Source organism: Salvelinus namaycush, chromosome 2, assembly GCF_016432855.1.
Source record: "Salvelinus namaycush isolate Seneca chromosome 2, SaNama_1.0, whole genome shotgun sequence".
Lineage (NCBI taxonomy): Eukaryota > Metazoa > Chordata > Actinopteri > Salmoniformes > Salmonidae > Salvelinus > Salvelinus namaycush.
Window position 1 is genome coordinate 18,158,016 of NC_052308.1, and position 140,575 is coordinate 18,298,590.

Sequence of the window (140,575 nt, forward strand, 5' to 3'; positions counted from 1 at the left end):
AAACAAGATGAACTGTGGAAGAGACATACAGTACTAGAGGAAATGACATCCAATGCAAAGGTAGATACACATCTTAACTATTCATAAGGGTTATAAACCTTTGGTTTATTTCCCCTTCCAGTCTTAAGAACTTGATAAAGATCATTTTTAAGTGGCTTAGCTGGACAGGTATTGGAAGCAATCTCTTTAATTCAAATGGTACAGTAAAGCAAGATGGCCCATCAAACTGGCATGTCTGGAAACTACACTAAATACTGTATTATCCCAGTAGACAATAAGAGTCATAGCAAATACAGTATTTAGTCACACTAGCTACTTAGATTTTATACAACTTGGGATCATATACTGCAGTTATTGCTTCTGGCCAAATGCCGATGTAGAGTTAGCATGCAGCTCCTAAAGTAACTATCAAAGCACACCATGGCACCATACCATCATTTGTTTGCAAAAAGGGAATGAGAAGAGGAAATATGCTATGTGAATACATGACTGTGACTGTGTGTGTATGCATGTATGTGTGTGTGTGTGTGTGTGTGTGTGTGTGTGTGTGTGTGTGTGTGTGTGTGTGTGTGTGTGTGTGTGTGTGTGTGTGTGTGTGTGTGTGTGTGTGTAAGAGCCAGCAAAGAAGAGGGTTTCCTGTGCAAGTTAATGCTTGATTTGGTGCCCGATGAAAACAATACTAGGCACAGTTCCATGTTTGTGGATTTCCCATTAGGAGCCAGTGATAACAATGACCAGTAAGACATTAAACATATTCCCGTTTCTATTGCCCTTGGCACAGATTTTGAAGAACAACACCAAAAAAAGTAATCATGCAAAAGGTAAAAAGTATTCTCTTTGTTGTTCTGTCAAATTGTCACGATTGTTGTTGGAATGAATGGACCAAGGCGCAGCGTGCGTAGAGTTCAACATGTTTTTAAAAAATGACACTCACCAAAAACAATACAGAACAAATGAAATGTGACGTAAATGCAGTGTTCACAGGCACTACACAAAAACAAGATCCCACAAACAACAGGTGGGAAAAGGCTGCCTAAATATGATCCCCAATCAGAGACAACGATAGAAAGCTGCCTCTGATTGGGAACCATACCAGGCCAACAAAGAAATAGAAAACATAGATTGCCCACCCTAGTCACACCCTGACCTAACCAATTAGAGAATTAAAAGGATCTCTAAGGTCAGGGCGTGACACAAAAACACTCCACAAATTTCTTGTTAACAAACTAGAGTTTTGGTTAGGACATCTACTTTGTGCATAACACAAGTAATTTTTCCAACAATTGCTTACAGACAGATTATTTCACTTATCATTCACTCGATCACAATTCCAGTGGGTCAGAAGTTTACATACACTAAGTTGACTGTGCCTTTAAACAGCTTGGAAAATTCCAGAAAATTATGTCATGATTTAGAAGCTTCTGATTGACATAATTTGAGTCAATTGGAGGTGTACCTGCAGATGTGTTTCAAGGCCTACCTTCAAACTCAGTGCCTCTTTGCTTGACATCATGGGAAAATCAAAAGAAATCAGCCAAAACCTCAGAAAAAAAATGTAGACCTCCACAAGTATGGTTCATCCTTGGGAGCAATTTCCAAACGCCTGAAGGTACCACATTCATCTGTACAAACAATAGTATGCAAGTACAAACACCATGGGACAACGCAGCCATCATACCGCTCAGGAAGGAGACAGGTTCTGTCACCTAGAGATGGACGTACTTTGGTGCGAAAATTGCAAATCAATCCCAGAACAACAGCAAAGGACCTTGTGAAGATGCTGGAGGAAACAGGTGCAAATCCACAGTAAAACGAGTCCTATATCGACATAACCTGAAAGGCCGCTCAGCATGGAAGAAGCCACTGCTCCAAAACCACCATAAAATAGCCAGACTACGGTTTGCAACTGCACATGGGAACAAATATTGTACATTTTGGAGAAATGTCCTCTGGTCTGATGAAACAAAAATAGAATTGTTTGGCCAAAATGACCATCGTTATGTTTGGAGGAAAAAGGGGGAGGTTTGCAGGCTGAAGAACACCATCCCAACCGTGAAGCACGGGGGTGGCAGCATCATGTTGTGGGGGTGCTTTGCTGCAGGAGGGACTGGGACATTTCACAAAATAGATGCCATCTTGAGGCAATAAAATTATGTGTATATATTGAAGCAACATCTCAAGAAATCAGTCAGGAAGTTAAAGCTTGGTCGCAAATGGGTCTTCCAAATGGGCAATGACCCCAAGCATACTTCCAAAGTTGTGGCAAAATGGCTTAAGGACAACAAAGTCAAGGTATTGGAGTGGGCATCACAAATACTGACCTCATTCCTATAGAAAATCTGTGGGCAGAACTGAAAAAGCGTGTGCGAGCTAGTAGGCCTACAAACCTGATTCAGTTACACCAGCTCTGTCAGGAGGAATGGGCCAAAATTCACCCAACTTATTGTGGGAAGCTTGTGGAAGGCTACCCGAAATGTTTGACCCAAGTTAAACAATTTAAAAGCAATGCTATCAAATACTAATTGAGTGTATGTAAACTTCTGACCCACTGGGAATGTGATGAAAGAAATAAAAGCTGAAATAAATCAGTCTCCCTACTATTATTCTGACATTTCACATTCTTAAAATAAAGTTGTGATCCTAACTGACCTAAGACAGGGATTTTCTACTAGGTTTAAATGTCAGGAATTGTGAAAAACTGAGTTTAAATGTATTTGGCTAAGCTGTATGTAAACTTCCGACTTCATCTGTACATGTACAAATTTCCTCAACTAACCTGTACCCCTGCACATTGACTTGGTACCAGTACCCCCTGCACATAGCCTTGTTATTGTTATTTCATTGTGTTACTTTTTGTTATTTTTCACTTTAGTTTATTTTGTAAATATTTGAACTCTATTGTTGGATAAGGGCTTGTAAGTAAGCATTTCACGGTTATTTTATTTTATTTTTATTTCACCTTTATTTAACCAGGTAGGCCAGTTGAGAACAAGTTCTCATTTACAACTGCGACCTGGGCAAGATAAAGCAAAGCAGTTCGACAAAAACAACAACACAGAGTTACACATAAACAAACGTACAGTCAGTAACACAATAGAAAAAAATTGAAAAATCTATGTACAGTGTTGGCAAATGTAGAAGAGTAGGGAGGTAGGCAATAAATAGGCCATAGAGGCTACATAATTACAATTTAGCATTAACACTGGAGTGATAGATGTGCAGATGATGATGTGCAAGTAGAGATACTGGGGTGCAAAAGAGCAAGAGGGTAAGCAATAATATGGGGATGAGGTAGTTGGGTGCGCTATGTACAGATTGGCTGTGTACAGATACAGTGATCAGTAAGCTGCTCTGACAGATGATGCTTAACTTTTTATGGCTGCAGGGGCAGTATTGAGTAGCTCTGTTTAAGGTGCCCATTTCAAACGGCCTCGTACTCAATTCTTGCTCGTACAATATGCATATTATTGTTATTATTGGATAGAAAACACTCTCTAGTTTCTATAGCCGTTTGAATTATGTCTCTGAGTGGAACAGAACTCATTCTACAGCACTTTTCCTGATATGGAGTGAGATTTCAGAAATCTTGGACTCTGGTCCCAGGTCAGTTTTAAAGTCCCTGTAAATGCTATGAGGATACAAACACTGCCCACGCCTTCCTCTAGATGTCAGTAAGAGGTGACAATTTGAATGGAGTCGATTGCGCAATCAGGGCCTGTATAAAAGGCCAAAGACCGGATGTACCGTTCTTTTCCTGCTGCGCCTGACGCACGATGTACGTCGGACCTGCTCTCTTTCCAAGCTTGGGTTTAGCCAGTAATATATCGACGGTCATGTTTTTACTCGTTATAGGTGTTAAAAACATCATAAGGTAGTTAATTTAAACCGTTTTATAGCAATTTATATCCGTTTAGTGCGATTTTGAGGCATTGCTTTGTGTTGCACTTTGAAGCGCCGGGCATGTTTCGGGGTCCCGGTCGAACGTTAGTGGGCATTTCGACGGACAAGAGGACATCTTTCGACCAAAAGAAGATTAGACCCAAGAAAGGATACATTGCCCAAGATTCTGATGGAAGATCACCTCATAGTAAGAAATATTTAAGATGATAAATCGTTGTTCTGTCGAAAAATTTTAAACGCATATTCCGCCATTTTTTTTGGTATAGCTTCGCTTGGCGAACCCTGTATTGCACAGTAAGGATAATTTTAGAAATGTAATTCAGCGATTGCATTAAGAACTAATTTGTCTTTCGATAGCTGTCCAACTTATATTTTTTTAGTCAAGTTTATGAATAGTTATGCATGAGACAAGATCACTGTTAAAGATGGCGCCCGACATTTTCAGGCTAGTTTTGCTAGTATTGTCATTGTATAACCACGTTTTTTTGTGGCTAAATATGCACATTTTCGAACAAACTCTATATGTATGTTGTAATATGATGTTACAGGAGTGTCATCGGAAGAATTCTGAGAAGGTTAGTGAAAAAATTAATATATTTTGGCGATGATTACGTTATCGCTCTCTTTGGCTTGAATCAATGCTCGGGTAACGTTTGCACATGTGGTATGCTAATATAACGATTTATTGTGTTTTCGCTGTAAAACACTTAGAACATCTGAAATATTGTCTGAATTCACAAGATCTGTGTCTTTCCATTGCTGTGAGCTGTGTATTTTTAAGAAATGTTTTATGATTAGTAATTAGGTAATTCTCGTTGCTCTCTGTATTTATTCTAGTCGAGTTGTGATGGTGGGTGCAATTGTAAACTATGATTTCTACCTGAAATATGCACATTTTTCTAACAAAACCTATCCTATACAATAAATATGTTATCAGACTGTCATCTGATGAGGTTTTTTCTTGGTTAGTGGCTATCAATATCTTTATTTGGCCGAATTGGTGATAGCACCTGATGGAGTAAGAAACTGATGGAGTTAGAAAAGTGGTGTCTTTTGCTAACGTGGTTAGCTAATAGATTTACATATTTTGTCTTCCCTGTAAAACATTTTAAAAATCGGACATGTTGGCTTGATTCACAAGATGTGTACCTTTCATATGCTGTATTGGACTTGTTAATGTGTGAAAGTTAAATATTTAAAAAAAATATTTTTTTGAATTTCGCGCCCTGCACTTTGAGCTGGATGTTGTCATAGGTGTACCGACCTCGGGCTTGCAGCCATAAGAGGTTTTAAAGGTAGAGAGGGAAATATAAGACTCCAGCTTCAGTGATTTTTGCAATTCATTCCAGTCATTGGCAGCAGAGAACTGGAAGGAAAGGCGACCAAAGGAGGAATTGGCTTTCGGGGTAACCAGTGAAATATACCTGCTGGAGCGCGTGCTACAGATGGGTGCTGCTATGGTGACCAGTGAGCGGAGATAAGGCGGGGCTTTACCTAGCAAAGACTTATAGATGACCTGGAGTCAGTGGGTTTGGCGACGAATATGAAGCGAGGGCCAGCCAACGAGAGCATACAGGTCGCAGTGGTTGGTAGTATATGGGGCAAGTTGCTGCAGGTGGTGCTGAGATGTTGGCCGGGGTAGGGGTAGCCAGGTGGAAAGCATGGCCAGCCATAGAAAAATGCTTATTGAAATTATCGATTATCGTTGGTTTATCGGTGGTGACAGTGTTTCCTATCCTCAGTGCAGTGGGCAGCTGGGAGGAGGAGCTCTTATTCCTTACAGTGTCCCAAAACTTTTTTGGAATTAGTGCGACAGGAAGCAAATTTCTGTTTGGAAAAGCTAGCCTTAGCTTCCTAACTGACTGAGTATATTGGTTCCTGACTTCCCTGAAAAGTTGCATATCGCGGGGGCTATTCGATGCTAATGCAGAATGCCACAGGATGTTTTTGTGCTCGTCAAGGGCAGTCAAGTCTAGGGTGAAACAAGGGCTATATCTGTTCTTAGTTCAACATTTTTTGAATGGGGCATGCTTATTTAAGATGGTGAGGAAAGCACTTTTGAAGAGCAACCAGGCATCCGCTATTGACGGGATGAGGTCAATATCCTTTCAGGATACCCGGGCCAGATCGATTAGAAAGGTCTGCTTGCTGAAGTGTTTAAGGGAGCGTTTGACAGTGATGAGGGGTGGTCGTTACGCAGGCAGTCAATGAGGCAGTGATCGCTGAGATCCTGATTGAAGACAGCAAAGGTGTATTTAGAGGGCAAGTTGGTCAGGATGATATCTAAGAGGGTGCCGATGGTTACGGATTTGGGGTTGTACCTGGTAGGTTCCTTGATCATTTGTGTGAGATTGAGGGCATCCAGCTTAGATTGTAGGAAGGCCGGGGTGTTAAGCATGTCCCAGTTTAGATCACCTAAAAGTACGAACTCTGAAGATAGATGGGGGGCGATCAATTCATATATAGTGTCCAGGGCACAGCTGGGGGCTGAAGGGGGTCTATAACAAGCGGCAATGGTGAGAGACTTGTTTCTGGAAAGGTGGATTTTTAAAGGTATAAACTCGAATTGTTTGGGCACAGACCTGGATAGTATGACAGAACTCTGCAGGCTATCTCTGCAGTAGATTGCAACTCTGCCCCCTTTGGCAGTTCTATCTTGTCGGACAATGTTGTAGTTGGGGATGGAAATGTCAGTATTTTTGGTGGCCTTCCTATGCCAGGATTCAGACACGGCTAGGACATCCGGGTTGGCCGAGTGTGCCAAAGCAGTGAATAAAACAAACTGAGAGAGGCGGCTTCTAATGTTAACATGCATGGAACCAAGGCTTTTACGGTTACAGAAGTCAACAAATGGGAGTGATGCTGCGGGCTGCAGGGCCTGGGTTAACCTCTACATCACCAGAGGAACAGAGGAGGAGTAGGATAAGGGTACGGCTAAAGGCTCTAAGAACTGGTTGTCTAGTGTGTTCGGAACAGAGAGTAAAAGGAGCAAATTTCTGGGCGCGGAAGAATAGATTCAAGGCATAATGTACAGACAAGGGTATGGTAGGATGTGAGTACAGTGGAGGTAAACCTAGGCATTGAGTGACGATGAGAGAGGTTTTGTCTCTAGAGGCACCATTTAAGCAAGGTGAGGTCACAGCATGTGTGTGGGGTGGAACAAAAGGGCTAGCTAAGGCATATTGAGCAGGGAGGAGGCTCTACAGTGAAATAAGACAAAAATCAGTAACCAAAATAGCAGTAGACATGGCACATTGACATTATGGAGAGGCATGTGTAGTCGAGTGATCATAGGGTCCAGTGAGTAGCTAGGCGAGCTGGAGACAGCTAGCAGGCCGGGGCTAGCAGGCTAGCAGATGGGCCTCAGGGAGACGTCGCAATGGAAGAGCCTGTTGAAACCCCCTCGGAAGGTAACGTCGGCAGACCAGTCGTAATGAATCAGCGAGGCTCCGTGTCAGCAGCAAAGGGTCCAGGCCAATTGGCAAAAGAGGTATTTAAGCCCTGGAATTGTCTGATGGATCTCTTCGGCTAGCCGGGAGATGGGCCTAGCTCGAGTCTAGAGACGTTAGCCAGGAGTAGCCACTCGGATAGCAGCTAGCTAGCTGCGATGATCCGGTGTAAAGGTTAAATTCTTGCGATAGGAATACGGAGATGTGGTAGAGAAAAAGCAGTCCGGTATGCTCTGGGTTGATATCGCGCTGTGCAGACTGGCAGAAATTGACCTGGCTGAGGCTGGCTGATGTCCGAGTTAACGGCGCTGACCACTAGCAGTGGCTAGCTGACTACTAGCTAGTAGCTAGTTAGCTGGCTAGCTTCTGATGGGGGTTCTGGTTCTAAAGTATAAAAAATATCAGATCCATACCACATTGGGTGAAAACCTCTACCGAATCACCCTCCTGGATCTGGGATCCTCCTCATCAGAAACGCTGACTAGCATAGCCTAGCCTAGCGCCACAGGGAATATCATATAATATAATTTCATGAAATCACAAGTCCAATACAGCAAATGAAAGATAAACATCTTGTGAATCCAGCCAACATGTCTGATTTTTAAAATGTTTTACAGCGAAAACACAACATATATTTATGTTAGCTCACCACAATAGCGCAACACACAATGCCATTTTTTCACCGCAAAGATAGCTTTCACAAAACCCACAAATAGAGATAAAATTAATCATTAACCTTTGAACAACTTCATCAGATGACAGTCTTATAACATCATGCTATACAATACATTTATGTTTTGTTTGAAAATGTGCAAATTTATAGCTACAAATCCTGGTTTTACATTGGTGCCATGAACATAAATGGCACCAAAACAGCCAGAATAATTACAGAGAGCAACGTGAAATACATAAATACTCATCATAAAACATTTATGAAAAATACATGTTGTACAGCAAATGAAAGATAAACATCTTGTGAATCCAGCCAAAATGTCGGATTTTTAAAATGTTTTACAGCGAAAACACAACATATATTCATGTTAGTTCACCACAAAAGCCCAAAACACAACGCCATTTTTTCACCGCAAAGATAGCTTTCACAAAATCCACAAATAGAGATAAAAATAATCACTAACCTTTGAACAACTTCATCAGATGACAGTCTTATAACATCATGTTATACAATACATTTATGTTTTGTTCGAAAATGTGCATATTTATAGCTACAAATCCTGGTTTTACATTGTGAACATGGCGCAAAAATGCTCCAAATTGTCCGGAGAAATTTTGGAGAGTCACGTAATCTAACAAAAAAACTCATCATAAACTTTGCTGAAAAATACATGTTGGACATATAATTAAAGATACACTGGTTCTTAATGCAACCGCTGTGTTAGATTTAAAAAAAATTACTTTAGTAAAAAGCACAGCATACAATAATCTGAGACAGCGCTCAGCCATTCTCCGCCATGTTGGAGTCAACATATTCAACAAAAATACGAAATAACATCATAAATATTCTCTTACCTTTGATGAACTTTCATCAGAATGCAGTGCCAGGAGTCCTAGTTCCACAATAAATCGTTGTTTTGTTTTAGAATGTCCATTTCTTCTGTCGAATTAGCAACTTTGGCTAGCATAATGGTGCTCAAGTGTCCATGAAAGTTTGGCGCATGGAACGAAAAATTCCAAAAGTCATAATAAAAGTCGAATAAACTGGTCAAACTCAGTTGAAAATCCATCTTTAGGATGTTTTTCTCATATGTATCCAATAACGTCCCAGACGGAGCATTTCTTCGTGTCTACCTAACGCATTGCAGAAAATGATATGGTGTTCCCAGGTGCGCAGCAAAATACTGCCAATATGGCTGACCTGTCACTCCAAAAGCTCTCATTCGGTCCCACATCAGGCTAGACACCTCATTCAACGTTCTACTGCCTGTTGACATCTAGTGGAAGGCGTATGAAGTGCATACATATCCATAAATACAAGGCAATTGAATAGGAGCAGCCCTTCACAGAGACCCATTTCAGAATTTTCACTTCCTGTTTGGAAGTTTGCCTGCCAAATGAGTTCTGTTTTACTCACAGATATAATTCAAACAGTTTTAGAAACTTCAGAGTGTTTTCTATCCAATAGTAATAATAATATGCATATCATATGATCTAGAACAGAGTACGAGGCTGTTTAATTTGGGCACTATTTTTTCCCAAAGTGGAAATGGCGCCCCCTATTAAGAAGATGTTTTAAGAACAAATTCTTATTTTCAGTGACGGCCTAGGAACAGAGGGTTAACTGCCTTGTTCAGGGGCAGAACGACAGATTTTTACCTTGTCAGCTCGGGGATTCGATCTTGCAACCTTTCAGTTACTAGTCCAACACTCTAACCACTAGGCTACCTGCCGCCCAATATGTTCAGTCCGTAGATGGCAATTGAGATTAAAAATATATAAAATATATACAAAATATATACAAAGAAAACGATATATACACGGGACGGGACAAGACAAACAAAACAGACATCCGACTGCTACGCCATCTTGAAACAAAACAATGATTTGATGACAGCTTTGCACACTCTTGGCATTCTCTCAACCAGCTTCACCTGGAATGCTTTACCAAAAGTCTTGAAGAAGTTCCCACATATGCTGAGCACTTGTTGGCTGCTTTTCCTTTACTCTGCAGTCCAACTCATCCCAATTCATCGCAATTGGGTTGAGGTCAGGTGATTGTGTAGGCCAGGTCATCTGATGCAGCACTCCATCACTCTCCTTCTTGGTCAAATAGCCCTTACACAGCCTGGAGGTGTGTTGAGTCATTGTCCTGTTGAAAAACAAATGATAGTCCCACTATGCGCAAACCAGATGGGATGGCTTATTGCTGCAGAATGCTGTGGTAGTCATGCTGGTTAAGAGTACTTTGAATTCTAAATAAATCACAAACAGTGTCACTAGCAAACCACCCCCACACCATCACACCTCTTCCTCCATGCTTCACGATGGGAACCACACATGCTGTCACGTCTGCTCCCGCTCCCCCTCTCTGGCGCTAGTGGTCGCCAGGCTGCTCATCATTAAGCACACCTGTCACCATCTATATGCGCACCAGCGCTTCATCAAACTCACCTATATCTGCACTTCCTCAGTTTCATTCCCGTGTCTGCATTGATGTTGTTAAGTTTATCCTGTCCAAATGCTGTTCTTCGTCTATTTATTATTAAATCCACACAATGGACTTGCTTCTTGTCTCCCAACGTCAGTCGTTACAGAACCGTTACAGAATGCTGACTCCCCAATTGGAAGCATCAGGGAGTTTATTTGATAACATTTTTTTGGGGGGTGATGGCATTGGTCCTCTGTCCAGTGTCAATGTTCTTTAGCCCGTCTTAATCTTTTATTTTTATTGGCCAGTCTGAGATGTGGCTTTTTCTTTGCAACTCTGCCTAGAGGGCCAGCATCCCGGAGTCACCTCTTCACTGTTGACGTTGAGACTGATGTTTTGCGGATACTATTTAATGAAGCTGGCAGTTGAGGACCTGTGAGGCGTTTGTTTCTCAAACTAGACACTCGAATGTACTTGTCCTCTTCCTAAGTTGTGCACCAGGGCCCACTCCTCTTTCTATTTTGGTTAGAGCCAGTTTGCACTGTTCTTTGAAAGGAGTAGTACACAGCGGTGTACGAAATCTTCAGTTTTTTGGCAATTTCTTGCATGGAATAACCTTCATATCTCAGAACAAGAATAGACTGATGAGTTTCAGAAGAAAATACTTTGTTTCTGGCCATTTTGAGCCTGTAATCGAACCAACAAATGCTGACGCTCCAGATACGCAACTAGTCTAAAGAAGGCCAGTTTTATTGCTTCTTTAATCAGGACAACAGTTTTCAGCTGTGCTAACATAATTGCAAACGGGTTTTCTAATGATCAATTAGCCTTTTAAAATGATAAACTTGGATTAGCTAACACAACGTGTCATTGGAACACAGGAATGATGGTTGCTAATAATGGGCCTCTGTTCGCCAATGTAGGTATTTCATCAAAAATCTGCCTTTTCCAGCTACAATAGTCATTTACAACATTAACAATGTCTAAACTGTATTTTTGATCAATTCGATGTCATTTTAATGGACAAAAAAATGTGCTTTTCTTTCAAAAACAAGGACATTTCTAAGTGACCCCAAACACTTGAACGGTAGTGTAAGTATTCAGACCAATTGCTATGAGACTCTAAATTGAGCTCAGGTGCATCCTGTTTCCATTGATTATCTTTGAGATATTTCTACAAGTTGATTGGACTCCACCTGTGGTAAATTCAACTGATTGGACATGATTTGTGAAGGCACACACCTGTCTATATAAGGTGCATGACAGAGCAAAAAGTAATTGTCCGTAGAGCTCCGAGACAGGATTGTGTCAAGGCACAGATCTGGGGAAGGGTACCAAAACATTTCTACAGCATTGAAGGTCCCAAAGAACACAGTGGCCTCCATTATTCCTAAATGGAAGAGGTTTGAAACCACCAAGACTCTTCCTAGAGCTGGCCGCCCGGCCAAACTGAGCAATTGGGGGAGAAGGGCCTTGGTCAGGGAGGTGACCAAGAACAAGATGGTCACTCTGACAGAGCTCCAGAGATCCTCTGTGGAGATGGGAGAACCTTACAGAAGGACAACCACCTCTGCAGTACTCCACCAATCAGGCCTTTATGGTAGAGTGGCCAGACAGAAGCCACTCCTCAGTAAAAGGAACATGACAGCCTGCTTGGAGTTTGCCAAAAGACACCTAAAGAACTCTCAGACCATAAGAAACAAGATTCTCTGGTCTGATGAAACCAAGATTGAACGTTTTGTTCTGAATGCCAAGTGTCACGTCTAGAGGAAACCTGGCACCATCCCTACGGTGAAGCATGGTGGTGGCAGCATCATGCTGTGGGGATGTTTTTCAGCAGCAGGGACTGGGAGACTAGTCAGGATCGGGGGAAAGATCAACTAAGCAAAGTAAAGAGTGATCCTTGATGAAAACCCGCTCCAGAGTGCTGAGGACCTCAGACTGGGGCGAAGGTTCACCTTCCAAAAGGACAACGACCCTAAGCACACATCCAAGACAACGCATTAGAGGCTACATGACAAGTCTCTGAAGGTCCTTGAGTGGCCCAGCCAGAGCCCAGACTTGAACCCCGATCAAACATCTCTGGAGTGACCTGAAAATAGCTGTGCAGCGACGCTCCCAATGCAAGCTGACAGAGCTTGAGATGATCTGCAGAGAAGAATGGGAGAAACTCCCCAAATACAGGTGTGTCAAGCTTGTAGCGTCATGCCCAAGAAGACTTGAGGCTGTAATCACTGCCAAAGGTGCTTCAACAAAGTACTGAGTAAATGTTCTGAATACTTATGTAAATGTGATATTTCCTTCTTTTTTTATATACATTTGCAAAAAATTTAAAAGATTTTGCTTTGTCATTATGGGGTAATGTGTGTAGATTGATGAGGGAAAAAAATTATTTTATCAATTTTAGAATAAGGATGTAACGTAACAAAATGAGGAAAAAGTCAAGGGGTCTGAATACTTTCCGAATGCACTGTATTTGTTGTAATATTTGATCTGGTTTTTCAGGAGGATGAAAATTAAATTCTAACCAGCTTTGCATTGCTTGTTTTAGAAAAGGCAATACTTTGAACAAGGTTTCATTTTCAATTAACAAAAATGAGAGGTTGTAATCTTGATAAAGGAAAAGTTTGAGGGGCAAAAGCATTAAACCTCTCACTAAAAGCTTCAGAGGGTGAGCAATTCTTACTAATCCACTGAAGAATCAGTTTGGGTTTAAGTTCAACTTTTGTATGACTGAAGCTTTTAGTGAGAGATTTTATGCTTTTGCTCCTCAAACTTGTATTAATTATATAAATTAGCAAGTTTAATTTTGTCTGGCTTATCGTTCCAAATAAAGTGAAAAAAATTTTGCTCATATAATTATAAAAACACGTTTTCTGAAGTAGGTAGCAACTTAAGGAAATATGTAAACGGTGATATGACGAAATAATTAATCAGTGTAATTTTATCATAAATAGACAGGTTTGTACCTCTCCATGGTTGCAAGATCTTGTCTATTTTTGCTAACTTTGTATTCAAATTTGTTGTAGGGATATGAATACCAGGTATGCATACTTCATCATCAGATCATTTTATTGGTAAACTACAGGGTAATGTAAATGGTGTGTATTTTAACGATCCAATATGTAATAGAATACACTTATCATAGTCCAGAGAGCCTAGAGGTGATCTAGATCTTCAATGAGATTGTTCAGGGGTCCAGATTGTGGATTTAAGAGAGAACTAGAATCATTGGCATACATTGACACTTTTGTTTTTAAGCACTGGATTTCTAACCCCTTGATATTATTGTTAGATCAGATTTGAATAGCTATTTTTCGATGGCCATAACAAATATATATATGGAGACAGTGGAGAACCTTGTTTAACTCCTCTTGACAGTTCAATACTTTCTGATAAGTAGATTATTTACTATTTTACATATGGGGTTTCTATACATAACTTCAAACCATTGTATAAGACATTCACCAAAATGAAAATAGTCCAGGCATTTATGTATCAATTATATATTATAATCCATAATCATCATTGATTAGATAGCTCTTTTATAAAAACTATTACTGAACAATTTAGAAAAGTTCAAGGTTTGGGCAGGAGTGCTCATTCATAAAGGACCTGTCTGTCCAAGGCTCCTCATCAATATCTGTCTCAAAGCTTCTGTCAAAAGGAAGGAAGGAAATCAATGAAATGATACAGACATTGGTGTGACATCCTCTCTCTTGCAGAGCTCTATAAAAGTAGTTTCACACATTTCGATGAGCAAATCGCTGGTATTAAACACCATTATTCCTATGTTCAGAGGGAGATAGTTACAGATGATGAGTTTTCAATTTCCCTCCAGATGGGTATTGATTGATAGAAGAGAACAGATGATAAATGTCGCTTGACTTAGAATAAGAATCAGTCATCTAATGGACAGGGAAACTCAGGCAATAATTGTGTCAACAATAGTGTGTTTTTCTTTTCTTTTGATCTGGTCAATGGTAATATGACAGAGGGTTGTAATTTCTTAACCACTGACAACCATCATAATGAAAACTGTACCATCAAGAGATGATGTGAAGTCCTCCTGAGTGGGGCAGCGGTTTAAGGCACTGCATTGCAGTGCTAGAGGCGTTACTACAGACCCGGGTTCGTTTCCAGGCTGTGCCACAACCAGCTGTGGCTGGGAGTCCCATAGGACGGCGCACAATTGGCCAAGCGTCGTCCAGGTTAGGGGAGGGTTTGGCCGGTAGAGCTTTACTTGGCTAATCGCGCTCTAGCGGCTCCTTGTGGTGGGCCGGGTGCCTGCGGGCTGACCCCGGTCGCCAGATGAACGGTGTTTCCTCCTACACATTGGTGTGGCTGGCTTCCGGGTTAAGCTGGCGGGTGTTAAGGAGAGCGGTTAGGCAGGTCATGTTTCGGAGGACACATGACTCCACCTTCGCCTCTCCCGAGCCCTTTGGGGAGTTGCAGCGATGAGACAAGATCGAAAGTTGGGGAGAAAAAGGGGGTAAAATACAATTTTAAAAAGTAATAAAAAAAGAGATGATGTGAAGGTACCTCTGGCTAACCAGATCTTCTACTGTTTCTGAAGAGAGAAGCTAGGAGACAGGGAGAGCATGTGAACAGGGTCAGAGGGAAAAGGCCCAAATCCCACACTTATTTTTTTAACCAGTTAAGAACAAATTCTTCTTTTCAATGATGGCCTAGGAACAGTGGGTTAACTGCCTTGTTCAGGGGCAGAACGACAGATTTTTACCTTTTCAGCTCAGGGATTTGATCTTGCAACCTTCTGGTTGCTAGTGCAACATTCTAACCACTAGGCTACCTGCCACCCCCCAGTCCCAGGAACTGTGGGCTAGGCTATATAACGGTGCATGTGTGTACGTCAATTAGATTGTGTGCTTGTCGTTGTGGCCATTTCAATGCATTTCCACTGAGGAAAACCCAAATGTGAAGTCATAAAAAGTTTTTAAATACAGGCCAAGTTCAAAAAGAAAGAATGGTTCAAATAGATGGGATAGAGAACACGGGAGAGGAAGGGACAGGGGTGAGAACTTGAAAACTGCCATTTCCTAAATTGGATTTGCTGGTAGGAATTTGATGAGTGAAAAGGAAGTATCTGCGTGATGGCACAGGCTGGACAATTTGCAAGGCAGGGATTCACTTACAGGATGGAACTTGTCATAGCCACTTGTATACAGAGAGTACTAAAAACATATCGCACAATGTGAAAGGACGTTTATAAAAAAATTCAGGTCCCTCCATATGACATGAGTTTATATGAAAATATAATTCAGTTACATTGTTCCAAAATTACACTGACAATTTTGAATTGGGGACAGCAAAACACTTACAAAGCACTTACACTTGTATGAGAAGTCAATTACTCTACAATACGTTTTCCTTTCAGATGCCCATTGGCTGTTTATAGCGATCAAAAATCCTCACACACTATACTGTTAAGGATTACAGATTCAATGCAAAAACTCCAAAGCATAAATCATCATCATAACAACAAATTATTTTTTACTGTGTTTATACCAACATAATATATCGGCAAAAAAATCCCCTCCACATCCACACCAACCACAACAATGGTTAGATAATCTTAAAGCTGACCTATCAGGCACAACCCACTTATACCTACCTCTTTGGAGAGATACAGTAGTTAAATACTGTAAACTGTTTATCTGTCCCTTTGACTTGTCACAGAGCTGTGAAGTAGAAAATACTTTTCATGCAAATGTTGACTCAGAATGTTTAATGAGCACACATCTATAATACATGGAGATGCACAAGGCAGAGGAGCAGGTGTAGGAGAATCACTGTCCCTTATAACGTTGCACTGGCCACTCTGGTGCAAAACACTGTTCAAGAGGAATGTAAATGTTTCCTGTAGGTCGGATCATGTTGTTTTGCTGATTGTATGGTTTCACATTCCTAATGTTATATTGATTGCTGTTGCGTTCTTGGGCAGGTTTCCCTTGCAAAATAGACTATATGTCTCAATGGGCTTTTGAAATAAAAGTTTACGAGAAAAAAAAACTTAATTGGGTGCCATTGATCGTTTCCCATTTGGTGATCAGACACTGTTTAAGCATTCTGATTCTGAAGGAATGAGGGTGCTAGTATGTGGCATTCAAACATGTGATTATAAACCCATTTTAAACCAACTCCAGACTACTTCACGGCACGCCCATGTTTGTTTAATCCAGTAACACACATGAGAGGTCACACAACACAGAGTGCATGAGCGTCTGATGTAAGCTCTGTGTTCTCCTCTCATGCTCTGGTATGCAACATCTGTGTAGCCCTGCTGGCTCAGAGAAGACAGATGCCGCCAGCTCATTGGCTGCTAATCCTGCCACCGTGAGAGAACGGCAAATCAAGAGGCCATCCCCAAGGCCCAGGAAATATAGGATATTGATCCCGAGCCATGCCTAAATGGATTAAATTACAGAGTACTGTTGCTAGCAGCAGGGATGTTGAGGGAGGGCTTGAGAAGGAGGGAGAGAGGCAGGGAGAGGGTTGTGGGGGGGGGGGGGGGGGGGGGGGGGGTTGGAGGGTAACTCTACCAAGGCTTTGGCCACCCATGCCTGGCACTGGTAGACAGCTCACTCCCTCTTCTCCCCATAATCAATACTATTATCAATCATTCCCTCTGACTACCTCCTGCATGAATGAAGTCCCTAGAACACTCTCAGTCTCTATAACATGCCAGCCTTCTTGGTGAAATCGACTCAAATCAAAGTTTATTTGTCACGGGCACCGAATACAACAGGTGTAGGTAGACCTTACAGTGAAATGCTTACTTACAGGCTCAAACCAATAGTGCAAAAAAGGTATTAGGTGAACAACAGGTAGAGTAAAGAAATAAAAACAACAGAAAAAATACAGTGAAAAATAACAGTAGCGAGGCTATAAAAGTAGCGAGGCTACGTACAGACACCGGTTAGTCAGGCTGATTGAGGTAGTATGTACATGTATATAATGGTAATGGTCAATTTGATTCAGACCGAGTGTAAAACTGTGAGGAAGGTATCGACTACATATTGGAGGGAGAAGATGCATCACAGACACAGGGGGGACTTGACTAACACCGTGTCAACATTAGTGGGCAAAGCTGGGTGGGAGGAGTCATTCACTAACCTGAAGTCATTAGTCTTCTTGTATAAGCAGTGATCCAGAGTCTTCATTCTTTCTCATTCACACCCTTTTTGTTCATGACCTGAAGAGAAGAGGGGGATACGGGTCTGAGTCTGGAGAGGATATCTAACAGAGTGCTTCCCCTGCATGTTCTGAGCTTTAATATTCTGCATAGAAATGTGTCCAATGGCATGACAGGAATATCGAAGAGGAGAGTGTGAACTAACGGATAGTAATAGCAACATCAAGGGATGGCTGTGCTTTCTCACTATAATCCATATCTGGATTCATAATAGCCATGAACAATTGGAAGATATTAAAAGATTTCAGTGTCTTTTTGAGTCCTGGTATTCTTCAGTAGTCATTTTCAATTGCACTTGCAATCCTTTTTGATTTTAAGAAGTCCTTTCTTTGTGTTCAGCTTTGATACCTTTGTACATCAAGGGCAACTCTGTCATACTGTTGGGCCCATAGACTTATGGTTGGGCCCCTATCTTTTAGGACCAGTTTCCCAGTTTCCCAGACCAAGATTAGGCCTAGTCCTGAATTAAAAAGGAAATTCTCCATTGAAATCACTTTTTAGTCCAGTTCTAGGCTTAATCTATTTGTGTCTGGGAAACCAGCCCATAGAGCTTCAGTCACAAACATTCTTCCCCACTCCACTTCATCCCCTTCGGGCAGTGCTCCACTTCATGGCACAATTGAATAATCATAAAGAACCCATTAGATTCCAGATGACACACAGACAACAAACAGCACATGCTCGACATATGTAAATGTTAATTAAAATGATGTCCATTTCAGTGCAGTGATGTTCCAATCCCTATGACATTATGAAAAGAATGCATCATGGGTCCTTAATGGGTCCCTGTGTCCATTAGATTGACAGTCAAGGACGTCCCACCATGAGTAATACTTAAAGAAAAACTGCTGCTGTTCTATGTACAGTACAGTCGTGGCCAAAAGTTTTGAGAATGACACAAATATTAATTTTCACAAAGTTTGCTGCTTCAGTATCTTTAGATATTTTTGTCAGATGTTACTATGGAATACTGAAGTATAATTACAAGGATTTCATAAGTGTCAAAGGCTTTTATTGACAATTACATGAAGTTGATGCAAAGAGTCAATATTTGCAGTGTTGATCCTTTTTTTTCAAGACCTCTGCAATCCGCCCTGGCATGCTGTCAATTAACTTTTGGGCCACATCCTGACTGATGGCAGCCCATTCTTGCATAATCAATGCTTGGAGTTTGTCAGAATTTGTGGGTTTCTGTTTGTCCACCCGCCTCTTGAGGATTGATCACAAGTTCTCAATGGGATTAAGGTCTGGCGAGTTTCCTGGCCATGGACCCAAAATATCGATGTTTTGTTCCCCAAGCCACTTAGTTATCACTTTTGCCTTATGGCAAGGTGCTCCATCATGCTGGAAAAGGCATTGTTCGTCACCAAACTGTTCCTGGATGGTTGGGAGAAGTTGCTCTCGGAGGATGTGTTGGTACCATTCTTTATTCATGGCTGTGTTCTTAGGCAAAATTGTGAGTGAGCCCACTCCCTTGGCTGAGAAGCAACCCCACACATGAATGGTCTCAGGATGCTTTACTGTTGGCATGACACAGGACTGATGGTAACGCTCACCTCGTCTTCTCCGGACAAGCTTTTTTCCGGATGCCCCAAACAATCGTAAAGTGGATTCATCAGAGAAAATTACTTTACCCCAGTCCTCAGCAGTCCAATCCCTGTACCTTTTGCAGAATATCAGTCTGTCCCTGATGTTTTTCCTGGAGAGAAGTGGCTTCTTTGCTGCCCTTCTTGACACCAGGCCATCCTCCAAATGTCTTCGCCTCACTGTGCGTGCAGATGGACTCACACCTGCCTGCTGCCATACCTGAGCAAGCTCTGTACTGGTGGTGCCCCGATCTCGGAGCTGAATCAACTTTAGGAGACGGTCCTGGCGCTTGCTGGACTTTCTTGGGCGCCCTGAAGCCTTCTTCACAACAATTGAACCGCTCTCCTTGAAGTTCTTGATGATCCGATAAATGGTTGATTTAGGTGCAATCTTACTGGCAGCAATATCCTTGCCTGTGAAGCCCTTTTTGTGCAAAGCAATGATGACGGCACGTGTTTTCTTGCAGTTAACCATGATTGACAGAGGAAGAACAATGATTCCAAGCACCACCCTCCTTTTGAAGCTTCCAGTCTGTTATTCGAACTCAATCAGAATGACAGAAGGATCTCCAGCCTTGTCCTCGTCAACACTCACATCTGTGTTAACAAGAGAATCACTGACATGATGTCAGCTGGTCCTTTGTGGCAGGGCTAAAATGCAGTGGAAATGTTTTTGGGGGATTCAGTTCATTTGCATGGCAAAGAGGGACTTTGCAATTAATTTCAATTCATCTGATCACTCTTCATAACATTCTGGAGTATATGCATATTGCCATCATACAAACTGAGCCAGCAGACTGTGAAAATTAATATTTGTGTCATTCTCAAAACTTTTGGCCACGACTTTTGCTTCCTTGATACAAGAAAATAATTGATAATTTTCGGGGAATACTGCATGCCAATTCTACATAATTTCATAAAATATAGGCTACATAATACAGATTGCTCACCAGCACCGATAGGCCAAGATCTGTGGACTAAAGTGAAAAGGAATTTCAGAAACTATCGGGGGAGAGTGGAACTTGATAAAAATGCTTCTTGGTTGAAAACCAGACTACTTCGGCCCTGGGGGATTTACAGAAAGAGAAACTAATTTAAAAATGGCCTCCTATGGGTTTGGAACCAATCACAATGCTAATATAACACAAAGCATGATGTAATTGGTAAATGAGTTGCAAAAATCTGACCAATCGGATTTGTATAGCCATTTTACAGCACAGTCAGACTGCATGAAATTTCAATATGGAGTGGCTGCGGATCCGACTTTTCTGGACCTCTATTTCGGAAGACTAAAGGTCCCAAAGCTTTTGTGGGATTCTTTACTTTACGGACAGTCTCTGGAGTAATAAATGGGGTGACGTTGAGTGTAGAGGTGGATCAGATGAGAAATAATATTTCTGGTGTTTGTGACGCCCGCCGTTTGGTGAGACGTAGACACGGTGGAAATAGTGTACCCTGTCTGTATTGTTGAACTTTGATACAGTTTCAGGTTGGGTTACATCAGCTATTCTGTGAAGGCCTTTGTTCCGAACCTGTTGCGGTGCTTTAGTTGCGAAGGATTCAGACATGTTGCAGCAGTGTGTAGGAGAGAGATCCCAAGATGCGAGAGAAGTGTGCAGGAGGGTATAGTCACAGGGAGTGTGAAGTTAGGGTAGAGAAAGCACAGTGTGTCAACTCTGGGGCCACCCATGCAGCTGGGGATCTGAAGTGCCCACAAGTGCTCACAAGTGAGTAGGCCTGAAGAGAGAGATCGCGTTTTAGTAAAGTATGACTTCTTGCGTTTATTGCAATGGTTATTAATTGTACTGCACTGATGGAACTTAAATCCTATGAAATAGATGTGGTAGTGGCACCCACCTGAATGAAGTCAAAGTGAGTCAAATACTGCTTTGGCGCCATCTGCTGGGCACAGCTGCAGATGAGCAAAGATGACCAAACCGGAAGCGGAAACGTAAAGGCTAGCTGGTGGTTCCACGTGCAGCAGAATTTTAGTCACAGTGCCAGAACCAGAGTCCTGCAATGAAGCGCCCAGGTATGTGTAGCTGAAGTCTTTACATTTGGCTTGTATAGTCGTTTTTCTTTATTAATCACAAATAATATTGTCTCCAGTTGAATATATATGTGTACATTGCCAGTTAGACTGCTAACACTTAACTAATGACCCATGCTGGCTAGCATTAGCTTGCTAGCAAGCTAGCCCGAGACTTTCATGCGTGTTTCATGTTTTTCCAGGGTTAAAGAAAGCAAGTAAACGTGTGTCTTGCTCCAAACGTTACAAAATACAGAAAAAGGTATTGTGAATTGTATTATTTACTGTCAATACTTAATTATATTTAGGCTACTCCTAACGGTAGCAGTTGCTGTCATTAAGTAGCTAACTAAGTTAGCTAGCTCGGTGGGTTTAAAACCTCTCCTGCGGGGACCTCCATACGTTTCACAATTGTGTTGTAGCCCTGAACTAGCTCACCTAATTCACTTATTCAGGGGCATGATGAATAGTTGAATCAGGTATGCTGGCTAGCTCAGTATATTGTTCTAATAAGCTATGTACTGTTAATTATGAATATACTATATGCGCAATTGAAGTCTTGTCATGATTTATGTCATTTGATTTTAGGTCCGGGAACACAACAGAAAACTAAAAAAAGATGCAAAGAAGAAAGGAGTAGGCAAAAAAGTGAAAAGGGATATTGGAGTTCCCAACAAAGCACCCTTCAAAGAGGATATTCTGAGGGAAGCAGAACAGAGGAGGTTAAAGGTGAGTCCATGAACTGTTTTGTGGTCCTCTCTCATATTTTAGGTGGCAAATAATTAGGCCTAGATGAATGTGTACTCATCTCTTTCCAACCCAGCTTGAAGAAGAAAAAGAGGAAAAAAAGCTTGCCAAGCAACAACAACGGGCTCAGAAGAGGAAGAAAGAAAACGCTCCCAGTAGTGATGGAGACACCAAAGTGAAGAAAGCCAGAAAGGTATAGGAAAATGTGAAGGGCATCAAAAATCATGCACTCATGTAGCTTGACAGTATTTTAACTCCACATTTTAACTCCATAGGAGTTACCGTCACAGGAGGACCTTGTCAAACAGATGGTGCAACAAAGTGACCCAAGGAATTCAAAGAAGCACTTTTGTTCAGAATTAAACAAGGTAGCTAAGATTATTAAATCTACATGTCTCAATTGGTATTAGGTGACCAGGCAAGGAATGTATAGCCCTTGTCTGGCAGAGTTGCTGTGCAAGACAGAAGCTTTAATAAAGACATGCCCTACCTGAGTGTCCCCATGGATTAATATTCAGTCTATATTTTCTCCAGGTGATCGATGCCTCTGACGTTATAATTGAAGTCCTAGACGCAAGAGATCCCCTTGGCTGCAGGTGTCCACAGCTAGAGGAAGCTGTACTGAAGAGGAGTGGAAACAAGAAGCTACTATTCCTGTTGAACAAAATAGGTAATTATCTTAGGGATAAGTCTTTAATGTCAATTATATGTAGATGTAGTGTTATCTTTATTCAAAAGGTAATTCAACTTAACCATAAAATTATTTTTCCAAATCCTGTAGATCTTGTCCCTAAAGAGAATGTGGAGAAGTGGCTGCAGTGTCTTCAGCTTGAGTTCCCAGCTGTGGCGTTCAAGGCGTCTACACAACTACAGGATAAAACAGTGGTATGGACTATGTACATGCAGTGCCTAAGTTTTTAATGGAATTAATTTCACTGACTACTTGGGGAATCCATATTGATTACCGGGTTCGGTCACACGTGCAGAATGTAGAAAATTGGTCATTACTGTGTAGAATATTTGAATATGGATCATAAATGCTTATACATGTTTTTTTGTTAAACAGCAAGAGAAGAAGGCTAGGTTTGCAACTCTTAATGGAGTAGTAGACCAGACCAAAGGAGTGGCCTGTTATGGCAGCGGCTGTCTTCTCCAGCTCCTGGGAGACTTTGCAAATGGGACAGGGAGAGAGGGCTCAGTAAAAGTGGGCTTAGTCGGTAAGGAAGCTACTCCCCTCACCATTATTTAGACATAAACTGCATCTCCTCTCGTAATTAGTATGGCTCTCAAGTGGTGGTATTAAAGTGTTGTGCTTACGAAATTATGATGATTTGTGTGAACTACTGATGTCTGTGACGACTACTACAACGCTGATCTCATCCATAGCGATCGCAGTGTCCTGTTGTGTACCCTATGTCATATTTCGTCTGGTCTGTCTTGTGGTCGTTCAGTTTATTTTATCCAATTATATTATCGTACTGTATGCACACATTAGCCTGTCTTATCTGTTATATGACAACAAGATTATTAATCTTTACGGGTTTATCCTGAACAGTATAAATGCACGTTGTCTTTTACTTGAACCACTTATGCCCTCCGCTGTCCTCTCAGGGTTCCCCAACGTGGGGAAGAGCAGTCTGATCAACAGCCTGAAGGGGATGAGGGCCTGTAATGCAGGAGTCCAGAGAGGGATCACCAGGTGAGTGAAGCTGAACCATTCATGATAGTGATGGAGTCCATTCTATTCGCAGATGGTGAGGAATTGTATGAAGCATGATGAAGTTGAAGATCTGACAAAACAATGGAGTCTATATTCAATCCAACACTGAGCTTCATACACCTCATCGAGGTCTTACCAATTAGGGCAGAACAGTCCAAAACCCTTGGTCATGTCTGTTCACCTGAAAATGCACAAATGCCACTTGTAGCTTACCATCTGACTCTTGCAGGTGCTTCCAAGATGTCCACATCTCTAAAAATGTGAAGATGATTGACAGCCCAGGGGTAGTGGCGGCCCAGTCTAACCCAAAAGCTGCCATGGCGCTGAGGAGTCTTCAGGTGGAGGACAAGCAGGAGACTGTTCTAGAGGCCGTCAGGACCCTCCTCAAACAGTGCAACAAGCAACAGGTGAAACTGAGATCACTGGTGTGAGGAAATGTTTACTGCCAAGTTTGAGATCAAGCCCTAGGTCTGCTGAGCCTACTAATAGTTAATCCTGGACTTTGTTTCAGGTAATGCTTCAGTACAATGTTCCAGACTTCAGAAACTCGTTGGAGTTTTTATCCTTTTTTGCCAAGAAACGTGGATTTCTGCAGAAGGGTGGAGTCCCTAACACAGAGCTGGCTGCCTCTACCTTCCTCAGTGATTGGACAGGGTGAGTGTCATCGTCGTGATTTGTCACCAATCAAATTTAAAGTAAGTTGAGGCTAGCGTGGAAATGAGGATAATTAACGCAATTCTTGAGTTCAAGTGAAGACTTCTAATCCAACTCTGATCCCTCTGCTGAGCCAGACTGAGCACTTCGCCTGGAAACTAGAATGAAAGGTGTTTTTTGTAAATAGTTAAAATGTTTATCTTTTCAGGGCAAAGCTGAGTTATCACTGCAAAGCCCCTGAGAAGCCAAACCTTCCCCCATACCTCTCAGAAGACATTGTAACAGAGATGCAGAAGGGCTGGGACTTGGACAAGCTGAGGAAGAGCAACGAGGAGACTCTAAGAAGTGTGTTAATTTAGTATTTCTCGTTTTACATTTCAGTCATTTAGCAGACGCTCTTCATCTAGTCGGCTCGGGGATTTGAACCAGCGTCCTTTCGGTTAGTGGCCCAACACTCAACTGCCAGGTTACCTTCCGCCCAGTAATGAATGAGTTTGTTGATATACACCAGTGTTTCCCAACTCCGATCCTCGAGTACCCCAACCAGCATACCTTTTTGTTGTAGCCCCGGACAAAAACACCTCATTCTATTTGTCAAGGGCTTGATGATTAGTTGACATGTAGAATCAAGTGGGCTTGTCCAGGGCCACAACAAAAATATGTACTGGTGGGTGTACTGGAGGACCAGAGTTGGAAAACTCTGATGTACACTGAGGTTACAAAACATTACAAACACCTGCTCTTTCTATGACAGACTGACCAGGTGAAAGATATGATCCATTATTTATGTCACTTGTTAAATCCACTTCAATTGGTGTAGATGAAGGGAAGGCGACAAGTTAAATAATGATGTTTACACCTTGAGACAATTGAGACATGGTTTGCCATTGAGGGTGAATGGGCAAGACAAGATTTAAATGCTTTTGAGCGGGGTATGATAGGTGCCAAGTGCCCTGGTTTGAGTGTCAACTGCAAAGCTGCTGGGTTTGTCACGCTCAAGTTTCCTGTGTGTATCAAGAATGGTCCACCAGCCAACTTGACACAGTGGTGGGAAGCATTGGCAGTCAACATGGGCTAGCATCCCTGTGGACTGCTTTCAACAACTTGTAGAGTCCATGCCCTGACAAATTCCACTGTTCTGAGTGGAAATGGGTGCAACTCAATATTAGGAAGGTGTTCCTAATGTTTTGTGCAGTAAGTGTATGTGATGACTGACCTACTCTCCTCCTAGGTGTAAAGTTCCCAAACCAGGCCAGCAGCATCGTCCTCCTTTCTAAAGGCCCCACTGCCGGAGTGCTGAGTGACAGTGACGTGGTTGAGGACAAACCTGCTCAAGGGCCCACTGAGGAAGAGGAGGAGATGGAGGGTAGCTGTGCGAACCAAGAGGTAGCTGAAAATCTTTACACTTATTTCTCACCTGATAAATCAGATTAAAGTAGGATCAGTCTGTTCTAGCATGGAAATTAAGACAAATAACGCAAGTCTGAGTTAATGAAGACATCTAATCCAACTCTGATCCCACTACTGAGCCGATTGCCTTGTCTGGAATTTACAATCAATGTATAAAATGTCTAAACTATTCTTTTCAGGGAAGATCTAAGCTATTACTGCAGAGAAATAAAGGCCTTTGTAATGGAATATCTTTTAATTTCAGGATGATGGGGTTGAAGAGGTGTCTGATGCAGATGAAACGGATGAACCACAGATAAAGACACCAGTCACAAGTAAATCAATATTAGAGACCAGCTTCATTCCTGTTATGTTCCTTATTAATATAGGATCGGTCTGTGTGGAAATGAGGACACTAAAGCAAGTCTGACTTTAAGTGAAGACTTCTAATCCAACTCTGATCCCACTGCTGAGCCAGACTGAGAACCTTGCTTGGAATCTAGAATTAAATGGATGTATTTAATTTTTTCCCTCGGGAATAGCTTATTTCCTGTTACATTCCCAAACAAGTCTGTCAACATCACTTAACTAATGATTTCTCCTTTTTGCAGAAGAACCAGCCAAAGTGAGGTTCCAGGTTCCTGTCCCAGTCAACATTCTCTCCTCAGTCCAGACAGATGATGCCTATGACTTCAACACAGATTTTAAATGAACATCTATGACCTTCTGGCTGCGTTTGACAGGCAGCCCAATTCTGGTTAGTTTTTTCACTAATTGGTCTTTAAACCAATCAGATCAGCTCTGAGAAAAATTTGATGTGATCAGTCAAAATAACAATTGGTGGAAAGAATATTAGAGTTGGGCTGCCTGTGTAAACGCAGCCTTTGTTTTTCAACTCTCTCATATCTTAACCTTACTAGCTGTACTGGCACCATCTGAAGTTACTGTTTGAAGGCCTGTGTGTGTGTGGATGTAACCTGTAACAATGTTTTGCCTTTTGCGTAAAGGTCCAGCGGTAAATTGTTTAAGATCTGTCCATGTTCATTGTGAATTATTGTATATAGCCTGAACACAAATAAATTGATCCATATTTTGGCTCAAGTTGTGTTCATCACCATTTTAACTGGAATGAGAAAGCACAACAGCTCAACCCCACATAGGATGTTCAATTTTAGTTTGCCATGGTGTTAGGTTGCCTTATCAGGACCAAGACTCAATGTGGTTGACTGTAAAAGCAGCTTAATAAAACAAAAGGATGACCATTTGAAAATGTACATTGGTTAGATTAATCCTTTTGTACAAAGTAAAGAAATGGTGTAACTTAACACAATGTTTAATACTTTTTGTGGATTGTGTAAATAAGCTACTTGACAATTATCGAATTCATAGCCATTTCAGCTGTTGCACATGTATTCACACTAGTGGTTTGTGTGTATGACATCCATCCTTAGCACAAAAGGCATGACACTGCTAAATGCAATCAAGATAAAGGATAGTAGGCTTGTGTAAAGTTGTGGTAGTGATCCTGATATACAAATTGCTTATTTTTATTTAACCAGGTAGGCTAGTTGAGAACAAGTTCTCATTTACAACTGCGACCTGGCCAAGATAAAGCATAGCAGTGTGACAAACACAGTTACACGTGGAATAAGCAAACGTGCAGTCAATAACACAATAGAAAAGTATATACAGTGTGTGCAAATGAAGTAAGATTATCGAGGTAAGGCAACAAATAGGCCGTAGTGGCGAAATCATTACAGTTTAGCAAATAAACACGCTGTGTAGAAGATGAATGTGCAAGTAGAGATACTGGGGTGCGAAGGGATATATATATCAAATTAATATGGGGATGAGGTAGTTGGATGGGCTATGTACAGGTGCAATGATCTGTAAACTGCTCTGATTGCTGATGCTTAAAGTTAGTGAGGGAGATATGAGTCTCCAGCTTCAGTGATTTTTGCAATTCGTTCCAGTCATTGGCAGCAGAGAACTGGAAGGAAAGGAGGAATTGGCTTTCGGGGTGACCAGTGGAATATACCTGCTGGAGCGCGTGTTACGGGTGGGTGCTGCTATGGTGACCAGTGAGCTGAGATAAGGCGGGGCTTTACCTAGCAAAGACTTATAGATGACCTGGGGCCAGTGGGTTTGGTGACGAATATGAAGCGAGGGCCAGCCAACGAGAGCATACAGGTCGCAGTGGTGGGTAGTATATGGGGCTTTGGTGACGAAACAGATGGCACTGTGATAGACTGCATCCAATTTGCTGAGTAGAGTGTTTTGTAAATGACATTGCCACATTCAAGGATCGGTAGAATAGTCAGTTTTACGAGGATATGTTTGGCAGCATGAGTGAAGGATGCTTTGTTGCGAAATAGGAAGCCGATTCTAGATTTCATTTTGGATTGGAGATGCTTAATATGAGTCTGGAAGGAGAGTTTACAGTCTAACCAGACACCTAGGTATTTGTCCACATATTCTAAGTCAGAACCGTCCAGAGTAGTGATGCTGGGCGGGCAGTGATTGGTTGAAGAGCATGCATTTAGTTTTACTTGCATTTAAGAGCAGTTGGATGCCACGGAAGGAGAGTTGAATGGCATTGAAGTTCGTCTGGAGGTTAGTTTACACAGTGTCCAAAGAAGGGCCAGAAGTATACAGAATGGTGTCGTCTGGATAGAGGTGGATCAGAGAATCACCAGCCGCAAGAGCGACATTGATGTATACAGAGAAGATAGTCGGCCCGAGAATTGAACCCTGTGGCACCCCCATAGAGACAGCATTTTAAAGGATAAGGAGTTAAAGTGCAAGACAACCGGCAGTAACAAAACATTGATCCTTGTTCTAACAGCATCAAAGTGAATGTCTAAGGAAATGGTGATCTTGGCAAATTGTCGCAGGGGACAGTTCCTGAACACTACTTCATGTTATAGATATACATTATCTTGTCTCATGTGAAGCTAAGCACAGAACCATGGGTGCATCTCAACAGTCTTAAGTAGCTGCATCTGCATTGATGTGAAAATATAAGACAGAAGGAAGGTTACTAGACTATTGAGATGTAGCCCAATGGACTAAAGGAGCCTAGCAATCCTTATAGTCCAAGGACCTTACATGTTTTGTTTAGAGAGCAGATTGGCTTGGCAGCCAAAACATTCAAATACTCAATCTAAACGTAAATAGATTATATATTGCGGTACAGTTCTAGAAAAATTATGCCCTCTACTTTCAGATCACATCAAACTAATTTCATAAATGCAGAATATACACACTCTTTAACTGGTTTTAACACAGTTGCTGGCTACAGTATCTTTCTGTGACAGTGTTAACACCTTTGTGGCATCCGTTTACACACAGGTGTTCGGAGACGCAGATAGCTAATTAGCACAGGTAGGTAGTCGAATCTGTCTTCAGTCTGTTTTCCGTAAACAAGCGCTGTAACATGGATATGGCCGTGTGGGAACGCTAACCCTATAAAGGTGTGTAGTAATTTAACCTTTGTTTTCTGAAAATGATTTCTTGCTGATATGAAAGATACGTTCCTTATGTTTCCAAAACCGTACCACAAGCGATGCGTGTTCAAGTTCTGACCGAGCGTTGGGACTTTTGAGAAAAACCCCTGGTCAGAACATACTATCGGCAATAGGTGCGAAGGTAGCTAGCGTTTATGAATGGGGTAATTTAAATGTATGTTATGTATGACATTCATTTCTCTCTGCAACATCCTCTTACACCATATGGAACATGCCCTGTCTCTGCCTGAGATAAACAACACCATCGTGGTATCACGTTAGGTGTATGTTAGGGTTCCTGAGAAGTCACTGGAGGACGGGCAGATGAGCTGTTGTCTGGTCACATCCCTGCTTTAGTCTACTTGTCCCCTGTATGTTTTTGAACTGGGTGGAATTTACCCGTGGGATGTTGAATATACCACTTGTCCCAGACTTCTGTGAATGAAGAGGTCCTGAACCATTGTTTGTAATGTTCGTTCCAATGGAGGAGTTTGGCAGCTTTCACAAACTGGGGAGAGTAGCGGTTTCCAGCACCAGTAGCCCCAGAAAATAGAGGAATACTGAATATTTCTATGCAAACAAAGACCAACAGCTTGCTAGTTTAGAGGAGAATAAACTGTACAGGGCAATGATGATACTCTAACTATAACCTTTATTTGTACTTTTCCATACAACATTACACCACTAAGTGTGCCAGGGCTGTCTGCAGCTCATCGTTAGGGAAACATGGACAGACCATAGTAGTACAGTTCTTACCTGATGTGCCACATGGGGTCGATGCTAGAGTGGTGTTTCTAGAAGACAATTAGCAGGGGAGGTGTGGTGATACTCTGCCAGTCTTACTGTACAAGTCTTCCCTGACAATTTTTTTTATACAATTAAAGCAAATGAAAACTCAAAGGGAATGCTTTTCAATTGTCTACAGTGAATGTCTATTTGGATTGATTTAATTGATATACAGTGTAGATATTTTATTTCAAAATAATCTCTGGAGTGCTGAGGGAATTATGCCCCTGAGGCTGTCTGGCTCTGCTGGTGACTTACTGTGCATTGAGCTCCATCCAGTGTACCAGTTGGCTGGTGATGTTGTGATGCTTCGACTCCGTCAGGTTGGCCACGATCACCCCAGGATTAAAGGAACACGTGTTGGCACTCATGCCCAGCTTCTCGATGGCCTTCTTTTTAAAAGCCAATATAGTTGTTCTAAAGGAATACATACTTAAGATAATTAAAACGTTGACATTATTTGATATGGTATCAAGTACAAATATGAAGGGGGGAAAATGCTTTCATACCATTATGTAAAATAAGACCCCTTCTGTTCATTCATTTATTATATTGAGGTTTTATTTCCTTTGTGTGTCATTGTAGAGTCCACAGCTTGTGTTGTGTACTTGGTTCCCAGCTCCTCGAACGATGTCCTTTGTGGATGCAGAATCACTGTCATCTGACAACGCAGCTGCATGCCGACTTTAGGCTTGTGTCAAAAAGCTCTTGGATGTCCCCTGCAAATATATCATATTCATATGTCTAGTATTCATTCGAATCAAAAGTTTATTGGTTGCATACACAGATTTTCAGGTGCAGAGAAATGCTTATGTTACTAGCACCAACAGTGCAGTAGAATGTCACTCAAATATAATAGAAATACCTGGAGACCAAGGGATGGCCCCCACTGTGTGTCGCCAGGTTTATGAAGGGGGTTTGTCGCCTGCGTCCAGCTAGGACCCGCTCAATGGCGAGCTGGGATTCGAACCGTTGGGAGTCTGCCTCCCCGAAACACCTCTCTATGAAGGTGGTTTTCTTAGTAGCGATTACTTCCATGAAGAGGGTGGGTGAGCTCCATGCTTTATCGGTAAGTTCTGAGTGCTACCGGATGGACCCCGGTGGGAGGAGTATATCGCTCCGCCCCAACCCTTCATTCCTCCCGAAGGTTTTGTCAGACAGGCATGTGAACATCCCTTTTATCCTGTCTGCTTACGACCCCCCGGCAGTGGCAGGGGAGTCTGGGCCTCCCTCCGACATGCTGTGTCCTGTGAGGGCACTGGCCACCTATTTGGAGTGGACACGGTCAGTGAGAACAACAGACCGGATTTTTGTCTGCTATGGTGAGAGAGTCCTGGGGGATGGGCTATCAAGCAGAGGCTCTCTCACAGGATCGTGGACACAAATACAACAGCATACCGCCTGGCTGGCAGGCCAGTGCTGGGATCTGTGGTGGCACATTCAACATGTGTGGCTGCGTCCTGGGCTCTACTGAGAGGAGTGCCCCTCGCTGATATCTGTGCTACGGCCCGCTGGGCTTCCTCTTGCACCTTTGCTAGGTACTATCTGGTAATGCGGCACCTCCCTCTGTGGTTGGTTGGCTGGCCAGGTCCCTCTAGCATTGACTAAATCTGGTACGGGTATACCAATATATTGGAGTGATCCAATATAGTGAAACATAACGAAGGTAACGAAACACACTCCAATCCTCTACGGTGCCAGAGGCGCCTCAAAAATGATGTAGAGAACATGTGTCGCGGCCATGGGGTCTATATATAGGGGTGGAACCCAGCCTGTGACACAGGAGTGAATCGGTAAATCCTCACTTTGGATGTGGAGTGATACCAATATATTGGAGTGATCATATAGCTCACATAATCGTGGTTACATGCTTAACCTTCGCTCTCCTTTGTTATCTTGCACAGAATGTACAAATGAAGCAAAATGTTATAATGATCCATACAGAAAACGAAGTACTTTGATTTATATACGTAGTGATTTAACCACTGTCCCACAAATAAGCACAATAACAAACCCGATGGTTACGCTATGATTTCTAAACCAAATCAAATCGTTTCTTATTAAAACAACATAGACATACAATCTGGGGTAAAGGAAAGCGTGAGTATATGTTCTGTAACGTTTAACAATGACAAAAACACACAAAAGAAATTCAAATCAAAAGCGAAGTGCCAACTCAACATCAACAAGTATGTCGCCTGTTAACTTGAATGGCCATAGTTGCCTACATATTTGCCTGTATTTAAATCGCAAAGTCTACTGTAGGATAATCATAAATTACAATGGAGTTCACTACCACAACATCACTTTGAATTGTATAAGTATTTATTTAGATATTTTTAAGTCGTTGAAGGGGTGGGAACTTAATTAGAGGACGAGAAGTAGTAACGTTGTGTAGCTGCACAAGCCTCGCGCAGATTTGATGCGCTTGAATGCATCAACAGTCTGGGTTCCTTCGAAATACTACGTATGCTTTTTGAAACCGGAAGTCTAACCAGACAAATTGAAGAATTTTTCTTCTTTCATCTGATTATCCAATATAGCAAGATGTTGTCAATATTCAACTCCATTCCAACACACATGGTAAGAGTTTGAATTATTAGTGAACTCGCCGACTGTTACAAATAGATACCAATTTAAAAACGTTAGCCTGTTGCTACAAATATCAAGGTAACGTAGCTAGCTAACTTGCCAAGTGGTAATTGGCAACTAGCTAGCGAGCTACACAAGTTAGTTAGACCGATTCAGTAATCATATTGAACATGGTTAAGACTAACGTTATGATAATTAGCTAGCTCTTCATCACAACCATCAATCCATTTCATATTGTTTGGATGCTAGCCAGCTAGATGCCCATATGGCACGTCTATGAACCTGTCGTAACCAAATGTATAAATGCATCCTCAATAACAAAGCTTAGATATCATATTCACAACCCTCTTTAAGTCACCACTTCGGATGAACCTTCCTGATTTGTTTTGATTATTGACACTTAAGATATTAGTTTTCCAGTTGTGATCAACCATCTACCAGTCCTTCCTCAAAAATAAAACGTGTGATGTTATAGGATTATAAAGGACAGAAACTGGCGGAGCAGATCTTCCAAGGAATCATACTTGTCTCAGCGGTGAGTGGCCTGTCAAACATACCTAATAAAATTGACTTTTCATATGTGTTGTTTTTACACAAGGCTAACCCCTTGTATTACCCTCCAGGTGATTGGATTTGCTTACGGCCTCATCATTGAACAGTTTGGGTGGACTGTGTACATAGTGTTAGGAGGTTTCGCTGTGTCTTGTTTGGTGAGTTAAGTTTCATTCCAACCTCCTTGTATATGTTTATTTGACATTCTTTCAGTTGTGCCAAGCAGAAAATGTTGCACTTGTGCAAATAGTGCACCCACAGACCGACGTTGACTCCAATCTGCTTTTACGGGACCCAAACTAACTTCTGATTTACATCTCACAATCTCTCCCTCACCACCACCTTCTGTCTCAGCTGACCCTGCCCCCCTGGCCCATGTACAGACAGAACCCCCTCTCCTGGCAGCCAGCCCTACCAGAGACTACGGGAGAAACCCAGCAAAAGCCTCAGGAGAATCTGAAGAAGAAGAAGCACAAGTAGCTCATGAATGTTTGTACCAGTTTGCCCAAGACACGTTTTGTAACTGAAACTGTTTGTCTGTACAATAAATACTTGTTTGAAGGACCAAGGGAAGGAAGTTTAAAGGAAGCCTTTGTTAACAGTGAATTTTCAATCAGTGGTGGAATGTCTCATGTCAAACTAATTTCTGCTACTGTGGCTACTTTGTCGATTTCACACATGTTGATGTTGTCCCAACTGTTTAATCATGTGGATAAATCAAAACAAACTATTTTCACATTATAAAGTCAGAGGGTTTGGAAATATCTACACTACTTCTACATCCTGCAACTTATATTATACAATCAGCAAATTAAGGATTTCCTATGTAGTATTTATAGGTACATCTCGTTTCACTAGTTTGCATTCGAAATATTAACTCATTTTATTAGTATTTTGCTACAATAATCTACCTGACAGGTGGACACAGTAACAGAAGACTCAAATTCATTGCATATTGTAACCTGTATGGAAAATTAGAAGACACAGCTGTGTGCGAAGAAAGAAAAGAAAACAGATTACAACCATGTCTAGCTAAAAAGGACTATCATGGATGCCATGTATTTTCTAAATTTGCTCTTAAAGTGAGGTATAAAAATAGTCTACATGTACATAGAAATGGAGATATGATTGTCTATACAAAAAGTATTACATTGCTTGTGTGTAAATGCATTTTTCATTAGCTGATTCTAACCCTTGAAAGAAACGTCCTCAAAGAATTTTAGCTGCCGCACCATCAAAGCATATGACTGGTACTTGTCCTCTCCCATCTGCTTCCGAAGACACAGCTGTGTGCGAAGAAAAAGAAAAATGACAACCATGCCTAGCTAAAAAGGACTATCATGGATGCCATTTTCAATCCTAACCTCTCGTTTGTCCTCGTCATCGTCCTCCATTATGTCCAGGACTCTGTCCAACAGCTTCACCCCAAGTCCCTTCACCACATCTCTTTTCAGGTACTCAATGGCTCTGCGGATCTTTGCCGGTCCAGATGTGGTGCCTTGTAAGAGGTGGGTTGAATACAAAAAACATAAGTTTCACAGAAATCCATTTATTCCTCCATAAGAAATAAGTGGATTTCTCACTGATAAGCCAGATCATGTCGACAGAGCAATTTTGCATTGAAACATGCAAGTATGTAGACACCAGATAGGGCAGAGTTTCCCAAACTCGGTCCTGGGTGTACTTTTTTTATTCTCCAAAAGCACTACACAGCTGATTTCAATAACCAACTCATCAAGCTTTGACTATTTGAATTAGCTGTGTAGTGCTAGGGCAAAAAACAAAATGTGCATCCAGGGAGGCCGCAGGACTGAGTTTGGGCAACCCTTTGCTAGGGAAGCTCAGAGAGACTGTTTTGGCTGAGACTTACCGGTGGATAATTCACTGAAGTGGAACTCCTGCTCCTCTCTAGCTTTCCCATGCAGCATCAGGGTGTCCCTATACTTCCTGTTCAGCTTAAACTCAGCTAGTGGAGTAGATCTAACACCATCCAGCTCACTAACAGTATCTCTGCTATCCATTCGCAATGTCTGGGTCATCATCTGAACCAGGTCCTGCATATCACTGGATTCACTCTTTCTGCAATGTAAAAAGAGAAGAAAATAACAATGTGTCAGATTTAAATGTGAACATTACCAGCAATACAAAGGGGGTAATGTGCTTACATTTACATTTTAGTCATTTAGCAGACGCTCTTATCCAGAGCGACTTACAGTAGAGTGCATACATTTTATTACATTTTACATACTGAGACAAGGATATCCCTACCGGCCAAACCCTCCCTAACTCGGCCGACGCTATGCCAATTGTGCGTCGCCCCACGGACCTCCCGGTTGCGGCCGGCTGCGACAGAGCCTGGGCGCGAACCCAGAGACTCTGGTGGCGCAGCTAGCACTGCGATGCAGTGCCCTAGACCACTGCGCCACCCGGGAGGCCTGCTTCTATGGGTGTGTTGTGGCACTGCTCCCAAAGAGCCACAAATTGCTTTTACCCCTCTTTGCAGTCCCCCTCTGAGTGATCTGTTGAGCTGGTGGAGGAACTGCATTCGTCATCGTCTGATGGGCGCCCCAAAAACCTGTCCTGCTACAGGAACACACACCACTGTTATAGACTGAAGCCATATTTTGAACTTTTAGCTTACTGAAACAGTAAGACAATGGAGATGAACCTATATTTACCTGGTTGGTTCCCTTTCCCATTTCAGATACAGAGCGAGTGACAGTGGAGTTCTGGGACTCTGGCTGCTTATGTAAAGAGGCAACATCATAAGACGCCCTTCTTTCTGCATTGACAACTGTGGGAAAGAAGAATACTACAGTGAGCAATAGTAAGCAGAGCTACCGCTTTATTGTTCAAATAGGCAGACTATACTAGACAAAATGTCCCTTGCTAATTCCTTCTGGTCCCATGGTCATGAAATATTGACAACAGAGGTCGGAGGAGTAGCCTGGCGGTTAGGAGCATTAGGCCAGTAAACGGAAGGTTGCTGGATTCAATCCCCGAGCCGACAACGTACAAATATGTCGTTCTGCCCTTGAGCAAGGCAATTAACCCTAATTGCTCAAGAATCGATGTCAATAATGGCTGATCCCCTGGCTGTGACCACACTCTGAGGGTGTCTCAGGGGAGTAGGATGTGCAAAAAAAATAATTCACAACTCACACTTGTACATACAGTGAAACAGGACTATATAAGTGCCCCCTAATTATTATTTACTTGGTTGGCTGGGGTTCTGCTGGGACTGCCTCAGTCTTCTCCTCTCCCTGGCTGTCAGAGGACGCTCCTGCTAGCAGTAGAGATGTTATTAACGTTACCTGCCTATGTAACTACTGTGTAAATACATAGTATTAGGGGCACTTGTGAGTGGGACCAACACAACACAAAATACACTTCTTTACAATATACATTCCAGACCTCAAGACAGTTTTTTTGTGTGCAGTAACACTAATCTACCTTGTTAATTGTTTAATCTATTTAGCTCACCTGTGGCAGTGGAGTGTTGCCGTCCTTGGAGGAGCTAATGGTTGTGAAGGAAGTTGTTGTGGTGGCCCTCTTATCTGTGTTCGTCCTGCTTCTCTTCTTCACCTCCACTACCAGTGCATTAACAGGAGGAGGCGGTAGAGGTCTAGGAGCTGCTAATTTATTCCACTGTAGAAGAACAAGCAAGGGATGAGGAGCCTTTTGTTATAAAGTACAGTTTGATAGCCCAAAGCCATGATAAAAAGTTCCTGACACTGTCCTCACCTTGTCCTGATCACTCTGTATCCGCCCCCTGTCCCTTTGTCTACGTTGGCAGGAGACAGAGGGTTCAGAGGAGGAGGGGGTACACAGAGGGGGCGTGTCCTGCTCTGGGACTTGGGGGAGGGGCTCCACATGACAGGGTGCCTACATACACCAATAAAACATAAACCAGTGTCAATGACCTCTAAAATATTGTGATATCTCAATAATATCTAGAGTCTGGTAGAGTAGACTATGCATGATCAAACACAGGTAAAATCATGTTCTTACCACAGGAGGAAGGGGCTCTAAGAGCTTTTCTGTGGATACCAAGCTCTCCTTTAAAGACAATAACGGCGAGAGGCTTACTCTCATTCACCAAATGTATACTGTATGTGCACTGTGTGCAGCACATGATAGTATCATTCCCCATCCACAAGCCAGGCACTTACTTTGACAACGGCAGTATGTTTGTGTGCAGGAACTTCCTTGAGAAGATTCCTGGTGTCATCCTTGTTCTCTATATTTACTTCAAAGGTCTGTCCAGTGGATTCCACTTTGAGTTGTCCTGCAGACCTTAACTCAGACAAACTGGTAGAAACACCCAGACATATACTATGTCCAGTAGCTTGGCTCTCAATGACCACATCCTTGAGTAGCTCCATTGTGTCATCTTTATCATCTGTGTTCACAGTTTTCTCTACAGAGGTTCTGACTCTGTCTCTTTTCTTTGGGGCGCCCTGCATTACAGGTCCATTGGTGGTCTTGCTCTCCTCTTCCCTGGTACTGACACTTGATAGCAGCCTGTGCAGAGGCAGAGGGAGATCCGGATTCCCTCCACTCTGCTCCTCCACAGACCTCTGACAAAGAGCTTCATTATCTGCCCTGGCGTTGGACACGGTCTGGGGAGGATCCCCTCTCTGGGCGTTTGTCTCCTCTTCCTGTGTCTGGAGATCAATGTCAATGTTACTGATGGTTGCCAAAGACACACCAGTGGTGTTGAGAATGTCTTGTGTAGGGGATTTGGTTGTTAGATGTGTCTGGGGTGGGGTGTCCTGTGTGATTCCATTGCGTCCTTTGTGCTCCTGTGTGTTGATCTCTTCCTTCTATGAATGATAACAAAAAAACAGAACAAACACACCGCAATTTAAAAAATCTAGACACTCGTGGGACTTGATGAGCATCGTTTTTACTTCTATAAAAAAAAATATAGATGTTATCCACTGTATTTTAGTGCTGTTCTGTTAGCTGTTAACTCACCCTTTTCCCTCTGGTGTTTGGGTCTGGCTGGGGACATTGAGGGGGGCGCTCAGGCCTTGGCTGAGATGAAACCACAGATGCTGCACTATTGGGTCTGCGACTGCCACCAACCGCTTTCTTTCTGGACTTGGCAGTTTTCCTGGAGTGAATCAAACAAACAAGGCATCCAAGATGAGATCAATCCAACACACTTAATTTACTAACTCTTGGTTCAACATACATAGACGAGAGAGAGAGAGTACTAGCCAGGTACTACAACAGATGATGCCACCTACTCTTTGGTGGCCTCTAAAAACATGGCGATTTGTCGTTTGATGTAGGGCTGACGTAGGATGAGTTTGACATCAGGTCTGTCCTCTGGTCTCTTACACAGCATGCTCTTTATCAGAGCTCCCAGCTGAGGGTCATACTTACTCGGCATCTGAGGCAGCTGGAAAGACATAGAACAATTAATCTAGTAGCAGACAAATAATCTGTCATCATGACTAATCATTTGGGCAAGATGTAAGGGACTGACCTTTCCCTCTACAATGCAGTAAACGAGTGAGTTCATGTCCTTGGCATTGAAGGCATGTTTCAGGGTGGACATCTCGTACACACAGCAGCCCAGCGCCCACACGTCAGACTGGGAATAAAAGGAGGGTTGAGTTAGCCTAGTGCACACAACAGCATCTACCTCCTCAGATTCCTTCTGGCTCAACATAACTGGTGCTTCAACAGTGATGATCTCAAGCATGGATCTACTGTATACACACAGTACCTTGTGGTTGTAGGGTTTGTTGGAAAACAGCTCCGGGCTCATGTAGTACGGTGTTCCTATTAGAGTGCTGGCCATGTCGTTCTGATTCTCCAGAACCCGGGCGATGCCAAGGTCTCCTACTTTAATGATGTTAGACTTGGTCAGGAAGATATTCTGGGTCTTTAGGTCCCGGTGCAAGATATGCTCCTCATGTAGATACTACAATTCAACAGAGAACATGGTGTTGTCACTGTAACTCTCCTGTAATTAAGCCTCGGCCTATGCCAAAGGTAATGGCTGGGGGCAGAGCAGATGTTGCAGCATATCAATCAATCTGTATATAATATCTCAGCTATGATTTGATTAAATGCACTTTAATGTACCTGGAGGGCCATAGCTATCTGGACGAACCACTCCACCACCTGCCTTTCAGGCAGGAGTTCCCCCTTCTGTTGCTTGAGTCTATGGTAGAGGTCGCCTCCCTCGCAGAAGCCCATGGCGATGTAGAGTTGGCAGTCTTCTCCTTCCCACGACTCCCTGTAAGTCACGATGTTTGGGTGTCGTAGTCGCGAGAGAAGCTGAGCCTCCTGTTCCGCGGCTCGCCGCTCACGTTTTGAGGACGTGGTCAAGTTCAACTTCTTTATGACATACTAAACAAATTTAAGAAAAGGGCTCGACACGTGCTGCACTCTGCGAACATTCTGTCTAGATGCATTAGTGGCGAACATTCTGCCTAGACAGTTTTGTCACAAATGCGTCTAGACAGAATGTTCACCACAAATGCCGCAGTTATTTATTTCTAATTGGCAAACATTATTTGTAGATCCCTTAGTATTGGCACTATCAAAGTTGGTTGGTTAGCTTAGCTAGCTACTTGCTAACTTGTAATGTCTAAGATTCATGAAAGGGGAGAAATGTATCAGAGTCGACCAAACAAAGCTATTATAACATTATTGAAACCCAGTTTTGAAGTGGATTGTTGTATTACCTGTTTACGGTCTGTTTTGTGTTTCACCAGATTCACCTCTCCATAACTCCCCTTTCCAACAACTCTGATGAACATGTAATTATTCATGACTTCAAATCGTCCAATCTTTGTAAATATTACCCCGAATTCAAAGGGTATAATCTAACTACGTAATTGAAGAAAACCCGTGAATATCTCCCATTTTCTGGACATAATAAATCCAGATATCTAACTTACTTAGCGCAGGCTAATGTACCAACAGGACGATTGTCAAAACAGGAAATCATCAGTAGTTTTTCCGTCACTAGGCAACTTGTACATCAACGTCGACGTTTGTTTGACGGGTGTACCACAGATAGAACAATGATACAGATATTTCACTGGATGTATAAATATGAAGCATCCGTTTGGCGTTTCCACTCACTACCAAATATGGTAGTGAGAGGAAGCCCACTGGCGGGTAGTGGGAGAAGATGGAACGAGATGGATTTTGGCCTACATTCTGCACATTTTCTCATCGATGAAACATTTGATCTCAATACACTTTTCTACTCCCAAAACGAGACTATGTTATGAACTGAGTGGATTAAGTTTTGTAGACTTTAGCCTTTACCAACGGTTTTACAAATCGTGTTGTTTAGGAGTGCAAAGTCGAATTAGGTTATTGCATACGCGCATTTCACAGAGTAGGCGTTCCCTAACGGAAATATGCAGATGTGTGCTAGAACGGGCCAATGGGATCTCGCTAGCTCGTGCTTGGCTTCCCACCTTGCATGTTCTGCCCACTATGACTCTTCTGTTCCCATTGGAAATGACAGGCTGCGGTCTATCTTGGTTTAGTTGGTTTAGTTATAAAAAATCCCATATACGACTAGGGTCGAAAATGTGGTGGCAGTTGTTGTATGGAAGTGTTCCCCGGATATTGCACAACGTTTTTTGTGTGCATCTACCTTTCACACATTCTTTTATAGCTCAATGCTGTCTGCCTTTCACACATCACTGATTTATATTGCACTTGCATCGCTATTCAGAAAATGCTTAATTACAAATAGTATTGTTTATAGTCATGCTCCCAACCTGTATCCAATAGCCTATATCGAGTCCCTATAATGTCATGCATAAAGTCTCATGAATGAATGGGGATTTGTATTTGAGATGGATGGAAAATAATGAGTCATCTATGAGGTAACGCCACTATCATATCATCCACTAGAGGGCAGGTGAATCTAACAAAGTTGGTGGTGCAGTTGTTTAGATTTTCATCTTGCTTTAGTCATTGATAACTTATGTTGTCTATTCTTCTCACCCTGCCATTGTGTATAGCCTATGGCGACAATACAGATAGGCATATTGAATACAATTACAGTGGGAATGGATGTAGCCTACTTCTACGACATGTCATCATTGTAACACATGTCCCATCTAATGAAATATTAATTTGTTGGATGTCTTTAGTAGGCTTTATATAGCCTGTCTATCTATAGCCTAACGATTTATCTAATCATCTGGGACAACTTACCCGTCCAGATAGCCTTTTCGATTGCTACGTTCACCATTCTATTTAAGTTAACATAATAACAAAAAATTGAATGGTGAAAGTAAAAATGTGTCCTTGGACGAAGAAGACACCGTTCATGACTGAATGTCAGGCAAATAAAATAAACCAATTATGAAGCAGCTTGCTTACCTGTGTGCCACAAACAGTTTGTTGATTGGTTGATTGACAAGAATGGTCGGCCCCTTGTGTGTTGGCCACTCCCTCCGCTCTTTGCCTGACGTCAGGAGAGTGCAGATGGGGGGTGTCGAATCCAGTTTTTCGGCGAACGCCGTGAGTCTAAATTGGAGAAGCAGTGAAGAAAGAATCGACCTTTGAGATCGTGCAATTTACAGGTATGAGTCTCTGTCATGTTGATTGTAACATTGTGTGGACAAAATGAAAATTATTGACATAATCGAGATGTATTCGCTATATGGAAACATGCCCTAAACGCGAGAATAGTTGACATTTCTGGTCTGTTTGAAATGTTAAACCATAGCCTAAATAGTTTATTAAGTTTATAAATGTAGTTACTTAATAGTTTAAATTAATAATGTATGGAAAGTAATAGTTTAACGCAGCTGGTTGACATCACAGAATGAAACAAGGTTATGACTCTGCCGGGGGGACAAACAGTGCCCCGTCATATGGAATGTTCATTCATAATATGCATGCTAATGTATTACATTAATATTAATATTAATAATGCCCAGATACTGAAGGGCATATTTGTTTATGTCACTCTGTGTATTTCTCAGTGGATATCAGAGGGACTGATGGAGTGTGTGCAAACCAATAGAACAAAGATAAACTGAAAGCAGTGTTTAATTTCCCATCAAAGTTATTATTCACATTTGAGAGTGTGTTATACTTATTGTACTTTTTGTACATATGTGTTTAGTGCCTTACTGAACTGGGATGCTTTAGGTATTTTGTATTTTCCTCTCTCTCTCTCTCGCTCTCTCTCTCGCTCTCTCTCTCGCTCTCTCTCTCGCTCTCTCTCTCTCGCTCAACTTTGAGTGTTCATAATTTTTTTTAGAGTCAATGATATTCACACACATACATGGACACAGACACACACGACACACACACACACACACACACACACACACACACACACACACACACACACACACACACACACACACACACACACACACACACACACACACACACACACACACACACACACACACACGCACACATACAGACACGACACGCACACATACACCATCGCTTTCTTTCCACATGCCAGCTCGGAAGGAGAAGGCGGCTTATCAATTAATAAGCTCATTTTGAAAGGGATTTGCTTAGTGTCCTGGACACCGGTGCCCCAGATGAGCTTGTGGTTCAGATCAGGATGTTATCATGACAAGGAGAATGTGATATCTGTGTATGGACAGTGAGATGTTACTGTAACACAGAGGCACTCATGTGGCAGCTCTCAATGTGGATCTATCAGTAAGGATAGCCAACGTGTTCTTGACTTCTTGTCATAAGGGGTAAAGTTATGTCAATAGGCCAAACATATAAAGGTGTGTTAACTACAGTGGATAAAAGTGACTGGGGACACAGCATGTATTTGCTCAAGGCTTGTCTGGAATTACTGTTAGGCTAGAGCGATTTTGAAAACGTATAGCATAATGATTGCCATAAATATTGACTTTTATAATTGACCATGTTTTTAACCTGATTTGTTTTCTTTTTGTTATGTCGTACTTAGTTTCATTGTTCCTATGCACACCTCTGTCCCTGTTCTCTGTTGGGGGCCAATATCATGCACACACTCACACACATAAACATACACATACACACACATCCCTGCTGCCCTTTGGCATTCTCTGCCATGCTCATATGACAGCTATGCTGCTAGGATAGTCCAGTCTACATAGCTGTGTGTGATCAGGAAATGATCCCTATCCCTAAGTGAATGATGACATTATACAATAAAGATAGATAAGCTTGAGGATCTTTATAGACAGATTGTACTCAGAATGAGCTTCAGAGAAATGGCCAGGATGTTTTTAATTTTCCATTGCATGTTACTGAAGGCTTATTAAGCAAGAGGGCTTGCCAATGGGTCTCCCCACTTCCTTTGTGTCTGTGTGTGTACGTGTGACTGTGTGTGGATGTGCGTGCGTGTGGCTGTCACTATGTTTGTGTCTGTGTGTGTACGTGTGACTCTGTGTGTATGTGTGGTTGGAGCACATCTAAAAAGGGACTCCTTATCTCTTTTGCTGCAAGCCTGTGAGGTCACAGGTTTCAGAAACTCCCAGTTTGTCAAACTGCCTTCTCATACATGTCAGCACTTTTCTGTATGTGTGTTTCTTCTGTCCACTGCGCAGCAATGGGAAACCAGTGAGTACAGTGCTTCTCTCAATAAGCTTAACAACGGCGAATGCTGCATGTCAAATAGCTCTTAGGAATGTGGTTATGGTTATATATTTTTATCCAAAAAGCCTGCACAATCCTGTTGCCTCCCGGATATGTCGCTGGGCGTCTTGACGTTTCCTGATGAATGCAAACGATCTAATCAAACAGAAAAGCTTGTTTCTCTCAGAACATTGTTTGGAGCTCTACCTGCATGTGGTCCTCTTCAACTTCCCTTTATAACTTCTCCTATCTGCTCCTGTCCGCTCTTATGCAAGTCTCAAGCCCTACTGTTTTTATATAAAATAATCCTTGTTTGTTTTAAGACACTTATCCCTTGCTCTTTTTGAACTTTTTCTATTGTTTTTTGTCCCTTTTGAGAGCTCAACTTCAGCTCTATAAGCCTGAATAGGTTAATATGTGCATTGTATTGTATTGTGGGTCTTGGATAAATATACAATTGTCTGTGTTCATTGGCCTGTCCTCTGTCCTGTTCAACTGAGTTGCAGAAGTGTCTCAAGCATTTTGGAGTATATGCTTATATGTATATGCTGATACTGTATACCATAGCTGAGGGAAGTAGGGGTGCTGTAGGTGCACATTAAATAATGTTTTCTAAATTATATAATTACTCCTGTCTGAACACTGACTGAATTTGGGCAGCACACGCTCCAAATAACGAACAACTTGTTACCATGCGGCCATAGAAATACAGTATAATCCATAGAACCCAGCTAGCACATAACGTTCTGAGAGCCGTATAATTATTAGAGCTGGGTGAGGGCATGATTGTCCTTTGATTATTTTGCATACAACCTTCCCATAACGTTTTCTACAGATTGCCTCATGGTTTTATTTAAAGTAATGTTCTCTAACTGTTCAGATAACGTTAGCAAACAACGTTCTTCTGTGGGAATTTCAGTACAGCATAACGTTTCTTCGTGGTTCTATTTAAAGTCATGTTCTCAGAACATTGAGAAACAACGTTCTTCTGTGGGAATTCCAGTACTTCAGCATAACGTTTTCTACAGGTTTCCTCATGGTTCAATTTAAAGTCCTGTTCTCAGAACATTAAGAAAACTTTCCATAAAAAACATAAGAAAACATTAGTAATGTTCTTGAATGTTATTTAATAACATATACATTCCGTTCTCAGCTTCAACAAAACTCTCTCTATCGTCTATCTTGTTAAGTGTGTTCAGGTGTGTTGGCCGCGTCCACAAATTGGCCACACTTGATCTTAATGAGTGCTTGTTTCCTTTGAAATTAGGGTCTGTTTGAACAGACAAAAATTAACAGCTTGGTATGGGTTAAAAAAACAACAACATTGCATGCTAGCTCCATCCTGGTGGCGCAGTGGCCTAATTCCATGGATAAAGAGCAGAAGATCATAGGTTTGAATATCACTTGACGCCATGCCACAATAAAAAAAAGCATTATAAATGCTTAAGCAAATGTATTTATATCTATTTCTAATGTGTTCTATCTGTGTTCAAAACAGTTAACAAAAACTAGCTAGCAGTGTTATTAAAAGTCTTATTTTAACATGTTCTCAGAATGTTATTTAATTACCTTCAAATAACCTATAATTTTTGTTATCAGAATGTTAATAAAATCTCCTAGGAAAACTTTCAGGGAACCATAGAAAAACATTCTCAGAACCTCCCTGCAACCTAAAAATGTACATTCCCAAAACAGGCAACATTTTCACTTCTGTCCTCAGAACGTAATTTATTTTTCAGTTTTAAAGGTCAGGAAACTTATGGCTTCATTCCCAGAACCAATGGGAAACCAAAAATGTACGTTCCCACAATTTCCAAGGAACCAAATATGCTAGCTGGGAAGGGTTTTGGAACCTCACCCGGGTAATTTAACTGGTAAATGGGTATGCTCCAAATGGCTTTTAGTCCTGACTTGAATGGGTTCTATGGATTCAATTTCTCTTTGCACTGTCAGTGAATAGCTGACAGTAACATTTGCCTTTTGCAAATGTCATATCACAATAGCGGGAAATACCTTTGTAAAGCAAATGGCTACTGCTAAAACGAGAACACTAATTTGTCAGTAGAAGCTACCATTTATTTTGTCAACACCTCGGACGAACAGCACTTTTTTTCCCAAAGTAGCTCAGGCCTATGTTGAGACCATCACCAGTACGGTGAGAAGCCTAAGCTACCCGTATTCATGCTATCTTCATCATGCCACTGGAAAGTTGATTTAGTAGCTTACTTTTGCCTATACTATTTATAAAATTCCTCATATTATTGTGTGCATCTCTCTTCTTTTTTTACCCCAATTTCATGGTATCCAATTGGTAGTAGTTACAGTCTTGTCTCATCGCTGCAACTCCCGTACGGACTCGGGAGAGGTGAAGGTCGAGAGCCATGAGGCCTCCGAAACACAACCCAACCTAGCCGCACTGCTTCTTGACACAACGCACATCCAACCCGGAAGCCAGACACACCAATGTGTCGGAGGAAACACCGTACACCTGGCGACCTGGTCAGCATGCACTGCATCCGGCCCGCCACAGGAGTCACTAGTGCGCGATGAGACAAGTATATCCCTGCCGGCCAAACCCTCCCTAACCCGGACGACGCTTGGCCAATTGTGCGTCGCCCCATGGACCTCCCGGTCGCGACAGAGCCTGGGCTCGAACCCAGAATCTCTGGTGGCACTGCGACGCAGTGCCTTAGACCACTGTGCCACCCGGGAGGCCCCGTCTCGCTTATTTTTATTGGCCCTGAGTCAGGTCAAGACCAAGGCCCGGTTTGGCAAAAACACCTTCAAGTTAAATTAATCTCAGAACCATTGGATCCTATGGTTCTAACAATGAACTTAGCTTAAGATGGGCCCAGGGCGATTTTATTTATCTGTTTGACAGTGTCAGAGTAGCCACTCATTTTGGTCCTTTGTGTAGTATTAACAAATATTCTGATAATGTCTCCTAAATGACGTAGAATTGCATGAAATGCGTTTATAAAAGGCCACATTTTTCTCGACCCTGCTAAGATTTCTCCCCCATGTGTGTAAATCCTAAAAATGTTTCTCCGTAACTGTATGCCACTAGGCAAATGAAATAGATAGAATGTGTTATTATAACAGGGGAAAAAAATTAAAACAGCACTTCCAACTCAAAACATCTTCCTGCGGCTAAGCTGTATATTGTATTGTATAAAACCCATCTATTTTGCCAGTACAGTGGATAAACATATTATAATACATTACATCGACACACTTAGACTTTAACAGTCGTTATGGTAGAGGTACAGTATAAGAAGACACCCTTTAATAGAGAAATTATAATCCATGCCATTGCCAACTTTAGCAGCGTTGATCTTTCTGAACAACATTGCTCTTGGCCAGTATCTCTTTGCAGTGCACCTGTGTCAACTAAGGGCCCATAACACAGACACTCAGAGAGCATATAGGCTAGGGCTGCATCAATACTTTCCTCTCTGCTTACTTTCCTTCATCTGCTCTGATCTATAATAAATGGACAGGTTTTAAGCGAAAATACTGAGCTGGGTATTTTACACCATGTTACTCTCAGCTATCCCATCTTCTCAGCTCAGTGCAGACTAGGAAGAGGAGAGCAGAGGAAGCCACTAGACTATTGAGATGCTGCACATGCTACCAGACCAGAAATGCCCAGAAGACTTGTGTTACTAATGAGAGTAACTGACAGGGCTCTCTCTTTCTCTGTCACACATTTGACTAGACTTCCTCTTACTGCTTCCCCAAGCAGATTTCTTTCCATACTGGTCTATGATGTCTACTTCTAATTTCAGTTCCTTTTATTTTTAAAGCTTTCAGTATCCATGTTTTTTCCATCCACAATTTTTATGCGAGTAAAGTAATACCATATCAAACAGCTGTGACAGAAACAGGTTGTTTCGGTACAATTTTATAAATGCCAATAGATAATTTGTTCATTCAACATGGTGGGATCTTTTTGTGTCGCAAAAATTAATTATGCATGAAATATTGATATAATAACCATCCAATCGAAGTAAACTTTCAGTCACACGATGATATGGTGTGTGGTCCTCCCACGACGACTCGGGAAACCATGCAGTTTATTAGGCTATAGATTAAATAATTTATGATGAATTTACCAGGGTGGTGAAAGTGCAAGGTGATCTTGATGCTCCTTTCCAATAAATATTGAGGGTCTTATTCTGGTGACATGACGATTGATGCTTGACTGCTGGTTGACAAATACAAATATTATCCATAATAATCTCATCATATAGACTAGCCTACCCGTACAGCCTAACCGTACTGTATCTGCCAGCTGTTGGCTAGAGCTCACGTGCCAAGACCAGAGTAGACATGTTTAATATTTAATGCAACAGTTTTTGTGACAAAACTATCTGTAGAGTTAAAAATGCGATGGAAAAACATTGAACTTTTAATTTTGATTACAGTGTTTTACCTAAGTGCTTAATGCACTCTTGGCAATAAATCTCTTCCATCCGCACAGACCTGGTGGCATAGCAGGACATTCAAGTCACTGGCAACCAAGAGGTGGTGAGCTCAAATCCCAGATGAGGTTGAGTCCCAAGTGTGCTCACAGTGAAGAATTTAACCCAAAAAATACTTTTGACTAAAAGTATCAAGTTCACTCAACAAGTTCTTAAATCCAAATGTATCAGTTTAACTTACTATACTAAATTGAAGTAACTTTAGATTAACTTAACTCAACATTAGATTTAGATTGTTTCCCTGCTGCGTTAAAATCCTAACTTTTTAAAGTTGACTCACAAATCTTTTTTTACAATGCAGAAAGATTGTGTCTGTGAGGACTAATTATAGTAACACAGAAATTGTATAATGTTTGACCTAGTTATGGTTGTTTTATTGGTTGAATCATAACTACATCTACTTTCCACAGTGTTTCGGTTTAAAAGTCTGCATTGCTATGGACCTGCAAAACTAGTCTCTGATACTTCTCTTTGGTGTTCGGACTGGTAAGAATAGCAACACGAGATGTTGAAGTGAAGCTTAAGTTTTGTTGATTCAGGATGATATGAGGTAAAGGAAGAATAGGACTGACAACCCTTGTCACCTGAAGCAGTTTGTAGAAGTTTTTCTGTTCTGTGTGAAATATTTATTGTTTTAAGTGCCTGACTCACCTTATCAAACTTAGTTTCCAGGTAAGTCTAACACAATTGTGTCAAACAAAAAATGTCCAAAAGATGTCCAGTCCAGTGACTTTGTCAGTCATCCCTTATCTCTTTGTCTTTTAATCCTTTTCAGTGTGATCCTGTAAAACAACACATTTCACTGCACCTATCCGGTGTATGTGACAATAAAGCATATATTTTACATTTTATTCTCTATCTTATCCTCAAACACAAATAACTCTTATCGTTTCAATTTCAACTCATACCTAGACAAATATTTGGGTATGCAACTATCCAGAAAGAGTGTGTCTTGTCTTAACAGTTTTTTCCTGTTGTTTAAACAATCAGTTTCTCTCCTCTTCTCCAGTATTGTAGCCGACCGACAGAAAAGAAAGATGCCTTTGGGTGATGATGGACATTCCTGGAAGAAGAAAACATCAGATGTGAAGGAAAACTACGACTTCAAGGAGATCCTGGGGACGTAAGTGCTGAAATCATATCTAATTTTGTTGTTGACAATATGGTTCAAGAGTGTCTAAGCCTTTTACTATCCCTCTACTCATGATGAGAACACCCTGAAGAGTTCAGCGGTGTTATTCAGATGCAAGCTACAGAACTATAACTACAGAGGGACATTTGCAAGTGTTTTCTGTACCTGTACTTATTGAATTTGTATGTTTGACATGGACTGACTTGACTACCTCTTTAGGTATAATGGTATTGTTTAATGCAGGCCACAGTGGACAGTGTGTGGGTAGAAAGTGATTGGGGGATATCCTCTTCGTTTAAAGCCCTTAGATCAGGAATCTAGCTTGGTGATATGCCCATGGGTGGTCATTATTAATGCTGAGGTCTACTAGCCTATTGGGAAAATTGGCCATGGTTTTAGATTACATTGTTTAGTTGTGTGTGCAAGTGCGTTCGTGTGCTTGCGTGCATGTGTGTGCGTGCGTCCGTGCGTTCATGTGTGGGTACGTGTGTACATGCTGGCATGCACATGCATGTGAATGTGTGTGTGTATTTGTGTCTGTATAGGCTCTCATGTCTCTTTTGTACGTTTCTGTCTGGTCCAGTTGATAATTTATTCTAACAGCAGCTCTGGGGTATATATGCTGTATGATAGAACTTGCCTTGCTCTGAGCAGTGCTTTGGCGCGTCACACGTATTTTCACTGAATTATAAATGGCCCGGGGGATTTTACACTTTTGCTTTTTATATTTAGCTTTTTATGGAGTTTCCAGAGTGTGTTGTGTTTCATGTCTTTATGTGATTATAGTGGAAATTACAGCAATGGTGTGCTAGATATTCTGTACCACATTAAGTATGAAAGTGCAAGCTAAAATAGAGATTTTTTTTTAAAGAGCTGACATCAGCTGTTCTATTTTGACATACAGTGCCTTCAGAAAGTATTCACACCCCTTGACTTTTTCCACATTTAGTTATGTTACATCCTGAATTTAAAATGGATTACACTGAGATTTTGTGTCACTGGCCTAAACATAATACCCCATAATGTCAAAGTGGAATTATGTTTTTAGAAATGAATACAAAATAAAAAGTTGAAATGTGTTGAGTCAATGAATATTCAACCCATTTGTTATGGCAAGCCTAAATAAGTTCAGGAGTGAAAATTTGCTTAACAAGTTACATAATAACTATAACATAATAACATATAACATAATAACTAATAACTGTGCAATAATAGTGTTAAACATGATTTTTGAATGACTACCTTATGTCTGTACCCCACACATACAACTACCTGTAAGGTGTCTCAGTCAAGCAATGAATTTCAACCGCAAACTCAACCACAAAGACCAGGGATGTTTTCCAATGCCTTACAATGAAGGGCACCTATTGGTAGATGGGTACAAAAAATGGAGACATTGAATAAACCTTTGAGCATGGTGAAGTTATTAATTACACTTTGGATGGTGCGTCACTACAAATATGCAGGCCTCCCTCCTAACTCTGTTGCCGGAGAGGAAGGAAACCGTCCCCATAGTGACCGTACGTACATATCCCAACCAGAAGCCATGGATCACAGGCAACATCTGCACCGAGCTAAAGGCTAGAGCTGCTGCTTTTAAAGAGCGGGACACTAATCCGGACGCTTATAAGAAATCCCTCTATGCCCTCAGACTAACCATCAAACAGGCAAAGCGTCAATACAGGACTAAGATTGAATAATACTACACCGGCTCTGATGCTTGTTGGATGTGGCAGGGCTTGAACATTATTACGGACTACAAAGGGAAACCCAGCCGCGAGCTGCCCAGTGACGCGACACTAAAAGACGAGCTAAATGCCTTTTATGCTCGCTTCGAGGCAAGCAACACTGAAACTTGCATGAGAGCACCAGCTGTTGCAGACAACTGTGTGATCACGCTCTCCGTAGCCAATGTGAGCAAGACCTTTAAACAGGTCAACATTCATAAAGCCGCAGGGCCAGATGGATTACCAGGACGTGTACTCAAAGCATGCGTGGACCAACTAGCAAGTGTCTTCACTGACATTTTCAACCTCTCCCTGACCTAGTCTGTAATACCTACATGTTTCAAACAGACCACCATAGTCCCTGTGCCCAAGAAAGCGAAGGTAACCTGCCTAAATGATTACCGCCCCGTAGCACTCACGTCGGTAGCCATGAAGTGCTTTGAAAGGGTGGTAATGGCTCACATCAACACCATCATGAAGGAAACCCTAGACCCACTCCAATTTGCATACCGCCCCAACAGATCCACAGATGATGCAATCTCAATCGCACTCCACACTGCCCTTTCCCTCCTGGATAAAAGGAACACCTATGTGGGAATGCTATTCATTGACTACAGCTCAGCATTGAACACCATAGTACCCACAAAGCTCATAACTAAGCTAAGGACCCTAGGACAAAACACCTCCCTCTGCAACTGGATCCTAGACTTCCTGATGGGCCGCCCCCAGGTGGTAAGGGTAGGCAACAACACATCTGCCATGCTGATCCTCAACACTGGGGTCCCTCAAGGGTGCGTGCTTAGTCTCCTTCTGTACTCCCTGTTCACCCACGACTGCGTGGCCAGGCACGACTCAAACACCATCATTACGTTTGCTGACGACACAACAGTGGTAGGCCTGATCAATGACAACGATGAGACAGCCTATAGGGAGGAGGTCAGAGACCTGGCAGTGTGGTGCCAGGACAACAACCTCTCCCTCAATGTGAGCAAGACAAAGGAGCTGATCGTGAACTATACGAAAAGGAGGGCTGAACAAGCCCCCATTAACATCAACAGGGCTGAAGTGGAGTGGGTCGAGAGTTTCATGTTCCTTGGTGTCCAAATCACCAATGAACTATCATAGTCCAAACACACCAAGACAGTCGTGAAGAGGGCACGACAAAACCTGTTCCCCCTCAGGAGACTGAAAAGGTTTGTCATGGGTCCCCAGATTCTCAAAAAGTTCTATAGCTCCACAATCGAGAACATCCTGACCGGTTGCATCTCCTCCTGGTATGGCAACTGCTTGGCATCTGACCGTAAGGCGCTACAGAGGGTAGTGCGTACGGCCCAGTACATCACTGGGGCCAAGCTTCCTGACATCCAGGACCTACTGTATATACTAGGCGGTGTCAGAGGAAGGCCCAAAAAATTGTCAAAGACTCCAGTCACCCAAGTCATAGACTTCTCTCTCTGCTACTGCACGGCAAGCGGTACCAGAGCGCCAAGTCCAGAACCAACAGGCTCCTTAACAGCTCCGATCCTCAAGCCATAACACTGCTGAACAATTAATCAAATGCCCACCCGGAGTATTTACATTGACCACCCACCCCTTTGTTTTTACACTGCTGCTACTTGCTGTTTATTTTCTATGCATGGTCACTTTACAAATTACCTCGACTAACCTGTACCCCTGCACATTGACTCGGTACTGGTACCCCTTGTATATAGCCTCCTTATTGTTATGACATTTTCTTGTGTTACTTTTAGATTTTATTTTTAAAAATTACTTTAGTTTATTTAGTAAATCTTTTCTTAACTTTTGTTATTTTCTTAACTAAATTTCTTGAACTGCATTGTTGGTTAAGGGCTTGTAAGTAAACATTTCACGGTATTTGGCGCATGTGACAAATAAAATTTGAATTGTATTGAAACCGCTCAGGGATTTCACCATGAGGCCAATGGTGTCACGTTCTTTCAAAATCGAACCCAGAAGACTAGCGAGCCGGGCAGTTTAACGGGCGCTGTGGACAGGCGGAGATGTAATGTCCCGAGCTACCACAGTAGAGGCAGCTGTTGGTCTCACGTCTACGTTGGCGCTCCTCCTTAGTTAGCCCGTGTCGCCCCACTTGCATTGGTTCAGGATCTGGTGGCAAGACCCCTCCACTAATCCCGTGTGGGGAAGCATGATCAACACGTTCTTGTCCATTTCCTGAACCAAATGGTAACCGAGTTGCTGATTGATTGGACAGCCCCCACTGCTTCTCCCTCCTTCTCTCTCGGACTCTATTATCTACCCGAATAGCTAAAGTGACCAAGCTGTCTAGGTCACTAGGCTCTGGATAGGATATCAGCTCGTCCTTGAGTTGCTCCGACAACCCCTGGTAAAAAGCCGCTTGTAGTGACTCCTCATTCCAACCACTCTCCACAGCCAATGTCCTGAATTCGATCATAAAGTCTGCCACACTGCGAGCTCCTTGGCGAAGAGTGAACAAACGTTTAGCTGCGTCCTTACCTCGGACAGGATGGTCAAAAAGCTTTCTCATCTCCGCCGTGAACTCCTGGTATGAAGCCATGCAGGTGTCCGGTCGTTCCCAAACGGCTGAAGCCCATTCCAGAGCTCTACCACGCAGCAGTTCAATCACGAAAGCTATCCTAGCCTTATCTGTGGCGTAAGAGTAGGGCTGTAGATCAAAAACTAAGCCACACTGCATAAGAAATGAACGGCATCTTCCGAAATCCCCCTCGTACTTATCAGGCGTCGGAACCTTGGGCTCACGGAAGGAAACCTCTCCAGAATCGTCAGGTGAGATGGGTGAAACAGGTGGTGGATGTCCCGCCGGCAACCTGAGCTGATCCTGGATCTTCGTCAAGCTAGCAGATAAGTTCCGGACTGAACCCGCTATCTCCTGTAGCGCCGTGTTGTGTTGTTCCAATATCTTCCCCTGCTGGGTAACGGCATGGCAAACGGGGTCCAGGTCCGCTGGGTTCATCCTTGGCCGGATCGTTCTGTCACGTTCTTTCAAAATCGAACCCAGAAGCAGACCAGGACAAGGAGGGTAGGAAGAAGGTGAGTATTTATTTACAAGTGAATATGAAGGGGTAGAAATATCCAGGTAGCGTAACGGGCAGCGGTGGTGAGTTGATGGGAGTGAATAGGTGGGTCCAAGGGAGTAGCGGAAGCCTCCGACGACCAGGCAGGAATGGGGTAAGTGATCCGGGTGAATAACTGAAGACAGAACAAACGGGGGTAAGTTTCAGGCAAGCAAGACGTACAAAAACAACAAAACAATTTCTATCAAGCTGGAGGCTGATACGCTGGCACAACCTACTGTTTAAGGCTAACGATCCGGCAGGGAATGGATGTCAGGTCCGGCTTATGAAGAGGAGAGATGATGATCAGGACCAGGTGCACAGATAGCTGATGGGATACAGGTGCGGGTAATCTGAGATCTCCCAACTAGCTAAAACGCCCGGCAACCAGACAGGGTGCGTTCCAGGACACCGGAAAAACACTCCAGAACAGAACACAGGCAACAACCAGACTCAGGAAACGGGATTCGTGACAAATGGTGACTTTAAAACAGTTAGAGTTTGTGATAGGAGAAAACTGAGGATGGATCAACAACATTGTAGTTACTCCACAAATACTAACCTAAATGAAAAGAAGGGAGCCTGTACAGAACAAAAATATTCCAAAACATGCATGTTCCAAAATGCAAACTCCTTCCTTTTGAGTTATGTTATCAGTAAAAAAAAATTGCAAAGAAAATAACTTAATGTCCTGAATACAAATCGTTATGTTTGGGGAAAATCCAACACATCACGGAGTACCACTCTTCATATTTTCAAGCATGGTGGTGGCTGCATCATGTTATGAGTGTGCTTGTCATCGGCAAGGACTAGGGAGTTTTTTAGGATAAAAATAAATGGAATAGAGTTAAGCACAGGCAAAATCCTAGAGGAAAACCTGGTTCATTCTGCTTTCCAGACACTGGTAGACAAATTCACCGTTCAGCAGGACAATAACCTAAAACACAAGGCCGAATATACACTGGAGTTGGTTACCAAGATGACATTGAATGTTCCTTAGTGGCCTAGTTACAGTTTTGACTAAAATCGGCTTGGAAATCTATGACATGGCTTTCTACTAATGATCAACAACCAACTTGACAGAGCTTGAATAATAAAAAAAAAGACTAATGTGAAAATAATGTACAATCTAGGTGTGCAAAGCTCTTAGAGACTTACCCAGAGAGACTCACAGCTGTAATCACTGCCAAAGGTGGTTCTAACATGTATTGACAATAAATGAGCAAAAATGTCTAAAAACATGTTTTCACTTTGTCATTATGGGGTATTGTGTGTAGAAAAAAAATATTTAATACATTTTGAATTCAGGCTGTAACATAACAAAATGGGGAATAAGTCAAGGGGTATGAATACTTTCTGAAGGCACTGTAGTCCCTGGTGGAGGAGAACATTTATCCTAATAATAGTAATAATAATAATTATTATTATTTAATTTATTTGTATTTATTTTTTATTCTTCAGTGATGTTGTTTGCCTGCTCAGTGTGTCGACGTGTCCACTGACCCATGACCCAGGAAGTAGTTAACAGAGGGGCTCTGGTGCCCTTTCCCTGAGAGCATGGAAGAGAGAGACCGGCAGGAACCAGAAGTTACAGGAGAGACAAACTATATCCATGCAGGAGCCAGTTCTAGTGAGGAACCTTACATTAAGAAGGTCTTGCAGTACAGTGTCAAGTGAGATAAAATTATAAATATTATATCCATATCTTTGCTTAGGTCAGGTCATTGGTAAAGAGGAATGAAAGGTTGAGAGAGACTAAATGTCTAGCATGTACAAGAAGCAGACAGAGAGAAGAGCCAGGAGTTTGCATGAGATACATGCAGGGGGCCAGCTGTAGCTCCATCAGAGTAGTGCCTGTGTCAGTGCCAGTTGTAGCTTCATGAAACCATTCCTTTCAACCACTCTGTGTTTAGGTTCGAGGGGGTCTGCCTTCTACACCAAAGCGTTGACTAATCCAGTCGACAGGGCCTTTCAACAGGGTCTACTCTCTTCATTTAGCCCTGAGTGGTGGATAGATAGGTGGCTCTGTTCCCCCTCACAATACCAATGATGAGAATATTGTTCCCAGTTTGTTTGTTTGTGTGGCTGTGTGTCTGGTGTGTGTATGTGTGTGTGTGTGTGTGTGTGTGTGTGTGTGTGTGTGTGTGTGTGTGTGTGTGTGTGTGTGTGTGTGTGTGTGTGTGTGTGTGTGTGTGTGTGTGTCTGTGTCTGTGTCTGATGTAAGGAGGGTTTATTGACATAAATGAGTGGTTAACAGATACACACCCTAATGGTCAGAGTGCGCTGGTTATTTCTTTAACATTTAGGTCAGGGGATTTCACGCTCAATTCCCCAGTAGTAGGCGTTGTAAGGAACTTATTGTGATGCTCTTAGGTTCTCAGGTAAATGTCTCTGGCCCAGCCTGTCTTCAGACTGCTGACTACTCTGTTCTGATCTCTTCCTGGTGCCTGGATAATGGAATCAGGATAAACCTATTGTCCAGTGGAGGTGTTTAAAAGGCTTTTGTGTACCAAACAGTGCTATTCTCTCACCAACTATTCCCCAAGCCCTTAGGGAGGCTCTCAAACTAACGCCTGTCTTTGCGTGCATTTGAAGTGAATTTACCTGGGATTATGTTGTCTCTATGCTGCTTGTCTCTTGACATTTTTTGTTATTACTTTACATTCATAGCTTCTGTCAGTTCTGGCTTGAGCCTACTCTATTTTGTGCAAAGAGTAAAACATTTTATTTTATTTTAAATGTAACCTTTATTTAACTTGCCAAGTCAGTTAAGAACAAATTCTTATTTACAGTAACACTTAGCAATGAACTCTTTCAATGATACAGGATGTTTATCTAAGGTGCGCTTACATTAGACACACATACATTATATGAAGTGCCTGTTAAGTACACACATGGATTATTGTTAGTGAGGATTTAAACATCATCCATAACACGCTTTACATAATGTAGCCCAATGATACCTTGTGTTCCCCAGGCTCCTGTGTTGGTGTATGTATAAGCCAGTCTGTATTTGATTGGGATAAACCTACCACAGTGCTTGTCTCATTCCTATCATCGTGATGTTTGTCAAACATTTTGGGTAAACAACATTTACATGGTAAACCACCTTTTCTCTCGGATCCCTTTGTTAGGAATGTGTTCGGTATGTTTTCTTTCCCCCATATCCCATGGTCTGCCAGTTGTGTTGTCCACACCTGTTTATGGAAAGATCACCGGCTCACCACATCGCTCAGCTGCAAGTTCACCGTTGGCTGGTTGTCTTGGCAACAGGAGGAGACACTTTCCATATGGACTCTAACAGTCACTATGGAAACAACGTCTTTATCTGCTATTAATAATCCTGGCCTGTGAATGTGTGAGCATTGTGAGGGGCGATTAAGTCCCCTCATTGTATACACTGTTGAATGTGGGAGCAGAGCTAAATTCCTGGAGCCTCCCTCTCTGACATTCTGTCACGAATAGGCCTTATGAGGGAAGAATCTGTGTGTGTGTCTGTTCATGTGTGGAGTTCACCATGTAGTCCCCTGTCCACATGACTCCCATCCCACCCTCCACCCCCTCATGCCATCTCTTCATAGCAGACGTTCTCTGATCATGGCCTAAGCTTGTGTCCTCGCCTGTGTTTTCATCTTATTCAGCTCTACTCCACAGCACAATAGCTGACTGATCAATCTGCCTCTATCAAGTACAATGAATTTATGTATCCACTATTTTCTCATTCATAGTAATGAAGCACTCTAATGACAAACCATTTAATTAATTTAAAATCGAATTCAGGCCCTCGTCTACCCAATGATGTATTCTGTCACACAGAGAGAGGCTGAGGCATCTTGGGGAGAACCTTTTTTCTACTCACTGTCTTGTCCTGTACTGACACAGGGCTGATGTGCCTCTATTTGTTAAGGATGTAATGAGTCTCTTTAAGTAAATATTTTTTGTCAGACTACAGAATGCACTCCTGGTTAATGAATGTGTGACTTCATGTAGTGAGTTTTTGAAGGTGACTTTTTCAGAGACACATTGAAGAATACCTTTTTTTGGGCTATGTGCCCTATGATAAACATCCCAGACTGTTGCCATCATTTTGTGTGTGTGTGTGTGTGTGTGTGTGTGTGTGTGTGTGTGTGTGTGTGTGTGTGTGTGTGTGTGTGTGTGTGTGTGTGTGTGTGTGTGTGTGTGTGTGTGTGTGTGTGTGTGTGTGTGTGTGTGTGTGTGTGTGTCCTGCTGCTGCATGTGTTTCTGTAATTAAAACAGATCTGGATTAATGATGCACACACAGTCAACATCACTGCCACTGCAATCAACTCAAATCCTCTCCCCCTCACTATGTTCATCTCTTTCTCTTTTCCTTTCTTCTGTGCTCCTTATCTTAACTGTTATCTTTGCTGTTGTTTCTTTATCTGTCCTTCCATCTATGTCCTCAGCTTTTATCTCTCTTTCACCTTCCCCAAACACAGCTTTATTTTAGCTTATATCCCTAGCTGCCTCTTAACTATCCTATTTGAAATCCAGCTCCATTTTGGCTCTCTTCTCCCCAAGTGCCTCATAATCAGTAGCAGTTTTCACACTGGGGTTTCTATGCCGCTGGGCCCTGGAGTGTGTTGTGAAGCTGAAATGGGAGCTCCACTGTGCAGGCTGATGGGGGCAGTGAAACATAAAAACACATATTGATCATTTCCATAGCTGACAGACAGACTGTATGTAGGGTGAAATAGACAAGTATGATAGGCAAGGGTTCAATGGAAACAGAAGCACACTAACACACATACATACACGTGCACACAAAAAATAATTGGGAATGTTTAGAGCCCCCTGGCAATTTTCCAAAGAGGAATATTTGACTACGACTTGAGCAAATGTGATTAGTTAATCGCCATTTTAATTTGTTGGCAGAATGTCTTGGTTGATTATGTTTTTGGCATGTGTTGATATTTTAATAGCTGTGTATCTTTCATTGTAGTTATTGTTTTACTATTTATCAGTCTATTGCTCACACTGGGCCCACTGACTACATTGCATTTCCTAACCAGCATCACTCTCCTTGTTTAGATTGTACTGTGTAGTAGTGGTTCTCTTTTAAAAGTCCATAGCTATGTCTCAGTGACCTTTGGGTAGACTGGGGTTTCTCAACAAACTGTTCATACTGTACAACCGCCTTTGCCAGTGCCATTTTGACTTCTAAATGGCTTAGTAATACATTGCAAGGACAGTCCGGGCCCCAGCAGTAAGCACAGGCCTCTAGAGGAAAATACTTTACAGCCCTTCAATACAGTTATTATGTGCAATCCCAGAATGCCTTGCAAAGCAGGGAAAGGGGGTGTGGGATGAGGAGAGGGGAAAGAGGAGAGGAGAGGGGGAGGTGGGGAAAGCACTGGAATAATCTAAAATCAATAGGGCTAATGGATCAACGTTCCCCAGTGTTGACGTTTAATGGTGGCCCAGTGTGCTCTGTCTCTCACTGGCTGCTATTTCTGGGATTGTTTCTGTGTGTCTGTGTCGTCTTTGTCTGTGTGTGTGTGTGTGTGTGTGTGTGTGTGTGTGTGTGTGTGAGAGAGAGAGAGAGAGTAAGGCTCTGAGAAAAGCCTGTAGGCTCTGAGAAATGCCTGAAAAGCCTGAGAACACCAGCTCAGCATATTGTGCCTGTTATGGACACGGACAGACATGGGGACATTGTTTCCTCAATACCTTCATAATACAGGCTGCATATTAAATCAATAACATGTGTTTATTGTTTTGTTGCAGTATTTGGTTGAAGTGGAATTAAGTCCATAGCTTTTTTTCATTTCCTAGTCAGGGCCAGTGATCTGCCTGCTCTCTTGGACACAGGGCAGTTGTCCCACTGGACCTCTTCAGCAGGCCGCTTCAGAGCTCGGAGACCTCAGAATGATGGATTAACCACCTCTTTGAAATAAGGAAACTCTGGGCTCCACTCCTCCTCCTGTCTTTCTGAGATGTCCTACATTGTTCTTATCGCTTCATCTTTGGAAAACACAACGATATGTGTTGTAAAGTATCCTAGCCTTTTTCCAGCGGAAAATCTTTTCAACTCCAGTGGATTTACTATAGGATTGGATTTACTATACTCATTTTGTCCAATGAGAGAGAGAGACTTTGACTTTTTGTCTTTCTTTACTGAAACCTTCTCATTTCATTAAAAAAACTCACCCCCCCCCACTTAAAAATAAAACACCAAAATATATCCTGTACTGCATTCATGTACCATACTCACCTTTCCATCTACCACATGATACAAACCAACATCACAATACCCAAAACAATACCCACTTCTACAACCGTATATACAAAACATCTTCCCCAGCTATACAGACAGCCCCCCAACACACCATATCTCCTGAAACATCTCCACACTTTTTATCATTCTATAGTACTCAAACTCAACCCTAAGGAGCACAGAGACCATCCCATTAAACAATAGTAAAGGGTCTGTTATCCCCCCACCTTTGACCCTGTTCCTCCTTGTTAGCCAAATAGCCAACTTCGCCTGAGCAAACAGAAAATTCAACAAAACACATTTGGCCTCCTTAATCGAATACCTGTATCCCATTATAAACATCCCAACAGTAAAACCCACCCCCAACCTCTCACACAGACATTCCAACAGAGATATTAATGACATTAACCTGGTGCGCACAGAAAACACATGAATCACAGTTTCTTTCATTACACAGAAAGGACACCCAGGCCCGATTCCCGGTTCAACCAGCTGTTAGTGGCCAGGGCTCCATGAAGAACCCTCCACTGGAGGTCCCCTGACCTCTTTGGTACTGGGGGTTTGTAGAGCCCCCTCCATCTAAAACCCACCATACTCTCCGCCCCACATACCCCCTGCCACTGATGTGACTTCACTCCTGTTAGGCTCCTAATGTTCCTAACCTTAACGCAGAGGTTGTAGAGGGCTTTACCTCCCACCCCTTCAAACTCCCCCAGGCTCAGAGTGTTAAAATCTAACAAGTCCTCCAGACCCCCTTGCCAGTCTCCAGTCTCTGCCGTCACCTGTAGTGGCGGAAACATTGGTGGCCCCTCCCCCTTTGGCCGCTCAAACACCTCCCTTACCAGCTCAGACAGTGCCTCCTGGACCTCCTCCAGGAATCTCTCCAGCAGCCTAAGAAACATAATTCCTGTTTGTTGTGCCAAGACTTCCGGGGTTTTCCACCCCTCCTCTCCCAGCAGTCTCAGATCACCCAGCCTTTGTAAACCCACTGCCATCAGTTGCCTCTGCAGGGTGGCCGACTGAACCGATCTCAAAGGGATGGCTGGGTTGTTGAAGATAGGCTCCTCCCACACCCACAGCCCAGGCTCCACACCCCCTTCTCGTGTGGGCCTTAGCAGCTGCCAGGCCCTCAGCACTGCAGAGTAAAAATCTGAGAGACCTGCTGTACTCAGCCTCTCCAGCTTCATGAGGAACAGCTGCTGGTCCAACCCTAATCTGCCAGCTCTCCTCAGCAGCGCGCATGCTGGTTCCCTCCAGCCAACATCAGTATGGTACAGCAGTCTCTGCACCGCCTTTAGCCGGAAAGCAGCCATCCTGCTCTCCAGTTCCACCAGGCCCTGTCCTCCTTCGTTGACGGTCATGTACAACACTGCCGCCCTCAGCCAGTGATGGCCCGACCAGAAAGAGTCCACCAGCTTGCGTTGCAGGTCTGTGAGCAGAGCGGCGACAGGGTTGAGGACAGCCAGTTTATGCCACAGGGAAGATGCCACCAGTTTGTTGATTATCAGCACCCTCCCTCTATATGACACTTGGGACAGGAGCCACCTCCACCTGGCCAGTCTTGACACCACTGCCTGTGACAGCCCCTCCCAGTTCTTCCTGACCCACTTCTCCGAGCCCAGGTACACCCCCAACACTTTAAGCCCTTCACAACCCCACTGCAAACCCCCTGGAAGCAGAGGAGGGGCCCTATCCCCCCATGCCCCACATAACAGAGCTTTGCTCTTGCCCCAGTTCACCTTAGCTGAAGAAGCTCCCTTGTACACCTTCAGACTAGTCTGCCTGCATATCCTGACCATCCCTGACCATCACAGAAACATCATCTGCATATGCTGACACTGCTGCCTGTCACCACATCCATGCCTGTCCAGCACACTCCCTGCAGTCTCCTGCGTAGCAGTCCCAAAAAAGGCTCAATGGCTAGTGTGTATAACTGCCCAGATAGAGGGCATCCTTGTCTAATGCCCCATCTCACCCAAACTGGCCTACTGAGCCCCCCTCCCACCTTGACCATACATGACGCACCAGCATATAACAGCTTCACACAGGTCAAAAAACTCTTCCCAAACCCAAACATCACATTAACTTCTAGTTCCTCCCAAACCCGGATCCGGGAGCACCCCCATCAGTAAAAAAGCTGACTAGCATAGCCTAGCATAGCGTCACAAGTAAATACTAGCATCTAAATATCATTAAATCACAAGTCCAAGACACCAGATGAAAGATACACATCTTGTGAATCCAGCCATCATTTCTGATTTTTAAAATGTTTTACAGGGAAGACACAATATGTAAATCTATTAGCTAACCACGTTAGCAAAAGACACAACTTTCTTTTCCCACCATTTTTTCCCTGCATAGGTAGCTATCACAATTTCGACCAAATAAAGATATAAATAGTCACTAACCAAGAAACAACTTCATCAGATGACAGTCTGATAACATATTTATTGTATAGCATATGTTTTGTTAGAAAAATGTGCATATTTCAGGTATAAATCATAGTTTACCATTGCAGCCACCATCACAACTCTCACCAAAGAAACTAGAATAACTACAGAGACCATCGTGTATTACCTAATTACTCATCATAAAACATTTCTTAAAAATACACAGCGTACAGCAAATGAAAGACACAGATCTTGTGAATCCAGCCAATATTTCAGATTTTCTAAGTGTTTTACAGCGAAAACACAATATAGCATTATATTAGCTTACCACAATAGCCAGAAACACAACACCATTTACCAGCAGCAAAGGTTAGCGATCGTAACAAACAGGCAAAAGATATATAATTTTTGACTAACCTTGATATTCTTCATCAGATGACAGTCCTGTAACATCATATTACACAATGCATATAGGGTTTGTTCGAAAATGTGCATATTTAACGGCACAAATCGTGGTTATACAATGTGATTAGTGGCCAAAACTTCAAGCAATCTGTCCGGCACCATCTTGGAGAGGCACCTATTCTAATCAATAAGTAATCATAAACTTGACTAAAAAAATACAGGTTGGACAGCAAATGAAAGATACATTAGTTCTTAATGCAACCGCTGTGTTAGATTTGTAAAATTAACGTTACTGCGCAATACAGCGTGCGCTAAAGCGAGACCGCACCGAAATTCATGGCGGAATTATTATTTGACATTTGTCAACATAAATACGAATTAACAGCATAAAGACTGCTTACTATTAGCTGAGCTTCCATCAGAATCTTGGGCAAGGTGTCCTTTCTCCAGAACAATCGTCTTTTGGTTGAAAGATGTCCTCTTCTCCTGTAGAAATAGCAGCTAACGATAGCCACCCACTGGAGAGGTGTCCAACTCGTGAAAGCGCGTCACAAAGAAATCCAAGAAAATCGCAAAATAAACTGATATAAACTGCTATAAGTCGGTTTAAATTAACTACCTTATGATGTCTTTAACACCTATAACGAATAAAAACATGACCGGAGATATAGAACTGCTAAAACGAAAGCTTTTGCAGGACGCCATTGTGATGTCCCTCTTGCGCCAGGCGCCCCGTTGAAAAGAACGGTACTTCCGTTCCATGAGCTTTTATAGTCCCCCAGATGGTGCAATCCACTCCATTCAAATTCTCACCGCTTACTGACATCTAGAGGAAGGCGTATGCAGTGCATGTAGCCCCATAGCTTACATGGGGACTTATAAACTGACCTCAGAACAGGGACCTCGATTTCAGAAATCTCACTTCCTGACAGGAAATGTGCTGCAGAATGAGTTCTGTTTCACTCAGAGAAATAATTCAAACGGTTTTAGAAACTAGAGAGTGTTTTCTATCCAATAGTAATAATAATATGCATATTGTACGAGCAAGAATTGAGTACGAGGCAGTTTAATTTGGGAACGAAATTATTACAAAGTGCAAATAGCACCCCCTATTGACAAAAGGTTAAACAGATACTCATGGTCCACTCTATCAAAAGCCTTCTCTTGATCTAACGAGACCAGTCCAAAGTTCACATTAGAACCTCTCGACAAGTCCAACATGTCCCTAATTAAGAACAAGTTGTCCGTGATTGAGCGTCCCGGTACACAATATGTTTGGTCCTTATGTACTATCGAGTCCAAATGGGACTTCAGTCTGTTAGAGAGGACCTTGGCAAATATCTTGTAGTCCGCACAGAGTAATGCCACAGGCCTCCAGTTCTTAAGTTCACACAAGTCCCCTTTTTTGTGCAGGAGAGTCAGAGCCGCCCGACGGCAGCTCATCGGCAACTCTCCTACCCCGACGCATTCACGCAACACGCAAAATAAATCCTGTCCAATTATTCTCCAGAATTGTTTATAAAACTCCACTGGGAGTCCATCGACCCCTGGTGCACAACCGGGGGACATCTGGGTTACGGCCTCTGCCAGTTCATGGGACAACAGAGGAATGTCCATTTCATCCCTCTGTGCCAGAGAGAGCTTAGGGAGTCCTGCGAACAAGACCTGAGCACACATAGGATCACACACTTCTGCCCTATACAACTCAGTATTAAACTCCACAGTCCACTCCCGCATCTCCCCCACCACAGAGGTCACCCGCCCATCAGACAGCCGTAGACAATGCATACCCTTGGCTTCACCACTCTGTCTTTCCAAACCAAAAAAGAAGGAGCTGGGAGCATCCATCTCCTTGAGCATGGAGAACCTAGCTCTTACAAGTGCCCCCTCTGCTTTAACCTGCTACCCAGGTCCCTACGTAATTCAGCTAAATTAGCCTGAAGGCCTACATTGCCTCGCCCCACCATCTCTACCTCCATCTCCCTAATACAACGCTCTAGTTCCCCCAATACCCTCCTAGCCTCTGAGGATGAGAGAGCTGTGTACTGTTGACAGAAAAGCCGAATTTGGACTTTCCCCACATCCCACCATTGACTCAGAGACTCATACTCCTCTTTTCGCTGCCCCCACCTTTCCCAAAAGGTCTGGAAACCTGAGCAAAAAGTGGCATCTTGTAAGAGCTTTACATTGAACTTCCAATAGGATGCCTGCAGGGGCCCTAGTGAAATAGACAGCCGAGCCATGGTTATGTGGTGATCCGAAAACCCCACCGGAGAATGGTAGCGCCCAACAGCCTATTGCTCCGATTCCTAGACATGTAAAACCGATCAAGTCGGGCTGCACTCACCCTAGCCCCAAAAACCTTCACCCATGTATACTGTCTTGTGTTGGGATGTTTAGTTCTCCAAACATCCACTAGGTCGAACTGATTAATGATGTCGCTTAACACTCCCACCAACACTGAATGAGGCTCTTCCCCATTTCTGTCTTTTGTAAAATCCATTGTACAGTTCCAGTCTCCTCCGACCACCAGCGTCTCCTCATGCGCTACCTGTGAGAGTTCCTGTCTAAGACTCCCAAATATAACCCCCCTCTCTCTCCCTGTATTAGGCACATACACATTTATAAAGACAAAACCATATTGTTAATTTCTGCTTTTACAACAAGTAGCCTACCCGTACACACCTTTGAGGAGCACATTTTTACAGACAGACCCGATGCAAAAAGGACTGTAACCCCTGCACTAAAATCTATCCAATGGCTCAACACACCTGCCCCTTTCCACCAGAGCCCCCAATCGACTTCATTCAACACATCACTATGTGTCTCCTGCAGAAACAACACCTGAACTTTCTGGTGCCATTTATATTAAGCGAGCCTACCCGAAGAGTCTCCATAAGAAGTGGGAGAAAAGCCAACAAAGAAAGAGACCAATAGCAAAGCTCAAAAAGCCCCAGTGTCAGAAAGAATATATACATCTAAACAGTGTCTGAAGGTAAACCTTTACGCACTGTTGTGACCCACTTCCTCAACCTAAACCATTTCCTGGGTGAGAGGACACCATGCCCCTCATTTTTCATAGCATGTTGTACTGATCTTACATACTTTCTCGGATCAGAAAAAAAGCCTCAAGATTAACTTTTTTCCCCTTGGTCTCATTCAGGAACCTTGTCAGTTCTCTCAACGTGTACTTTGACCCCTCTGCTTGACTGACTGTCAGCTCCGGGCCCATTGAAGAGGATTCCTCTTCCTCACACTCACTTTCCTCCTCATCTCTATCTCCCATCCTGACGACCTGCCCTTCCTCTCTGGTCAGGGCATCCCCCACAGCAACAGGCAAAGTTTCCATGGTGCCTTTGACCACACCCTTTTTCCTTTTCCGCTTGACACCCTCCTCCTCCCCCTAGTCTCTTACACTTCCCCACTATACTCTCCTCATCCACTAGCATAACCTGACTAGACCCAGCCTCATCTACACCACCATCCATAGGATGACTAGGCCCAGCATCATCTACACCACCATCCATAGCATAACTAGGCCCAGCCTCAGCTACCCCACCATCTCTAGCCTGACTAGATCCAGCCTCCGCTACCCCACCAACTCTAGCCTGACTAGACCCAGCCTCTGCTACCCCACCATCTCTAGCCTGACTAGACCCAGCCTCCGCTACACCACCATCCATAGCCTGACTAGACCCAGCCTCTGCTACCCCACCATCTCTAGCCTGACTAGACCCAGCCTCCGCTACACCACCATCCATAGCCTGACTAGACCCAGCCTCCGCTACCACACCATCTCTAGCCTGACTAGACCCAGCCTCAGCTACCCCACCATCCATAGCATGACTAGACCCAGCCTCAGCTACCCCACCATCTCTAGCCTGACTAGGCCCAGCCTCAGCTACCCCACCATCTCTAGCCTGACTAGGCCCAGCCTCATCTACACCACCATCTCTTACATGACTAGGCCCAGCCTCATCTACACTACCATCCCTGGCATGACTAGGCCCAGCCTCTGCTGTCTGCATCTCATTACCCCCTGCACGTTGACCTCAATTTCCCCCACTGGCGCTTGTACCCTCATCTTGTCTAAAGCTTTTATGTGGGCACGCAAAGCTCTTATGCCCCAAATCCCCACACTCAAAACACCGTAGACTATCTGTGCTAGCAAACCCTGCGTAGAGCCCCTCCCCATGTCTCACTTTAAAATGCACATTTAGCTGTTGCGCATTGTTATTCAGAAACATAAACACTTGCCTCCGGAACGAAACAACGTGCTTAACGGCATCTGCCTGAAAACCTGCCGACAGTACACGAAAAACGCTAGTAAACTTACCAAAACGACTCAGCTCTTTCCTGATTTGATCATCCGTAATAAACGGAGGCAAATTTTCAACTACCACTCTTGTCGAAGGGGTAGAGAGAGGTGAAATTGGCACCAACACACCCCTTACAAATATTCCACTAGCAATTAGCCTACCAACCAAATTTGCTCTTTTCATGAACACAACCACAGCTTTGTTCATTCTAGAAGCAGAATGTATAAATTCAGCTCCTACCTGTTCACCGACCGTGAGCAGAACCTCCTCCACCTTAACTCCATTCTCAGGAACACACCTGAATCCATGGCGTATCGACAGCGTCTCCTCCGCGCTAGGCTGAGAAGCTAACTTTGAAAAAACTGTCGATACCACTAAAACAAATATTGCATTAACCCTCCACCATAGAAAATAAAATTGAAAGAAAAGACCAAGAAAATAATCAAGAAAGTTAGTTAGGACAGAGCCCTCCACACCAAACACTCAAACGCCAAAAAACTCCCAGCATGCAGAGAGAGAGAGAGCGAGAGCGAGAGAGAGAGCGAGAGAGAGAGCGAGAGCGAGAGAGAGAGGAAAATACAAAATACCTAAAGCATTCCAGTTCAAAGGAGTTATTTCAAATGTGAATAATAACTTTGATGGTGTCACGACTTCCGCCGAAGTTGGCTCCCCTGCCTGTTCGGGCGGTGCTCGGCGGTCGTCGTCACCGTCCTACTAGCCGCCACGATCCCTTTTTCGTTTGTCTGTTTGTTTTGTCTTATTAGTTTCACCTGTGTTTCTGTTGTTTTCGGTTAATGAGCTTCCCTATATTTAGTAGATAGACCCGCCCTTGTTTTGTGCGGGATTGTCTTTATGTTACGTGTGTGTGTTTTAGGTAGAGGTGTATTATTTTTACTATTTACTTGGCACCCTGTGTTTTGGGTGATCAAGTTGTTCTCTGCGCCCTGTATGTTTGGGCTTATCATTTTTTGTGTGCAATAGTAAAAGGAATATCTTTCCCAAGTGGATCTCTCTCTGCGTCTGATTCCTTCACCCACCTAGTCCCGCGTGACAGAATCCAGCACCTTACAGATGGAATCAGCAGGAGCAGCCGCATCTCCTCTCCCATCGATGGAGGAAAGGGTCCTCCATCATACCAGTGTTCTCCACAGGATTGGTTCAGCTATGGACCAAATGATGGAGAGGATGGATCGATGGGAGAGGAGTGGCCTTCCCACCTCATCTCCAGCACCCCCTCCTCCAGCACCTCCTGTTCCTGCTACCGCATCCGGCTCCGGGGCTCTTCGGCTGGCGCTCCCACGGGAGTATGATGGAACGGCAGCTGGGTGTCAGGGTTTCCTTCTCCAACTGGAACTTTACCTGGCGAACGTTCGTCATACTCCCTCCGGAAAGGAGAGCGTGAGCGCCCTCGTCTCCTGTCTGACTGGACGAGCTCTCGAGTGGGCCAACGCAGTGTGGAATGGCCCAGACTCGGCGAGGGATCATTACCCTGAGTTCACCCGCCGATTCCAAGCTGTGTTTGACCACCCATCAGAGGGTCTTGCGGCGGGTGAACGGCTGTTCCACCTGCGTCAGGAGACGAGGAGCGCAAAGGACTTTGCCCTGGAGTTCAGGACCTTGGCCGCAGGAGCAGGGTGGAACGACAGGGCCTTAATAGACCATTTCCGATGTAGCCTTAGGGAGGACGTCCGCAGGGAGCTAGCGTGTCGGGACACCACCCTCACGCTGGATGAACTCATTGACATGGCCATCCGTCTCGACAACCTGCTGGCTGCCCGCGGACGTTCAGAACAGGTCCTGTCGTTTCCACCTCCCAGCCCTCCTGCTCCTATCCCTATGGAGTTAGGGGGGGCAGCGTCGAGGGGGACCGGAGGAGGAGTGTCCTCCTGCACCAGTTGTGGTCGGCGAGGGCACACGGCCGACCGGTGCTGGAGGAACTCGTCTGGGAGTCGGGAGGGCAGGCGGAGCACTACTCGATCACCCCAGGTGAGTCAGCACCAGACTTACCCAGAGGTTCCTGTCGGTCATATGTATGTGTTAACCTCTTTCCCCGGGTTTTCTCCCTCTCTACAGCATAAGGCGCTAGTCGATTCAGGCGCAGCTGGGAATTTCATAGATCGGGGGCTCGCGTTAAGGCTAGGGATTCCCCTTGTGTCGTTAGACCTACCTTTCCCCGTGCACTCCTTAGATAGCCGACCATTAGGGTCAGGAATGGTCAGGGAGGCCACGGTACCACTGGACATGGTAACGCAGGGTAGTCATAAGGAGCAGATCAGTCTGTTCCTTATCGACTCACCTGCGTTTCCAGTGGTGTTGGGAATTCCCTGGCTAGCTCAGCACAACCCGGTGATTTCCTGGCGACAGGGGGCTCTTAAGGGGTGGTCAGAGGAGTGTTCAGGCAGGTGTATAGGAGTTGCCGTTGGTGCGACTACGGTGGAGAGTCCAGACCAGGTTTCCACCGTGCGCATTCCCTCTGAATATGCCGATTTGGCTATCGCCTTCAGTAAAAAGAAGGCGACCCAATTAGCACCCCATCGTAGAGGGGACTGCGCGATAAACCTCCTGGAGAACGCTGCACTTCCTAGGAGTCACATGTATCCTTTGTCCCAGGAGGAGACAGTAGCTATGGAGACATATGTTACTGAATCACTGGGACAGGGATACATTCGGCCCTCCGCATCACCTGTCTCCTCAAGCTTCTTTTTTGTGAAGAAGAAAGATACACCCGTGCATTGATTATCGAGGTCTAAATTCCATCACAGTGGAGTTTAGTTACCCACTACCTCTCATCGCTACGGCGGTGGAATCATTTCACGGGGCACGCTTCTTCACAAAATTGGACCTGAGGAGTGCGTATAATCTGGTGCGTATCCGGGGAGGAGATGAGTGGAAAACCGCATTTAGTACTACATCTGGCCATTATGAGTACCGAGTCATGCCATATGGGTTGAAAAATGCTCCAGCTGTCTTTCAATCCTTCGTAGATGAGATTCTCCGAGACCTGCTCGGGCAGGGAGTGGTAGTGTACATCGATGACATCTTGATCTACTCTGCCACACGCGCGGCGCATGTGTCTCTGGTGCGTAAGGTACTTGGGCGACTGCTGGAGCATGACCTGTATTGCAAGGCGGAGAAATGTGAGTTCTTCAAACAGGCCGTTTCCTTCCTGGGTTATCGTATTTCCACCTCCGGGGTGGTGATGGAGGATGACCGCGTTACAGCTGTGCGTAATTGGCCGACTCCGACCACGGTGAAAGAGGTGCAGCGGTTTTTAGGGTTTGCCAATTACTACCGGAGGTTTATCCGGGGTTTTGGTCAGGTGGCTGCTCCCATTACCTCACTGTTGAAGGGAGGACCGGTACGCTTGCGTTGGTCAGCAGAGGCGGACAGAGCTTTCAGTCGTCTGAAGGAGCTGTTCACCAATGCGCCCGTGTTGGCGCATCCGGACCCCTCTTTAGCGTTCATAGTGGAGCTGGACCCGTCCGAGGCGGGGGTCGGGGCCGTGCTGTCCCAGCGCTCGGGCGTACCACCCAAGCTCCGCCCTTGTGCCTTCTTTTCGAGGAAGCTCGGTCCGGCGGAGCGAAACTATGACGTGGGGGACCGGGAGTTGTTAGCTGTAGTCAAGGCTCTGAAGGTGTGGAGACATTGGCTTGAGGGGGCGAAACACCCTTTTCTCATCTGGACTGACCATCGTAATCTCGAGTACATCCGGGCAGCGAGGAGACTAAATCCGCGTCAGGCTAGATGGGCCATGTTTTTCACCCGGTTTCAGTTCACCATCTCATACCGACCAGGCTCCCAAAACACCAAAGCCGACGCGCTGTCCCGCCTCTATGATACCGAGGAGCGGTCCGTTGAGCCAACTCCCATCATTCCACCTTCATGTCTCGTGGCACCGGTGGTATGGGAGGTGGACGCGGAGATAGAGAGAGCCTCACGGTTAGAGCCGGCCCCCCCTAACTGTCCAGCGGGGGCTCAGTACGTGCCGGGGGGGGGGGTCCGGGATAAGCTAATCCGTTGGGCTCATACTCTCCCCTCCTCGGGTCATCCTGGCATCGAGAGGACAGTGCGGAGTCTTAGAGGGAGATACTGGTGGCCCACGTTGGCTAAGGACGTGAGATTTTATGTCTCCTCCTGCTCGGTGTGCGCTCAGAGCAAGGCTCCTCGGCACTTGCCTAGAGGGGTACGGTCCGGAGGAGAGATGCTGGGTTCCGGTGGGGGACATTTTGGATCCTTCTCTACTGAGAGACTTCCACCGCCTCCACCCGGATCGCCCGGCGCCTCGCCCTCCGGGTCGTCCTCGAGGCCGGTGGCGGCGCGCTGCGGGAGCCGCGCGTCAGGAGGGGGGTACTGTCACGACTTCCGCCGAAGTTGGCTCCCCTGCCTGTTCGGGCGGTGCTCGGCGGTCGTCGTCACCGTCCTACTAGCCGCCACCGATCCCTTTTTCGTTTGTCTGTTTGTTTTGTCTTATTAGTTTCACCTGTGTTTCTGTTGTTTTCGGTTAATGAGCTTCCCTATATTTAGTAGATAGACCCGCCCTTGTTTTGTACGGGATTGTCTTTATGTTACGTGTGTGTGTTTTAGGTAGAGGTGTATTATTTTTACTATTTACTTGGCACCCTGTGTTTTGGGTGATCAAGTTGTTCTCTGCGCCCTGTATGTTTGGGCTTATCATTTTTTGTGTGCAATAGTAAAAGGAATATTTTTCCCAAGTGGATCTCTCTCTGCGTCTGATTCCTTCACCCACCTAGTCCCGCGTGACAGATGGGAAATTAAACACTGCTTTCAGTGAGAGAGATAAACTTGGAATTTTCGGCAAGGACCTATACAGGATACTACCCTCCACAACATAACCTTCACTCCAAATCAAAACTCCAAACCTACACCCTTCCTACTACCAAATATTATTATATATTTTACTTCATAAGGACTAAATTCTAAGTTAAGGCTACCAAGTTGCTAGGACAGAACACAGATTGTACATACAGTTGAAGTCGGAAGTTTACATACACTTAGGTTGGAGTCATTAAAACTCGTTTTTCAACGACTCCACACATTTCTTGTTAACAAACTATAGTTTTGGCAAGTCGGTTAGGACATCTACTTTGTGCGTGACACAAGTAATTTTTCCAACAATTGTTTACAGACAGATTATTTCACTTATAATTCACTGTATCACAATTCCAGTGGGTCCGAAGTTTACATACACTAAATTGCCTGTGCCTTTAAACAGCTTGGAAAATTCCAGAAAATGATGTCATGGCTTTAGAAGCTTCTGATAGGCTAATTGACATCATTTGAGTCAATTGGAGGTGTACCTGTGGATGTATTTCAAGGCCTACCTTCAAACTCAGTGCCTCTTTGCTTGACATCATGGGAAAATCTAAAGAAATCAGACAAGACCATAGAATTTCTTTTTGTTTCAAGTCTGGTTCATCCTTGGGAGAAATTTCCAAATGCCTGACGGTACCATGTTCTTCTGTACAAACAATAGTATGCAAGTATAAACACCATGGGATCACGCAGCCGTCATACCTCTCAGGAAGTAGACGCGTTCTGTCTCCTAGAGATGAACGTACTTTGGTGCGAAAAGTGCAAATCAATCCCAGAATAACAGCAAAGGACCTTGTGAAGATGCTGGAGGAAACAGATAGAAAAGTATCTAAATCCACAGTAAATGAGTCCTATATTGACATAACCTGAAAGGCCGCTCAGCAAGGAAGAAGCCATTGCTCCAAAACTGCCATTAAAAAAGCCAGTGTCACGCTGTGACCTTAGATATCTCTGTTTTCTTTATATTTTGGTTAGGTCAGGGTGTGACGAGGGTGGGTATGCTAGTTTTTGTATTGTCTAGGGTTTTGTATTTCAGGGGTTTTGTAGGTCTAGGTATTTGTATGTCTATGGTGGCCTGATATGGTTCCCAATCAGAGGCAGCTGTTTATCGTTGTCTCTGATTGGGGATCATATTTAGGTAGCCATTTTCCATGGGTTCTTGTTCTATGTTTAGTTGCCTGTCTGCACTATTCATATTAGCTTCACGATTCGTTTAGTTGTTTTGTTAGTTTGTTCAGTGTTCATTCTTTTAATAAATATAGAATGTACGCATACAACACTAAACAAAAATAGAAGTGTTTGGCCATAATGATCATCGTTATGTTTGGAGGAAAAAGGGGGAGGTTTGCAAGCCGAAGAACACCATCCCAACCGTGAAGCACGAGGGTGGCAGCATCATGTTGTGTGGTGCTTTGCTGCAGGAGGGACTGGTGCACTTCACTAAATAGATGGCATCATGAGGAGGAAAATGATGTGGATATTTTGAAGCAACATCTCAAGACATCAGTCAGGAAGTTAAAGCTTGGTCGCAAATGGGTCTTCCAAATGGACAATGACCCCAAGCATACTTCCAAAGTTGTGGCAAAATGGCTTAAGGACAACAAAGTCAAGGTATTGGAGTGGCCATCACAAAGCCCTGACCTCAATCACATAGAAAATTTGTGCGAGCAAGTAGGCCTACAAACCTGACTCAGTTACACCAGCTCTGTCAGGAGTAATGGGCCAAACTTCACCCAACTTATTGTGGGAAGCTTGTGGAAGGCTACCCAAAACGTTTGACCCAAGTTAAATAATTTAAAGGCAATGCTACCAAATACTAATTGAGTGTATGAAAACTTCTGACCCACTGGGAATGTGATGAAAGAAATAAAAGCTGAAATAAATCATTCTCTCAACTATTATTCTGACATTTCACATTCTTAAAATAAAGTGGGGATCCTATCTGACCTAAGAAATTCAATTTTTACTAGGATTAACCCTTTCACACGTACCATCACACGGGTGTGATCGTTCTACAGTGGTCCCTGAAGCGTACGATCACACCCGTGTGATTAGAACACTAATTTAGAACGCTCGTTTAGAACGGCCAGTTTCGAATGACGCAACAATCAGCGTTTGAGTTGGCCACACTTTTTTCAGAAACTATTTACACAAACACAGTCCTTACAAAGTTATGTCCAGAATGTGAGCAGTTTATTTTTGGATTCAATGTTCAGATATTCACAGAAGAATATATAGCATAACACAATCATCCTAACCGGAAAAATGTAGGCTACATTTGTCCTAGCGCTAACTGAGGAAAGATTGACCCAACACACGCAATCATATTTTCTAACTCTCGGCTGACAAACTACAATATGAATTAGCTAATAGCAATTACTATGTATAATTAATCACATCACGGGTGAGCTCACCATTGATCGAAATAATTAGGTAAAGCACTTTTTAGAAATCGAAAGTAATCCGACGATTAGTTTCAGCGCGCACCCATGCATTTTTCCCTCACAGAAACCGAAGACAATAAGAGAAGACGAGATGAGTTTGGTCTGTTTATAGTATGCATGTTGAAGGGGTGTGTCATCTACCGTCGTTCACATCCCACCATTCATTTCCGGAAGTCCTCAAAAAATGAGTGAACTCTTACTCACCTCATTTTGTTATAACATCTTTGGTCAAACAGACGATTACGTGAACCCAGAATGCATTGAATGTCAACAAACATGGCTACACAGCTGGAATTAGCTTAGCTCATCATAATCAGTACAACCTTCAAAAAAGTATTTTACACACATAATATGTGCCCATTACAATCTGTGCAAGAATCGGAATGCATGATTTGTCACCTAGATTTGAAAACATGTGAATAAAACCGTAAATACACAAATAATTGCCACACAAAACATTTTATGATAGTGATTTATTGATACAAGTGGCGCGTGCCGGCAGTCAACCACGTACCCTCTCACTGTAAACCATTCAGTGTTGTTGTTTATATATGTAGCTAGTGAGCTAAGCTGAAGCATTAGCAATGTCTTTCAAAAGGAGACAACAAACAAATGTGGAAATTCTGGAGATTTTTTTAAAATTCTGACAATGAGTCAGAGTATGAAAGTCAGGAATCAGATTCTGACTGAGTCAGGAGCTGCCCCCCAACCTTGTAGCCATTGAGAACCCTGAATCTGAATTTCCCTTGTCCACTGACGAAGTCCCAGGTCCCTTTGAAGATGCTGGTGGTGATGGAGGCATACCAACAGTGGATGAAGTACAGGAGTTCTGTGGTAGCTGGAAGGCCACCAGTCATTTCACCCCTCCTGGCCCTGCTGTTTGCTTTGGCGAGTCCCAGTCTGGAGTGCAACGCCCCTTGCCATTTCCAACTGAGGCAGAGTGCTTCAAGTTGTTTCTGACAGAGGAGCTGGTGGGAGACATAGTAGAGACCAATCGCTATGCCTTGGAGCTACAGGATAAGAGAGAGCCAGGAGTGGGGGACAACCACAATTAGTGAAATGTATACATTCCTGGTGACAGTAAAGACTGCTTTCTAGTTCTGCTGCTATGACTGCATTTCATCAACGCTACTACCATCCTAAATGACCCGTTATACAAAATAAGAAATGTTAACAGCTGGCAGTAAAGTGGCATGACAAACGAGACGTCCATGTCCTCTCCACTGTCCATACAGCAACCATGTCGGCCACAGGGAAGGTGGACCACCTGACGGGAGAGAGAAACAAACGTCCATGTCATCTCCACTTTCCATACAGCAACCATGTCGGCCACAGGGAAGGTGGACCACCTGACGGGAGAGAGAAACAAACCAGACAGAGAACCATCAAACCAGACTGCGTGCTTGACTATTACCTCAAAATGGGGGCAGTGGATAAGGCTGACATGATAAACAGCTTTGTGGAATGCACTCAGAAAATGACCAAGTGGTATAAGATATTTTTCCAGGGTAGCGTCAAAATACAACATGCCAATACTTCTGACGCATTTAGCATTGTTTTACAGAACTAATAGAATAATGTAACTAGCTACATAAGCACGATTGAATATAACACCATAAAAGGTGAGTAACATGAGTAACGTTACCTAGCGTGTCCGCGGTTATAAGGAATATACACAAATATATTATGCTCCATTCACACAGTGAGCTACAGTAGAAACGGTATAACACGACACAATAACGTAATTAGGCACTTACTTTGATAGAAACGCAGTCTTGATTTGAAGATGGGTCTCTGTAGTGACGCTTCTAGCACTGAGACGCTGTGCCACTTGGGAGTCATAAGGCCAGGGTAGCTTCAAAATACAACACATGCTAATACTTCCCTGACGCAATTCGCATTGTTTTCCAGAGCTAATAGGAGAATGTAGCTAGATACCTAAGCATTGAGTATAACACCATAAATGTTATGAAATGAGTAACGTTACATCGCGTGTCCGCGGTTATAAGGAATATACACAAAAACATGACGTTACAGTAGAAACGACATAACACGACATGCAGAAACTATTATAACGTATTAAGGCACTTTGATAGAAACGCACACATTTCCAAAGGTATTATTGGTAACGAAAACAACTTTGATTTCGATGCAGGCGACAGGTGGAAAATATGAACACGTGTATGGAGGACGGCAGATGAGTAAATGTCCTGCACAAACAATTGAGAAGTGTTTGGGGAATTTTGTCCGGGTCAGAAATGTCAAAAAAATTAATTGGTCCGCAAAAGTAAAAATGACTACTTTTATGTGAATGAATGAGGCGGAACACACCTCATTTCAAACTGTTATTAGAAAATAAAAAACTTGTTAGAAAATAATTTAAAATTGACAAATAAAACAGGCTGCGTGCTTTGGTTTGAGGGCAGCGCAGATTAAATGTACTGTTACATAACAATCACATTCTTGAATGGAGAGAACGTTCTAACATCACGTGCATAAAAAAACTCACGCTGGGGCGACCGTTAGAAATATTTGGAACTCACGCATGAAAGGGTTAAATGTGAAATTGTGAAAAACTGAGTTTAAATGTATTTGGCTCAGGTGTATGTAAACTACCGACTTCAACTGTATCAGACTGCATCTTCAATTAGCACTGAGGTGTGGCTTGAGAGATGTCAAAGCCCTTGAGCCCAACAATGGCAGGAGAGTTTCACAGCCAGGAGAGTTTCACAGCCTACCTGGATGTAAAAAATGATAAGGCAAAAACCTGAGAGTACAAAAATAATCTCCTTATGGAAAATCAAGAGATACTTTTTGCTGTCTATTATAAAACTGGGAACAAAAGCAACTTTATCTTCCACGCAGACCATCCCCTGGCATGGCGCAGTGCTATATTTACACACTACCAATCTGTTAAGAGGGAGGTGTTAGCGATGGAAACTCAGGATATTAGACAACGATGACTCTGAGTCAGCCAATGTTAACCTGTACAATTCTGAAACAGTAATGGTACAGGGCAACCACATTGTGGACTTTCACATAATCAAAGAGAGCTCAGCAGGATAAGCTCTCTCTTGAGATAGATACCCCCACCTCTAGCGTGTCAGACCAGACCTCTTTATTATACAATCCCACATACGAGCAACCCCAAGCGGAAAGTCAACCTCCCAGCACAGAGTACTACTCCCTCATTGAAATGAAGGATACATTCAACCAGACCCGGAGAGCTGGAGGTGGAGAGAGACATATTTGCACTCTGGAATGTGGTGAGACAACATCAACAGGAGAAAGAGCAGAGGCAGGAGAAGAACAGAGCATTAGAGGAGAGGATCAGACTGATGGAGGAAAGGGTGAGGGTGATGGTGTGTGACAGAGAACCACCCATTAGAGAGCTGACCACCCCCGCAGAGAAGCCAGCAGAAGAGCCCACCTCAGCCCCTGACCATAGCCTCGACATCACAACAGGACAGATAAATGAAGAACCCCAAGCCCAGGGGATCCTACCCCCTCTGAACCCCCCGTCAGCCACCCTGATAGTCCTCCTGACAACCCCCCCCCACACCCACTGAGGACATACACAAGCCACAGATTGTACTCCTCATGGACACAAACGGAAAATATATACAAGAAAATAAACGTTTTCCCAAATACAGTGTCTAATCTCTGGTGTCCAAACACCCAGCTCGCCCTAGACCTTCTGTCTGAGAACCAACTAGGGTCACCCAGCCACATAATAATACACACAGGCACGAACGACCTGAGAGCACAGCAGGAAAGGGTGGCCACAGCACTCAAGGGACTGATTGATTGAAAAACATTCTATTTTCCCCAACGGTTATCTCCACCCTGCTACCACGAAAACACTTCCACCCTGCTACCATACAGCAGGTAAACGCAAGTATTTCCTATGACTGTGCCTCAAAACCAAATGTTTACCATGCCCACCACTCCACCCTAGACTTGAACAGCCTTTATGACGAGGTCCACTTATACAAGGCAGCAGTGCCCACCTTCGCCCGGACCCTAAAGGACATTACCCTCAACCGCAGCCACAACACCTCACACAAGAGCAACAGATCAATAGACCCCCCCCCCCCCCCCCCCCACCAACCAACACAGAGGACCCACGCCGAGAGGACCTAAATCCAGACCACAGCACCACCAGCCACATCCACCCCCCTCAACCAATCAATCCCCCCAAGTCAACGATGCCCACACCCCATTTAGGCCCCCTCAGATCAGACCTATACCCTTCCTGCCCACCCCATTCCCCCCACTCCCACAAAGAGGGCCTCAACATGAAAGTCACACAGACGCCTAGGCCGGGAGCAGGCAAACAGGCCCAACCCCCAGATGCTCAACAGGCTCTGCTCACACTTACTGGTCTGAGGCCAAACCAAATGACTAACAACATTGGACACTTTATGGAACACAATGCCTTCACTATGTCATCCTGGAATATCCAAGGCCTGAAGTCATCTGCCTTTGGCCTAAAGAGCAGGAACTTGGACTTCACCAATGAAATCAGAAATACAGACATTGTCATCCTACAAGAAACATGGTATAGAGGAGATGGACACACTGCTTTCCCTCTAGGTTACAGAGAGCTGGTAGTCCCATCCACCAAACTACCAGGTGTGAAACAGGAAAGGGACTTGGGGTGTATGCTAATGTAGTATAGAGCAGACCTAACTCCTTGTATTAAATTAATCAAAACAGGTACATTTTAGATTTGACTAGAAATTATAAAGGAAATGATCTCAACAGAGAAAAATGTCCTCCTGTGTGCTACCTATATCCCCCACTAGAATCCCCATACTTTAATGAAGACAGCTTTTCCATCCTGGAGGGGGAAATCAATCATTTTCAGGCCTAGGGACATGTACTAGTCTGTGGCGACCTAAATGTCAGAACTGGACAAGAACCTGACACCCTCAGCACATGGGGACAAACACCTACCTGGAGGTGACAGCATTCCCTCCCCCATATGCCCCCCCCCCCCCCCCCCCCCCAGGCACAACTACAACAACATAACCAACAAAAATGGGTCACAACTCCTGCAGCTCTGTCGCATGCTTGGTAGAAAAAAATTTAGAAACCTATCCAACCAAAAACATAGAGACCAAGAAAACCTGAGCCTTCAGTATGGTGAATCACTAAGACAATACAGAAATACACTACGGAAATTGAAGGAACAGCATGTCAGAAATCAGCTCAGTGTAATTGAAGAATCCATAGACTCTAACCACTTCTGGGAAAATTGGAAAACACTAAATAAACAACAACACGAAGAGTTATCTATCCAAAACGGAGATGTATGGGTAAACCACTTCTACAATCTTTTGGGACCTATAACAAAGAACAAACAGCAAACACATATACTTGATTAAATACAAATCTTAGAATAAACTATTAAAGACTACCAGAACCCACTGGATTCTCCAATTACATTGAATGAACTACAGGACAAAATACAAACCCTCCAACCCAAAAAGGCCCGTGGTGTTGATGGTATCCTCAATGAAATTATAAAGTATACAGACCACAAATTCCAATTGACTATACTTAAACTCTTTAACATCATCCTTGGCTCTGGCATCTTTGACCCCAATATCTTATGTGTCAACAGCAACCTTGGGAAAATCATCTGCATTATCATTAACAGCAGACCCGTACATTTCCTCAATGAAAAAAATGTACTGAGAAAATGTCAAATTGGTTTTTTACCAAATTACTGTACGACAGACCACATATTCACCCTGCGCACTCTAATTGACAAACAAACAAACCAAAACAAAGGCAGTCTTCTCATGCTTTGTTGATTTAAAAAAAGCTTTTGACTCAATTTGGCACGAGGGTCTGCTATACAAATTGATGGAAAGTGGGGTTGGGGGAAAAACATACGACATCATATAAAATCCATGTACACAAACAACAAGTGTGCAGTTAAAATGGGCAAAAAACTAATTTCTTTCAACAGGGCCATGGGGTGAGACAGGTATGCAGCTTAAGCCCCACCCTCTTCAACAAATATATCAATGAATTGGCGAGGGCATTAGAACAGCCTGCAGCCAGCCTCACCCTACTAGAATTTGAAATCAAATGTCTATTGTTTGCTGATGATCTGGTGCTTTAGTCCCCAACCAAGGAGGGCCTACAGCAGCACCTAGATCTTCTGCACATATTCTGTCAGACCTGGGACAGGTCTGAGACAGTAAATCTCAGTAAGACAAAAATAATTGTGTTCCAAAAAACGTCCAGTTGCCAGGACCACAAATACAAATTCCATCTAGACACCGTTGCCCTAGAGCACACAAAAAACAATACATGCCTCGGCCTAAACATCAGCGCCACAGGTAACTTCCACAAAGCTGTGAACGAGCTGAAAGACAAGGCAAGAAAGGCCTTCTATGCCATCAAAAGGAACATAGAATTTGACATACCAATTAGGATCTGGCAAAAAAATACTTGAATCAGTTATAGAATCTATTGCCCTTTATGGTTGTGAGGTCTGGGATCCGTTCACCAACCAAGAATTCTGCATGCAGAATCCTGCGAAAAATATCCTCCGTGTACAACGTAAAACACCAAATAATGCATGCAGAGCAGAATTAGGCCGATACCCGCTAATGATCAAAATCTAGAAAAGAGACGTTAAATTCTACAACCACCTAAAAGGAAGCGATTCCCAAACCTTCCATAACAAAGCCAACACCTACAAAGAGATGAACCTGGAGAAGAATCCCTTAAGAAAGCTGGTCCTGGGGCTCTGTTCACAAACACAAACAGGCCCCACAGAGCCCCAGGACATCAACACAATTAGACCCAAACAAATCATGAGAAAACAAAAAGAAAATTACTTGACACATTGGAAATAATTAGCAAAGAAACTGAGCAGACTAGAATGCTATTTGGCCCTAAACAGAGAGTACTGACACCATATATTGTGATAATGTTTACTTTTAATTTGTATTGTTGGAGAGAGAGAGGGAGAGATGCCCTTTTAGTGTAAGAGCTGTTTGAAAAGACTGCCTGAAATTTCAGCCTGTTTTGACCTTCCATGGTGACATCACTACGTAGTAAATTAGTTAGTAGACCAATAAGAGTGTTTCATCTCTCCCAATAACAGCAACTTTTCAGTTTTACCCTCCCCACTAAACCACTCCCAGACAGTCCTAGCACATTTCTTGTTTGTGAAATTGCTCTTTGCTAAGAAGCCATTTTTTTACCATTTTAATTTAAAACAATCAAAGCAAGTTACTTATTGTTACCCATAAATTGTTACCCAGATAAAAATGGTTGCATTGGACCTTTAATAGAAAGTCAACATACTTTTTTAACCTCCAAATTATCCTAGCCCTCCTTTCATAGGTACAGCAGTTGTAGTTTTTCTCCCTGGAGGTAGTCTAGGCAAGTCTGGAGAGGCAACGGAGCAGCTGTCTCTCCCAGCATGGGGAAAACACAGGGAGGTGTCTCACTCCATCAATTATTCAGCCTCCCCCTCGCTCCCCTCTAACCACCATACTCACTCCCTTAGCCTCCCTCCATAGATCACCCCTCCATACCCCTCCATACTGAACCCCACATTTCCCCCACCCACATATTTCAATCTCTGCTTGGGAAAAAGTTCAGTTCCCACAATGAAAGTAACAGTACACTGACCCTCTTTTGAGTGTGCCCATGTAGGCCCCTACCCATCTGTAGGTCTGTACCCATTCTTTGTGAACAAATTAGTCTTTCCCCTCTCCAGAGACACTCTCCAGAGGACAAACACAGACAAGCATGAGAGTCCATCTCCCTGTTCATGGCACCATGTCTTTAGCCCTTCCTCTGTTCCACCACTCCACTGTCCCTCAGCTCTGCTCCATATATTTCTTCCATCTGTCCAGCTCTTTATCCCACCAGCTCCCCCATCTGTCTGACTCTCTGTTCTACCACATCCTGACTTATCTATCATCCCTCCATCCCATAGGTCTCCACGACAGTGTTCCCTCTGTCCTCTACAGCTCAGGCTGTAGGTTCAGTGTGCTGACACAGCTCTCTGTGCTGCATGTCTGAGTTACTGGCCCAGCCAGGAGAACATAACCCCTATCTATCCTGAGCCAGCTCAGACAGCACTGTGATTTACTGTACTGGACCCTATAGAGAGCTATCTTCTCTCCCTGCCCTCGATCTCTCACTCTCTCTTTTTCTCATTCCTCTTATCTTGTCTCTTCTCTCTCTTCTGCTCACTTAAACACACGCACCCACATACGCATTCACACACACACACACACGCAGGCACACATTCACATGCATGCACTGGTTGCATCACTGCTTGGTATGGCAACTGCTCGGCCTCCGACCGCAAGGCACTACAGAAGGTAGTGCGTACGGCCCAGTACATCACTGGGGCCAAGCTTCCTGCCATCCAGGACCTCTATACCAGGCGGTGTTAGAGGAAGGCCCCAAAAATTGTCAAAGTCTCCAGCCACCCTAGTCATAGACTGTTCTCTCTGCTACCGCACGTCAAGCGGTACCGGAACGCCACGTCTAGGTCCAAGAGGCTTCTAAACAGCTTCTACCCCCAAACCATAAGACTACTGAACATCTAACCAAATGGCTACCCAGACTACTTGCATTGCCCCTCCCCTTTTATGCTGCCGCTACTCTCTGTTATTATCTATGCATACGTCACTTTAATAACTCTACCCACATGTATATATTACCTCAATTACCTCGACTAACCGGTGCCCCCGCACATTGACTCTGTACCGGTACCCCCTGTATATAGCCTCGCTATTGTTATTTTACTGCTGCTCTTTAATTATTTGTTACTATATTTCTTATTTTTTTAGGTATTTTTCTTAAAACTGCATTGTTGGTTTAAGGGCTTGTGAGTAATCATTTCACTGTAAGGTCTACACCTGTTGTATTCATCGTATGTGACAAATACAATTTGATTTGACACACACAAACTTGATATACAGTATCTTCTCCCTTGTTTCTCTACCACTATCTCAATATTTCCCCGTTTCTTTTTCTCTCTTTTCATCTCTCATCTTTTCTTCCTGGTTTTTGTGCGTCTCATTATAATTTGCCTAATCTTTAGAGTAAATAATGCACATATGCAAAACCACAGCAAGTACTTCAGCTTCGACTCAATCTGTTTGCATTTGCTGTTGACTGCATCACATTTGGTTTACAGATGACTAACATTTGATAGAGAGAAAGGGAAATGGAGTGAGAGAAACGGAGGGAGAGAAACTGAGAAAGGGTGATAGAAATAGTCACTTGTGCACGTGAGAGAGGGATGTGCTAGAAAGTAGGAGAGGTTAGATAAGTGAGAGAGAGAGAAGGAGAAAGGATGAGTGCAGATACCTTGGTTGTTTACTGTGGCCCTAGGCAGCTCCTCCTGTTAGCAACATGTTTTGGTAACAGGAGGATTCTGAGGGAGAAACCTGCACATGCACACTGCAGTGACTGTATGGGCCCTGTTGTTGTGGCTTCAGAGAATTACTAATGACACCATTGCATGCAAGCAGTGGGTCATGTTTAGGTTACATAAAGAAGTCAAGTCAAGCGCTCATCTGTCCTGTGAGAGGAAACCAGTAACCCCTATCTATCCTGAGCCAGCTCAGACAGCACTGTAATTTACTGTACCGGACCCTCCAGACAGTTGGCCCAGCTCCTCTATCCTCTCTCCCCGCTCTCTCTTTTTCTCTTTCTCCTTATCTTGTCTTCTCTCTCTTCTGCTCTCTCTCTTAAACGCACACACACACACACACACACACACACGTTTGGTAACAGGAGGATTTTGAGGGAGAAACCTGCTGAATGGGGCCTGTTGTTGTGTCTTGTGGCTTCAGAGAATCACTAATGACACCATTGCATGAAAGCAGTGGCTCATGTTTAGTTTAAATAAAGAGGTCCTGTCAACCAGTCATCTGTCCTGTGAGAGGAACCCAGTACCAATTTAGCCTCACCTTATGAAAGTACGAATGGAACTATATATATATATATTTTTTATCTCCACTAGCTCAATGCCATTTATATTTGTTTTGTTATTTGTTGTTGGGGAGGTTACAGGTTACAGGTGCATTTCATAGGCTGCCACTCAAAAGAAAAAAAAACATTAAGAAATACATACAGAGTTGAATAATACAACGTTGAATAACAAATTTAGTATTAACAGGAAAAGAAAACAAAAAAGAAGTGGGTCTGCACCACCCAACCTCCTATCCCATTCCCCCAACCCCACGCAGTCAACATGTCTCCATCTAACCCCCCACTCCTGGAAACCATGCCCCCCCCAGAAACTAGGGTTGCTCGTCAGTCACCCACCTGAGGCATATTGCTTTGCCATTCATCTGCCGCCATCACCTCATGTTTCAACATGATAATGCACTGCCCTATGTCGCAAGGATCTGTACAAAATTGCTGGAAGCTGAAAATATCCCACTTCTTCCATTGTCTGCATACTCACCACTTACCCATTGAGCAAGTTTGGGATGCTCTGGATCGACGTGTACAACCGAGTGTTTCAGTTCCCACCAATATCCAGCAACTTCGCACAGCTATTGAAGAGGAGTGGGACAACATTCCACAGGCCACACCAGATACTGACTGCTTTTCTGATCCATACCCCTACCTTTTTTAAGGTACCTGTAACCAATCCGTAGATCAGGGCCTAATTAATTAATTTGAATTGAGTGATTTCCTTATATGAACCGTAACTAAAATCTTTGACATTTTTGCATGTTGAGTGTTTATATCACTTGTTAAATCCACTGCAAACAGAATGAGATTGGTTAACCTCTACAGGATCGGTGTCACCCCCCCCTCTCCCGCGGGAAAGTTGAGCTAACGTAGCCTAATGTGATTAGCATGAGGTTGTAAGTAACAAGAACATTTCCCAGGACATAGTGGCTTGCAAAAGTATTCACCCCCTTGGCATTTTTCCTATTTTGTTGCCTTACAACCTGGAATTAAAATGGATATTTTGGGGGTTTGTATCATTTGATTTACACAACATGCTTTGAAGATGCAAAATATTTTCTATTGTGAAACAAACAAGAAATAAGACCAAAAAAAAGAACTTGAGCGTGCATAACTATTCACCCCCCCAAGGTCAATACTTTGTAGAGCCACCTTTTGCAGCAATTGGCACAATTGGCACATCTAGCCACTGGGATTTTTGCCCATTCTTCAAGGCAAAACTGCTCTATCTCCTTAAAGTTGGATGGGTTCCGCTGGTGTACAACAATCTTTAAGTCATACCACAGATTCTCAATTGGATTGAGGTCTGGGCTTTGACTAGGCCATTCCAAGACATTTAAATGTTTCTTAAACCAGTCAAGTGTTGCTTTAGCAGTATGCTTAGGGTCATTGTCCTTCTGAAAGGTGAACCTCCGTCCCAGTCTCAAATCTCTGAAAGACTGAAGCAGGTTTCCCTCAAGAATTGCCCTGTATTTAGCACCATCCATCATTCCTTCAATTCTGACCAGTTTCCCAGTCCTTGCTGATGAAAACATCCCCACAGAATGATGCTGCCACCACAATGCTTCACTGTGGGGATGGTGTTCTCGGGGTGATGAGAGGTGTTGTGTTTACGCCAGACATAGCGTTTTCTTTGATGGCCAAAAAGCTCAGTTTTATCTCATCTGACCAGAGTACCTTCTTCTATATGTTTGGAGAGTCTCCCACATGCCGTTTGGCGAACACCAAACGTGTTTGCTTATTTTTTTTCTTTAAGCAATGGCTTTTTTCTGGCCACTCTTCCGTAAAGCCCCAGCTCTGTGGAGATACTCCAATCTCCGCTGTGGAGGTTTGCAGCTCCTTCAGGGTTATCTTTGGTCTCTTTGTTGCCTCCTTGCCTGGTCCGTGAGTTTTGGTGGGCGGCCCTCTCTTGGCAGGTTTGTTGTGGTGTCATATTCTTTCCATTTTTTGATAATGGATTTAATGGTGCTCTGTGGGATGTTCAAAGTTTGGGATATTTTTTTATAACCCAACCCTGATCTGTACTTCTCCACAACTTTGTCCCTGACCTGTTTGGAGAGCTCCTTGGTCTTCATAGTGCTGCTTGCTTGGTGGTGCCCCATGCTTAGTGGTGTTTCAGACTCTGCGGCCTTTCAGAACAGGTGTAAAAATACTGAGATCATGTGAGAGATCATGTGACACTTAGATTGCACACAGGTGGACTTTATTTAACTAATTATGTAATTGGTTGCACCAAATCTTATTTTGGGGCTTCATAGCAAAGGGGTGAATACATATGCACCCACCACTTTTCCTTTTTATTTAATTTTTTTGAAATAAGTGACTATTTTGTGTATGTCCATTACATGCAATGTAAATAAAAATCTATTTAAATTACAGGTTGTAATGCAACAAAAAAGGAAAAACTCCAAGGGGGATGAATACTTTTGCAAGGTACTGTATCTGATAAGGGCAGAAAGCTTAAAATCTTGTTAATCTAACTGCACTGTCCAATTTACAGTAGTTATTACAGTGAAATAATACCATGCAATTGTTTGAAGAGAGTACAGAGTTATGAACTTGAAAATGTATCAATAAACCAATTAGGCACTTTTGGGCAGACTTGATACAACATTTTGAACAGAAATGCAATGGTTCATTGGATCAGTCTAAAACTTTGCATATACGCTGCTGCTATCTACTGGTAAAAATCGAAATTGCGCCTAACCTGGAATAATACATTGTGAACTTTCTCTTGCATTTCAAAGATTATGTTTTTTTCTCTGTATTATCTTTCACCAGATCTAATGTGTTATATTGTCCTAAATTAATTTCACATTTCCACAAACTTCAAAGTGTTTCCTTTAAAATGGTATCAAGAATATGCATATCCTTGCTTCAGGTCCTGAGCTACAGGCAGTTAGATTTTGGTATGTCATTTTAGGTGAAAAGAAAAGGGTTCGATCCTTAACTTAATTCACCAATACATTTCTTGTTAGTCCAAAAAATATTGCTATCAGCTGGCCTGGTACATTGTTTGCTACTGCCACCTATTCGGGGTGCACCGTTTCAGTTTCAATGACTCAATATTTTGAACAAAAACAGATGACTGTAACTAAGACTGTGAATGTCAATACAATCAAACTAGCAAGGGCACTTATCACAAGTCAGTCATAACGTGGCTAATAGGCTAGCGCACTTGTGTTACACACAAGACCCATGGGCCGAATAGGACACACATGCGAGTATAAATGCGTCAACAGTTGAGTCATCTACTTTATGAAATTACAGCCTGATGTGCATGCATCGGTGAATTCAACTTCAATTTCACTGCTTTCTTGTGCTCCTTTTACAGCAGGCAGCGGAGAGAAAGTGTACAGACACATGCCACAGTCCTAGCTAGGCTACTAAAATGTTGCAGTCTGGCTTTGGTTTTTAAAGCTTGACAATGAATAACCAAAAACTAAACCTGCAACAAAACATCATGCAAAAGAGAAACATGCAGGCCTATTACAGCAACATTTGCTGTAATAGGCCTACAAGCAGGCAAGATCCAATTCAGTTGTCAAGCCGTGGGTTAGGACAAGCATGCATTGGTAGGCAAGTTGCAGAAGGATGAGTAGGCTACTTTTCCCCATCTTTAATCAGTGCAATTTTGATGGCCTACTTGCTGAAAAAGTTTGAGAGGGTTTATCTAATGTTCCCTCCTTAGATTTTAGCTCATCTTGCTCTGGCTAGCATTAGTTGTTGATCTGGTTGTTGATGATGTGCTTAGGCAACTGAGGGAGAGATGTAAGAGGACTCCCGTGGTATTTACATATTTGCAGAAATCCATTCAGGTGTATTTTGTGGCTTTTGGCGAATGCTTTCTAATGATCTAAAGTTATTCTGTTGCAACTGCCTGTAAACACACAGTCCAGTTAAAGGGCATGATGGCAGGCCCATTTGGCAAATGGCTTATTTGCATATAGGCCTATTGTAGCTCTGATTGGCTATGGTACACTGGTTTGCGTAGATGCCGGTCCTGGACTGGACAGATTTTTATTCGGTTTTATTTATTGCAGTGTCTATAAATTGTCCAAATGCGTGGCCGCTTTCCGACTCTATATTGCTATAGAATTTTCCAAAAAGCCTTACTATACGTCATTCCCAAACATTCTATGAATTTAGGAAAACTTGAAAATGACTATCTAGGTGCTCGCTTGTCAGAAAATGTAAAATCTTTATATGAACAGATTTGAATACGATTTAATGTTGCTGAAATGCTGTCAGTTACACGTTAAGCCTTGAGACAATTGAGACGTGGATTGTGTATGTGTGACAAAAGATTTAAGTGCCTTTGAAAGAGGTATGGTAGTAGGTGCCAGGCACACCGGTTTGTGTCAAGAACTGCAACACTGCTGGGTTTTTCACACTCAACAGTTTCCTGTGTATATCAAGAATGGTCCACCACCATAAGGACATCCAGGCAACTTGACACAACTGTGGGAAGCATTGGAGTCAACATTGGCCAGCATCCCTGTGGAATGCTTTTGGCACCTTGTAGAGTCCATGCCCTGACAAATTGAGGCTGTTCTGAGGACAAAAGGAGGAAAGGGGTGCAACTCCATATAAGGAAGGTGCTCCTAATGTTTGGTATACTCAGTGTAAGTCTTGAAACCTCACTATCGATTTTATCTCAATAGCCAGAAGGGGGAGACAAGTGAGGCTCAATGTCAATCTGTCTAATTTATTGATTTAAGTATTATGCTTTCATGTCATTTTAATGTGCTTGGAGAATTCAATTCACAGTGTATTTTAAGCATTTTAACTTAATAATCTGACACTGGTCCCCTAACTCCATGCTAACAACTCCCAGGATGTAATCTTTCTGTGGGCACATCAGTCACTAATGGGCCTACCACCACCACCATAGATCTCTCTTTACTTTGATGTCCACCAGCGAAAGCATGTGAAGGATCAGTCAGGAGAGCAGTGTTTTGAGGAATGCTTTGTGAGTTCTGACTAACTGCCCCCTGATACTTTTCATGCTAGCGGGAGGAAAGGTCTTTTTGGTATCAATTTACTCACAGGTTGTATGTCACTATTTACAAGAACAGTGGTAAGCATGAATACTGTAACATGCAAAGCTTTTACAGATATCAGTTTTTGGATGTATCAGTTTGGACATATCAGTGTACTTCAAGTATATGAAGGTTTTAATAAAAGCTGTAAAGTGCAACCCAAAGTAGAATGTCTCTGTGTTTTTTGTGTCAGGAGAACAAATGGCTCACTAGAGACATGGACAGCAGTTCAGCAGTGTACATTAACCACCGGCAGCTCTGTCCTGACCCACTAGCACAGCACAGGATAGCCTGCAGTGTCTGGGCCACACACACCTGGTGTTTGTCCCTCTTACATAAGACCATCTGCTTTCAACCACTACTGAGAGAGGGGTTCATGACTGATGGCCAAATATGCCAGACACTCAGTAACACACAAGGCACTTTGGACAGCTACTATAGGAAAGATGCTAACTGAGTGTTTATCAAAGAGTCTGTTTAGGTAACCTTCTGTATGTTGAACCTTTTGGGGGCTTGGTGGTAGTCTGGGACATGCACTGTTCTATTAGGTTCTTACTCTTTCAGTGATACGGCTCCCTGGCTTTCAGTTGGGTCATGATGGTACTTTGCTTTTTCTCCAGATTAGGATAACTCATGCTAAATAAATGGACATGAGGATGATTTTCTCACTTGCCAAATAGGAAAAAAGTAATCCCTCTGTATTTAGCTCAGTAAGAGTTAGTGAAAGTCTGCTTTATCACTTATCAGCACATGAGTTCCTTTGGCTGAACCTTTCTGTTCCAGTAGCTTCCACACTATATGTGACTACCTCTCCCAGCTGTGTTTGTGTGCTTGTCAGATCGTAACAGATTCTTCTTCACAGAGCTTTTGAGGAAAAGTATCCTGCTTCTGAAGAAGGCTCATGCCTAAACTTGGTCAGCCTTTTCTCTAATAACACGTCTTTATTTTTAGCCCAGTTTCCTGTACGAAACCACTCAATGCTGGCACAAATGTGAGCATTTCTGTCAGCCTGGGTTTACTTTCATCTTTGTTAAAGTGTTAAGTAGTCAAGCACATAAAATGTGAGTTTCCCATTCCTCTCCATTCCTCTGCCACCCTAGGTGTCTGCCCCCCTTATTATTTTGTCCCACTTTCTCCTCTCTCAGAGAACTAGTGGTGACTCCATCACAGAATAGGCCCTAGAGCCACAAAGCCTCAGCCAATCATACACAAGATGCACTGGGAATTGTGAGAAACAAGCGGAACAAATGTCCCTTTGACATCAAGTCATGAATTCCATGGACGTTCCAGTTAAGTGTGCTTATTGGCCTTTATTGTCCTCATATTACCGTGTGCACTACGTAGTGTGTCCTGAAAGGAGTATGAGAGAAGTAATAGTAGGAAAGAGAGGACAGAGGGGAATATTAGTGGACATGGAAACACTATCATAAGGGGATAGGGAGTAAAAATGGAGAATGAGGGGTGGAGGGGGATTCAGAGAAAAGGAGAGTGAGGGATATGAGGGGTTGTCCTCCCTCTTCTGGCCAGGCCTGCTGTCGTCACAGTAATACCAGTCTGTAATCAGTTGTCATAGATGATATAATTTGTTTATATGCATTGTTACTTTTTTCTAAACTCCTCTAATTGTCAGAAAATTGTTTTTATGTAACTTCAACAAATTTTCAAGAATTTTCCTGAAATGTTTTGTGCTATGTTCTAGGGAGGGGCTGTACAGTCATTGCTTTTGTCCAATCACAATGCAACTTAGGTTTTGGGTTACACAGCTAAGAGGTGAAAATGCAATGCTTGTGGAATGTACAGTGCATAGCAGAGGCTTGGGCTTCATGCTGTTGCTTTCTTCTCTTCTTTTCTTCTTCTTGCTTTCAATGGAGAAAAGGAGGAGGATAGGATGGAGGGATGAAAAAACTGAGAAAATTAATGTGAGAGCGAAAGAGATGGAAGAAAGAGATCAGGAGAGGGAAAGAAGATAGAGATGTCAAGGGGAGAGAGCGTGTGAGAGAGCAGGGAGGAGATGTAGCTCCTTTGATCAGTCTTGCAGAGCGGCGGAGGATAGGATCGAGGGATGAGAGGATTGGAGGGAGGAGAGAAAGCAGGGGAATGAGAGTGGTCTCTTTAATGAGCTCACCGGGACCATTGTTTCCATCAGGCAGGTTTGCATGTTATCAAAGATGATGAGGGAAGTTTGGAATGTCCACATCAGTAGGGCTATAGCAGGGGTGCCAGACAGTGGGTTGCTGCTCTGTCGTCACTGGCTTATGCAAGAACAGACTGGCTCCCCGGGCTAGCTGAGAGCCATCTGAGTGACCCTGAGGGGGATTAGCAATACACAGAGAAAAGTGTCATTCACACTATATGCTGTTACTCATACTGTTAGACACAGCTCTATCAGGGTTCTCTTAAAGAAGCGTTTGTAGTCACAGCTGTCATTTTGCACGCAAATGGTCCAACATTTTGCCAGTGTGCTCTTTGAGTTGTTTTTTGACACGCACTATCAATGGCTTTTAGGCAAGATCTCAAACGGTCATATCATAGCATTGTTAAGGGTGTTGAAAAAAGGAATGAAGGATTTCATCACTCGTTTTTTATTCAAAGTAGAGAGAGCTGACCTTTCCTTCGCCTTGCTTCATTTGGCTCATATGTTCTTGTTTCCTACCTGCTTGACCAAGAGTCTAAGTGGTACAGATGGCTCAGTTGTTGCATGGTCCAGAAAACACCAGGCCCATGTTCAGCAGGCAGGAAATAAGAGCAAAGGCCCAAGATGGTGTATTCCTATCTCAGTTTGCCTCACTATGGGGGAGCTCTGTGTTTGCTTCCCAGAATCTTACACACCAGCAGAGACTGCTTTCATTTTAGCCTGGTACTGCTTTATATGACCTTTATTTCTGCCACACGACAACACTCTAATGAGTGTGTGTGGATGGGTGTTTGCCTGTGTGTGTGTTTGTGTGTGTGTACACCTTTTTTTGTGCGCTTGTGTGTGGGAGAGTGTGTTAAGCTTTGAATTCCTTTGATGCACAGCAAAGTCATTAAAATATGAGGCAGAGAGAGAGCGAACCACACTCACAGGGGGTTGCTATTAGCAATGGAATCTAAGCAACACCAAGTCTTTATTTTAAGCGCTATTTGCAGATGGGGAAAATGTTCTAACAATCTTCCACTGCCAGAGATTTAATGGCTCGATTATTCCAATGTTTGTTTTTTGTTTCATATAGAGCAGATACCCTTCGCTTGTCAGCGTTAATGTGTTGTAAGATCAGATAGGACAAGTGTTTTAACTTCCCCGGTTTGGCAATAACAAAGCTCTGTGCACTTTCTGGCCAGTACATAGTGTTTTAGTGTATGTCTGCTTGATTCACCTTGTTTTATTGGTGCATAATAAAGTTGCATTGGTGCATAATAAAGTTTTATTGGTAGATAATAAGGTCTTGTATGACATCATGACTGCGTGATGACTTGTGAACAACATACTCTGCAACTCTCTGATAACACTAGTCAGTCCTCCTGAACCTGTAGTTTGCATACAGACCATAGCCTTTACAAACAGTATGCTATAGTTTACATGTAGCTCATATACAGTTTGCATAAGGAGTGTGAAGCGATGAATTATACATGCACTGTATCATGGCTGTATATCGTAGGATACACTGTGTGCATTAGAGCTGGTAGTGTGTATGTGGTGTAGACCTATGCGCTAGCTCCTTGCATTACAGTATGTGTGGTGTGCGAGAGGACTGGTGCTAGCCCAATGCGTACAGCAGGATGTGTGTCAGTGTCCTGTGGCTACACTCATCCAGGCCTGCCAGCCTGGTGCAGATGGAGAGCTGATTGGATTTCTACTGTAATTGTGTCTCGGAGGTGCCTGAGCAGTGAGGCCTGAAGCCTGAGGCAGCAGTATGGCCACTGTGGCTGCAGCTAGCCTACATGCTGTTCTCTAGAAGTCATATCCTGGGTGCTGCCTGCCTGGGACTAGTGTATACAGTAAATACTCTCCAAGTCTATGGGTTAGATATAGTGCACTTAGATTTATAGAAAAAAGCTTGAACTTTGTCCTCTGTGTCTACAAGACAAAGACAATCAACCTGTATTGAGTCAACTTGTTTTAGAGGAAATCCAATTGTAAAAGTTAGTTGTAATCCAATTGTAAAAGTTTCAGAAGACAATCATACACACTTTTCACTGGCCTTAGTATATTTTTAACTCTCCCCCTTAGAGACCCTGCCTTGCCACAGAATGAATTTGGCATTGCTTATGAAAGCCTTTGATTCAAACAGTGAGGATCTTAAGGCTCCGTTGGGACACTAGACTGTCAGCATAGTGACAGACTGTCTTAAGAAGCTCTGAAGACTCCGTTGGGACACTAGACTGTCAGCATAGTGACAGACTGTCTTAAGAAGCTCTGAAGCAAAATGTTGATTTAAGAGATGGACTGTTAAGGGACAGTTGGCTGTTAAAATAACTTTCTGCTAGGATGCTTGACTATGTGAACAATTGGCTGTTTTAACTGTTGATTGACTTAAATACTAAACCTTTTGGTATTATTATTAGTATAGTTGACTGTTTGGACTGTTTGACTACACTCTTAGAAAAAGGGTTCCAAAAAGTTTATTCGGCTGTCCTCATACGAGAACTGTTTCTGGTTCCAGGTAGAACCATTTTTGGTTCCAGGTAGAATTATTTTGAGTTCCATGTAGAACCCTCTGTGGAAAGGGTTTTACATGGAACCCAGAAGGGTTCTACCTGGAACCAAAAACGGTTCTTCAAGAGTGTAGTATGATAGTCTGTATTGAAGAGCACAAAGCTGTGTACTGTTGCGATAGCTGTGTGTTTGGATAGTGTCTAAGCTGTGTACTGTTGCGATAGCTGTGTGTTTGGATAGTGTCTAAGCTGTGTACTGTTGCGATAGCTGTGTGTTTGGATAGTGTCTAAGCTGTGTACTGTTGCGATAGCTGTGTGTTTGGATAGTGTCTAAGCTGTGTACTGTTGCGATAGGTGTGTGTTTGGATAGTGTCTAAGCTGTGTACTGTTGCGATAGCTGTGTGTTTGGATAGTGTCTAAGCTGTGTACTGTTGCGATAGGTGTGTGTTTGGATAGTGTCTAAGCTGTGTACTGTTGCGATAGCTGTGTGTTTGGATAGTGTCTAAGCTGTGTACTGTTGCGATAGCTGTGTGTTTGGATAGTGTCTAAGCTGTGTACTGTTGCGATAGCTGTGTGTTTGGATAGTGTCTAAGCTGTGTACTGTTGCGATAGGTGTGTGTTTGGATAGTGTCTATGTGAGTGTATCTTAGAGGAGGCTCTCTCTACTGGTATTAGTAGTATGTTGGGACTGTTTGGTGTTGGATAGTGTCAGGGCCAGGCGTCTTCCCCGACCTGTGTCTCTTGGTGATGATAGGAACATCCTGTTAGGATCAGCTCAGTAAACACCCACCCCCCGGCTCTGCTCCATCCCAGCCAAAACCCACAGCACAGCACGTCACTGAACCAAAATCACTCGCCCTGTTCCTAATAAATATTAAGAAGACGGCATAGTATATTTTCTTAACATCCCTCAAGATGTCAAGGGGATTGTTTCAGCATTAGTCAAAAGGATCTATGTTGTTTGTTATGAAAAAAACTGGAGGTGATTTAAAGCCTCCAAGATGTTTTATAAGGCATCATTATCAGTCAAACATCTAAATGTACTGTAGAGCATGCTTACTGTCTGTTATCACGTATCTTCTGTGTAAATACAGCAGGTCTGTGAAAACAGGACACATTGGCACGTGAGAGGATGTGGTACTGTCATGTTTGAATATACCCTGACAATAGAGCAAGCTAATCCTGAAACAGACTTGCAAGCTTATGAGATCATCATTATCACCATCATCATCCATCATTGTTATTATCATGGGTCCATTGCACTCTCTGCCATTTCTAGTCTGGTCTTTCTGGAGGCAGCTTCAGAGTTCAGAATTGCATTTGCTACAGATTCTAGAGTGGAATTTGAACTGGTGACTCCCCACCCTCTGCTGCAGGGCTGGATTTGGGCCCAGAGTCACAAAGACCAGTATAGAGCCATGTTTCCTAATGGTGAATTGTGGCCAGCAGTGGCGTGTATTCATGGAGGCAAAGGGAAGCCAGGTTTCCCCCAAGATTCTTTTAAAAATATATTTAGTCTCTTTGTGTTTCACAATTTTCCTTTAATTATCAAGAGGCTGAATGTATCTCACCAGAGAAAGCATCCGAGTGAAACAGCGCTCCTCTGTCTCAGGATGTGTAGGCCATCTATCTGATTCTGTCTGGTCAAAAAGAGTATGACATTGTTGCTGCCCGTAGCATTGATTGCAAGGGAAGCCAGCAAACATTTGGCTTCTCTTGATAATAAAAAATAATAATAATAGCCAATCGCCGTTGAGCTAAACTGAGTGAGCTCAACTGTGAATGGTCCTGGCGCACCAAAAACAAAAGTGTCAAGGGAAGCCAGTTTGGATTTGGCTTCACACCAATCACAAGCCAAACGTCATTTACAGATAAAAAAAAAAAACTTGAATTGTTGCATCTCATCGTGTCGTTGTCCTCCAGTGGCTAGCTATCTAAAATCGTCCCATTCCTAAATTAGCCATGGATGGAGAAAGGGATTTGGACTTGTGGTTTTACTTAATTCTATTTACTGGCCAATGATTAAAACAGTGATTCTGATCTAACCATAAATGCATACATTGTGCCCCTGACCTGAGAGGATGGAAGTTCAAAATGTAGCTAGATGTGGTATGATAATGTTTACTAGCTGGCCAAGTGCATCATTGCGCATGAAAGGAAGTTAGGCTAGTGAGCTAGAATTTTAGCCAGGTAGCCTAGGACAACAAATACTTAAAGCGTGTACTGTATGACAGAGTCATGAAAGAGAGGAGGATGGCATTGGCGTTTCTGGGTGAGACTACTTAAAAAAAAAAACTTGCACACACACACACACACACACACACACACACACACACACACACACACACACACACACACACACACACACACACACACACACACACACACACACACACACAACACGTCCACACACACACGTCCACACACACACACACACACACACACACACACACACACACACACACACACACACACACACACACACACACACACACACACACACACACACACACACACACACACACACACAGAGAGATCATATTTAGCTCACGTTGATTAGTCTAAATTGTTTTTGGTATCTTAGTTCTCACTGTATTAGACTAAGCATAGGTGATTTTATTATTTTGAACAATTTAAGTTTAATTGGTGCTGGAATAATGAACGCAGCTCCTGTTTTCTTTGCGACTTGTGGTAACTCTCCGTGTTTCTAAATCAATAGTTTAGTTTAGTAGTCTGAAAATGTTGAAAACATTAACTTGCTTGACCATGCTGTAGGTCAGGGTTACCCAACTGACGGCCGAATTTGGCCCGCGAAGTTTTCTGACCAACCCCCCCCAAAAAATGTGTTTTTTTCATTGTAGTACATTAAAGACTGTAAAAACACCAGGAAATCAGCTCCAAGTGATTTAATTTAAGAACTCTATTTCCAAGGATTCCCACACATAATAGAGAGACACGTGATCGTATACAAATGTAAGCAAGGTTTGAAATTATTATGTTTTAGTCAAGCATTATATCTGTTTGGGATTTCTACGGTCAATTAGCTGTCTACAAATTATTTATAATTATGTTCCCGGCTCCCTGACCATCCACTCAACAAAAAATCGTCCCGCGGCTGAATCTATATAGTTGATGATCCCTGCTGTAGGTCATGTAACTGTTTTTTTGTGGACTTCACCGGACAGATGTTGCTCTCCAGTTTTGTGATGAAACAAAGGTGTGGTTGAATTTATTCTGCCACTGTGCCTTCTTATTGTCTCGGCCTTAGACCTATATATGACGGTGGCAAGGGATATGAACTAACAGGTTATAGAGCAAACAACGCAATTATCACAACACATAGGTTGTAATCTGGCTTTCTTTTCTGGCTTGGCTTCTTCAGTAATTTTACCCAGACACCGCTACTGGTGGTCAGTCCCCTTGGGTCGTAGCTGGGTTGAGACAAGAAACATGGTTCTATTGAGTGAATCACAAGAATACTAAAACGTTCCGTTTCCACAGTGATTTAGATGAGATAATATGTTTACACTTTGTCTTAGCAAGAGCAGGAAGAAGACTCAACAACAACAACCATATACCAAATTCAAGATTTTGCACGACATTGATGAATTACCATTGAAAACCCGGTTTCCTGCAAGTTGTTTTGTTTTCCTGCAAGTTGTTGGTGTGTTTCTACTGAAATAACCCGGTGAGCACAATCATTCCCATTGTGGTTTAAGGTCAGTGATTGGCTTGACTCCTGAATGTTAAGCGTTTGATGCTGTTCTGCAGGGTTATAAATAGCATACAACCGTTATTTTTTCTTTCTGTCCTTTCAAATGAATGAACCAGTCCCGAGGGTCACAACACAAATATAACACATCCTTTGTTGTCGTTACGTGTAACACCTGTGCCCATGTGTACCAAACACACAAACAATAACATGTGTTGTCCAACAGCCATTATGTCCTACTTTAATTCCAGGAAGTTAGAATCAGATGGAGCAGGCTGACCACAATAACCCCTCAGTTCCATCTCAGGTGTGCCTGAGAGCATGCGTCATCATTATCCAAAGCCAAATATATGGCTGGCCTTTGGGATTTGATCACCTGTATTGGAAAAGTCAAATTTCATGTCATTTTAGTAAAACATTTTTATTCTCTGACTGTGTATTGCACCTACGGCTTGCCATTAGTGAAGAAGAGGCTTCCACCATTTTGTTACGCAGAGTCTTCTCTGAGACCCTGGCATGGTGCCATCGTGCCATGCCTTGTCTTACTGTAGATTATGTTTGTATAAAACCTGCCCTCTGAGGCTTAAGGCTCAGCCATGTCCATGTCCTGCACACAGCTACCAGCAACCTAGAGAGAGATAAGACTGAGTGAGGCTGGGGACTGTTACCACTGCATAACACACACATATGTACACAAACCACGCACATGCACACATACGTCCTCAGACATTTACGCAAGTTACAACACTTGAGGAAATAAGCCAACCCATATGCTCCCAGTCCAAAGTCCAGTTTCCTCAGTATTCATTTAGAGGATAAATAAATAAAACTAAAATTGAAACTTGTTTGATGTAGGCCACTTCATAAAATCTAGAATGTTCCAAAATTAAGTGAGCTACCCCTGTAGAGTTGCTTCTGGTTCATAAACTTTAATAAGGAGTTTTTCCTTGCCATTGTTACAGTACCTCTGCTTGCTCTTTTGGAGTGTTTGTCCTGGGTTACTAATAAAAATGATTGCAGATGAAAATACATGTGATTGGCAGTTTGTGTTGTCTTTGGCTGACCTGTCTTGTTTTTGTTTCAGGGGGGCTTTCTCCGAGGTGGTCCTAGCAGAAGAGAAGAGGACCCAGAAACTGGTGGCCATCAAATGCATCCCTAAGAAAGCCCTGGAGGGCAAAGAGAACAGCATTGAGAACGAGATTGCTGTCCTACACAAGTGAGTGACACACACACACACACACACACCCACATGTTGCTCATCGATTTTAGGGGAGGAGGAGATTTAACTCTGAGTCAGATAGTGACTACAATTGTGGTAATGACAGTCTGGTTAAAATACCTCACTTTAAAACAGGGGAATTACGTACCAAGCCGGAAACAACGGAACTAGAGGGGCCTAAGCTATTTATAGTGCTCTTGTTGCCTGGGTTACAGGAGACACATAGGCCTAGTGAATATATAGGGATCCTTCTAGAGGTGAGGATTGGGGTTCGAGAGGTAGAGAGTGAGACAAAAAGAGAGAGAGACAGAAAGAGAAAGAAAGAGACATACATAGACCGTAGTTTAAACTACTAAAAGTACAAATAAGCCAACATTTCTTTGAGTAGTGTTAGAGGATGTCATTACTGCCCCCAGGACAGAGCTGCTTAGTCACCGATAGTGTCATCAGATAGCAAGGAGGTGGTTAGAAGACAACATCAGTGATCAAGATTGTGGATGTAGTTAACATCATTGTAGAAGTCAGCGGGTAGTTACTATCAGTGTGAAGGGTTGTGGATACAGTTATCAATTGAGAGAGAGAGAGAACCCTTTATAGAGGGGCTGTGACACTAACCTTCCTTACTGTATTGTACTGAGAGAGAGATCATAGCTTTCACTTGGTCAGTCTGTCATGGAAAGAGCAGGTGTTCATAATGTTTTGTGAAAATGATTATAATGCCCTTTTAGTGTAAGAGATGTAGCCTAATATAGTGTACTGTACTGTATCCCCCAGAGTACTGCATGAAACCATTAGTCAGCCCCTGTATGGAGCAATTCATTACCTCCGCTCACTCTCTCCACTCAATAAAACATACTTTACTGAGACCATAATGAAATCAAAGGGCTTTTATAATCTCCCTCTTGTCTCAGTTGGATCACTGCCAATGACAAAGTGTTGTGTTTTTCCCCAGACAACAGTGTTTCAGAAAGGGCATAGTTACACACGTGATACTAGATTAATACTGCGGTGCGGTTCCATGTTTGATCTGGCCTCTCTCTGAGCTGTGTCAGTGTGACAAGTGTCTGTCATCAATGGGGTGCTGTTCGTCTCTCTGATTGTCTGGCTATCTGTTGGTCAGTCTCAATACGACTCCTATACACTGAGTGGACAAAACATTAGGAATCAGTGTAGATGAAGGGGATGAGGCATGTTAAAGAAAGATTTTTAAGCCTTGAGACATGGATTGTGTATGTGTATCATTCAAAGGGTGAATGGGCAAAACAAAATATTTAAGTGCCTTTGAACAGGGTATGGTAGTGCGTACCAGATTCACCGGTTTGTGTCAAGAACTGCTACGCTGCTGGGTTTATCACACTCCACATTTTCACTTGTGTGTCAAAAATGATCCACCACCCAAAGTACATCCAGCCAACTTGACATAATTGTGGGAATCATTGGAGTCAACATGGGCCAGTAGTTACCCGTCTGCTTAAATTCCATGGGAAGAATGACTAATGTTGGTTCTCCCTGTGAGTGTCAGTTGCTGCTATACTGAAGACTTAGGCCACTTTTTAATTTTTTTATTTCATTTAACCTTTATTTAACGAGGCAAGTCAGTTAAGAACAAATTCCTATTTACATTGACGGCCTACCCCGGCCAAACCGGGACGATGCTGGGCCAATTATGCGCCGCCCTATGGGACTCCCAATCATGGCCAGATGTGATGCATCCTGGATTCGAACCAGGGACTGCAGTGACGCCTCTTGCACTGAGATGCAGTGCCTTCACCTAATATCATTCTTTATGGGCAGGTCTTCTCAAAATTTAGTGACACAGATGGATGAGTTTTCGGTAGTTTAAGGGGAAAGCAATGTATTCTACCTGTGCTGTGCCATGCTACTTTGGTGTTGAGAGAGAGAGACCTAGAGACAGAGTAGGAGCTACTCTTGCAGTCATAGGAGGACTCAGCCTTGTGTCAGAGCATTGTTAGCTTTCTACCCCATGAATGGTTCTGCACTCCTGCAGAGCTAAAACCAAAGATAGAAAAATGGCAGTGAAGAAGATGTGTCAGTAAGGTGAGGAGTGTCTAAGAGAGATTGAGAGATTGTGTGTGTTTGTAGGCGAGCATGGGGCTGATGGTAGAAAACCGCCTCCAGAGCAGTGAATCACCAGTGTTCTGTCACCACGCCAACGACTCTCAGGGCCGACGGAATACACTGCTCAACCAATTAGAGAGCTGTGTGCCACCACACAGTCTGACCACTCTTGATAAAACTCTAGCTCCAGATAACTAATATTACCTTTTTAATATATATTTTTTTAACTTTTTCATATAGTGCTCCTATGAAGTTAATTTATATACAAAAATGATCTAAATGATCTGAGAGAAAATTGAAATGCTATTTTTAACAATCACACTGTGTCAAGAAAAAGACAGTTCTGTATTTCTCATGGTAACGTAGACTGAGTATACAAAATATTAGGAACAGCTTCCTAATATTGAGTTGCACCACCCACTTTTGCCCTCAGAACAGCCTCAATTCGTCGGGCATGGACTCTACAAGGTGTTGAAAGCGTTCCACAGGGATCCTGGTCCATGTCGATTCCAATTCATCCCACAGTTTTGTCAAGTTGGTTAGATGTCCTTTGGGTGGTGGACCTAGGGCTGTTGTGGTGACCCTATTACCGCCACACCGGCAGTCACGAGTCATGAAGGCAGTCAAATTCCACGTGACCGTTTAGTCAGAGTAATTAGGCTTCTCCAAGCTCTGATGTTGCTGCTGGTCATTAGTAGCCTACCAAACTTGCTAACTATCTGGTACTCAGCACTCTATTGTCCTTCTAATCACTCTGACATAAATGCAAATGTTATCGAAAATCTAATCAAATACTTAATGAGAGCCCATGAGCTCATGTTGGGAAACATTTCTATAGGCTATACAATTGCGCGAGAAAACAGAGTGATGGCCTCTACTAAAAAAAGGAGGTTCCCATCAGCTTTCTATAGACTAGGCCTACTATTTTATTTCTCAACTTTCCTAATATTAAGCACATTGTTTACCTTTACAACAGGACTACCTGGCTGGCATGAAAATGAACCACAGGAAAGCATCCTCCATTCGCTATTTAAGTGCATAGATGACATGTACTTTTTCCCACTGCCCCTGTTTCGAGACAGCTCCATGATAATGGTCCATTCTAAATCAAAACAAATTTCACACGTATTATTTAGTATATGTAAAGAAAAGATTAAATCAAGAATAGTCTGATGGGTGTCAATATTATCCTATCACTTGTGAATTATATATTGTCACTTGTAAATGATGCCCAGCATAAGAAACTTCCTTTTTTTTGGCGACTTTTTCGAATCATAGTCACACACCTCATGTAGCCTAGCCCATAGGCCTATGTGTTTTTAGAAGGTTTGTATCACAACTGAAGTGGCCAAATAACTTCTTAAAATGAAGCACATTAATACGCTTTACAAGGGGTTTAGAGCCTAACTGGCATACATAAGCAACACGTTAGTTTCAAGTTTGGGGAAGATCATTTTCACCATAAAAATAAATGCACCTTTATAATTAAAACATTACATGCAAAATTGCATTTGCAGTCACTTTTGATAATGGTGTTTTCCCGTTAATTGCACATTTGCGCTTATAGCCTACTGCCATGTGCGCATTGCAGCGCTTCTAATGTGAAGAAATAGCCTAATAGTTTATCAACATTTTAAGCTAAACATCTCTTAGGTCAGCCACATTGCGTAAAAAAATATTTTTTGATGCTAGTGATTGTATTAATTTGGGATCTATTGCACCCCACAACTGTCCCAGACTATGTTTGGAATATTTATTTCTTGCACAGAATAGAATTGGTCAACTTTTGTACTATGGGGGATAGTAGATTGCTGTTCGTCAGGCCTATTCATCTTGTTGGCTGATGAAAAGTAAATGTGGACAGTTCTTCCAATATCTTCAATATGCACCTCGGGAATTGAATAAGGACACACGCAGTTGCATCCCTGATGTGTCTGTCTTCACTTGTAGCCTGTGAGAAAGACCTGATCACGTGATGAAGAGCCATGTGAGTGAGAGGCGCTTCGGATTGCGCCGCAATCAGGAAGAAGGGAACAACGCTGCACATTTCTTTAGGGTGCATTACGGCCACAAAGGGGATGCTGCTGTGAAATTCGAGGCATTATCAAGTGCTTTCTAAATTGTGAATGAGAGACTATTGAAGTGTGTACAGCCTGCAAAAAATAAAGCAGAGCTCATACCTTTCAAGCAACTTTTTTCAAATCATCATTTGTCTCATCATGCAGTCTCATCATGCAGCCTTACAATGTACAACCCTAACATATAGCCCAATGTTTGAACAACAACTAAAGTTACTTTAAAACTCAAAATTACATATATAGGACTACCTACTTATTTGTTAACCGCTCAACACAGAATAGTTGCATGTGCGCACTCCCTCAAATATATTTAGATTTTATTCAGCTTTGTTCAATTGTATTCTTCATACTATAAAATAATGCCACGGAATTCAAAGCAAATCTTGTCTGATAAATGGACTAGTGTAGCCTACAGCCATTTGGCATAGCCACATCAGGACCTAACATAAGGACAACTCAGAGTATGCTGTTCTTTTCTTCTGAAATAGACTACATTTTCTTCATATCATGCTTCTTTAGACCTGTCTAAATTAAATAATGGATTTATTGTGATGGTGTAGGCTATATTATATGGATTTATTAGACTTATTAAAATGTAGATGTTCCCAAGGTCTGCATCAGTGTCTTGCTTGTATGCTATGTGTGGAAGCCAGGAGATGCTAAATGTGTTTATGTTAATTAACGCTCAATTACCGTGAGACGACAGTTATTTGCTTGACAATCACCGGCTGACTAAATTTTGTGACCCCACAGCCCTAGGTGGACCATTCTTGATACGCACAGGAAACTATTGAGCGTGAAAAACCCAGCAGCATTTAAATTCTTGACACAAACTGGCACCTACTACTATACCCCATTCAAATGCACTTAAATCTTTTGTCTTGCCCATTCACCCTCTGAATGGCACACGTACACAATCCATGTCTCAAGGCTTAAAAATCATTATTTAACCTGTCTCTTCCCCTTCATCTACACTGATTTGAAGTGGATTTAACATGTGACATCAATAAGGGATCATAGCTTTCACCTGCATTCACCTGGTCAGTCTAGGTCATGGTAAGAGCAGGTGTTCATGACTTTGACTCTAAAGTTCTCTCCCTCTCTCTAGGTTAAAACATGCCAACATTGTTTCCCTGGAGGACATATTTGAGAGTAAAACCCACCTCTACTTGATTATGCAGCTGTGAGTGACCATCCTGCTGTCTTTATTTTGTCCTTCTTTCTGCTATCTATCTCTGTTCTCCAATTCTACCCACGTCAACACTTTCTGTCCCTAAAACAACTCACTCTCTGCAGCCTTCAGTTTAAAAACTTTCAGGATTATGCTTCTGCAATGTGTGTTTGCGTGTGTGTTTCAGGCTCCCTGCCTGTGCTGTCTCCCACGCACAGTGTCATTCTCCATTAATTACTCTCTGAGCTCAGGGGCCTTTCTGTTCACTGATCTCAAGAGAAGCCCCCCTCCCACACACATACAGACATACACTCACAGCATCGTGCCTGCTGACAACCACTGGGGAATATGCCCTCACACAGTAACTTTGCTCTCTCCCACCCATCTCTCTTCCTGAAATGTCAGAAGGTGTGGAGCAAGTTAGAGACAGAGAGAAAGGGGGAGAGAGAGAGAGGTTTTTTTGCTGTTGAAAACAGTGGGTGGTGTGATGACAGAGGGATGTTGTGTTCACTTTAGCAACACTGCCGTAAGGGCAGTCAGATTTAACCAAAGAACAGTTGGGGGTTTGCACACATAAAAATCCCCTCTCTCTAACTCTTTCTCTCACTCTTCCTCTTTTTCTCTTCCTCCTCTCTTTGGGAGGCAGCTTGACAGGGCTTTAGCTTGTTGTTAGTGCTGAATCATATAGAGCAGTGGTGGGTACATCTAGGAAGAAGTGATGCCTCCACCTAGTGGTGATGTAGGCTAATACCAGGTTGAAGATAGATAAAGTAGTTTGAAGTTAGACGACATATAATCAAATCAAATCCAATTTTATTGGTCACATACACACAGTAAGCAGATGTTATTGCGAGAGTTTCGAAATGCTTATGCTTCTAGATCCGACAGTGCAGCAGTGTCTAACAGGTAATATCTAACAATTCTACAACAAAACCTAATATCTAACAAATTCCACAACAAAACCTAATATCTAATGAATTCCACAACGAGACGTAATACACACAATCTAGTAAAGGGATGGGATAAGAATATGTAAGTATACAATATATGGATGAGCAGTGACCGAGCGGCTAAGATGCAATAGTTCGTAAAGAATAGATAGTGACGGATACAGTATACATTATATACATATGAGATGAGTAATGCGAGATATGAAAACATTCTTGAAGTGGCATTATTAAAGTGACTAGTGTTTCATTTGTTAAAGTGGCCAATGATATCAAGTCTGTAGGTAGGCAGCCGCCACCCTGTAGCAGTTAGACGGCAATATATAGCAGTTAGATGGCCATATGTATATCAAAATCGTTCCTCTTCTCTATCCAGGGTGTCTGGTGGGGAGCTGTTTGATAGGATTGTGGAGAAGGGATTTTACACAGAGAAAGATGCCAGCAAGCTCATTCAGCAGATCCTGGATGCTGTTAAATACCTCCATGACATGGGCATCGTACACCGCGACCTGAAGGTGAGCCTGAGTCAAGGGTCAGGTGGTGAGGACGATATTTAGATGGGCATTTAGGGGCTCCAGAGTGGCGCAGCTGCTAAGGCACTGCATCTCAGTGCTAGAGGCATCGATTCCAGGCTGTATCACAACTGTCCGTGATTGGGTGTAAGGGAAGGACAAAGGGCATGAAAGACAAGATTTCAGAGTCTTTAACAATGGAGTCCTTTACCTTCTCGTTTCTGTCCAATGACTGAATAGTCACAAGACTGGATGAGTGATAGGTATCCCCACCATGAAAACTGCAAAATGTTTGTTTCCTACGCTAGTGTTTTGCCCCAAGCATTCTGCAGTGCCTGCAAATTAGATTAATTAACTATAATTTGTTTACAGGCAGTTCAGCAGAGTGTAAACTGATTGATCATTAGTTTGGATAACTAATTATTTTCCCAGTGTGTGTGTGTGTGTGCGTGTGCGTGTGCGTGTGTGTGTGTGTGTTAAATGTTTGTGACAATAAAGTTGATTGATTTCTCTGTCTTTTCCAGCCGGAGAACCTTCTGTACGACAGTATGGAGGAGGACTCTAAGATCATGATCAGTGACTTTGGCCTGTCCAAGATTGAGGGATCTGGAAGTGTCATGTCCACAGCCTGCGGAACACCAGGATACGTGGGTAAGGAGGACTGGCACTGATCAGTGTATGCCTGTGTGTGTGTGTCTTTATCTATGTGTCAAGAGCATGTGTTTTCTATGATTTTAGTGTGTTTGAGAACAAGCGCACACACAGTGATCATGTCAGACTACATGTGTAATGATGCTGATGAAAACACTGCTCTGATGTCTTGCAGCCCCTGAAGTGTTGGCCCAGAAACCCTACAGCAAGGCGGTGGACTGCTGGTCTATCGGGGTCATCGCATACATCCTGTGAGTTATGGGCTTGGACTGACTCTTTAACTTTAGTCTTTCTCCTACCAGTCTTAAAACATAATTTCTGTGTTACATTTCTTTCCACTACATTGTTTTCAACAATCAACTCATACCAGATCAATGATAACTTCATGGATGCATTTTGAAGTATGAAAGCACTACAACAGGTCTCCTAACTCTCCTGTGATGCCTTTACGCTCTTATTCTGACACAGTTTGTGTGGATACCCTCCGTTCTATGACGAGAATGATGCCAAGCTCTTTGAGCAGATCCTGAAGGCTGACTATGAGTTTGACTCTCCGTACTGGGACGATATCTCTGACTCAGGTACAGTAATCCTCTCCTTTCTCTGCTCCCTGGAGAGAGAAATAAAACCTGGACACTACAGCATAGTGAAATACAGTATGTATAACATTATGTTGCCATTATTAGTTCCCCTTGTCAGCAGTTTCATATTAATGGAAATTACTCCCTAGCTCTAGGGTTTGTTATGCTTTGAGTGTCTGCCAAGCTGTCAGTGTGTATGGGATTAACCATAAGACACTCACTGGCCATAGAACAATCACTGAGGCCCTGTGAGATCACCATTTCTTAGTCCTGTAGGGAGTTTCTGAAGTCAGGTCAAAGGCATGTGGACAGTTTTTCTTTTTACTGTCAGTCTGGACAGTGTTTCTGATGCAGTGAAGCTTCTTGTACTGTAGTAACCTGGGAGCTAGTCTATTTCTACTTTAGCTACCTTTTTTGTCATCTGTAAGTAGCATTATTAGTTACTGTATATCTCATGTAAATTAAGAAAAAAGGCATTGTTTTTGGGTGAAATATGTGAGTTGTAAATGTGTGGCTGTTCATGTGTTGTTTTCAGCCAAAGACTTCATAGTTCACTTGATGGAGAAGGACCCCAGGATACGCTACACATGTGACCAGGCTCTGCAGCACCCCTGGTAGTGTACACCATATTTTCCTTCACACACACACACAGGCATGCACATAACACAACTTTATCATAATCTACTACATTTGTGCGTTTGTCTAGTTTTCACCTGTTCTTGTGACAACCAGCTGAACTTGTCCCCTCATGTCTTTCTCTGTTCCTCAGGATCGCTGGTGACACAGCTCTAGATAAGAACATCCATGAGTCTGTCAGTGCCCAGATCAAGAAGAACTTTGCCAAGAGCAAGTGGAGGGTGAGTTACTTTTTCTGTGCACCTGGCCTTCTTAAAAATGCAAAGACATTTTTGCTTTGTTTAGTATATAAGTAGAATCCTGCAGCATTCAGCTGTCTGTCATTGTCAGTACAGTTTTCTATGGCAGTTATTATGTATCACTTTTAAACATTCTGATTTGAATGTGTTCCCTCCTGCAGCAAGCGTTTAACGCCACGGCAGTGGTGCGTCACATGAGGCGTCTGCAGCTGGGCACCAGTCAGGAGGGCCCCAGCCAGACCACCCTGCCCAGCCCCCTCCGAGCCCACCTGCTGCTGCCCGAGGCCACAGAGACAGAACACACCACTGGTCAGTGGGGCAAACCTCCATCACACAACACAAGTTAGGACTAAGTGTAGCAAAACATAATTGAATAACAGGAGACATGACATGATATTGTGAATGCCCCACCCCTCCAAAAAAATACTTAATTTAGCTGTTCTGTTTTGTTCATCCCCAGTATGTCTTGTTGCTATGTACAGTATGTTGTTAGTGAATAACCAGTCCCTTTCACAGTGTATTAGGCTCAGGCTTACGTACTTCTCAAACACAATCAGTTACACTGTCTCACTCATTAACACTTTGATATGTAATCTTTGTCTAATGCCCAATAGGGGACTGTTTGAAATAAGCTAATAAGAGGCAGATTTATAGTGTAGTTAGAAGCGTCCTGAGTTTTCAGATTTCTGTGTGGTGATCATCCACTCTCACTCTGTGTTCCAGAGTCTCCGTGCGAGGGATGCTGCTCCCAGAGTGCTGATGGGGGGGCTGAGCGCGACCCCCTCTCCAACTGCACCTACCGCTGCCATCCAACCAGTCTGGTCTGATCCCTGCCCAGCAATGGCTTTCCCATTTATTTACCTCTGGACACCAGCGAACTCCCCAGTCTGGCCAGGAATACAGAGTTGTTCCAGTGCCCTGCCAACAGGGGGGGAGGCGGGTTATGAATTCAGGTTGGGGAGGAGGGACTTGATGCCAACAAGAGGAGGTAATTTGAACGGATTGGGGGAGATGAGGAGAACAAAGAGGAGGAGAGGTGTGGTGCTCAGAGTAATCCTGGGTATTATTTTTTGAGGTGCGGGACAAACTGTTTACTTGTCCTTTTAAAATGTGTGTCTGCTTTTTACATCTCTGCATTTATGTACATGCTGTTTTCTATCTTAATTATCCTTCCCCTTTGACAACTTCTAGAAAGAGAATCCACTAATGATATCTGCATGGTCAGAAGACAGGTCCCTATTGGAAACATGTGTTTTATAGCATGAAAGGTCTATTGCACAATCATGTATGGTGGTAACCATTGTGTTATAGTTCCTGTACTGCAGATACACATCTTTATGATGATAATAAGTTTAGCCCCTCAGAATTATAATTGTATGGCTTTGTTGTATTTTATATTTGTATAAATGTAGCCTTACAATACACAGATGCATTCACCTAATACCACTGCTGGAGAATCCATGTGGGAATACTCCATCTATTGGACTATATACTTTGTCTTTTTTTTCTCAGCATGTTTGTGCTTCACCACTGTAAGTTTGTAGTTGTGCTCCCCAGGCTTGTAACAGAACAAGGCTTTCTGATTTTAACTAATTCAGCACAGGAACTTCCTCTCTATGCCTTTTCGACAATGTCAAAGGTTTATTTTCTGGTAGCTTTTACAAATTTAAAGATACACCTATATCTCTGTACAGTTAATGCAGCATTAGAGGCAATTTCATTTCTATCATTGTATTGTTGTACATATTTCATTGTGGTAATTGAATCATTAAAATACAGACTTTTCTCTTCTGTCTAGATCTCTTTCCCAGTTGAGAAGTGTAATACCTCATGGGAGATAGACTTACATACACAGCCATTCCTCTTAGTACTAAGAATAGGTCTCAGTTAACCCACAGTTTTTACTCCTTGATGTTTCTTAAAAGCCACACTCTTCCCTATGGGGGGAATATGATCCCATTGATAAAGCTGCTCAAGACTTAATCCATTATAGATATTACTGTAAGACCATGGAGAATGAAATGAGGTCCGGCCTTTCCTCAACCCAAAGCAGGATGTGGATGTTTTTAACTAAAGACACATTTGTAAGTGTAGATACTTATCTGACCATGTAGATACTACTAACGTTCCCACTTTGACTACTCTTCCATGGATCTTACCTCCATTCATATGTTGGTTGTTTTCCGAGCCAATGTATCTGTACAGAGAGAATTTGAATTAAAGAATGTAAATATACATCTCATTGTCTCACCTCATCATTTCTTCTATCTCACTCATCTTAAGGTCATTTAGCTCTTAAAGAGGAAAGCAGGATTTTTTTATTAGAGGACTTTACTCTACAATTTTTTCCCCCCACAGTTCAGTTCACGTTCTTTCCATCATCTTCATACATTTACTGTACACAGCACTAGCTGACAATAGAACAGATGTGCCATATTATGCTCACACTTTGATTAATGAACACATACTCACTTGATTTAATTATCTGATGAGAAGGGTACAATGGGTTTCCATCACCAGGACAGTCCAGTCCAGTGGGTTGTAGCTCCTACTGTAAGTAAGATTTAGGGCTTTCTTACTTTCATTCCAATTGCCAAGTGAACAAGACTTGGAAGTGTGGCAACGCGAGACTAGAGGGGAGAGGGACGTGATCCTATCCTCTCTGTCTCAGAAGAGGCTAGTGGGAGGAGCTATAGGAGGACGGGCTCATTGTACTGGCTAGAATGGAATAAATGGAATGGTATGAAACATGGAAACACGTTTGACTTCAATCCATTCATTTCATTCCAGCCCTTACAATGAGCCCGTCTTCCTATAGCTCCTCCCACCAGCCTCCTATGTGTCCTTACTCCCTCTAGCTAGTCCCACGCACAGGCATGGACTCTACAGACCTTCTTGCCATAGCCTGCATTGCATCTAAAGCTAATTGATTGACATATTTGCCTTGGCGTTTCCTGTTTCAGTGGCTTTTGTGTACTGTGCTGGTCTAAATGCTGATCATTGACTGTGCTGTTCCCCTTATTGATATTGAGCTGTGATTGATTGTTTCTTACAGTCAAAATATAGACCTTTTGATTCAGTGTTTCTGTCAATGTTGTGTACTCAGCAGTCTACTCCACACAATTCCTCATCGGTTATCTTTCAAAGAGCCATTCATTAAACTGAGAGTAGAGCTATTTTCATAACCAAGGAATGACTTCAAATAAAATTAGCACAGTGTTAGCGACTTATCACTAAAAAGGAGGCAACATTTGGTTTCCTGAGCTGAGATTATCAATGAGATCGACTACATGTTGAGGTCTTCTAGATAAAGTGGAGGTGAACCAGGACAGGGACTAATGACTGTGTCTCTTTCTGCTCAGTGATGTTATTATACAGTGTGTGAGAATTAAAAGAGGCTAAATCTTCTCCAACCCTGGCTTTCCCCAGTGTGTAGCCTGTCCAATGATTGCATGGTGTGATTCAAAATGTGAGGGAGAGGATAAAACATGTATTGTATTAACACAGCACTAATTGTAAGCTACACACATAAAATAGCCGCCTTTATTCTGTAATCTTCATACCAACAGTTTTATTTTAGGTAAATTATATTCACCAAATCGGAAACTTGACATGTGGACAGGGACAAGGGCAGTGCAAGTTGTCATATCTGTTCAAGTCTGAGTAACAGTAACAATTGATTATTGGCTTTATCTTCTATTTGAAATCCACATATCTGTTTGGATAGTGAAGTAGTTTGTGATGCAGTGAAAATTTCCCTAGAGTGTGTGAGCGCTAGTGGTCTTTTAGAGAGGATTCTATCTACACATGACAAGAACACATTCCATCCATACCTAAAGTGGAAAACATTCTATATGCAAAATGTATGAGAAGGGCTTACACTGTATCTGAAAAGCTGATGATTGTTTGATAGCTGATGGTTATTTAATGAGCTTACAGTGCCTTGCAAAAGTATTCACCCCCCTTGGCGTTTTTCCTATTTTGTTGCATTACAACCTGTAATTTAAATGGATTTAATTTGGATTTCATGTAAAGGACATACACAAAATACTACAAATTGGTGAAGTGAAATGAAAAAAAAATACTTGTTTCAAAAAAACGTATGGAAGAAGATACTCTGGTCAGATGAGACTAAAATGTAGCTTTTTGGCGATCAAGGAAAATGCTATGTCTGGCGCAAACCCAACACCTCTCATCACCCCTAGAACACCCCTAGGGTGGTGGCAGCATCATGCTGTGGGGATGAAACTGGTCAGAATTGAAGGAATGATGGAATGCGCTAAATACAGGGCAATTCTTGAGGGAAACCTGTTTCAGTCTTCCAGAGATTTGAGACTGGGACGGAGGTTCACCTTCCAGCAGGACAATGACCCTCAGCATACTGCTAAAGCAACACTCGAGTGGTTTAAGGGGAAACATTTAAATGTCTTGGAATGGCCTCGTCAAAGCCCAAACCTTAATCCAATTGAGAATCTGTGGTATGACTTAAAGATTGCTGTACACCAGCAGAACCCATCCAACTTGAAGGAGCTGGAGCAGTTTTGCCTTGAAGAATGGGCAAAAATCCCAGTGGCTAGATGTGCCAAGCTTATAGAGACATACCCCAAGAGAATTGCAGCTGTAATTGCTGCGAAACGTGGCTCTACAAAGTATTGACTTTGGGGGGGTGAATAGTTATGCACGCTCAAGTTTTCATTTTTTTTGGTCTTATTTCTTGTATGTTTCACAGGAAAAATATTTTGCATCTTCAAAGTGGTAGGCATGTTGTGTAAATCAACTAATACAACCCCCCCCAAAATCCTTTTTCATTCCAGGTTGTAAGGCAACAAAATAGGAAAAATGCCAAGGGGGGGTGAATACTTCCGCAAGCCGCTGTACACATTGACATTTGCTTACTCCAATTTAACAATCTGAACAAATCCTTTGATAAGAAAAGTATGTTATGTTATATTATCTGTTCTTAAAAAAAAATTCGAAGTAAATTGTAAAAATATATATTTGTATGCATATACAGTTGAAGTCGGAAGTTTACATACACTTAGGTTCGAATCATTAAAACTCGTTTTTCAACCACTCCACAAATTTCTTGTTAACAAACTAGAGTTATGGCAAGTCGGTTATTACATCTACTTTGTGCATGACACAAGTAATTTTACCAACAATTGTTTACAGAGATTATTTCACTTATCATTCACTCGATCACAATTCCAGTCGGTCAGAAGTTTACATACACTAAGTTGACTGTGCCTTTAAACAGTTTGGAAAATTCCAGAAAATTATGTCATGCTTTAGAAGCTTCTGATAGGCTAATTTACATAATTTGAGTCAATTGGAGGTGTACCTGTGGATGTATTTCAAGGCCTACCTTCCAGCTCAGTGCCTCTTTGCTTGACATCATGGGAAACTCAAAAGAAATCAGCCAAGACCTCAGAAAAAGAACTGTAGACCTCCACAAGTCTGGTTCATCCTTGGGAGCATTTTCCAAATGCCTGAAGGTACCACGTTCATCTGTACAAACAATAGTACGCAAGTATAAACACTAGTAGAACCACGCAGCCTTCATACCGCTCAGGAAGGAGACGCGTTCTGTCTCCTAGAGTTGAACGTACTTTGGTGCGAAAAGTGCAAATCAATCCCAGAACAACAGCAAAGGACCTTGTGAAGATGGTGGAGGAAACAGGTACAAAAGTATCTATATCCACAGTAAAATTATTCCTATATCGACATAACCTGAAAGGCCGCTCAGCAAGGAAGAAGCCACTGCTCCAAAACTGCCATTAAAAAGCCAGAGTACGGTTTGCAACTGCACATGGGGACAAAGATCGTACTTTTTGGAGAAATGTCCTCTGGTCTGATGAAACAAAAATAGAACTGTTTGGCCATAATGACCACCATTATGTTTGGAGGAAAAAGGGGGAGGCTTGCAGGCTGAAGAACACCATCCCAACCGTGAAGCACGGGGGTGGCAGCATCATGTTGTGGGGGTGCATTACTGTAGGAGGGACTGGTGCACTTCACAAAATAAATGGCATCATGAGGAAGGAAAAGTATGTGGATATATTGAAGCTACATCTCAAGACATCAGTCAGGAAATTTAATCTTGGTCACAAATGGCTCTTCCAAATGGACAATGATCCCAAGCATACTTCCAAAGTTGTGACAAAATGGCTTAAGGACAACAAAGTCAAGGTATTGGAGTGGCCTCAATCCTATAGACAATTTGTGGGCAGAACTGGAAAAGCGTGTGCTAGCAAGGAGGCCTACAAACCTGACTTAGTTACACCAGCTCTGTCAGGAGTAATGGACCACAATTCATCCAACTTACTGTGGGAAGCTTGTGGAAGGCTACCTAAAACATTTGACCCAACTTAAACAATTTAAAAGGCAAAGCTACCAAATACTAACTTCTGACCCACTGGGAATGTGATGAAAGTAATAAAAGCTGAAATAAATAATTCTCTCTACTATTATTCTGACATTTCACATTCTTAAAATAAAGTGGTGATCCTATCTGACCTAAGACAGGCAATTTTTACTAAGATTAAATGTCAGGAATTGTGAAAAACTGAGTTTAAATCTATTTGGCTGAGGTGTATGTAAACTTCCGACTTCAACTGTACCTAATATTGTGTTTTGCAAAAGCTACAGTACTAATGTATGGATGCAATGCATCGTGAGTTATTGAGTATTAACTATGGAGTATTGTTAAGTATCAAAGCCAATGATTTGTTCTTTGAACACATTTGCAAATGGATGGTATATTAAAACTTCTCTGTCTATGCATTATGTGTCTGACTGTCCTGCCTTATAGCCTCTTGAGCCCTTGAAGCCCAGCTTGATACTCACGCTGTGTCCTAAGAGTCTGATATGATGCTTTCGTTGCAGACAAACTGCACCAGGATACTGAATTCATACATGAAAACGTGAAAAGTTCCACTCACTCTGGTGATGAGTAGAGGCTTAGTGGTTTGGATGTTTGGATTTCCTGCATAACCAGCCATGTAACTTTCCCTAAGATGTTAGTGGTTTATACCCCACTAACCCCAGCCTTATGAAAGTAATCTCTCCTCCCTTTAGAAGGGATGGAGAGACTTGGTGGCTTGGATGAAAACCCTAGATAAATGTCAGCAACGTGATAAGTGTCTGCGGCCGGGCTGGGAAGCTGAATCAGAAGGAAGGAGGTAGCAAAGTGAGAGGGAGTGGGGTGTGGTAACTCCCAGCAAAATCAAATGACCATTCAACAAATCAATTCAATTTCAGATAATGTAAAGTGCTCAATGGCAACCTGGCAATGACAAATATTGGATAGAACTAGAGTGATACCCATCCATTTCTGACCCATCCACTTTCTGTGTGGTCTCACCCTAAACATCCAGCTCTGCCTACTATCATTCTCTCTCTGCATCTTTCCACTCTCTCCTTCATCATCCACATAGTCCCTCTCTATATTTTCAATCAGTCTATTTTTCCTGGTAATACCACATCATTCCTACCCTGTGTGTTCTTTTCTGAGTGAGACCACTAGACTCCTGCTTTCTATCTGCAGTAGTATCTCCCTGCTACTATCTCCCTACCACATACATGTGAACGCTTCCTTTTCTTTCCTAGATTCCGTTCCTCTCCCCCATTCCTTTCCTCCTTTCATAGATCCCTTTCTTTTCCTTCTGTCCTAGCTTCCTTCCCTCTTTCCTAGATAATTCCCTCCTTTCCTAGCTCCATTTTTCTAGCTTCCTTTCCTTAAACATTTCCTTTCCTCATTGTATATCCTATATTCCTTTCCTCCTTTCCTCACTCCGTTTTGTTTCCTCCTTTCCTCCTTTCCCAGAATCTTCCTTTGCTTCCCCAGCTTCCTTTCCTCCTTCCCTTGCTTCTTTTCCTTCTTCCTTTCATTTCCTCCTTTTCTTTCCTAAAATCCTTTCCTTCTTTCCCCACTCCCTTTTCTTACATTATTTCCTAGCTACATTTCTTTTCCTACTTTCTTAGCTTACTTTACTTTCGTAGCCTACTTTCCTCCTTTCCTAGATTCCTTTCCTTCCATGCCTCCCTTTCCTCGCCTCAATCCCTATTTCCCTTTCCTTATTTCCCTTTCTTTCGTATCTAATTTCCTAGCTCCATTTCCTTATTCATTTCATTTCCTCTTATTTTTTAGATTCCTTTCCTCCATTTTTCACTGCCTTTCTTTCCACCTTTCCTGGCTTCCTTTCCTTTCCTCCTTTCCTAGGATTCGCCACGGCCAGTAGAGAGGAAAGGAAAGGAGATAAGGAAAGGGAGATAGGGAAGGGAGCTAGGGAAGAAGGAGAGGAGCTGGGAGTGGAAAGAAGATAAAGAAAGGGAGATAGGGAATGAGGAAAGGAAAGGGAGTTAGGGAAGGAAAGGAAAGGAAGCTAGAAAAGGAGGAATGGAAGCTAGGGAAAGAGGAAAGGAATGGAAGCTAGGAAAGGAGGAAAAGAAAGGGAGCTAGGACAGAAGGAAAGGAAAGGGAGGGAGGAAAGGAGGAAAGGAATCTAGGAAAGAAAAGGAGGAAAGGGAAAAAAAAGAAGGAAAGTCAGCTAGGAAAGGAGCAGAGGAAAGGGTGGAAAGGAAGGAATTTAAGAAAGGAGGAAATTAAGCTGGTAAAGGAGGGAAAAGAAGCTCCGAAAAGAGGAATGGAATCTAGGAAAGTAAAGGAGAAGTTCACATGTATGTGGCAGGGATGAACCACGGCCAGTAGAGAGGAAAGGAAGTTAGGAAAGGAGGAAAGGAAGCTAGGAAAGAAGTAAAGGAAAGGGAACTAGGAAAGGAGGAAATGAAAGGGAGCAAGAATAGTAGGAAAGGAATCTAGGAAAGAAAAGGAGGTTCACATGTATATGGTAAGGATTAACCACGGCCAGTAGAGAGGATAGGAAAGGAAGAAGGAAAAGAAGTTAGGAAAGGATGAAAGAAAGATAGGAAAGGAGTAAAGTAAAGGGAGTGACAAAAGGAGGAAAGGAATATAGGAAAGAAAAGGAGAAGTTCACATGTACAGTATGTGGTAGGGATTAACCACGGCCAGTAGATGGCGATAGTATTGGTTTTAGTGACAGGCTGATTTTTGTGACAGGCTAGTTTTAGTCACAGGCTGCTGCGTGGCTACAGCTGGATGCATCTCACTTCACCATCTCAAGTCTCCAGCCATCCAGTAGGGACAACAAAATTAAAGCTCCCATCCAAGCCCCTACTTGGGGCCCAATTCAATTGTCTATTATATTGACAAGATAGACAACAGGCCATAGAGATACAGATACAGCACTCATCTTTGTATCTGTGCAAGTATAGCGTTTGTGTCACACCCTGATCTGTTTCCCCTGTCTTGTGCTTGTCTCCACCCCCCACCAGGTGTCTCCCATTTGTCCCCATTATGTCCTGTGTATTTATACCAGTGTTTTCTGTTTGTATGTTGCCAGTTTATCTTGTCCTGTCAAGTCTTACCAGCGTGTTTTTTCCGTTTTCCAGTCTGTCTAGTGTCTGTTTTCTAGTCTTCTCGGTTCTGACTGCCGTTCTGTACCTCTTTGACTCTTCATTGGATTACTGACCTCTGCCTGCCCTGGCCTGTCCCCTTGTATAATAAATATTATGAGAACTGTACCATCCACCTCCTGTGTCTTCATCTGGGTCATCCTGAGTCGTGATAGTATGAACTGGCCATGACTGACACAACAGACTCGGACTAGCTCTGCAACACTGTCTCCTCACAAGGAGCCACCATTGGAAGACCAAAGGAGTTGCTACAAAACCTTATGGAAGGATTCCTCACCGTGGCAGAACGCCATGACCAAACCCTCCACACCTTACTGGAGCAATTCTGCGGGCTATCTAATAGGCAGCCAGCCACAACGGTAACCACCCAGACTCTCAGTAACCCCGCTACTAGCGGTCCTTCTCCCCTTCCTACCCCGGCTCTCCGAGAACCCCACTTACCTCCTCCGGAGCGCTAGGCTGGGGATCCTGAAACATGCTGGGCGTTTCTCTCCCAGTGCTCCCTCATCTTCGAGCCGCAGCCCTCTTTGTTTCTTTCAGATCGCTCGAAGATAGCGTATCTTATAACGCTGATGTCTGGGAGGGCGCTCGCCTAGGCTACGGTGGTGTGGGAGCAACAAACTCCCGTGTGCCATAATCTGGAGGCATTCGTGGCGGAGGTAAGGAAGATGTTAGATTCTCCGATGTCCGGGAGAGAAGCGGCTCGGAAGCTACTGCAACTGAATCAAGATTCCCGTAGTGTACCTGACTACGTGGTAGACTTTCGCACGTTGGCCGCCGAGAATGCCTGGAATCCGGTGTCCCTTTTCGACACCTTCCTTCATGGATTATCGGAGAGGATTAAAGACGAGCTCGCAGCCCAAGAGCTACCCGTGGACCTCGACTCCCTCATAGTCCTGACCATAAAGATTGATGGGCGATTACGAAAATGCAGGAGGGAGAGGAAGTCTGTTCCCGACCACCCTCGCTTGTCCTCGGTTTTTCCCTCGCCTCTGAAAAATCCCGGAAGTCCCCGACTCCTACACTCCCGAGAGAATCTGAAGTTACCAGAGCTCCATCTGGAATCATCAGAGGACTGTCAGAGGACTGTCTCAGAGGACTGTCAACTCGTCTCCTCCGGCGCCCATGCAACTGGGCAAGGCTAGATTATCCCCTGAGGAACGTTCAAGCAGACTGAGCTCTAATAGCTCTCAGTATTGTGATATTTCGGGACATTACATTTCCACCTGTTCAATAAAAAGCCCAGGCCCATCAGTAGGTACGAGTACGCTGGTGGGCCATACAGGGAGTCTCCCATCTCCCTTTACTTGTACTCCTCTCCATGCTATCCTGTTGTGGGGTGACCGGTCTAAATCTCTCCGGGTGCTCCTGGACACTGTCCTAGTGTCGGAGCTGGGGATCTCCACACAACCTCTCTCCGTTCCCATGGACGCCAGAGTATTGAATGGGCGCTCTATTGGCAGGATCAATCGGCAATAGGGGCGGGAGGGTGGCCTAGTGGTTAGAGTGTTGGGCTAGTAACCGAAAGGTTGCAAGTTCGAATCCCCGAGCTGACAAGGTATAAATCTGTTGTTCTTCCCCTGAACAAGGCAGTTAACCCACTGTTCCTAGGCCATCATTGAAAATAAGAATTTGTTCTTAACTGACTTGCCTAGTTAAATAAAGGTAAAAAAAAAAAAAAAAAAAAAAAAAAATCATAGCACTATTCCTATCAACCTAAGAGTGTCAGGGAATCACAGTGAGTCCATGCAGTTCCTGCTCATTGAATCTCCTCATGCACCTGTGGTTTTGGGATTGTCATGGCTCCAGAGGCACAACCCCCTGATCGACTGGGCTACGGGTTCTATCCTGTTGTGTAACCCATTCTGCCACGCACATTGCCTCAAGGCGGCGCAGCTTAGCCCTTGACATCCTCCCGTGGGCCTGGGTAAGGCCTTTGATCTCTCCACCGTCCTCGCGGAGTATCAGGACCTCCGGGAGGTTTTCAACAAGACCCGCATTCTGATCATTCTGCCTGCCCTGACCCTGCCCTGGCCTGCTGTTCAGTACCTCTTTGACTCAGCCCTGGATTACTGACCTCTGACTTCCCTCATCCTGCCCTGGCCTGTCTCCTTGTGTAATAAATATTATGAGAACTGTACTATCCGCCTCCTGTGTCTGCATCTGGGTCATATCCTGATACGTGATAGTCTGTAACAGCATTGGCAGTGCCATTAAGGCTATAACCAAGTAGACTAATTTCTTAATTTTCATTGGCTGATCGCTCACAACTAATAGGAATACCCACCCAGTTGATTACTTTAAAATGGTGGAAACCCTCAATGGCAATATCCATGCTTAAATGGGTTATATACATGTTGAGCCACTATCTATGTCAATGACAGACACAACTCCGATATAAAGTCATTTTTTCAAAGTTGCTGAAATAACATGTGCGTCCACTTATAATTACAGTTGAAGTCGGAAGTTTACATACACCTTAGCCAAATTAATTTCAACTCAGTTTTTCACAATTCCTGACATTTAACATTTAACCTAGGATGACCACTTTATTTTAAGAATGTGAAATGTCAGAATAATAGTACAGAATTATTTATTTCAGCTTATATTTCTTTCATCACATTCCCAGTGGGTCAGAAGTTTACATGCTACCAAATACTAATTGAATGTATTGCCTTTAAATTGTTTAATTGGGGTCAAACGATTCGGGTAGCCTTCCACAAGCTTCCCACAATAAGTTGTGTGAATTTTGGCCCATTCCTCCTGACAGAGCTGGCGTAACTGAGTCAGGTTTGTAGGCCTCCTTGCTCGCACACAATTTTCCAGTTCTGCCCACAAATTGTCTATAGGATTGAGGTCAGCGCTTTGTGATGGCCACTCCAATACCTTGACTTTGTTGTGCTTAAGCCATTTTGCCACAACTTTGGAAGTATGCTTGGGGTCATTGTCAATTTGGAAGACTCATTTGTGACCAAGCTTCAACTTCCTGACTGATGTCTTGAGATGTTGCTTCAATATATCCACATACTTTTCCTCCCTCATGATGCCATCTATTTTGTGAAATGTACCAGTCCCTCCTGCAGCAATGCACCCCCACAACATGATGCTGCCACCCCCGTGCTTCACGGTTGGGAAGGTGTTCTTTGGCTTGCAAGCCTCCCCCTTTTTCCTCCAAACATAAGAATGGTCATTATGGCCAAACAGTTCTATTTTTGTTTCATCAGACCAGAGGACATTTCTCCAAAAAGTACGATCTTTGTCCCCATGTGCAGTTGCAAACCGTACTCTGGCTTTTTAATGGCAGTTTTGGAGCAGTGGCTTCTTCCTTGCGGAGCGGCCTTTCAGGTTATGTCAATATAGGACTCGTTTTACTGTGGATAAAATATACTTTTGTACCAGTTTCCTCCAGCATCTTCACAAGGTCCTTTGCTGTTGTTCTGGGATTGATTTGCACTTTTCGCACCAAAGTACGTTCATCTCTAGGAGACAGAACACGTCTCCTTCCTGAGCGGTATGACGGCTGCGTGGTCCCACTAGTGTTTATACTTGCGTACTATTGTTTGTACAGAAGAACGTGGTACCGTCAGGCGTTTGGAAATTGCTCCCAAGGATGAACCAGACTTGTGGAGGTCTACATTTTCTTTTCTGAGGTCTTGGCTGATTTCTTTAGATTTTCCCATGATGTCAAGCAAAGAGGCACTGAGTTTGAAGGTAGGCCTTGAAATACATCCACAGGTACACCTCCAATAGATTCAAATGATGTCAATTAGCCTATCAGAAGCTTCTAAAGCCATGACATCATTTTCTGGAATTTTCCAAGCTGTTTAAAGGCACAGTCAACTTAGTGTATGTAAACTTCTGACCCACTGGAATTGTGATACAGTGAATTATAAGGCAAATAATCTGCCTGTAAACAATTGTTGTAAAAATTACTTGTGTCATGCACAAAGCAGATGTCCTAACCGACTTGCCAAAACTCTAGTTTGTTAACCTCTAACGAGCCTCAACCCCGGATCCGGGATCACCCCCCACCCCCCCCCCCCCCCACACTGATTAGCATCGCTAGCATAGCGTCACAATTAAATAGTAGCATCTAAATATCATTAAATCACAAGTCCAAGACACCTAATGAAAGATACAGATCTTGTGAATAAAGCCACCATTTCAGATTTTTAAAATGTTTTACAGGGAAGACACAATATGTAAATCTATTAGCTAAACACGTTAGCAAAAGACACCATTTTTCTTTGTCCACCATTTTTTCTCTCCACCAGTAGCTATCACCAATTCGGCTAAACTAAGATATTGATAGCCACTAACCAAGAAAAAACCTCATCAGATGACAGTCTGATAACATATTTATGGTATAGGATAGGTTTTGTTAGAAAAATGTGCATATTTCAGGTATAAATCATAGTTTGCCATTGCAGCCACCATCACAAATCTCACCAAAGCGACTAGAATTACTACAGAGAGCAACTTGTATTACCAATTTACTCATCATAAAACATTTCTTAAAAATACACAGCACATAGCAATGGAAAGACACAGATCTTGTGAATTCAGACAACATTTCAGATTTTCTAAGTGTTTTACGGCGAAAACACAATAAATCGTTATATTAGCATACCACATATGCAAACGTTACCCGAGCACTGATTCTAGCCAAAGAGAGCGATATCGTATCATCGCCAAAATATATTAATTTTTTCACTAACCTTCTCAGAATTCTTCAGATGACACTCCTGTAACATCATATTACAACATACATATAGAGTTTGTTCGAAAATGTGCATATTTAGCCATAAAAAACCGTGGTTATACAATGAAAATAGTAGCAAAACAAGCCTGGAAATGTCGGTCGCCATCTTTGAGTGATCTAGTTTAATCAATAGCTAATCATATACTTGACTAAAAAATACAGGGTTGACAGGAATCGAAAGACAAATTAGTTCTTAATGCAATCACTGATTTACATTTTTTAAATTATCCTTACTTTTCAATACAGGTTGCGCCAAGCGAAGCTATACAAAACAAAATGGCGGCGTAAGCGTTTAACATTTTTCGACAGAAACACGATTTATCATCATAAATTGTTCTTACTGTGAGCTGTTCTTCCATCAGAATCTTGGGCAAAGAATCCTTTCTTGGGTCTAATCTTCTTTTGGTCGAAAGATGTCCACTTGTCCGTCGAAATGCCCACTAACGTACGACCGGGACCCCGAAACGTGCCCAGCGCTTCAAAGTGCACAACAAAGCAATGCCTCAAAATCGCACTAAAAGGATATAAATTGCTATACAACGGTTCAAATTAACTACCTTATGATGCTGTTAACACCTATAACGGGTAAAAACATGACCGGAGAAATATTACTGGCTAAACTAACGCTTGGAAGGAGGCGAGTCCGATGTCCTTCGCGCGCAAGGCGCAGGCAGCAAAGGGAAGCTACTTCCGGTATTTGCTGTTTTATACAGCCCCTGATTGCGCAATCGACTCCATTCAAAGCGTCATCACGCACTGACATCCAGGGGAAGACGTAAGAAGTGTCTGTTTCTTCATAGCATTTACACGGACCTTTAAACTGACTCCAGATCAGTGGCCAAAATGTTTGAAATCTGACTCCCTATCATGAAAAGTGCTGTAGATTGAGTTCTGTTTCACTCAGAGACAAAATTCCAACGGCTATAGAAACTAGAGAGTGTTTTCTATCCAATAATAATAATAATATGCATATTGTACGAGCAAGAATTGAGTAGGAAGCCGTTTAATCTGTAGTGCAAATTATGCTAATGCGAAACAGCACCCCCTATATTCGCAAGAAGTTAACAAGAAATTTGTGGAGTGTTTGAAAAACAAGTTTTAATGACTCCAACCTAAGTGTAGGTTAACTTCCGACTTCAAGTGTAGATCAGTGCATTCACAACAACATAACCATTACGAAACCTCTATTCGATCAAATAATCCTCACGTAGCAAATGAGCAATTACATTTTTTGTTGACTAAATTCGACACTCATTGACCTCCATACAAAAATTCCTCACTTTGTGGGCTTATTTTCAAGGACAGACTTTGGGCTGAGTAAAACCTCTCCCTTCGCCTCTTGGTTTACTGGAAACGGAGGGCTCTATTCACATCGACAGGGCTGTATTGGAGCAGGTTGAGAGCCTCAAGGTCCTCTGTGTCTTCCACCGCCAAGCCATCGCTGGCTCCTAATGGGAAATCCACAAAAATGGAACTGTGTCTAGTATTGTTTTCATCGGGCACAGAATCAAGCATTAACTTGCACAGGAAACCCTCCTCTTTGCTGTCTCTTTCACACACACCACACACACACTTTCACACTCTTTATACACACTGCTTCTATTCTGTTTATTATCTATCCTTATTGCCTAGTCACTTTTACCTCCCTGTAAATATTACCTCATTTACCTCAACTATGTTGAACCCTGCACATTGACTTGGTACCGCTACTCCTTTTACATAGTAATAAAATAACGATAATGAGACTATCAGATTTTTTGTTCTTACCTTTTAACTGCATTGTTGCGAAAAAAGGCTCATAAGTAAGCAGTTCACAGTAAAGTCTACACCTGTTGTATTCAGTGCATGTGACAAATACAATTTAAATTACTTTAAACTGCGTTAGAGCTGTCAAATCCACAAGTGGCTCCCGGCATTACACCTAAAGCAGACATTGCCATTGGCTGCAAGGAGTCCCATTAAGAGAAATCCCATGTCCACGTCCCGGTTCAACCCTAACCCTAGCCTCAACTATAACCCCCCCAAGAATTGCTCCCCTACCTCCGAATTCCCAATTTAACCTGTGGATATCAAATCAAATTTATTCATAAAGCCCTTCTTACATCAGCTGATATCTCAAAGTGCTGTACAGAAACCCAGCCTAAACCCCCTGTCGTGTCTTTGGCTATGCCTGATTAAGTGATATGACATGCTATTCTATAAAATCGTTTCTCTGTAATAACTATTACCTGATTGAGCTAGTCATGTAAATGTAATTAACTAGAAAGTCGGGGCACCACAAAATAAGTTTTATAGAGCTGTTATCTTCCGAATAAACTCTTAAAGACCTAGTAATATTTTACATAAATAGCAGTCAATATTAATCGTCACCTTATTTCAGTCTCATCTGAAAGTTGTAAATTCTTGGTTATCTTCACGAACCCTGGCTAACAAGTTGAATCAGCAATACAAAATTGGGTTTAATTATTTATTTACTAAATACCTAACTAATCACACAGAATTACACATACACATAATTAATCATAACTTGATTACAAATTACGTCATAAAGGAAAACGTCCCTAGTGGGCGGAACAGATATGACAGCTGGTTACAAAAGAAAAGGGGGCTGGGTTTGAGTGAAAGAGCGGGAAGACTTGAGGAACAAAGAAAGAAGCCATGCTATCGTAAATACAGTATCCTATGCATTCTAAATTACCGTCCATTTGGAAAAGGAAAATGCAATAAATATTTACTCTGAGCTGCGCTTCGGTAAGTTGGTGGTAGATGGAAGGACGTGTTGCCCAACCGAGTCCTTTGTCCTTTGAAGAATGTCTCTGCTGGTCAATTGGATACGTTGTAGTAACGTCGTTGGGTGGTAGACGGGATACTCTGTCTGTCCTATCCTAATTTACGTTTGCAGCTGCTGTTGCTAACTCAACGTCTAGGAGGTATCACTTCTATAGTGAATAAGAGTTCAAAGTTCATACCATTCGCAACCAAAGCTCACGCTGATGTTGGCTTCGTTCTGTAGTTATTATCTGAACCATTCTGACATCGGACCGTCGTCATCACATCCTCGGAACAGGAGGTTAAATTTTCGTCAATGGCTTATATAGTGGAGGGAGAAAAGGGGTGTGTTTTATAATTTACAACCTAGGTCTCTTCACGTGGGCGGGCCACTGAGTCGGGCCTAATTCACTCATGAAAACCCAATTCTCACATTTTAGAAGCTAAAATCACATTTCATCCCATCACGAATAATTTCATATTCAAACATTTGAATTGAACAACAATTCCATGTGAATCCGATAACTCTGATGTGTAGACTTTCCACAGTAGAGTTTATGTCATTCTATCATTGATGAGAATGTGCCAGATGACAACCGAACGGACATAATATACCTTAAGTACCACCGCATATGTTCAATTGGTCGGATTACCAGAATATAGTTAATTTCCCCCTAACTTCTGATGTTCCCAGAATCTCTATGTTAACCAAAGGGTTTTATAATGTCACATCAGTAGAGTAGGGAGAGGAAAAAGGGGGGAAGAGGTATTTATGACTGTCATAAACCTACCCCCAGGCCAACGTCATGACACCCCAAACAGCAATTAATGCAGGTGTAGAAGCACGGTGTCTAGGAAAAACTTCCTAGAAAGGCCAGAACCTAGAAAGAAACCTAGAGAGGAACCAGGCTATGAGGGGTGGCCAGTCCTCTTCTGTCTGTGCCGGGTGGAGATTATAACAGAACATGGCCAAGATGCTCAAATGTTCATAGATGACCAGCAGGGTCAAATAATAATAACCACAGTGGTTGTCGAGGGTGCAACAGGTCAGCACCTCAGGAGTAAATGTCAGTTGGCTTTTTATAGCCGATCATTCAGAGTATCTCTACCGCTCCTGCTGTCTCTAGAGAGTTGAAAACAGCAGGTCTGGGACAGGTAGCATGTCCGGTGAACAGGTCAGGGTTCCATAGCCGCAGGCAGCACAGTTGAAACTGGATATCCAGTTTTAACTTCCTCGTGAATCTACTAATCTCCAGACAGAAACTTGTGGTTGGGGTTTTGGTGTGACGGGATCAATTTTAAGGCCCTCAGCTCCCTCTCTTGGTCTTTGGTTAGTAGAGACCAAGGACCTCTTCTAACAGGGAAGGCTTTATCACCTGTGTGTGAGCCAAGTCCTCTGGGAAAGTTGACATTAATAAGCTTGTTCTGTTTCACCTGCTGACCTGATGGACTGAGGATTTGACCTTTGAACTCTCCAACATCTGTAAGTCTGATATTAACTCTGACCAATGACTCATCACTCAAGCACAAGATCAAGCCCTGGGGACATGAGTATGCATTACAAGGTCATTTGAGTGGATTTGGAACCTTATGTGGGAAAATGAGCCTAGGTACCAGTCTCATAACAAACCTTATCTATTATTTGCCTCATTCAAATGTTATAATTAGAAACTGTTGCTGTTCAATATCCAAGGTTATCTTGCTCAGCGTACATATGTAAAAGTGCTGAGTCTGGAGTGTATTGGACTAAATTAAATATTTGGTGCACACACACACACACACTGTCACTCTCACGTCCCATACAGCTGTCGTCAGGACCCCATTGTGTCCGTGTCTGTCAGTGTTGCTGGGAGTTACTTGTGCCCGCTATGTCAATCAGCACCTTCCCCATTCTCTTTCTTTTTACTTGTTCTACCTTTACCGTTACCATATTAACTGACCATAACTGTAACTGTAAATGACCCTAAATACCCAAATGTGTTGTTACTTCACTGACACACCAATCAAAAATCTTATGCTTATTTTAAATAGAAAGGTTATAAAGACACATAGCAGAAGTCACAGGGTTAGAGCTGTGTCATCGTGCAGTCACGTCACCTCAATTCCCCAGGTACTACAAAGTCACCACAAGGTCCAATGTGTGTTCACAGGGGTGTTGAATAGGACAGGGCCATGTTTTGGCTGAACTTGTAATTCACTGACACACACATTCAGATATCTGAGCCTAGATCTTTCACAATAAGATCACTGACTCAAAGACATGCCTACTCATCTCAGTTAGCCTGACACTTTCAGCCTGCTTGCATTCTAGTCTGTCTGTCTGCAGGCTGATGTCTGTTTGTAAATCTAACAGCAACCATCTATCAGTCTACATGTTGCCTTTGAAATAGATGGATGTGACACTGATGGGAGGGAGAGAGAGAGAGAGAGAGAGGGAGAGAGAGAGAGAGAGAGAGAGAGAGAGAGAGAGAGAGAGAGAGAGAGAGAGAGAGAGAGAGAGCGCACAAGATAATGGGTTATTTCAAGAGAGAGAGAGAGAGAGAGAAAGAGAGAGAGAGAGAGAGAGAGAGAGAGAGAGAGAGAGAGAGAGACAGCACAAGATAATGGGTTATTTTTACACTTTCAGGGGTCTGTGTCCCATCAGCGTAGATCAAACCCTGCCAGACACTTGACATACATGCTATTTGTATTACCGACAGGTTTGATACCTTACTCTTTATGAAAACTGTTAGGAATTGTTACAAAACTCTCCCATACACAGGCTGACAGCCCAGATCTCCCAAGTGAGTTTGTCAGAAATGGAGGGAAAAAAGAGAGGTTATGAAGAGAGCATGGAAAGAGAGTGAAAGAAAGAGAATTATGAATGAGTGGTTTTTCCACACCCGTAGTCTTGCCTCTTTAGAATGTGATTCTTCTCAGAATGCTTCCACCGGAACAATGGATCAAAGGGTCAGAGAGAGAGAATGGAATTTCAGGGCCATGGGTTGTTTGAGTTCATCAGGGCACTGTGTACACAACAGGGACACCTCATTGACTGGACAAGTTGGGTTATACACACTGTATTCAGTACACACACACACACGCACACACAAACACATTTAGCTATAACAAATATAATTACGTATAACACTTTAGTGTTGACATGATGTTTCCTCTGAGACCAACACAAACACAGTAACAAACAGTCTGTCGTTTACATTCACATCCATCTTCATTTACGATATGTGTCTAAATAACCCTATCCCAAACAGAATCCTTCCTTCACCTTGTCTTCACATTGTTCTGTATCAATAGGCCATTCAGACCTTTTTCTTGGGGAACTTTTACGGTTGATATAGAGAGGGGAAAGGGAGTTTCCCAGACCCTAACCGATCAGCACTCACAAAGGCAGGCGAGACAGACGGCCTGCTGTTTGTGAGTGTGTATGTGTATGTGAACGCGCGATCGAGAGAATGTGTGCGTGAGCGAGGTGCTCTGGGTTTTATGTCTGGGATGGGAAAAGAGAGGTGCTGCTGCCAACCGTCCTGTGAAAGAGTATTTATTTGGCGTTCAGGACTCATTAACACCCAGAAATTCTGGGAGAGCTACAGAGGAGCTGCATATAATAGCACATTGTGTGTGTGTGTGTGTGTGTGTGTGTGTGTGTGTGTGTGTGTGTGTGTGTGTTTAGAATATAAAGTAGGTTTCTCAATGTTTCTCTAGGACATTTCTACATTATGTAATCAAAATAGATCACTGATGAAGTGGTTGTTTTAATCATTCTTAACCATGTTTCCTGTTTTCTAATGCGCCAGATGGCCAGGTCTTTATCACAAATTACAAATCCGTTGTTGATAATGGTCTCAATAAAAAGTTGAACAGGCATTGTAGATTTTATTTGTACTTTTTTAAATGTAACCTTTATTTGACTAGGCAAGTCAGTTAAGAACTAATTATTACCCTACCCTACCCTGGTCAACAGCCCTGCACCCCTCCACAGCAACTTGCCCAAACTGCTACATTCCTATATCTATCCTACCCTGCCTTTCTAAAGTCTTGGAAAGCCAAGTTAACAAACAGATCACCGACCATTTCGAATCCCACTGTACCTTCTCTGCTATGCAATCTGGTTTCCGAGCTGGTCATGGGTGCACTTCAGCCACGCTCAAGGTCCTAAACGATATAATAACCTCCATCGATAAGAGACAATACTGTGCAGCTGTATTCATAGACCTGGCCAAGGCTTTCGACTCTGTCAATCACCACATTCTTATTGGCAGACTCAACAGCCTTGGTTTCTCAAATGACTGCCTTGCCTGGTTCACCAACTACTTCTCAGACAGAGTTCAGTGTGTTAAATTGGAGGGCCTGTTGTCCGGACCTCTGGCAGTCTCTATGGGATTGCCACAAGGTTCAATTCTCGGGCCGACTCTTTTCTCTGTATACGTCAATGATGTCGCTCTTGCTGCTGGTGATTCTCTGATCCACCTCTACGCAGACAATGCCATTCTGTATATTTCTGGCCCTTCTTTGGACACCGTGTTAACTAACATCCAGACGAGCTTCAATGCCATACAACTCTCCTTCCGTGGCCTCCAACTGCTCTTAAATGCAAGTAAAACTAAATGCATGCTTTTCAACCGATCACTACCAGCACCTGCCCGCCCGTCCAGCATCACTACTCTGGACGGTTCTGACTTAGAATATGTGGACATCTACAAATACCTAGGTGTCTGGTTAGACTGTAAACTCTCCTTCCAGACTCACATTAAGCATCTCCAATCCAAAATGAAATCTAGAATGGACTTCCTATTTCGCAACAAAGCATCCTTCACTCATGCTGCCAAACATACCCTCGTAAAACTGACTATCCTACCGATCCTTGACTTTGGCGATGTCATTTACAAAATAGCCTCCAACACTCTACTCAGCAAATTGTATGCAGTCTATCACAGTGCAATCCGTTTTGTCACCAAAGACCCATATACTACCCTCCACTGCGACCTGTATCCTCTTGTTGGCTGGCCCTCGCTTCATATTCGTCGCCAAACCCACTGGCTCCAGGTCATCTACAAGTCTTTGCTAGGTAAAGCCCCACCTTAGCTCACTGGTCACCATAGCAGCACCCACCCGTAGCTTGCGCTCCAGCAGGTATATCTCACTGGTCACCCCGAAAGCCAATTGAACCTTTGGCGCCTTTCCTTCCAGTTCTCTGCTGCCAATGACTGGAACGAATTGCAAAAATCACTGAAGCTGGAGACTCATATCTCCCTCACTAACTTGACGCACCAGCTGTCAGAGCAGCTCACAGATCACTGTACCTGTACATAGCCCATCTGTAAATAGCCCATGTAACTACCTCATCCCCATACTCTACTTGCACATTCATCTTCTGCACATCTATCACTCCAGTCTATCACTCCAGTGTTTAATTGCTAAATTGTAATTATTTTGCCACTATGGCCTATTTATTGCCTTACCTCCCTTATCTTACCTCATTTGCACACACTGTATATATACTTTTTTTCTATTGTGTTATTGACTGTATGTTTTGTTTATTCCATGTGTAACTCTGTGTTGTTGTTTGTGTCGCACTGCTTTGCTTTATCTTAGCCAGGTTGCAGTTGTAAATGAGAACTCGTTCTCAACTAGCTTACCTGGTTAAGTAAAGGTGAAATAACATTTTTTTTTTTTTAAGAACAAATTCTTATTTACAATGACAGCCTACACCGACCAAACCTGGACGACGCTAGGCCAAATGTGCACCACCCTATGGGACTCCCAATCACAGCCAGTTGTGATACAGCCTGGATTCAAACCAGGGTGTCTGTAGTGACACCTCTAACACTGAGATGTAGTGCCTTAGACCACTGAGCCACTCGGGAGCCCAAGTAGTAGATTTAATTGCTGGACCAATACACATTTGAATGAATAAATAAGGCAGAATCTCAGAATGTTGGGAAAGAGCACATGGTCAGGAGTTCAGTGTGTCCGGTCAGAGTCCCATGTCTCCTCTCTGGCTCAAGCTCTGGCCTTCCGGGTCCACAGTCCAGCAGATCTGAATGCCATTACCTCACCAGCCTGGCCAGGGTGGCCAGTTGGCTGATATTGGGCTGAGAAACTGTGATGTGGTGAGGCTGGACCCAGATGCAGAGAAGAGACCAGAAGAGGAATCAGTGGTTAAGGATAAACATAAATACCTTAATGATAAACAGTAGCCGCAGGGTCACAGTACACTAGAAAAAAAAAGTATCCAAAACTCACTCAGGAAACAAAACACACAGGGAAATCATAATGAGTAAATAGGACACACCTAAGTGTCAATGTCTCTAGGACGGTCTCTGCTGCCCTTTGGTGACAAGTGGAACCATGACAGAACCCCCCCCTATTTCGCCACCAAGCATGATACGCAACTCTAAACATTATTGAGGGATAAGTGTATGTAGGACCTGAACATGTGTTTTGTTTGATTATGCTTTTCATCAGACAGAGTCCTCTGCACAGTGTGTGATGATTGGTAAGATATTGTAACAGCAACAGTGAGTTTGTTTTGATTTGCGTTGCTGCCATTCACACCAGGCCTGAGATATACACCATTAGTGGTTGATGAGGTGTTGATGAAGGCCCAGAGGAAAAAAAGGATTGGACATTTAGCTGAACATTAGTAATCAGGAATGACACTGTCCAAAATCCATCAACAGAGGCTTTCTGGTCTGTGCTATGAAAACATGAGCAGCACAATATCTCATGAGCTCTATAAACAACTAGGGTGGAGGATATGGGAACGTAAACATAATTTGTCCCTAGTCAGCAAATAGATTTAAAACACATTTATGCACTGCTAACAACAAACACATGAAGTCATGTTCCTTCTGCTTATGCGGTGGCCTCTGCCAGTGGCAGAGAAAAGAAAACAGAAGAGAGCAGTAAAAGCGAGGGAAGAGAGAGGGAAGGAAGAGGGTGGATGGAAGGAGGTCAATGAAGTTTTGGGAGAAGGCTGGGTTAATCATGTCAACATGGGACTGTTCGATAATTGGACAGATATCAGAGACGGAAAAGGGGAAACTTCTGCACTCTCACAGTACACTAACTCTTACACAGATGAATGGGTACACGTGTAAGCAAAACAGTACATAACTATATTTGAAGCAATTGCTACAATACAGACGGTGCTTTAGAAGTAATTACTATCTCTATCATAGCCTTAACCATCGCAATCAAGTTCTCTCCATCATTGTACATAAAACTACTCCACAGCAGCCAGTAGCTTTGTTTGGATATCTCCCATAGACGACACTCCTCATTGTAAGGGATGGTTGCTGCGGAACAGAGAACCTCAGAGAACCTCTGTCTTCTGCGTCATCTTAAGAGTTTAGGCGGAGACGCAACAAAATGAAAATGGATGCCATCTGCAAAATTTTATTGGCTCAAGTTAATGTTAGGGATCCTTTTGAGCAAGTGACCAATACTAACAAAACAATCAATACCAAAAACAAAATTGGAATTTAAAGTACACAAACAAATAAAAACAAATCAATGCACCCGACCAATACCTCTCAATATTTTCAACATCCAATAATGTGCTGAGATGTGAAACAACATTCACATTACAGACCAGTCATCTGTATTAAAGATCTCCCCCCCAACAGGAGGGCTGTTGTGGCATTGCACTGGACCATCCCTTCATTAGGACTTTATTTAGTAGAGTGTGTTGTCCTTAACACTGCCTGCAGCTCACCATTTAACATGCAGCCAGCTTCGCTTTCCTTGGGAGTGCAGTGCTTTTATTGTCTACAGGAGAGACGACTGGGAGCCTGAAGGTGTACTGTTTAGTCAAAGTCCAAAGAACACACAAACATTTTTACATTTTAGTCATTGAGAGTTAGTTAAGATACTTCAAAGAGGTAGGGTTTCAGACGTTTTTGAAAGATGGTCAGGGACTTCGCTGTCCTGACTTTAGGGGGAAGCTTGTTCCACCATTGGGGTGCCAGGACAGAGAAGAGGTTTGACTGGGCTGAGTGGGAGCTGACCTCCCCGTAGTGGTGGGAGGGCCAAGAGACCACAGGTGGCTTGAGCATAGCCTGAAGGTAAGGAGGTGCAGTTCATCTTGCTGCTCCATAGGCAAGCACCAGGGTTTTGAAGATGATGCAAGCTTCGACTGGAAGCCAGTGGAGTTTGCGGAGGAGCAGGATGACATGGGAGAATTTAGGATGGTTGAACACCAGGTGGGCTGCGACATTCTAGATAAATTGCAGGGGTTTGGTTGCACAAGTGGGGATCCCGGCCAACAGAGAATTGGTGTCTAGACGGGAGAAGACAAGTGCTTGGATTAGGACCTGCGCTGCTTCCTGTGTGAGGAAAGGTCATACTCTACAGATGTTGAAGAGCATGAACTTGCAGGAGCGAGTCACTGCTTTGATGTTTGCAGAGAACAACAGGGTGTTGTCCAGGGTCATGCCAAGGTTATTTGCACTCTGGGAGGGGGACACCGTGGAGTTGTCAACCGTGATGAAGAAGTCTTGGAGCAGGCAGGCCTTTCCCGGGAGGGAAATTTAGTCGAGGTTGAAGAGTAGTTGAGTGTCATCCACATAGCAATGATAGGAAAGATCATGTGAGGATATGACAGAGCTGAGTGACTTTGCGTAAAGAGAAAAGAGGAGAGGGCCTAGAAACGAGCCCTGGGGGACACCAGTAGTGAGAGCATGTGGTACAGATGCAGATCCTGTCCACGCTGTAGCGGTATTGTTAGAGAGTGGTAAAGATAAAGATTTTGTTCGGGCGCCAGACAGGTATTAACCCTGCCGAAAGGAAAATAGTAGGAGAGAGAGTGTACCACTACCACACACACCAGCAGAAGAGGCTGCCTAGAGTTTAGCCTGTTTGCCAGAGGAGAGAAAAGATAAGACACCATAGCACAGGGGTAACCCAACCAATAATACCTCATACAATAATAATGGTAGAGCAATTTAACGGCAACTTCCTAGAAACAATTCACAAGAAAGAACCGAGAGAGAGAGAGAGGAGAGAGAGAGAGCTGTTGACTTCAGGCATGCAGTTGCACTGTCTGTCCATCTGATGGTTTGTTTGTATGTCAAACCTTCGCACCAATGTTGCTACTAATCCATGCGATCAATAACTGGTGCTGTAACGGCTGTCGTAGTCGTTCTCCTCCTCAGACGAGGAGGAGCATGGATCGGACCAAGATGCGGATTGGTAAGTATTCATATTTTAATGGGAAAACAACAAACACTACAAAATACAACAACCAACAAACGTGACTAACCTGAAACAGTCCTGTGTGGCCCAAACACTGACACAGGAACAAACACCCACAAAACACAAGTGAAACCCTGGCTGCCTTAGTATGATTCTCAATCAGGGACAACGATTCACAGCTGTCTCTGATTGAGAATCATACCAGGCCGAACACAAAATCCCAACATAGAAAATCAAACCTAGACCAACCCACCCAACTCACGCCCTGACCAACTAAAACAAATACATGACAAAGGAAAACAGGTCAGGAACGTGACAAAACCCCCCCCCCTTAAGGTGCGAACTCCGGGCGCACCAGCACAAAGTCTAGGGGAGGGTCTGGGTGGGCGTCTGTCCACGGTGGCGGCTCTGGCGCTGGTCGTGGTCCCCACCCCACCATAGTCAACCCCCGCTTCCGTGGCCTCCTCCCAATATTCACCCTCCATGTCAATCCCACTATTCCAAAGGGCAGTAACAGACTGAGGGGTAGCACCTGACTGAGGGGTAGCACCTGACCGAGGGGTAGCACCTGACTAAGGGGCAGCACCTGACTAAGGGGCAGCACCAGGATAAGGGGCAGCACCAGGATAAGGGGCAGCACCAGGATAAGGGGCAGCACCAGGATAAGGGGCAGCTCCGGACTGAGGGACGGCAGCTCCGGACTGAGGGACGGATCCTGGCTGGATGACTCTGGCGGATCCTGGCTGGCGGAAGGCTCTGGCGGATCCTGGCTGGCGGAAGGCTCTGGCGGATCCTGGCTGGCGGAAGGCTCTGGCGGATCCTGGCTGGCGGAAGGCTCTGGCGGATCCTGGCTGGCGGAAGGCTCTGGCGGATCCTGGCTGGCTGGCTCCGGCGGATCCTGGCTGGCTGGCAGCTCCTGGCTTGCTGGCTCTGGCTGGTCCTGGCTGGACGGCTCTGGCTGGTCCTGGCTGGACGGCTCTGGCTGGTCCTGGCTGGACGGCTCTGGCTGGTCCTGGCTGGACGGCTCTGGCTGGTCCTGGCTGGACGGCACTGGCTGGTCCTGGCTGGACGGCTCTGAAGGCTCGGGACAGACGGGCAGCGCTGGGCAGGCAGACAGTTCAGACCACGCTGGGCAGGCAAGCAGCGCAGGCGGCGTTGGGCAGACGGCCGACTCTGACCTGCTGAGGCGCACAGTAGGCCTGGTGCGTGGTGCCGGAACTGGAGGCACTGGGCTGGAGACACGCACCACAGGGAGAGTGCGTGGAGGAGGAACAGGGCTCTGGAAACGCACTGGAAGCCTGGTGCGTGGTGTCGGCACTGATGGTACAGGGCTGGGGTGGGAAGGTGGCGCCGGATATACCGGACCGTGAAGGAGGACACGCGCTCTTGAGCACCGAGCCTCCCCAACCTTACCAGGTTGAATGGTCCCCGTAGCCCTGCCAGTGCGGCGAGGTGGAATAGCCCGCACTGGGCTATGCAGGCGAACCGGGGACACCACCTGTAAGGCTGGTGCCATGTACGCCGGCCCGAGGAGACGTACTGGAGGCCAGATATGTTGGGCCGGCTTCATGGCACCCGGCTCGATGCCCAACCTAGCCCTACCAGTGCGGCAAGGTGGAATAGCCCGCACTGGGCTAAGCACGCGTACTGGGGACACCGTGCGCTCCATCGCATAACACGGTGTCTGACCAGTACGACGCCCTCTCACTCCACGGTTAGCCTGGGAAGTGGGCGCAGGTCTCCTACCTGCCCTCGGCCCACTACCTCTTAGCCCCCCCCCCAAGAATTTTTTGGGTGAGCCTCTCGGGCTTCCAGCCGCTCTGCCTTGCTTTCGCCTCGTAATACCTCCTCTCCGCTTTCGCTGCCTCCAGCTCCGCTTTGGGGCGGCGACACTCCTCTGGCTCTGCCCAGGGTCCTTTCCCGTCTAGGATTTCCTCCCAAGTCCATTCCTCTTTTCCCCATTGCTGTTGTTCTTGTCTTCCTTCTCCAATCCGCTTGGTCCTGTTATGGTGGGTGTTTCTGTAACGGCTGTCGTAGTCGTTCTCCTCCTCAGACGAGGAGGAGCATGGATCGGACCAAGATGCGGATTGGTAAGTATTCATATTTTAATGGGAAAACAACAAACACTACAAAATACAACAACCAACAAACGTGACTAACCTGAAACAGTCCTGTGTGGCCCAAACACTGACACAGGAACAAACACCCACAAAACACAAGTGAAACCCTGGCTGCCTTAGTATGATTCTCAATCAGGGACAACGATTCACAGCTGTCTCTGATTGAGAATCATACCAGGCCGAACACAAAATCCCAACATAGAAAATCAAACCTAGACCAACCCACCCAACTCACGCCCTGACCAACTAAAACAAATACATGACAAAGGAAAACAGGTCAGGAACGTGACAGGTGCGTTCCCAAAAGATAACAACCACGATCTAGAGCGGTAACACCGATGATCGAGTTAAATACTTTACAAACTAATCACGCAGAGAATAAACAAGACTTCTGCAGCATTGCACACCCCAATCAAACTGCCGCACCAACCGAGAGCTACCTACCTCTGGTCCCATGTTTCATGAGATGAAATTAAAGATCCCAGCAATGTCCATACGCACAAAAAGCATATTTCTGTCAAACGTTTTGCACAAATTTGTTTACATCCCTGTTACTGAGTGTTTCTCCTTTGCCAAGACAATCCATCCACTGACAGGTGTGGCATATCAAGAAGCTGATTAAACAGTATGACCATTATACAGGTGCACCTTGGGCTGGGGCCATTAAAAGGCCACTATGAAATGTGCAATTTTGTCACACAACGCAATCCCACAGATGTCTCAAGTTTTGAAGGAGCGTCAAATTGGCCCGCTGACTGCAAGAATGTCCACCAGAGCTGTTGCCAGATAATTAATGTTAATTTCTTTACCAACGCTCTTTTCGAAAATTCTGCAATACATCCAAACGGACTCACAACCGCAGACATGTGTAACCACTCCAACCCAGGACCTCCACATCCGGCTTCCTCACCTGTGGGATCGTCTGAGACCAGCCACCTGGACAGCTGATGAAACTGAGGAGTATTTCTGTCTGTAATAAAGCCTTTTTTGGGGGGGGACTCATTCTGATTGGCTGGGTCTGGCTCCCAAGTAAGTCCCAGGCCCACCCATGGCTGCACCCCTGCCCAGTTATGTGAAATCCATAGATTAGAGCCTAATGCATTTATTTAAATGTACTGATTTCCTTATAAAAAACTGTAACTTGGTAAAATTATTGAAGTTGTTGCATGTTGCGTTTATATTTTTGTTCAGTATAGCTACATTGATCAGTAGAGCAACGCTGAAGTCTGCTTCTTGTCTCTTTGTCTGGTTAAAATGCCCATGAATCCCTCTGTTTGTACAGCTTGATGTCAGAGCCAGTGAAAATATTGCGCACTTCCTCCTATGGTTACATTAACTTCCCCTCCTAGCTCCAATTGTGGTGCTCCTCTGAAGTGTAGCATACATTAATTACAGTTCTTTTCAATTGCTTGAGCACATTTGTCCAAACATAGTTCACTTTTTCAAAACAATTAACACGCAGGCCCAAACTGACACACGTTGCCCAAAATGACACATTTCATTTGCAAAATGCATTAAGACTCTGAAAACATTAAATACATGACACAAAATCAATTACCTCCATCAAAACATAAACATTGTTATCTAATGAAAAGTTTTTTCAGTCAGTCATTACACAATGGCCCAATAAATACTAACTACAACTATCAATATACTCTAACATGGTTAACGCTCTTTAATTTTGTCTGTGCCATTTGTTGATACTACAGTATAATTATAGTATGCACCATAAAAGGCAAGTAAACATATTATCAGAGCATAGGCTGTATTATTTTTTTCCTAAAATAATTTTACCTAAGATGACCAATACAGAAAGAATGTCACTCAAGAGCATGAATATTCAGAAACAGAAGGTTTTATTTGACTTTTTTCCAGTTTAGCAGAGCTGAACTACACTATCCTCCTCTATGCACCCCTCTACCTGTCCTTTGCCAGTTCCCTCAGCCTCTTACTTGGTCCATTCTTGCAAACAACAACTAAGAGGTGACCTCTTTTATGCATGAATAAGGACTGATTGCTAATTGAACAATTGTGCGAAGAAGTTTTGCACATGCGCAGAAGAGGTTCACATTCATGGGAGTAATTTGTATCAGCTGTGACCAAATGTTTTAATTTGGTTTCTCATGATTTACTCAACTGAGTTTTGCATCTTCTGTAGAGAGTTGTGTTTACTGTTTTGCAAAAATGTGCTTGGCATTTACATGGTGTGTGAAAGCAATGAGAAATGACTTACAGTTTTGCAAAAAAGAAAACTTAGGTTATGGTGGAGATGAAGTGGACCCCAGTTTATTAAAAGTGTCTTTGCAATTGAGACTGTAACTCTTAACAGTGTAACTCTTAACAGTTTTAATTGTAGAACCTTGGAAAGCAAGGAAAGCAAGGGCATTTTTACATGTGCTGTACATGGACCTTCACAATACAGAACAACACACACAAAGACAATATACAATATAAGCGGAATATGATCTATAGTGAAAACATTCCTGATGCTGAGTGTACTGTATATAGGTATTTTGAGTATTAATCTGACAGATGTTATATAAAACGGGAAGGGATGAGTGCTGAGAAAACAACCGGCATGAGTCATTTTCCGATGCAGGACTGAGCTGACCTGTGCTGCTCCCTCCCTCCATGTCAATAGCTATCACACAAGTTCACGGTGTATTTTACTGCTATGTGCTGAACATACCAACACCAATGTGTTTGGGTCTGTGTGTCTGAGACTGGTGTGTACTTTGAAAGTGTGTACTGTGCCAGAGTTCTCTATGACTGTCCCAGATGTGAGCGTGTGTGTTTCTCTATGAGTGTGTGATATTTTCACGCAAAGGCACTGTAACTGTCTTCACTGTCTGACTCGTATTGTCATGAGAGAGCACCTGTATCCTACTCTGTAAAGAGAGATACAGCTCAGCTCAGAGCAGCTTTTGGCTCGGCCTGATGGGTATTGTTGTTCTTTCCTTTTTGGGGGACTCTGCATATGACACGTGTGAGGAGGCCTGGTATTGTAATCATTGTCAGACAGAGAACTAGAGGAACGACATCAGCCTCAGAGGAAAAATACACACTTCCCTTCTCCTTATTGACACAGACATAGACAAGCAATGATGGAAATCACCTAGTCCTCGCTGAAACGCACACAGCTGGAGAAGTACTGAGATATAGACACAGTCATGCATGCACTTCAAATCTAAGCTGACCATGTTATGGTTAGGGTTACCATAATACACATTTTAATATGCTTTATTGGCATGTCTGTACATAACATCTGACACCAAACCGTGCACTGTTGCCAAAGCGATTCATAGAATATCTTCAGGAGGTGATGTATCACAGGTTCAATCATTAAACAATGAAACATGTATTATACAACTTTGGAGCTGTACAAGCTGCTTGCCAGCACTCCTTAAGGAATGTAGGATAATCACACTGGAATGCCAGAGACTGACACCAAGTGCATATCTTCTGGGTTTTCATTGTAGGGTGAGAGATTAAAAACATAAAGGAGATGGGATTCCTGTGCTTAAAAGGAAGTGCTGGCTCATATGGGACATATTTGAGTAATTACCAACAGAAGCAGAAATGACCCAGGCCAGAGACTGTTCATGTTTACATGGTAGATCTCGCTTAGTTTGAATGAATAAAATAATTGTTAGAATGAGTTAATATACTTTATACTGTACGACATACAGGACGGTTCTGACCTAGAATACGTGGACAACTACAAATACCTAGGTGTCTGGCTAGACTGTAAACTCTCCTTCCAGACTCATATCAAACATCTCCAATCCAAAATCAAATCTAGAATCGGCTTTCTATTCCGCAACAAAGCCTCCTTCACTCACTCCTTCGCCGCCAAACTTACCCTAGTAAAACTGACTATCCTACCGAT

At 43.2% G+C, this 140,575-nt stretch overlaps 4 protein-coding genes, 2 non-coding genes and 1 pseudogene across 11 annotated transcripts; 5 read left to right on the forward strand and 2 right to left on the reverse strand.

Moving 5' to 3' along the window:
• The first annotated feature begins 21,190 nt into the window (after positions 1–21,190).
• LOC120059726 (guanine nucleotide-binding protein-like 3) lies at positions 21,191–27,062 on the forward strand. Its single transcript, XM_039008784.1, has 15 exons — positions 21,191–21,283; positions 21,484–21,542; positions 21,869–22,009; positions 22,104–22,220; positions 22,303–22,395; positions 22,562–22,697; positions 22,809–22,912; positions 23,094–23,244; positions 23,639–23,726; positions 23,977–24,154; positions 24,259–24,401; positions 24,610–24,746; positions 25,633–25,787; positions 26,056–26,125; positions 26,402–27,062. Exons 1-15 carry the CDS (start codon positions 21,271–21,273, stop codon positions 26,500–26,502), a joined length of 1,686 nt encoding a protein of 561 aa, XP_038864712.1. The 5' UTR covers positions 21,191–21,270; the 3' UTR covers positions 26,503–27,062.
• Positions 23,791–23,866, forward strand: LOC120028519. The gene has a single exon (XR_005473461.1). It is a non-coding gene; the product is annotated as a small nucleolar RNA SNORD69 (small nucleolar RNA).
• On the forward strand, positions 26,191–26,266 carry LOC120028511. The gene has a single exon (XR_005473460.1). It is a non-coding gene; the product is annotated as a small nucleolar RNA SNORD19 (small nucleolar RNA).
• A 2,592-nt stretch (positions 27,063–29,654) lies between the features above and the next one.
• LOC120020603 lies at positions 29,655–31,120 on the reverse strand (annotated as a pseudogene).
• Positions 31,121–32,532: 1,412 nt separating this feature from the next.
• Positions 32,533–33,799, forward strand: LOC120059782 (signal peptidase complex subunit 1-like). The gene is made up of 4 exons (XM_039008834.1): positions 32,533–32,665; positions 33,150–33,209; positions 33,298–33,384; positions 33,581–33,799. Exons 1-4 carry the CDS (start codon positions 32,552–32,554, stop codon positions 33,704–33,706), a joined length of 387 nt encoding a protein of 128 aa, XP_038864762.1. The 5' UTR covers positions 32,533–32,551; the 3' UTR covers positions 33,707–33,799.
• On the reverse strand, positions 33,407–40,249 carry LOC120059737 (serine/threonine-protein kinase Nek4-like). Of its 6 annotated transcripts, none has more exons than XM_039008803.1 (15): positions 39,934–40,249; positions 39,329–39,595; positions 38,967–39,164; positions 38,724–38,831; positions 38,482–38,636; positions 38,207–38,345; positions 37,399–38,052; positions 36,971–37,111; positions 36,710–36,874; positions 36,443–36,509; positions 35,905–36,020; positions 35,718–35,809; positions 35,097–35,305; positions 34,591–34,724; positions 33,407–34,512 (listed from the first exon to the last, which is right to left on the reverse strand). In XM_039008803.1, the coding sequence occupies exons 1-15, from the start codon at positions 40,018–40,020 to the stop codon at positions 34,414–34,416; spliced, it is 2,631 nt and encodes an 876-aa protein (XP_038864731.1). In that variant the 5' UTR covers positions 40,021–40,249; the 3' UTR covers positions 33,407–34,413. The 6 variants fall into 6 exon arrangements, with proteins under 6 accessions (XP_038864731.1, XP_038864737.1, XP_038864723.1 ...); XM_039008809.1 differs by having other exon boundaries at positions 35,718–35,806; positions 36,443–36,512; XM_039008795.1 differs by having other exon boundaries at positions 36,443–36,512.
• A 1,451-nt stretch (positions 40,250–41,700) lies between these two features.
• On the forward strand, positions 41,701–110,582 carry LOC120059793 (calcium/calmodulin-dependent protein kinase type 1-like). The gene is made up of 12 exons (XM_039008845.1): positions 41,701–41,802; positions 49,316–49,429; positions 99,317–99,448; positions 104,717–104,791; positions 106,103–106,241; positions 106,763–106,889; positions 107,065–107,140; positions 107,358–107,470; positions 108,006–108,084; positions 108,240–108,327; positions 108,507–108,654; positions 109,069–110,582. The coding sequence occupies exons 2-12, from the start codon at positions 49,344–49,346 to the stop codon at positions 109,170–109,172; spliced, it is 1,167 nt and encodes a 388-aa protein (XP_038864773.1). The 5' UTR covers positions 41,701–41,802; positions 49,316–49,343; the 3' UTR covers positions 109,173–110,582.
• Positions 110,583–140,575: the final 29,993 nt, after the last annotated feature.

Excerpts from the sequence above, each read along its gene's own strand:
- LOC120059726 (XM_039008784.1), top strand. Across the intron at positions 22,913-23,093 it reads AACTACAGGATAAAACAGTG|CAAGAGAAGAAGGCTAGGTT; the intron begins GTATGGACTATG and ends TTTGTTAAACAG. Across the intron at positions 26,126-26,401 it reads GATAAAGACACCAGTCACAA|AAGAACCAGCCAAAGTGAGG; the intron begins GTAAATCAATAT and ends TCCTTTTTGCAG.
- LOC120059782 (XM_039008834.1), top strand. The coding sequence starts at position 32,552 with ATGCTTTTTGAAACCGGAAGTCTAACCAGACAAATTGAAGAATTTTTC. Across the intron at positions 32,666-33,149 it reads ACTCCATTCCAACACACATG|GATTATAAAGGACAGAAACT; the intron begins GTAAGAGTTTGA and ends GTGATGTTATAG. Across the intron at positions 33,385-33,580 it reads GTTTCGCTGTGTCTTGTTTG|CTGACCCTGCCCCCCTGGCC; the intron begins GTGAGTTAAGTT and ends CTTCTGTCTCAG.
- LOC120059737 (XM_039008795.1), bottom strand. The coding sequence starts at position 40,020 with ATGAATAATTACATGTTCATCAGAGTTGTTGGAAAGGGGAGTTATGGA. Across the intron at positions 39,596-39,933 it reads ACAAAACAGACCGTAAACAG|TATGTCATAAAGAAGTTGAA; the intron begins GTAATACAACAA and ends AAATTTGTTTAG. Across the intron at positions 34,513-34,590 it reads ATGACGAGGACAAACGAGAG|CTGTGTCTTCGGAAGCAGAT; the intron begins GTTAGGATTGAA and ends CTTCGCACACAG.
- LOC120059793 (XM_039008845.1), top strand. The coding sequence starts at position 49,344 with ATGCCTTTGGGTGATGATGGACATTCCTGGAAGAAGAAAACATCAGAT. Across the intron at positions 107,141-107,357 it reads GGGGTCATCGCATACATCCT|TTTGTGTGGATACCCTCCGT; the intron begins GTGAGTTATGGG and ends ATTCTGACACAG. Across the intron at positions 107,471-108,005 it reads GGACGATATCTCTGACTCAG|CCAAAGACTTCATAGTTCAC; the intron begins GTACAGTAATCC and ends TGTTGTTTTCAG.